The following is a 144,179-nucleotide window of genomic DNA, read 5'->3' as shown; positions in this document are numbered from 1 at the left end:
TTCAGAGAAACGCCCCATTGCTGTCAAGCTCAAGGGTCATTACGCTGCCCAGGATCTGGAACGACCCTCTGAGATGAAATTTAGATCCACGTACGCGTTTCAGGTGGCTTTCTGTGTGGTGTTTGTCAGAGAGGCAGCGTTGGTACAGAACGGCTGGGTGCCAACAGCAAACGGTCATGTCATGTAAACAGCCTGGCTTCAGAACTGCAGTCCTACGTTCACTGTAAAACACAGGAATTTCACCTAGCAAATTAACTATCTCAAAAATCCGTAGAATATCTGCACAGGCTTCTTATCAGAAAAGCTTCTGCCAGCGTCCTGCGTGCTAGAAGTGTTTTTGCTGAATGGCACTAAAGCTTGCCAAGATCAAAAGTGCTTAGTACACAATTCCACATATTCTTCGCTTCCCCACAATATCTGCAAACTTTTCTGCCATGTCTAGATATGTAGGTGATCTAGATACTACAACTGGGACGGCACCTTGTGTAGCAAAGACCGCTCTGCTTGTTTGGGAAGAGTTGCACTTCAAATGGCTTAATCAGACGCCCCTTTGGACAGTGGCCACCACACACAGATGTTGACACGCACCCGAGCAGAGCGGCCATGGAGCGGAAAGTGAGCCAGATGGTTCAGTCTTGACATGCATTGCACAGAGACTGGAACATGGCACGTGGTATATAATGTGACCATGCTCACAAGAGCAAAACCAGGAGCTCTCCTTGTTAAAGGCAAATAAGTATTGAAATCTCAGAGAAAACTGAATTTTGCTATGTGCTTGTGGCATAACCTTAAGTTTGCCACTAGAAAGCAAAAGCCCCTTCAGTTTAGATGATCAGGTAAGGGCCTTATGAACCCCAGAGTCATTCAAACAGGAAACCAAGAGATGACAATTTTGGTCTAAAGTAAAAGACTCAAGAATGTGGAGCTGTTTCTAGTGAAGCTTGACTCTGACCCAGTAGCCATATCCTGAAAGTAAGCCAGACCTCTAGGCTGACGTGATCTGCCCATAACGACTAGGCTTACCTCACCAACAAACAAAAAACCCTCGAATTGCCTTTGTTTAACTGCAGAGTGACCCAAGTCCAAACATTTCTGTGGCTGCATATAGTCCATATATACCAAAACAACAGAAATAAACAGAAGACCAGAGGTTCGAGACAAGAGGATGGGCTTTACTGTAAATAAGCAGGAATCAAAACCTGACCGAGTAGACCGATGTTGCTTTGTACTGCTCACGCAGAGCAGCCTCTGTCATGAAGGCAAGTAAGTTAGAGCTGGCCTGGATGACACCACCATTGACATCTGATCACCTTCAGGACTGGCTAAAACTATTCAGTTATACCCACTTCCTCTGACACCCAGAGAGACCTAAATATGCAAGCACATACGAGAGAGTATATGCTCTAAGAGCTTTCACTGAACTCCAGTCAGGAAATCCTGGGAAAAAGGATACCAAATTCCTCAGAGTTAGCCAATGGCTGGTAATCTGGAAGGCAGTCAGTTTATCACAACCATCATCCAAAATAACCAGGTAAGTACTGAGATACGATACTCACCTGAAGTATGTTAAAATTTAGTGGGAAAAACATTGCCTATGTCAAGTGGGTAAAACTTCCAGTGAATATTTATGTGTTAGAAAAAAACCTGAGCATGTATTCTTCAGACATTCACCATCCCCTTGCGTTGATGCACCTCAAAGGGGAGCAGTCATTTCTACCCACAGTGGAGTGAGCCACATCAGAATGGCTGATTACAAGGAGTCTCGGGCAGACTTGAATTTCCTGACACTTTCCCCATTTTTAATCCACATTTATAGGTACTACTTTGTTTTGGAGGAAGGCAGAGCCCTTGCACCTTTCACAGTAACAGTGACTCCCTGTGATGTTCCCATCGAATGGAGCATACTTGTGCACAAGGCTTCAGCAAGTTTCCTTGGAAAAGCAGCACAAGGTAAGACCCTCGGTCAGCCTGGGCAGAGACAGGGAAAGCACAAGTTATGAACAAGGAGTTGTGTTACTAGAAATTCCCCACAAGCTTAAACATCTCATGCTTCCCTCTCCCGTAAACTGCTATGGGCTGAAGAGGACGTCGTTGTCTCCATGGGCGAAACATGGGATCCCGTGGGATTTTGCCGTCAACCCAAGTAAATTAAGGATTACATCTGAAAAAGTCAAAATTACAGGGTAATATTTGGGAACAATACTGGTGCTCAGGGCTCCACAAACATGGATCCGCTTCATAAGCTGTTTGTACTGGCCCAGACTTCCCTCTGTCTCAGCTCTTTTTCTGTGGCTTAAGCCACTTCAACCAGTCATTTTTCTCCCCACAGTGATGTGCAGAATATTTATCCATTTATTTTTCTAGGAATATCAGCTACCATGGCAGTGGGCATTATGCTGCCTTTAGTCCAAGAGGAAATTCCATTCTTTCAAGATTTTTTAAATTAATTTTTCAAATTAAAATCTGAAAGCTGCCATTAACAAGTCAGGTACATCTGACTGAGGAGTTCAAAGGACATTCCTCTGAAGTAATACATTTTCCCTCTTCATAGGAGGCACAAAACTAAAGCAAAAAAAACTACTTTCATAGAAAGTATGAGTCTCCTTGAAGAAAAGTACCCAGAGTCAGCCGTTGGAAGAAGAAAATTGTAGGGACATCACGCACGATACAAGTCAAGCTTTTGCAAGCTGTGGTTTTATAATTATATTCTTTTTGAAAACATAATTCTACAACTGCACTGCTAAAATAAAAGCTAGTCCAATTTTATTTTAATAAATTGCCAGTAGCAAAAAGTATTTTTAGTTATAATTATTGTTTTCAGGAAGAAAATAGTATGTTCCCTGACATATGAACAATAAAACCTATGTGATGTGCTTTGTTTCACATTGGTTAAAACAAAAGTTACAAGTCTGATTTTTTTGCCTGCAGGTGTCGATACACAAGAGGTCTCAAAATCTCAGAAGGCTCCAAGCATGGTGTCCACCATTTTTAACTATAAGGGAAATTCTGTAGAGACTTACATGGGTGTGTCTTCTCATCCTGCCCTTTACATGCTAGAGTTCTTATCCACTGAGCGAGACACACACGTGACCGTGTACTTAACAACTGACACAACATCTGGGCACCTCTATCCAGAACTTCCAACGGATCCACGCATAGATGTTATGGGCATTGGGCATACAACAGTGACTCTGACCTGGAAACACAGTCCCTCTGTCTTGCAACATAGAGAAAACATCCAGTACTGTCTTCTAGTTAATGAAAAGCACAACTATAAGAGCTTATGCGCTGCTGAGACAGCAATGAGATCCTCTGGAATGAAACTGCCACCTCCATTAGCTCTGTCTCTCTCTCCGTACCTTCTTGAACCACAGCAGGTAATGATATTGTCCAACAGTGAATTGAGCATCATCAACAAAGCAAGTAGTGGGGAAGTCAGGCAGATATGTATGGGTACCAAGAACACTTACACAGTGCCCAATCTCAGTCCCAGCACTCAGTATTACTTTGACATTTTTGTTGTCAACCTCCTCACAAATGCCAGCGCTGCTTACACCGGGACATTTGCAAGAACCCTGGAAGAACCTGAGCCTAAGGTGGTGGAGCTGAAAGATGGGAAAGTGATTCAGGTTGTTCTGGATGGGAAAACACAGAAATTCTACAGTCTGCAGTACCAGGCAAGGCACAAGAAAATACAATTCACCTTTCAGTTGTGTCGTGGCCAAGTACGGGTTCACATAACAAAAAATGGTAAAACAGTGGCATCTGAGAACATTTCAGGGCTGAGGTATTTCTCACTGAAGGGAAAGCTGCTGGACACATATTTGGTGCAGCTGAGGTCCACAGAGGAATCTAACTCTTCTGTGAAAGTACAGGTGTCCCCCCATTTGCACAAGCCCTTATTCCCACTTCTTCCAGAAAGCTTAAAAATCAAGTCCTTCAGTAAACTTAGGACCTGCAACTCTGTCACCATTGCCTGGCTAGGAACACAAGAGGAGAGCAAGTACTGTGTGTACAAGAAAAGGATTGAAGAAGATCAGGTCTGGATGGAACTGCAGAGTGCCGATAGGTGCTCTGGACCCGAATCTCGGCACAAGTCAGAGAAAGTGCTGTGCAAGTATTTCTACAATATAAATCTCCAGCGAGCTGTCACCACAGAGACCATCAAAGGGCTGGATGTGGGGACGCTTTACTTGTTTGACGTTTATCTCTTTGGGCCATCTGGCATCCCCATCAGGTATCACAGCAAAGTTGTGAAGACCAGAAAAAAATGTTGAAGGTCTTTAAAGAAATGTTTAAGTGAGTGAATGAAGACTATTATCAAAATATATGCCAATCCATGCCATAGCCTGTGCAGTTTAAAATATGCTGACTCATGAAATATTTAAAGCTGTGAGATTCTTAGTTGTCTAGATCATTATGCTTACTCCTGCATACGTTACCCCCACCCAGCTGTCCCCAGCTGTCTTATTCAGACATCAAAAACAGGCCTGTGAAACAAATCCATGCACAGGGAAATGAAATACCCACAATGGCACCCATGAGAAATAGACTGGTTACCTAAAATGCTTCTGAAATCCAATACAGAAGTGATGGGAAATGCCTCTCAAAAAGCACACATCATTATTTTAAAGTCCCAGAGAGTTTTCCACTTTGTGTAACCCCATCAGCTAACAACGAACTGAGAGACCCCACAAGTCAAGCCGCTCTTGAGAAACTGAATTTCCCCACTGCTTGAACAGGGATGGAGACAAAAAGAAATCAAAGCAAGCAGTGGAACTGGTGTAAAGCTCCATACCTTGAGTAAAGCAGGCTGAAATACATCTTCCCCTATTACCTGCATGTTTGCTTGGCTTTCATTTCTATAGAGAAACTGTGCTTGGTTCGGAGCAGACAAAATTGAGGCCAGGAACTGGCTCTGGATCCAGCTTTTCTAGGGAATATACAAACACACCTCTGTGCTGCTGCCCATTGAGGAGAGCAGCAAGTAAGGAATCTTGCCGTGGAAAGGAGGTTTTTATCTATAGTTTCTGATATCAAGCCCATGTGTATCACCATGTGACTCATGAGTGTAATATACTCACTCTTTACATCCTTAACCCAGCCAATACCAATAAATGTGTTGCTTTAGGAAAAATAAAATGTGGATTTCCTATTAAATATCATAGAGGGAAAATATTTATAGTAAAAATCCCAACAAACACTTTTTTTGTCTTGTTTCCTTGACTACCATCCTTAGATGACAAGAGATATAGTAGAAAAAATTTTGAAAAAATAAGTCTCCATAAAAAACCCTTACACTCAATTTCAATTATCAGCAGAAAATAGTTTGCACATAGACTCTCAGCAGGTCTGGGGTTTACATAGAAAGAGATACGATAGAGTCAGACCCAGAGGTTGCCAGAGAAATCTTGCCTGCTCTAATTCTTCATCCTCTACAATTACACTAAGCAAAGATATAAATGATTAACTCTATTGTTGTATATTTCAGAAGTTTGCTTGCAATTTAGGGTCATCGAGGCTCTAGTTTACTCTGAATAATTATAACCTCTGAGCCTGTTTGGAGGCACTTGGTAAGGACTGAGTCCTCCGTGCATATATAGAGGATTACAGGTTTCCTGCTCCAAAAACTTTACAGTGCTGTGCACCCCCCGCATGCCGCACGCTATACATTAGCCGACTTGTTAGTCCCAAAAGAAGGGTTCCAGCCTTCGCAGGGGATCAGCTGCAATACCTGGGCTTTGGTTAGGCTTCACATTCCTGCAGCCACTATTCTGGATTAAGCAGTGCCACGGCAGGAGCCATGTGCTCCGTGACCTCCTCCCCACACTCTGCGGGCCTTTTGGCTAATTACAGGGGCCGGCAGTCACGCTGCCTTCTTCCCAAGGCAAGCCTTGCCTTCGTTTTGCTCCTGCCAAAAATAGTCTGAGCTCAAAGTGCAACAGATGTCATCTCCACTTGGAAATCTTAATGTTTTCTTCTGCCTTCCTCCTCAATTTCAGGCATTTATGTTCTGAATTAACTTCACTTAGATGCCCTGCAAATGGCTGTAATAGCAACCATAATAATAATAGAGAAGGAACAGGAAGATCTGTTTAATTGCAGATACAATGTATCCTTAACCCACTGCCCTCAGCCTGTCAGAGCATTAACCCTTGCTTTTGCCCTCCGTACACAAATGCCACAAAAATGTCCCTTGGAAGAGGAGGATAGGTTGGCGCCTTGCCTGATACCAATGCCTCTGCTGAAGAACATCTTTCACAGCAGAACTGGCTTTAGACTCCCTAGCACAACCTTGGTTCGGAGCTGTAGCCAAGAGGTCCGAGGAAGGGACAGAAGGACCGCGTGGGAGGGGGCAGAGAGCTGAGCCCTCAGGAGGTGCATAAGCAAAGGTTTGGTGCAGCGCTGAATTGACTGACAGTTAATCAGAATCCGGAGGAAAGGAAGTGCCGGTTTGGGGGTGAGCGGCTATTTCAGGGGGACTTTGAGAAGAGCCCAGAGATTCTCCTCCTCCCAGTTTCACCAGCAACTCCTCACCCCACCTCCCCGGCCGCTGCCCCATGTGGAGGACGGGCTGAGGCAGAGACCAGTGGGAAGCTCTGGAGACCATGACTTGCTGCCGCTGCAGCCCAGGCTGCCGTACAAGCCGAGCAGTGGCTACTGCCGCTGCTGGGAGGGCTGGTGCTGGTCCCTGGCTCACAGGAGGGGCTGCCACCCACACACCCCAGTCCCTCCATCAGCCTCGCACACGGGAGGGAGAGCTTGGCTGCAGAAAGGAACACGCTGTCCTGTCAAAACCCATTGCCTCTAACAGAAGCAGGGCAAGCAACCCGCCCTCCAGGTAGCAGCCCACTTTGCTTGAGTGCGCAGCCCGCCACAGTCTGTAGCACAGGCCCCCGGAGCAGTGGGGAATGTTCCTCTGCTGATCTTTCCACGGTGGCTCTGCCCGCATGTGCAGGCGGCAAGCCTGTTTTCGATTCACTCATGCCCACACCCTGCTGATGAGGTAGCCTTCGGGTGCATGGGTTTTTAAGTCGGGTGTCACTTTGCCGAGTGCTGTCCTGGGAGTGAAGTTTCAGAGGTTTATCCACAAGCTGCGTCACACCATTGGTAACGGCCCCCGCGCGCAGCTCCCCGCCTTCACTCGGACGCCCTTCTCTTCCAAGTTTGGCATCTTCCCATCTTCTCTCCCTCCCGTTTGACTAGTGCTTCCCTACTGCCGACTGACCATAAACATTTCCCAGGATACATCTACCTCCTTTCTTTATGCTTTCTGCAGTCTTCCTTGATGAATTCCTAGGGAAGCTCAGTTCCTTCAGCCTAGCTTGTCCTAAGCTGTCATCAGCTCTTCCCATCTGCTCCCCGTCTCTGCTGAATCTGAGTCACATAGGAAGTGCAGACAGATATCTTCATGGAGAGCATTTCAAGAGCAATGTTTTGCTTTTGTGGATCACTTAAAGTCAGTCCTCAACATTGTTATCAGGTCGAAGCATTTTTCCTAGCATTGAGTGGTGGGTCCCAGCTTTTGTGTGCTTCCAGCTATTGTATTTCAAGTCCTGTCACAGCTGAGATCAAAGCCTGAGGCCACACATCTCTTGCCAGCGTTTTTACAGAATTCCTCCCATTGCTAAGCCACCCCTCCACGTGGGAAGTGAGGGTCAGGGTACCAAAAAGAGAGGGCAAGTAGTAAGATAAAACAGGCTTCATACCCACATCCTCTTCCTCGGTGGGCTCAGCCTCACAAATCACCACTTGCATTCTGGAAACAAGGTGCAGGTATCTGAAACAGGCAAATAATTAAGCACGGGCTTCTAAGGTGGCCATTGTGTGTGCCCATAAGCCACAAACCGGTACAGCAAGGGGCTCTTCAGCATCACTTGCCAGTATTTCATACAACTACTATTGCTGGAAACTTTGAAATGTAACTTAAGATAGAAAGAATTGCTTAAACACTGAAAGATACTGCTACCTAAAACCAGTGTAGAGGTTTCTGACACTGGGTTCAAGGACTGATGACATTTATGAGCTAATATTTAACTGACATAGAGAATCATTTATTTTTTCATTCCTTTTTCCTCCTGTATTTAACAGTCCATTTATTCATTCCCTGTTACCTTGAGCTTCCTAACAAATGTAAATACCCTTCAAAGTGGATTTGGTAGTCTTTTAGAAATTGTTCCCTATCTGCCCACAGATACATTCAGGGATGCATTCACAGCTTCAAGCAAATTTTTTTTTCATTTAATCTTTGTACCTTTGCATGTTTTTCCTGGCTAATGCCTTTCCACTCTGAATACTTGCTTCTAGCTTCAGCCACATGTCAAAAATAGTCTTGCTATTTCAGGCCCAGGTGCTGGACTGAAATCCTGCTCACTAATTGCTTTCCAAGACAGAGCGATGTGTTTGCTTACATGTATGCACATCACCCCCATTTTGGGCTTTATTACTATTAGTTGTTGGGTTTTGGTGGGTGGAGTTTATGAACCACGGACACTGCAGTTACACATCCTGGCCACAGGTAGCTTTGCACAAGGCTTAAAATCTAATTTCGAAAGTCAAATAATGTTAGCACTGACAGCAAGTCCAAATCAGTGACCCCAAAATGCCAAAGGCTTTCAGGTGCTGTTAAAGCAACTGAAGCTCTCTGGCATTTAGAGGAAAACAGATGGCTTGGCAGCCGAACACTCACTCAGCAAAACACCACACCCAGGCAAAACAAAATAGATTATTGGATTTTTGGGGGTGAAGGTGAACTGACGATGCATGGCTGCTCAGAATTACCTATTCTGCATGTGCTGGACTGAGAAATCAACATCGTAACAAAGCACAGACGGGTGAACGTGCTTCTCCCACAGAACAACAGGTATTTCCTGGGCAAGCCTGTCAAGGAATATTAAGAAACAGCGCTGTAAAAAGCAGCTAAAAGTACTGAAAGAGGTAAAGAGTAAGCGTGTCCCAGTCCCGCGTTGCATTCTCCCGCAAAGAAACGTGACGTAACGGAAGGATGAGCCTGGGCTCACAGCCCCTGCCGGCGTGCGCGGCTGCCGCTCCAGCGGCTGTCGCGGCCGGGAGGCGGTGGGGTCGGTCACCGCGGGCAGCACGTGGAACGCCGTGCTGCTGCCAGGCCCGCCGGCAGCGGGAGGCAGCGGCAGGCTGCAGGAGAAGCGGGAAGAGCTTATTTGATAAGGCTTATCAGGAGCAAATACTTCCGCAGATTTAACAAGCCAAGCATCTTGCTGATAAAATTACTAAGGCAGAAGAGATAGAAGAAAAATCCAAGGAGCTTACATGTTTTTAGTCATTCAAGTGTTCCACATACAGGGTTTTTTTTTTTCTTATTGAAAGGGCATAAAAAGTGACAGCCAAGGAACAAAAAGATATGCACCTACTGGAAGGACTGCAACACCAGTGTTCCCAGTGCCTCTGAGAGGTTCAAGACTGCTGTCACTTAGGGGGCCAAAGCTCGTATAAAACGGAGAAATACAGTGGTGCCCAGGACAGTCACAGATTCGATGAGATTAAAGTGAGGAGTTTTAGTTCAGGTGTGATCTGCCAGCCAGTTGTGACCCCAGGCACCCCCGACAACTCGATCTTCCCCTGTAGTGCCACTGCCCTGAGGGAGGTTCTCCAGGATGTCACTTCCCTGTCCCACTGACCACGCTTCTGGCTCCCACCAGAGCTGGATCTCCTACTAACGCCCTGGGACATGGGCAGAGCCCAGTTTGTCCGGGGTTTGTTCTTTGGGGATTTTGGTCACTGAAGCTGTGGCCTCTGCGAGAGCCTTTGAGGATTTGCTTACAGGGACTAAGGATGCTGAGAGTCTTTAGCCAAAGAGCCATCCCTGGAAAACTGCATACCCTGTCCCATACTGCTTTTGCTCTGAGGAAGGGTCTCTGCAACGCTGCTCCTCTACCTCAAACTTCTGACAGTATGTGAACACGCGTAGCCTGCCCCAGGTGACAGAGCAGACCCCGGAGCAAGCACCAGAAAGCACTGGTTCTTTTTGCAGGTATTGGTATCAGCGACACAGGAGGGGCTCCGAGATGGTGACCTGGGAGCTCAGTCAGAAAAGGGTTGTTTCAGGCTCCTGTGGTAATTTGCTGCGAAAGCAGAAGCCAGTGGGAAGGGAGACCTTCAGAGGCCAGGCTGGGAACAGAAGAAAAGCATGAAGAATCTGAAGGTAATGAGGTAAAATTTGAGTTTGTTACAAGCTCCTGAGGAAAAGAAGGGCCCAGCCAGCAACCACATTTTGCATCTGGCTCCCATATTTATAAGTTGCCTACTACTCGGGAAGCCTTTCTGCCTGGACAGAGATTTCTCCCGAATGACATTCATTTTCAGCAGGGCTCTGCAGGAGCACTGATAAAGGCTGCCAGTGGGATACATCAGTCCTGGCCCCTCCTGCAGTAGTTTCCAGGCACGAGCACCAGTGGTGACTGTGATACCAATCACTTCTTCATTCTCTTTCCAGCAGAAGGAAGATTGTGCTTGATTGAGCTTCACTACTGATTCACTTCTGTCTTCTACATTCAGTGCCAGCCTATAAACCCACGAAGCCACTAGTATTCCTGTAGCTTGTGACTCACAAATAGGAGAACTCAGCATGCAGCATGGTGTCTGTACCAAGAACGTGACTAAGGAAATGGTCAATCTCTGAGTCTCCTTGAAAGGCCTTTTAAAACAACGACGCACAGCACACTGTTAAGGTAGCATGCTATAAGACCTGGATTTCACATGTAACAGATCAGCTACATTAAAAAAACAAAGCAAAACAGGGACTTGAGGCAAATAGGCAAAGTCTAGCTCTCCTGCTTTTCACTTTCTTTTGGAAGAAGGTCAAAACCAACCTGGCAACACTCAAAGTGGTACTACATAGCATGGCTGAGGTGGTTACCATTGTTGGGAAAAACATCCAATTTAAATACAGAAAGTACCACTGCAGGCTCCCAAGCTTTCTGTGCAGGCATAAGGAGCCTGGCGACTGCTTTAAACAGGTTAAACGCATCTCCACTATGAGCTTAGGGCATGATCCGTCTCTTCTGTTTTCAAGCAGGGTGTTTAAGGGAAGCTGAGGCTGTAGCTAAAGCAAGTGGCACTTTCCATTCTGCTCCACAACTAACTCAGGTCCCCCAGCCATTTCTAAGGCCAGACATAACTAGAAAGTTTAAGGTCAGCCATTTGAGCGGATCTCAGTTACAGGAGTGCAGAAAAGCAACATTCCTGCCATGTCCCAGTAGAGGGTTTCACAGATATACCCCTGAGAAATGGCCAAGCAGCACAGCCTGCAACTGGACTGGTTTCCTAGGCCTCACTAAGGAGGTAAGGAGGATTCAAAACTGTTGAGAACGGGTGCCATCTGATTGGAAAATCATTTGAAGTTAACACTTCTGCAAATAACTGATGACATTATGATATACTAAATGCGTTTGCAAGATGTTTTGGATGGGAATCTGTAAGGCCTCCTCCTGAACCGATGGTCATTTTCATAAAACCTGTGCTCCAAACAACTTTATACCATGTTGCACAGTGGTGTCTAGAGGCATCAAGTCATCGCTGAACAACGTGTGCCCGGGGCACTACTAAAGGGAGCTAAAGCTCTTTCCACACTAACCCAAACACGCACAAGGGTCCTTAACAAATCCATACTTTCAAATCCCCTTGTCTTGGAAGAAGTTGAGCAGGGACTGGAAAAACTTGCCATAAAACCTAACTCAGAAGATATTTCAGAAATTAAAAAAGTGAAAAGGAGACTGAAAAGAGTGGATGGGTCAGAGTTGAGTTTCCCATAATTTCAGGAACTAACAAAGCTACCAGCAACATGCATAGCAGTTCTGGTTCTCACCGTTTCCAGGATCCTTGCAATATTGTGATAAGATTAGTGGTGTGGGACAAGCGCAACTATTGCTATTCACTGCAGTAGTCTCCTAATGCTTCGCCTACCGAACCCCTATAAATAAGGAGTTAAATTCCTTCCTTAGCCTTTTCCCATTCTTAATACATAGAAAATTGTGCATGAGCTACATGGCTTAACAGTATCTTTGAGAGATCAATGTCATGACTTAGGGCCAGCTTCATGATTTTTAAGCATTTGGAGTTCACGGTACCCATGACTCTGAATAGTCAGCTGTGGATTCATTCATGAAGGACCTTGAAAGCAAACCCAAACTTTGCTTACAACGACAATCAGGAGGGGGCCTCTGGATGCTTACTGTACATGGTGGAAAGTTGTAACTTGGAGGATTCTTTGGCCTGTTTTCATACAGGAGAATCCCAACCAAAGAGGGAACCAATATTAAGCACTACTGTCAGTGACCAGTGCCTTTGAGGACAACAGCCATCCACCCACAGAGAAGGATTCCTTTATCTACAACTCAAAGGAACCAATTTTATTATTGGGTTGACCTAAAAAAAATTTCAAAGATCTGTATTCAGGCAGTTAGTTTCATTAAGTGGGCCAAAAACCTCTGGTTTTGTGATGTGGCACAATCCTCTGAAAGCCAACTTCTAAAGGCATATAACGCCAGTTTCTCAGCTCAGACTGAGAACCCACAAACTGGCCAGACCATCAGAAGTACTTTACACATATTATCTCCTACTGAGACAAAGTATTTTAAAATCTGTCCATAGCTCAATGAAACCACAACAGTCACATCTGCAAACAATTTGACCCATAATATTTTCCTCCCTAGTCATGCTTATGCAAAGGAAAAAACACTACTTTTATAGCAACTGCTTTATCCATGTTTTTCATATGTACTGATGCTCAGCTTTCTAGAATACCTGGGAGAAAGCAGCAAGGTGTTTTGTTTTTTTTTTAATCCCAGAATAGAATTTTATCAGCTACAAAGGAAAAGACTCACTTCCAACCCCAAAATATAACTATTCTACAGCTAAAAAGCAGCCAGTTTCACTTTGGCCACAATGAAACTTCTCAAGAAATGATATCAGAACTCCTATTCATACAAATAGTTTTTATTTGCAAAGGTAGTTATTCTTGAAGAAAGGACTCAGATGGAATTGAAAGGTGATTCAGAACACAGAAAAAACTCTAAGTCCGTAGTTCAAAACAAGTCATTAGAGCGAAAATCAGCAGCTCATATTGTGTTGGGCACAGTTTTGACTGGAGTAACTGAATTACATTATTTAATAGCCTTTTGAGTCTCAGAAATTGGCAGCAAACCCAGTATTTCAGCTGCTTGGAGAAAGCTATTCCTCGTCTCTAGGGTATTGCTGTTTATTTGCCTTTACTATTAATTCCATCTTAACCAGGTATTCAGAAAATGTCTGATAGCAGAATTGATCAGTCAAAACATACTGAACATTCTTTTCCAGAGGATTGAGAAATAATTAAAGCAGTTCTTTTGCAACATCCTTTGGCTACACTGTCCCTCCCACTAGCTTCTTATAAGGATAAAGAATTCCATCTAGTATTGTCCCACTACAGTTTTACTTTACAGACTTTGGCAAAATATTCACATACACTTCTACTTCATTTAAAGCAGGAAGTTACATTCTCTCTCCCATAATAAAACACAATTTCCCACCCACCACCCAAGAAACTTATATAAATTGTCACAGTAAGGCACAATGACATCCAACAGTAAAACTGTAAGCATGCTCACATCCCACTGCTAAAGCTTATTTAAAGGTAAGCAAATGGATTAAAAAAAAATTGAAAGACCAAATCTTAGGTGCATGAGAGGAAGGAAACTAGAAAGAATCACCTACAGCCTCCACGCAGGAAGGAGCAGGTCCATGTCTCTCAGGGGGTTACTCCAGGCAGGTAAAGACTGGCTTCCAGGCTATAACCCATCTCCAAGAACCTGACCTCCTCTGAGGGTCCCACCAGACTTTGTAGGGTTTTAGCCTGGCAGCGTCTTCCGCCCCATAGCACCCCTCACCTGCTGCAAGGGGGTCCCTTCACGCGTGCCCCGGGGGCTGTGTTCGCTGTAGAGCTACCCGGCGCGCTCGGAGGTGGTGAAGGTGGTGCAAAATGAGCAGCATTATTGCCACGCATCCATACTGTATTTCCCACACCCAGAAGCATCTCCCCGATTCCTGGAAATCACACAGGACCAACAAACTGCAGCACTGTCACAAGAATACAGGGGGTGGGTGGGGCTGGGGGAAATCTAGCCACAAATCCAGGATCTCTATCTGAATTATCTATTCCCAACAGAATAAGGGTGAACAGCATACAGAGTTCTTCATTTGGCCTTTTACAAAATATGGGTTATTTTCAGAATGCAGCTTTGATTTAAGTTCTGGTTGTTATGGTTCAGGCCTGTATCCAAACATTTTAAAAATCAGTTCAGTTAAAACAGTTAAAGGAAGTAGTAAAGGGTTTACTGTACTTTTTCCTTTAACAGTGAAAAGTTTTGACTGGAAGCAATTTGGGTGAAGAGCCACTTTATTATATGTATATTCAGGCCACAGCACTGGTCGTGGTGGACCTCAGCGCAATAACAAATGTGGTGGGTACCCTCCGTTTAGTCTCATTTTAACGTAATTGAATCATTTTACCATTAGGTGGCACCAGAGAATATTTTAACATTAATAGGCAGGACCACTGGAACCGACGTCTGGCACAGTCTTAAAGCAGATGTAGCCACTAAATTAAAAAACATAGTAACTTTCGTATGCATATGAGCACTTTAATTACTTGACTCTAAGTGATAGCTTTACACAGCTCATCAGAATGCAAGTTACAGCTAAATCCATAATTTCTTTATTAGCAAGATTTTTTCTATTCTTAATCACGCATGAAAAGTATTGCATGTGAAATTGCCATACAGTTTGATTTAAATGAGATGAACTGCTTTGTAGCCTTTTATTTGTCTTACTGAAAAGAGAACTATATCTCTGCCCAGACAATTCCAAATGTGGGCTATTAAAAAAGACCCTTTCAAGAGTCCCCGTGCATATCTGGTGCAATTCCAGCTAGGTCTATGAATAATTTACCAGCTAATGAGCTCTTTTCTGTTTATGAAGTAATTCTCTTAAGAATAGTAAGGCAGGACTAAGCAGTAGCCATATGTTTCTTCTCGAATTCCAGCTAGACAAATGACCTGAAAATTGCTGTTGCAAGAACTTCTAAAACATATGGCTAAGTACAGGGAATTTGTTAACTTCTTGTGTCAGATCCAAGAGTTTCCAATTATCAACAAAAGATGGCATACCAACCCAATTACTCCTGATATATTCCAGTCAAGACAGATTCCAAGTAACCATAGCTGTGTGGGTGTATGTGGTTTGAAATAACAGGAATCACTGAAAATGTAGTGTAAATAGAGAAAGAAGTAGACCTTCTACATATCACATCCAGACAAATGCGTCCCAGTGTGCTGAATGTGCTTTCAACAGGAAGCAGGAATTTTTAGGCATTCTACCAATGCTGATTTCAAGCCATCATAAACTATCAGAGGTACATTTAGTTTCCAGCATTACAGAAAGCTCCTGCAAAGGCTTATTTCATTTGTCAGGGTGGAAAAAAAATACATGTTTCTTACATAAAACAACAAAAATGTACCAAATAATTTTCAATTTTTTTTTTTTAATTATTAATTGCAGATTGCTTTTTAAGACAGCATCCTTGTAGTGCTGGGTAAGCATGAGGCTACAATTAACAGTCGGAACACTGGAACATTATGCACATTACTGATACATCTGACTAAACAACTGAGTTCAGGCCCATGTTCTTACTCACAGGAGTACTTAGACCCAGACTCTGTAGACACAGCGTGTTTTCATATCATGCCTTAACCAAAGAATCTCGAGGCATTCTACTTGACAGGAAGATGGAAAAATAATGATGTATTCACAACAATGAAGCAGAATTCATAGAACCACTAAGTAAAAAACCATGAGGAACACATTTGTAAACTAAACAATATTTCAAATTTATACTGTAAAATGTATTACATCATCTTAAGAGCTATATAAACTGCCCAGGATTATTCCCACTGCACTATGTCACTGCCTCAATCCAGGTCAATGACAGTGTGTTCTTCACTAAGCATATTTCTGGGTTAATTTTTCTTTGAATCACACATTCATCTTGCAAGGGAGATAAAGGTCCACAGGTCACTTCGTGCTGCATTTATATTTGAATTCACCGTGTTGAAAGCTGCTGCATAGTTCCTTTATATTTAGTTTCCATCTACTGCAACTGTTCTAAGGCTTAAGCTATGGGTGGTAGCAAAACATACTGAATGACGATTATCCATAGGCAAGCCGCGTACCGAGATGCTTTCCGTTTGAGCAGTCACAGCCCTGCAGCCACTTCTCAACCATAGATCCCCTTGGGTGAAGTTGTGCAAACCCTACCAGAGCAGAATTCACTTACTACGCTGCAGACCTCCGGCTTTGCTCTAGTGGGGGTACAGCCTGACTAAAGGCTGCAGGAACATCTCTAACAGGCCACTTGCTGGGGAAAAAGCCTGAAAGAAATCATACCACTGGTGAAGTGAGAGGAAAAAAACCCACAAAGTCTGAGAACCTCCTCATCTTCCTCAAGATTTCCAGTCAGACAAGTTGATCACGAGGGAGACTGGTCTGTTCCAACCAAAGTAAACAAAATCCATGGAAAATGATCCCCAAATACCTAAAACAAACTAAACATTAAAATAACTGCATGTAGAAAAGATGTTTTTAAGAGACGAGAAATACAATCTTTTCTTAATGGCTCAGTTTTCACTTTCATGAAACTGAAAATCACTAATTTAAAGTCAATACAATGAATGGTTAGTTAAGAGTAGTACCTGAGTTATTAGTGTGAAAACAGGCAGATTTTTTTAAACAAAACTCTGGTCTAATTTATGTGTCATGAGGAAGAAAAAATAAAGTGAAAAATCCCATTTTGTAAATGCCTAAAGTTACCTTTAACAGCAGCAGGAAGATTCAAAAAAGCTAAAGATCATTGTGAAATTCACTGCCTCTGTGCTATCTGAGCGGAGACGACTGACGAATTTTCTCACAAACACAAGATAAAAACTAAACTGTTGTTCCTTATCAGAACAAATAATATCTGGCACTGTTCATAGGAATTTCCAATATTAACCCACCTGTAAACCAAAGAAAACATTTTCTCATAGCTCAGGAATCACAGTGCCGTGGCAGCTCATTTGTAAGATGCAGGAATGTTACTTGTGAAACTTAATCTGGCATGAGCACACGGAGGTTTTTCAATGATTAGCTATTGTTTTATCAGCTCCATGATGCAAAAAGATGAGTTTTCACCAGAATATTAATGGTATCTAACTGGCAATGCTTCATCACCACCAGATTAAGTATTAGTAGTCAGTAGGTTTTCCTAAGTGTCCTTACACACCTTTTTCCCCTACTAAAATGTGGAAAAAGTATTCAGAAGACTGTGCCATGAATCAAAATACCTACTTCTAAGTCAGCAACAATCCACCTGCCAAAACACTAGTCCCCCCTGCACAATATGCTCCACTTGTCAAACTTGGGCACTCTCAGACTTGCATACAGCAACAACAAAATACGTATTTTTATCTCTTCCTTTTTGTGCTATTAATTTTGTTGGGGATTGTACTTTCTCCCTGAAGCACATCGTTTCACATGCCATAGCTTCAAGTATGTGACTCCATTCCAGCAGCACACTTAAGCAGACACATGCACACAACCACGTAAGCAAGCCTATTGACTTTGGTGAACCTGTTTGTACACATAAAACCAGGCTTAAACACCACAGTGAATCACGGCCTTTCTTTATAATCTTATATGTTGTCTAGAATCATCTAGATATCTTAATGCCAAGAAATGTATGTGCTGTCAGCTTGAACTATTTCAGAATAGTTGTGTCCGGCTTTTTTATGGTATTAGCTAAACACTGACATGGCGATACCACAGAGTGCCTACACCGGGGATCTGAATCCCGCTCACTGTCCCTCCTGGGGGACAGGATATTGCAGATGAGTCTCTTCACTACACTCTCAAAGGGGATTCAAGAAGTCTGTTCCTCTACATCAACTTTCAGAGCCACTGCAGTAACCGCACATCCACCGGTGGATTATCTGTCTGTTGTACTGTGTTTCTGGACTGTTTCTGTATATAAATGATTACACACCTTTCATCTGATCTCATCTCGACACCTACGTGCCCTCTGCCCCTCCAGCACTATTCAGTGTGTTAAACAAAATGAGCTCAGGAAGGGTACAGATTAGTTAAGTGGGCTTCATTTAGCACACAGCATCTGTGCAGAAGCCCTTGTATCGCCGTTTTACCCCTCGAACGAGAGCCCCCATCTCCCTGCTTTCTTACATCACTCTCTGCATTTGTACTGCTCTTCCCTAACTCCACCAGCTCTTTTGTGCACATGATGGCCACACAGAAGGGCACTGCTTGCAAGTTGGAATCACTGCTTAACCTCTTAAGTTTAATTTGGTTCAATGGTCTCAGCCAGTGGTTTTGGACTGGATATTAAAAGATTTGTTTATTTTAAATATACTGACAGAGTCAGATAAGACACACTCAGACCATTTTAGTATAAAATGCATAACATTCTTAGAGCAAAATGTGCAAAACTCCCACAACTATTTAAGTTAATAATTAAAAGGCCTTCCCCTAGGGTTAACCAAGTCAAGTTAGTGATTCGTCCCATTTAAAAGTGCACATACTAGGAGAGAAAAGGAATGGAAGACTGTTTAATTATTTTGTATTTCATACATGCACAGCTCTGCATTATAACTGCATACAGAAGCGCAATATGCACCCAGAAAAGTAAAACGTTGCTACATACTTTGGTAGTTGTGACAGAGTACAGCAAGCCACATACCTTGAAGCCATCCAAGCCTCCAGTGCCTCTCAGCTTGCTATAGAAGACATACCTGCATCTCAAACTACTCTGGAGACTGCACCAGTTCAAACACCATGGCATTCACTCAGAATACAGGCAGACTTGTACATGTCTGCATACATTTGCAAAGTTACTTGTACTCTGTACCTCCTGTATGATCCATGGTGGCTTGTGACTCGTAGTCCTAGCCAGGCACTACTCCAAACAATGGTTGAAAAGCAAATTTGCTTTAATTCCAATATTGTTTGCAGCTTTGCAGAAAGACTAGAGCATAGGAGAAGGCAGCAAGTGGAAAAAACATTTCCTGGGGTCACAAGAAATTCAGTGCTTGATTCCTATTGTAAATGAATCTAAACTGACTGCCTAATCCCATTGGTTTTCTGACAATCTTTTTTTTAATGTACTCACCTACACCAACTATAATCCAGAAAGACAATAATCCCATCAGTCTACAGTTTACCATTTGGGGAAGCAGATCTGTCTCTTCTATTGCCAGAAAATCAGTCAGCAGAAAAACAACGTTAATGTGGTCAACCTTACAAAAGATGACTATTTACTTGATACTAGCCAATTGTAACATGTAGCTCCAGGGGACAGGCTAGTTGCTGCCTCCATTAGACAATAAACAGTGCTTTCATGCTAAACCTAACTCTGTCCCCATTCCTCCCATCTACAGGAATCAAAGCATTATGCAGAACAAGAGAAAAGAAGCAGATCCAGTTATCACAGTAGAGGTGCTGTATTGCCCAAAGGCTGTTATCACTCCATGCAGGTGATACATCGGGGACCATCTTTTAAAACAAAAAAGAAAACATGCACAGTCTTCAGGCAAAGTGACATGCAAAAGAAATACAAGAGTATACCACCAAATCCAAAACCAGCAAAAAGTGGGAGACCAGAAAGATACTAGAACAAATTAGTAGTAAGTGATTTTTGAACAATTAGGACAAATAATAGCCAGATTTGTCAGAGTACGTCATGGCTTCAACTAACAGTATATAATATTAGTAAGATAAGCCCTTAACAAAGTTCCACATAACATCCTGATTAAGTAAACTAGAAAGCTGTGGTCTGGACTAAGTTTCTAGAATAAGAACATACAACAGTTTGAAATGCAAATTCAGAAAAAACCCTCAGTATATTTCACATACGAAATATGAATCATAGACTGAACTAAGGTGGAAGGTCAAACCCAGTCCCATGGTCAAAGCAGGGCCAATTAGATCAGGTTGCTCACAGCCTTGTCCAGTCAAGTCCTGGTACCTTCGAGGATGGAAATTCCACACTCTCCCTGTGCAACCTGTTCCAATATTTGACCACCCTTAAGGCGATCACGTTCCAAATAAAATCTGTTCAGGACTTTGTGTGCTGACCTGTGTCTACTACCTCCATCCTGTCATCAGCTGACTGCTGCTTGAAAAAAGAAAAAAGAATGGCTATCAATCAGGCAACCCTGCTGTCTGCAGCCACAGTAACACTGGAGATTGTGCTGAGGGCAACACCAGAAAAATACCATTAAATTAATTGAGTCTGGAAATAAATATTAAGTTATGGCTTAAACTGTTTTTCGGATGAATTCTTTTCTTAGTAATTACAGTGGAAGCCCAGGTTTGGCTTTACTATTTGTAGCCCATTCATGCAGAAAGATAGCAAGCATTCCTACATAATTAGTCTTGCTAATAATAATGTTTAGAGGTGTTTAAGAGCAATACAGACATTAGCCCAGAAATCACAGGATTTTCTGAAAGTGATACTTTAAAAATTAGCATATTAGCAAATTGAGAGTCAGGTATTTATTAGGCAAACTAAATACCATGCTTCATGGTATTACCAAAGAGCATTTGCTACATTAAGATCTCTGGATCGAACCTTCATCTGTTATATGTGCAAATTCATTTATTCCAACGCGTCTGTGTAAAAACGTCCAACAGAAAAATGTATTCCTTCATGTCCACTGAAGTTCTTGGCCATTTACAGTCACTAACCTGATAAAACACTATTACAGACTTGTTTTAGGAATGTAATTCAGTCATTTCAGTGCTTCCTGTCTCTGCCTCTGTGGGCTAGTAAACTTAACTTCAGCAGTTTGGTTACATTAACCTAGCTTTTCTTGCCATTACTATGATGTTTTTCTTTCTTCTGAGTACTATGAGTCATTTCCTTAAATCTTTGCTGGTTTGGCTGCAGTCTTCAGGATAATAGGAACTGCCAATGCTCCTCTTCCATTTCTGGTTTTAATTCCACTGTGTGCTAGAACCATTTCTGTATTACATTGGTTTTATCCAAAGTATTTTTGTTGAAATAGATTTTCACCTGATGTAAATCATGCAAGCTCAGCTGTCAGCATAGCTTTTTTGAAGCCATACAAGTTTACAGTTGTTGAGGGTCTGAGCCCTCTGTTCTCTACCATTCTGATAAGGCCCTTGCAGAAGGCTGTTTCCCCTGTGCTTACAAACATGGCTGTACCACTCCATTCTTTCATTCCTCAGTTTAGACTGAAGGAATAAACGGAGAGAAATCTTCGTGCCTAAATATGCAAAGTCTTCTGATATATTTTGATGGCTCAGGTAGTCCTCTGTGTATTCCTAAGCCTTGGGCAGGGGAAAACACACAAAAAAAGGAACAAGAATATCAATACATGAAGTCTTTGACCTCCTGAATGTGAACAATTTCATTTATTCATCTATTTCCCCTCAGTTTTGGGCCCCTCACTACAAGAAGGACTTTGAGTTGCTGGAGCACATCCAGAGAAGGGCAACAAAGCTGGAGACAGGTCTGGAGAACAAGTCTTATGAGGAGCAGCTGAGGGAACTGGGGATGTTCAGTCTGGAGAAGAGGAGGCTGAGGGAAGACCTTATGACTCTCTACAATTACCTCAAAGGGGGCTGTGGTGAGGTGGGTGTTGGTCTCTTCTCCCAACTAGCAACAGAACAAGAAGAGGTTGCCTCAAGTTGCACCAGGGGAGGTTTAGACTAGTTATTAGGAAAAATTTCTTTACTGAGAGAGTGGTCAAACATTGGAACAGGCTGCCCAGGGGGGTGGTAGAGTCACCATCACTGGAACTGTTCAAAAAACATGTAGACGTGGCACTTCGGGACATGTTTTAGTGGGCATGGTGGTGTTGGGTTGATGGTTGGACTTAATGATCTTGAAGGTCCTTTCCAGCCTTAATGATTCTGTGGATATCACACAGAACTCAAGCCAGTTCTTAATGCAGAAATCCAGATGGAGAATACAGGTTTCCTTAAATATACAGCTCAAGATGACAGGTCCAGAAGAGACCAGGCAAAGGCGGTTTGCATCATCTCTGAACCACTTGGGCTCCAGACTGTTACCACTGTTGAAATGGTTCTTGTTGATAGTGGGCTTTAAAATATTCCATACAAGTCTAAGATACCAAGTGACATTCCACAGTGTCTACTTCACCAAAACATTACACAGATAAGGAAGAGGAAAAAAAAGGATGACTGATGAAACTACCGCTGTGTAAGGCCAATACACTGACAAATAGGGTACTCTGGCCTCTAGTAACCTTCCCAGTAGCACCAACAGGAACGATGCACATTTCTAGCATCACAAGACCCACCCTGTAGTTGCAAAGCCAGGCTTGCTCCACCCCTGCCCCAAATCATTTAGATCATGGCTGCATTTACCTTCAGGCAGAAACACCTTGGAAAAACTAAGGCTACTCTCTTCCCAGTCATGATCCATGTTTAATATGTACATTAAAATAAACTAGTTTTACCAAAAGTTTAATCACAAAGTAGCTCCTTGCCGTTGGTAGACAACACCCCAAAGGGAAGAAATCTTCCCCTCTCTCACTCCTAAATTAGGTATTAAAATGATCACATTACACAGCATATAGTAAAGTAGGAGATCTGCAAGAGAAGAAAATAGGACTGTTTTCCTGCATCCTTACAGTATGATTTATACAGCTTGGCTACAGCTTTACACATAGCTATATTTAACATTCAGAGAGCTACTATGCTGAACTTAAAGTAATAACTATACAAATGGGAAATAGAAAGTACTGAAGAACATTGTCTCCTAAGAATGCCACCTGTTCTGAATTACTACAGCAAAACTAAGCTTCTGCAGTGCAGAAAAAAATCATGCAAGATTTCAACTATCAGCTTCTTTGTGCTTATGATAAGGCAGTCTCCTTGCCTCTTGCTGAGTACTTACATGTCTTCTCACAACTTCTCACAACTTCTCACAAGCACAAGAAGTTTTTTTGCTCTCACAGCCAGTTCTGTGTTAAAGTTCATGGACCTTTTGTCTCCCTTGCTTTACCAGAGGTCGTATGTTTATTTTGTCTTTGAAAACAGAACAAAAAGTTCTTTAGGAATCACACAAAATCAAGGACATCAAAACTGTAAGAGTACTAGGAGAGGAATGGAATTGAACAAAAACTAAGAGATCTTTTCAAGTGTAGTTTTTTTCCCCTGCAGTTCTATGATCCAATGAAATATCAGGTCTGCCCAAGTCAACAAATTACTTTAGAGAAAACAAATTCTTCAATTACCAAAGGGAAAGGAAAATAAAAATCCCTTCTTTCTTGTTTTTATTTGACTTTTCACTCCCTATATTTTTTTTCAGCTCCTTATACCTGCATAAAGTAGGCATCAGTGTTACTTCAGCCGTAAGTTATGGGAAATTCTGAAATAGTAGCATTTGAGCATGGTGGCATAAGTGACTACACTGAATGAAGGGTATTGGAGAAACGGATTGCAGCTCATGAGGTTCTCTTTCTTCTGATACCATGACCATATCGCTTTGTGTTACTGAGAAGCCTGATCTAAAACTCAGTATAGCTCCACTAGCATCACCTCTAACTTCTCAGTCACAGACAGACAGTTTAAGTTTGCAGTATTGATACTTGCACACTTGGGAGTTGGGTTCTTCTCCAAAAATCAAGGGCAGCCAGCTGATAAGGAACATTCCTTTAACAAGGAGGAAGTTCCTACCAGAGAGCAGCAAGGGCAGGACAAGCCAGGAGCCTAGGACAACAGTGCCTCACCAATCCAGATGCAATTCCACACGATCTCAACAGATTAGGAAGAACAGGGTGCCAATAACAAGCCCTATCAAGAGTCTCAGACACGGGTCAGTGACAAATCACCAAGAGCATATGTGTCCATGGTGGTCCAAGACGACCAAGTCCATGTGTGAACAGCAAGGCACAGAACAGGAAGGCACCTACCTACAAGACAAAGACAACAGCCAAGTCAGAGACACCACAAAAGACTGAGCTCCAGTGTAGCTCAAACCAAGGGGGTATGCTCGGGGCCAGGCTTAAATAGAGCTCCTGGGCTCACGGGTGGAGAGCATAGGTGGGGCCCCAGGTGAGGCTGGTCGGGGAAATTAAGACCTATTAGTGCAGTCAGAGCCCTGACAGTGCAAGAGGGTGGTTACTGAGCACTGACAGATGAGGAGCTCCGTGGCATCAAAGCAAGCATGTTTTAATCGCTAAATCTATCTAGGTGTTTTTTCACAGAATAGTGACTCGCAAAGTGCAAGCAATCTTTTAGTACTGAAATCAAGTATTAGACTTGTATGAGAAAACAAAAAAAAATCCTCAAATCATATTTTTGTTTGATTTCTGGTAGACAACCAAAGGTTGATCTTAGCAGCTATTAGCCTTTACTACTGAAGGGGAAATGCATGACAGCCATTTTACACAATATGAAAGCCTTGAGTGACCAAGGGTGCCTATGCAGTGTAAATAAGAATTTTGCTTTGTTGAGGAAGAATAGATTTTAACAATGTCATCGTTAAATGCAGCATTTTAGCTATGCAGGATGCTAAGAATGTACACTAAATGCACAAATAATAGCAAAACAAAAATGATCAGAATATTATTAATAGAGAAGGTCGATCCATCTCGAACCTGACTCCAGAAAACACTTTAACGTATCTATAATTTTATTTCTATTAATTTAGGAATATAGAGGAAAGCTGTTTAATCATATCTTTGAGTGGAGGATTAACTCCCCTCAGTGGCAAAATTCTATCAGAAATTATTTTAGATACCCTCTCCCCCTCTCTTAATAAAGACACTCTTTCATGCCCGCCACTTTAAACCTATTTGAGTGAAATAGAAGGAATGTGAAATACCTAAAAATCACCTGTGAAGAGTACAGTGGCAAGAGGGGAGTTTCAGAACAGCAATAATTTTTGTTAATCCAGGAGGACTTTTGTCCAGTGACTTCTAAAGGAGAGAGAGAGAGAGACAGTCTCTCTTCCTCTTAAGTAAGAAATAATAGGGTTACAAAATCCAGGATTTAGTATTTAGATTCTAATTTACTGAAAACATCACAAAACAACTTTTCTTGATTTACACATAAATAATGCAGTTCCTCTGACAGCAACGCAAGACAAGATTCCCAGTGCAGTGTTCATGATCTCAGTCTTTTTCGTTCTCTTTAGTGCCATCTCCAACTACACTCTAATTCATGCTATTATTTATTAACCACTCTCCTTACAAACTAGGCAGTATCAATATATTTCTCCTAAGTGGTACTGTTTAAATCTCTCTTTATAGTTGATTTCTAACTAGATTTAGAATGTGACTTTATTACTTTGCTTCTGAGAGCCAAAAGAGACAGGTTGCATGCTTGCCAGACGTTGCCACTGCAATTTCCAAGAGTGAAAATTCCTGGATTTCTGAGTCTGATACATTTGTTTCTAATTCTCCTAACATTTCAGCAAAGACAAGGTTCACAAAGTCCGGCTGTTGGAAAGTCTTCCAGAGAGTAAGATGTTTAACACTGCGTGGCTGTAATAAATAATAGGGTATATACAAGGTTATGCAGCACTTCGAATGTTACCAAATGTTAACACCTTTGTGTGGGATCACTCAGCTTTTAAGCCCAGATTTTTTTAGATCCTCTGGTTTTCTGTCAGGTTCACCAAGGCTGTATTTATTCCCCTGCTCATTCTCACAACCATTAATGGCTTTCTTTAAAATTCTTTGGTGATAGGTGAGGTACCAGAAAACTGGAAAAGGTCAAATGTAGCGACTGTCTTTAAAAAAGGCAGGAAAGGAACCAAGAAATTGTAGCCTAGTCAGTTTAACTTCAGCTCCCAGAAATATTCTGGGGGAAAAAAGTATCACACAAATTGGAACAGGTAACTGGAACGGGTAACTTAGTAAGATCTACACACAGCCAGTATAGATCTGACAAGAATAAATCTTATCAGACTAACGTGCTACCATAACAGACCAGGAGCGTCTGCAGGAAGGGGAGTAGCAGCAGAGGCCAGGACTTGAGCAGAGTTTAAACTCTTATTTCCTGTAACATTCACATAAAGTATAGCAAAAATGGTCAGTCGATGACATAAAAATGGGTGAATAAGCATCTCCACACAGGATTGCTGATTGTTTCACTGTCAAAATGGAAAGATGCATCAAATAGGACCGTGATATTACTTTCTGTGACCATATCTGTTCCATATTTCACTGATGATCCGGATGAGGAAACTGAAAGTATGCTTCTTAAGAGGCATAAAAAATAAAACTGCAGAAGTACAGCATTAGTGCAAATGGATGTTAAAAAAAACAGGAGAATGGTCTTTAAGAAAAACGGGATGAAATTCAATAGGGACAAGACCAGAAGACCATGCTAGGAAGAGTAATCAACATCATAAATACACAATGAGGAGCAATTAGCTAGACAGTAGTTTTTCAGAAAAGGACCTAGGGATCATAGTACATCAGCACAAGCCAGTAACATCATGCCACGGAGATAGGACAAGCATGACACAGAGGTGAATAAGCAGGAGTACAGTTTGTGAGACACCTTATAAGATGATGAAGTTCTGTTCAGCACTTGTAAGGCCTCAGTTGGGGCACTCGCTCCAGTTTTTGCTTTGTATTTCGAGAAGGATGTAAACTACTGTGGAAAGAGTTTTTTGGAGAGCAACAAGAAACATGACCTCTGAGAATGCATTAAAAGACTTAGGAGCTACTAGCTAAATGAAGAGAACACTTAAGGACTGATCAATGCTTGATAAAAGTCTTCACAAGCATTGAAGGTTGATACAAAGAAGAAATAATCCATTCACCATGTCCATGGTGGACAGGACAAGAACTAATGGCTTTAAGTTGCAGTAAGAATAATTCAAGTTACTTATTAAGGGGGAAAAGTACTTCTTGATGGTAAGTGAAGCACAGGAATTTCCTGGAGAGGTCATGGAGACCTCATCATTAGAAACTGTAAAGGAGTGGATAAACAAATATCTGTCAGGAATGAATTCAGCATAGTTAGGAGATGAACTAGATGACCTTTTTGAGATCTCTTTCAACCTTTTTTTATGGTTCCATGATTTGGTATAACTACGAAGATGTTTCAGAATCTCTCTGCTCTTATGGTTAGAAAAAGAATTTATCTTGGCAATTTCTAGGGGTCGAGAAGTTTTTATAACAGCTGTGGAGGACCTTTTATTTATTTGCTGGTGTGCCTTAAGTGCACAGTACTTTAGTACATAGTAGGCCACATTATATTATTCTGAGAAATTGGAGTTAATGGGGCCTGCTTGGGGAATATGGCACAACGTCACGAAAGTCAAAATATTATGAGCTTTTCTGCAAAATAAATGAATGCAATAAATAATGCCTTTCGAAATGCCCCCAGCATTAATTTGCACCAGTAATAAACCTCTCCTAAACAAGTAAAACCAAATTTAGCATTCTCCCTAGAAAAACATTTCTAGATACCACAGACCACTTTTACAGATTCTGTGTGCCTCCTTCTCTTTCCCCACCCGCACCTCCAAGCTTTCTGAGCTGGTCTTTTTGCACATGGCTCCCACCTCAGAAAAATACATATAACGGCACTTTGCTTCATAATGGTGTTGTGAAGTAAATAAATTCGAGAATAAGAAATAAATGCAAGATCTGGAATACCGACTGTGCTGTACCAATGGTAAGTTACATCGCATGACTCTTCGATTATAGAGAACTTCTACACCTTGCGCTCATGGAGTGCAGAGATAGCCAGCCACCAGCTTCATGCTTTGGCAGCAGCCCTAGGGCAGACCCAAAGGCGTCTAACGGTGTGCTCTGTAGGGTGACTGTCACTTCTGCTCCACAAGCCCAAGGGTAGACCCACGCTCTTCACAGGAGAGATGCTATACCACCCTAAATCTGGGGGTTCTATGCAGTCCCAAAGAGATGTGACGCATTACAGTAGATCAACCGATTCATGAATTTCCTGTAAATTCATAGGATCTATTCCACCCCAACAGACTTTATATGATAGACTTGGCATTATAGGCTGAGTGTGAGAATAAAACACTTTTCTATTCAGCTAGGCTTTTTCTGAGCTTTGCAGATATGTATGTGTGAGGTGAGGAAAGAGACCAGGATGAAAAAAGAGGGACAGAATGTAGCAAAATAGACACGGTATGCCAAAATGAGAAAGATCCTGTTATTCTTTTCTTTGATCAAGCTACTGGCCACAGAAAAATGGCCAACATAAATTATATATGCCAAAGTCAACTTCAGCTCATGTTCTTTCTAGCCATTTGATCTTTTATCTGCCAACTGTCACCCATTTTTCCCAGTTGTAGCCATATTTAATATTATTTCAGTCATTAGAAATGTGGTTTTGTACTTAGTTCCAGTTTTCTGGGTAACAGACATTTTATTCTCCCACTGCAATATACTGGAGAAATAAAATGCCATTTATGCAACAGAAGTGATACTCTACTGAATATAGACCACCAATAGTAACTCCTAATCACTAAAACTGTTTCTTTTTTTGACCATTTACATGGATTTAAATAGGAAATCAAAGAGTTTACGTCTTATTTTTAGTCTAAAACCACACCACGAAAGGGTTATTTTCAATGTATAAAAACTAAACTGTGTACATCATTATTTTTAAGAGCTCTTTGATGTATTATATTATTTACACGGCTGCTGAAAAAAATACTTTTGAGTTCAACCATAGCTAATTGATGAGAAAGAAGGTTTCTGTGGCTATATTGCAGGAACTGATAAAACGCAAGGAAAGGGACCTCCTACACTGAGAATCTCTGACTATATCTCACTAGTTTATGAGTGGAAAATACCCAATTAATTGTTTTGCTCAGAGGTGCTAAGCACCTGTAGCTGCTATGCACTGTAACTGGCACTGTCAACACTCATAACTTCCGAACATTTGGATTGTGTAACTCACTGGTCCTCGCATCTAGAAGACAAGACAACTCCAGCTGGTGCTGAACTGGGGTGAGGCAGCAGATGCCGAATTTCAGGTTGTTTTGATATGGACAATGTTCACTTTCCCATCTGAGGAAAAAAAAAAAAGGCACTTGATAACAGTAAACTTCTGAACTGGGAAGAAAAAGACTTTCAGTCTTTCCTCAGGCTGCCCTGCACGCCTAAAGTATTATCACGCTACAAGCAAACTATTGAGAGGAATGGAGATTGTGCTGTTTTCATGACCTATATTCATATTTTGTTCTATTGTTTTTGACCTTAACAGGTTTTTTTCCCACGGTTATGAGAAGTGTCAGAGGATCTTGTGAGCAGTATGTTGCCTGCGAGCCACTGGCTAGCATCCACAGAGGCTGTGAGACCACCAAGAGAATTAAATACTACAAGTGAACACTAGACATTTCCACTGAGTGCCTCCATCCATGGAAATCATGTTCAGCAGAAATGAAACCAGGGGTGTTGTAGAATTCACACAGCCATGGTGCTGAGTGGGAAATAGGTAAAGACTCAGTAAGTCAAAATCTGAACCTCTGTAAAAATGACTGCATATTGCAACAGGGCGCAGCGCAGTTCCCATTTACCTGGAGCATCAGCGCAGCTCCTGGCGATTTTAACGTGGGCCTTCCAGCTGATGTTAACTATGAGGTGGGTGACCATCACCCAAGTCAGCTGTAACTTTTGCATTGCTTTCCAGCGTGCGTACAGCAGCCTGGTTTGGCCATCATAAATACGTGGATGCTCCACTACTGGAGAAGACAGACAGCCGGCGCCTGTGGTGCGGCAGGTGAGGTGTGATGGTCTCAGCGTGGGATGATACCTCGTGGGATTCCAAACATGGCGCTGCTGGAGCATCTTGTAGCAGACTGCTTTTTCGCCGGAAAAGGGTGATTCATCGCAACGGAAAGCTTTTGTTGGAATGCGTGATGCGCAGCATTTTACCAGAGAGGATTTCTCAGATTCAGGAGAAGCAAGCTGGCTGGTACCGGAGAGACCCAAAGCGAGAGGGGTGTGCGTGCCTCACCCTCGCCTCCCCGATTTGGGCAGCCCAACTGCGGGAAGCGATCGGCCTCCCGAGCAGCGTGCCCGGCGGCAGGAGCAGAGGAACGGCACGGCCGCAGCCGGAGCGGTGTGACTGCTCGTGCCGGCGCTTCCTCTACGCTCGTGCGGGCTTTTGGGCTCAAACCGTTTGTGAAGGGGTACGGGCTGCGCCGCGGTAGAAATCGAGCCCCGGGACGCGGGGTGCGGATTGACACGGCGAGGCGCGTCGCCTTTCGGAGGTTTCGTAGGGAAAACCCGCCGAGCCGAGAGCCAGGGCCTCACCGCCGTGAGGGGATCCGTCAGCCACGCCACGCCGACGGCCTTCCCGGGACATGCCGGCAGAACTTCGGCTCGCCCGTTTCTCCCGCACACACAGGCACGTTTCGGGGGGGATCGTTTTCGGGCGGGGGTGTTATTTAGGGCCCGCTTTCCAGGGCCGCCACCCCGCCCGTCGCGTATTTCGCCTGGTACCGCCCGATCGCTGCCGACCCTGCCTCAGGGGACGAAGGCGGGACGGCTGAGGGGGCCGCGGGCAGCCCGCACCCCCCGCCCCGCCCCGGGCACCGCTCACCTCACGGCGGGGCCTGCCCCGAGCGCGGGGCGCCCTCCGGGGCGGGCAGGGCGGCGGCGGCACCCCCGGAGCGCCGCTGACAGGGACCCCGGCCCGGCCCTGAGGCGGAGGCGGTGCCGCTGGGGGCGGCATCTCCCCTCCCCCTCCCTCCTCCCGCCGCGCCGCGCCGCTGCCCCCTCCTCCCGGGCCGCGGCCGGGGATATCCCCGGCCCCTCCCCGGCGGGCCGGCGGCGGCCCAATGGAGGCGGAGATGCTGTGCGGGCTGCGGGCGGGCTGGGGGCGCCGCCGAGCCGCGGACGCCGCCGCCGGCCCGGGGACGCGCACACTCGGCGGGGAGCCGGAGGCAGAGGCGGGCGCAGGCGGCGGCGCCGGGGCCGGGACTCTGGCAGGCGGCGGCTGGGATGAGCCGGGGGGGCGGCTGTGGGGGCAGATAGCGTCCCGCGGGGAGGCGGCCGAGTGGGGCTTGGAGAGGCGGCGGGGTCCGCCGGGCAGCGCCATGGCGGCTCAGTGCGACCCGCTGAGCGGGTACCTGCAGCAGCCGCTCTCCGACCCGGGCTCCAACAGCGAGCGCAGCACCGACTCGCCAGTTCCCGGCTCCGAGGAGGACTCGGCCGGCCCGCCGCGGCCCCTGCACAGCCCCGAGTGGGGCGAGGAGCGATTCCGGGTGGACAGGAAGAAACTGGAGGCCATGCTCCAAGGTGAGGGCGGGGAGAGGCGACGGCGGTCCCTGGGGGCGGGGGGGGCACGGGGCGGTGGCGGCCCGGGAGAGGGAGGGGGGCCGCGTCCTCGGCCCGCCATGCCCTGCCTTCCCCTCTCCGCTCGAGCCGGGGATCCTCCTGGCAGCCGCTCCGGCGCCGCGGAGGGGCGGTCGCTGGGCGGCCGGGCTCTGGACGCGGCCCTGGGGCAGCGGGAGCCCCGCGGGCCGGTCCCGGGCGCCGTCGTGGCCTCCCCGGACGGGGCTGCGCGGGGCAGGGGGGGAGGCGCCCTGTCGGCCCCTGGAGCGGCGCCGAGCGTGGCGACCCCTGTCCCGCCTCGCCAGCCCCGGGCGGCGGGGCCACCCCGGCTCGTCAGATGCCGCTTGGGACCGGCCCCGGTGTCGCGGGTGGCGTGGGTGCCCAGCCTCGCCGGGCCCCGTCCCGCAGCGGCAGCCGGCGGGCGGAGAGGCTGCAGCTTTGCAGGTCGCGGTCCCTCAGCGATCCTCCTTCAGAAACCTCCGGTCCCCGCTCTGGCGGGCCGGCTCGGGCGCTCGGCTTTCGAGGAACAGCCGAGGCCGCCGCGGAGCGGCCAAGGAGCCCCTGAGACCGGGCGTCCTGGCCCCAGCAGCGGGGACTGCTCCGGGAGAGCAGACAGCGGCAGCCGCCGTCTTGGGACTTGCTCTGCCTTTGGCTCTGCTTTTTTAAATTTTTTTTTTTTTCCTTGAGGCTACATATTTTGTTCCCAGTATGTTTTGAATTATCAAATTCTCAGTGGAAGTTACATTGGCAGTTTTTGACAAAATAGTGTAAGAGTAGCCATTGCTGGTTTTGTTGCTAAAGAGCAGATAAACAGATTTAAACCAGTTGAGCTGGGTGGGGTAATTCCCCGGGGGTGTTCCCTGCTGTCTTCTCTGAAGAGCCCAGGAGAACGGAGGTGAGTTACAGGTCTTACTTACATGGTCAAATCTTAGGGCGTGCTTGGATCAACAAGGAAACATGATGATGGTTTCAACAAGCATACTCTTTCCCCTGGGACTGCTGTTTTGTGAAGGTTAAACGTTAGGCTTAACATGGTAACTCAGGTATTTACGTACATTTTCAAAACAATTAAACCTCTGACAAATATTTCACTATTGTTCATGTGGCGTGTCACAGGGAAGGCATTTCATTCAATTACTGGAAACCGTAGGCACTTGCTCCCTGACCATCCCGTCAGAGCATCTGCCGCCTCCAGCGATGGGAGGCTGCGGCAGCTAGTAGAGGGACAGGAGCTGGTGAGTTAGGTTGGCCAGTGAAGAGCTACGTTTGGCTTGGTGACTACAACGATTGGAATTTTTTTAATTGAGATTCTCTCTCCTGGGGGTGAGTTAATCTTTAATCAGTTAATACTTCAGTGCTAGTAGAAAAATCTCATTATGTAATGCAGTAAAGAGGAAGGAATTCAGAGAAACAGAAGTCTCAGCGATAACTATTTATAAAGATGTGCTCATCAGAAGTGTCTTAAAGCCGAAAACACGTGGGTATTGAAAAGAAAAAGTATTTCTGTGTATGAAGTGGTCAAAAGTGCTGTAAGAAGACTGAAGGTTGTCTTAACATTTTCCTCTAGTAGGAAAATAAATTTCCATTATCTCATCTCACACACAATCCTTCCTTCTACTGCTTGAGGTAGTAAGCATACAGATGGTGTCACCCAGTAGTAGCCGGTGTCAAAATGTGAGACTTTTTTGTTTGCCCCTTGCTAAAAATTTTTTTCTTAACCTTGTAGTGTATGGTTGATAAGAGTACAGTGCAGACAGAATGCTGCCAGTTTTTCGATGAGAGGTTGCTGTATGTCCAGTCTAGAATGCTTCAGGTGGTGGTTTGAGGAGTTTTCGCATCAGATGGTTCAAATTTTCTAAGAAGAAAAGCATGTTTTTGACTTGTTAACAAGTGATTTTGTGTGCAAACCTAAACTTTCTGGCTTATTGGTAAAGAAATCTGCTTATTCAGAAACATGAAGTAAACATAATAGTTTTTTCTGTCAGAAAACTGAATAGTTTGTTAAATGTTATTGCTTTCAGTTTCCTCTCCATACTTTACAAGTTTTTGTCTCATCTCTTTATTTCCTACAAGATATGTTTTCCTTATCCTTTCCTTGTAGGAGAATACCTCAAGCACTGAGTAGTTCTGCCAGATTGTCACAAAGAGCATCATGAAGCCAGATCTGGAGCTGATACCCAGAAATTCAGAGTCAATTATATTGCTGATTACAAGCTCAAGTTGGTTTTATTTTTTTAACCTCCTGCCGTTCTGGTTTTTTGTGGCCACCTTTTGGGAGTGGAAACTTTTCTTCCCCCTAGTAGGAAAGGAACAACGGAAAAGAAGCAATGTGCCATCTCTAGAAACGAGCTGTTGTTAGACAATTCATAGGGTCGTACTTCCTATGGTTTCTAATAACAGATCCTTCACTGGTTCTTAAAATATGCAGAAATTGCATTGTGGAGGGGAAACATGTCTGTAGTTTAAGTGCTGATGACCAGATTTCAGATTTCCAAAAGTTATCCAATTTTTTGCCTTTTTTTTTTTAATTTGAGCTGGTGTAAATACAGCTTCTTGTTCATTTTGGATCCTTAACGGCTCTTATTTAGGTTTTAGCAGGTGCTAGAGAGCCTGTTTACACTTGGTAAAATTCTCAAATTATTTAAAAACTTACGAGTGCTAGTGTTCACCATAGCTTCCTTACATTATGGGAACTGTGAACAAGTCCTCTTTAGTTCAGTTGTCTTTAAAGCCAAGTTTGAAACGGCATCTGTTGAAGAAACCTGTGAGGAAATGTTCTCATTCTTGCTCAGGGATCTCTTTATTTTTTTTGCTTGTCAACATCTGTTGTTTACTGTACTAATGATGACATGTAAAAAACAACCAGGAGTAGAAAGAATACGAAGAAGCTCAGTGTTCGGCTTTGTGCTTCTGTTACAATCTGCGATTGCAGTGCTGAATTTTATATGTGTTTCTGCCATGGTTCTTTTCATCTTTCCTGCACTTGACACTTTCCCGCTGGCTTGGGCGGGACTCAGCGGGGCATAGCAGACTGTGTAGCTGATGGGGGGCACTGGGGTACCTTACTGTCAGGTACAGAGTCCACAACAGGAGTAAGTGCTGTAGCAAGACACTGTGTAGCTCTCTTTCAAAAAAGAGTTGATGTGGCTAGTTTACTACTAGTTGCATCTGAAGCAGAAACCAAATCTTAATTGAGGTGTCAGAAAATCTTGATAGACTTGAGGGTGCTTCTGGTACTTCTGTTTTTTTCCACCCACTTTGAAATATTTGTTGTAGTATTTTTGGTATTTTGAAGTTTGGTTCTGAATAGCCTTAAGATAAATATGTTAAATGAAAAGTAGAGGGAGCTTCTCCCAAGAGCTTTTCTTTTTCTGTTTGTAATATCAGAAAATGCAAAAGCTGTGGTAAAAACCTTGAACGTAAGAATTTTTTTTTCTTGTTGTGTCCAGCTACTTTGACTGTTTTATTGCTAGCTCATAAATGACTGAAACAATGTTCCATAAACAAATCTGTCTTTACAGTGCGCTGTAAGCTATCTTATGCTGGATCCGTTCATCCGTTTGTTGGTGAACAGACCTCTTCAGAATAAACTTTTTTTTTTCAGGAAGCAAATTTGAGTAACATGGATCAGCTATTCTTTTCAGCAGTGACAGAAGATGATATTTTATAGTAGCCCTATTAATTATAGCTGCTCTGTACTAAATTCCGGTGAATGCTTAGGTGATTTAATACTGTGGAGTGATTTACTTAGTGCATGTCTGAGTCCCTGTTACTATATCAGCTGGGTTTTCTTACAAAAATGCAAAACACTAAACTTAGAAAAGCTGTCCAAAAAGTATAATCTAACAGCTAATGTTGTAACAATCAATAGACTTAGACAAGTTGGCCATGAACCTTAAAAAACAAACCAAACCAACCAACCAAAAAAACCCAACACCTTTTTCCTCTTGCATGGTGTATCTTATTCTTGTCTACGAAGTGTTATGCCAGTCTTGCATTTCAAATAATCCTTTTTTATGTCATGTTCTTTAACAGTCCTTGGGGCTTTTGGTGGGATGTATGTATAGCACATACTTAAGTACTTCATGACTTTATAATGCACTACTGCACAACAGTACTTGGGTAGAAACCCAAATCCATGCTGTTTTTTAGTAAGAGTCTTAAGTCTAGCAGTGGTGTGTGCCATATTATATATGGCTCTTTCTTTAAAAAAACAACAGTGTGCCTGTTAGAATTCCGTTTTTCTTGTTTTGTTTTGGGTTTTTTATGCATTATCTTTCAGTTTGAGGACTCTTTGGGGTAATTTTAATTATGGGATCTGAGACTGAGTGATGTGGGGTTTTTGTGTGTGGGTGGGTTGTTTTTTTTTTCTTCTCATGAGATAATTCAGCATTTACTTGACTATTGATAAACAAATACATGAAGAAAAGCACACACCTACATGCTCAGGAAACTCTGAAGAGAACTTGGCACCACAAGCACCCTATTTGGTGTTGAGCTCATCTTACAGAACAGGTAGTGTTGATACAGAGTGGGAATCATGGAAAATAGCAGTGCCCTGTGCTGATTTAGTACTGACTGTCATTAGTGCCTCCATATGTTAACTGGAGTAGGTCAGAATGTATAGGAATCATGTCAATCGTAATTTATGTAATGTAAACGTGATTTCTAAAAATCATAAAATAATTCATTATTTTTTCTGGCAGTAAAAATACGGTAATTCAACTTTAGTGTGAACACTCAGTATAAGCCGCTCGTTTGAGTCCCTCAGCATAGCATCCCCTCCTGCCATCGCAGCGTTGGATGAGCACTCCCCTGTCCTGCTCCTTCAGTTTTGGTGCTCTTTGCCTGTCGTGGGGAGTTGGAAAAATGCTCAAGTAGTAATTTTTCACCAAAAGTCCTACTTCTCATAGAGGGAAGTGACATAAATACTTAGATAACTTTCTTTGCACAATTTGATCTAGGGGGAATTTATTTACTGTAAATCTACTGAAAATCAAATGTTAATTCCTTTACCCAAAGGTCACACTTGAGGCTGTTGCCCAATCCTAAGACTGTACTTACGCAATGCCTAGTTCTGATGCTTGGATGATAACCAATTTATTTTGTTTGCTGATCCATCGGGTGAAACTTGCTCTATTTAACAAGTGTATCTTCCATTCTTAATGCATAACTGTGTGGGAAAGTGTATATTTAATGGTTTTCTTAGATTTCTCTACTAATGTGTTTCAACTGTAGAGAATGATAAATTGATAAGTGTGACAAGCAAAGTTGGGGGGGCGGGGGGAAGGGAAGAACAACACTTGTATTTGAATGTACTAAAGAAGATGTAGATGTTTTAGGAAACCTGGGCCTCTGCTGAGACTTTGCTACAAACAATAGTTTTATTAGAGGCTCGACCCTGAAGACATGAATGAACAGATTTTGAGCAAGTTACCTGCTTACTAGGCAATTGTTGACTTAAAGAGAATGGTCCTGACTGATGGTTTCCGTGTGGGGATGGCAAGTTCTGTGTTAAACTTACGCTGGGTTTTTATGCTTAAATGGCTAAGCAGGAATTGCGACTTCTCTTCTGGATTTTTTTGTGTGTGAATGTGACAGAAATCTGTATAATAAAACTAAATGTAATGTGATCCTTCAAATAGTTAATGTACCTAGCTTGCAACTGAAGTTAAAAATACTCAGAGTGCTGTTGATTTACACTCCTGTTTAAAGTTTCCCGTGTCCCTGTTGGAGCTTTAAGAGATGTGAAGTATGTCTTCTCTTTGACCAGATTCTTACTGACATATCTTCTCAAACTCTTTGTTTTAGTGGATCCTGAACACAGTTTCTCTTCCTAGAAGAAACAAATGTGTGTGTGTGTGTGTGTGTTTTTCTACTAAATTATGAGATTTCTGTTGGTGGGGATTTTTTGGTGGGTTTTTTTTCTTTGCAATATATCAGCATAACCTGGACAAGGACATAGTTGTGGGGAAACTGGAACCTTTTTAATAGCATTTACATTTGGTGTTTTCACTTACATGTAGCAGAAAAAAAATTCAAGTTCTTTGTCAGTTTTTCAAATCCCTAAAGTGCTGAATAGTCTATTTCTACAAAAATAAATATATGAAATGAATTTGTGTGACTTGTAGTTTAAAAATGTTCTTGCATTCCATTGTTAACTGTAATAATACCACTTTCTCAAATTTCAGTGTTTTTTAAGTAGTACAACGGACTATCATGGTTTGGCATGAACTGCTAAGTTAAGTATTGCTAGCTTGCACATTCCTGTTGGTTATATTGTAATCTTTACCTCCATTGGAAAATATGTACTATTTTGAGTACTTATTTCAGGCTCTTGGCTTCATGCCTGTCAAACAATGAAACATGGTGGTTTTCTTTAGTTGAAGAACTAATAGCTTTTTTAATTTATTTTTTTTTTTACAGTAATATCCCTTACTGTGAAGACTCAGTAGTGACTTTAATGAACTTTGGGCATAAAAACTAATATAACTACATGTGAGTTGGAGTTCAGATAGCTTAGTAATTGTGTGTACTTCTTGTAGCCGAAGGAATGAGTACTTGATTGAAGGATTTCTTCTTTTAGATGCTACCTGTTAATCAGTGGTAGTTTTTAAAATAACTTTTACTTAAGCAACTAAAAACGTTCCTTGAACATACCTGCAACTTTTGTTCAGTATCTCTTTTTGTTTGACTAGGCTTTCTTGTCTCCGATTCTTATCAGTATGACTATATTGCATGGGGCAATGTAACTTCATGTTTCAGTGACTTTTATGGCTGATTTATGTAAAGATGTCTACAGTGATAGCCTCTTGACTGGAGTAGGAATACACAATTTTCTCCTGTTAAAGGTTCATTGATGTTGTGAGGCAACGCTCATGAGTGGTAACAACCCTCTGCCGAGTTGGTGTTATGTGTGGAGCTATTGGAGTAACTGATACTTTCAGAAAACACAGAGCTGTATCCTTTCTGCTGTTATCTCTCCAGCTAATAGAGCCTGAGGAATCTGTGTATTCAGCAAGTTCTCTCATTTATATGTAGAAGTGTAGTTTTTGGATACCGGGGGCAAAAACTCTTGCTGTCTATGCAAGAAAAGATGGGCTTGGTGGATACGGGGTTTAAAACAAATACACAACAGAGATACCGCGAGGTGTCTGAATGGGTAAGTCACTTGCCTAGTTGCGTAACTATGTTTGTTTAATTTTTCTGCTGCAAACCAGATTTCACGAAGAGAGGTTGATGGCCGTGTAGCAACATTGGTCTGTCCTAGTCATTATCCTGGCTGTGTACCTCTAGTGTAATAGAAACCAGAGCACGGAAATCAGGAAGGCATGCAATAGGCACGTGCCTGCAGGCCAGTTACAGGAGAAGCTCTCATATTTTTTTCTGGGAAATCCACACAGTCTCTCTGAAATGCCTGATGCTAATGCAGGCAGTGTGGGTATCAGACAGGTAGAACTGGAGGTCTGCATGGAGTTGCAGGGTTATGGTCTTGCTGAGGCTGCAGAGGTGTGGTAGGATAGCTCTTGGCACTGGAGTCCTTCAGTGGCTGGATACAGGCTCTTTAGGATGGGTAGGCTAGGATGCTGAGGAGGAGGTGTTGCCCTTCTATGTGAGAGCAGTGGGGTTGCATGGAGCTCTGCCTTGGGGCAGAGGATAAGCCCACTGAGAGAGCATGGGTCAGGATTATTGGGTAGACCAATCTGGGCGATGTTATGGGTGTCTGCTACAGACCATCTGATTAGGAAGAAGCAACAGATGAGGCCTTGTTCAAACAACTGGAAGAAGCCTCATGTTTGCAAGCCTCTGTCCACATGGAGGACTTTAACTACTCTACTCTCTGCTGGAGGAACAGCACAGCAGGACACAAGCAATCTAAGGAGGCTTCTGGAGTGCATTCATGACATCTTCCAAACATAGGTGATCAGTGAAGTGGCAACAGGAGGTGCTTTGCTAGACTTTGCACTTGCAAGCAAGGAGAAACTGGTCAGAGATGTGAAGATGGAGGGCAGCCATTCAGAGGGACCTTGACAGTCTAGGGAAATGGGCCAACAGGAATGTCATGAAGTTTAACAAAAGGAGATATGAAGTTCTGCGCTGGGGAAAGAATTGCCCCATATAGTAGCACAGGTTTGGGCCAACAGGTTGTAGAGCAAAATCCCAGAAAAGGACCTGGGGGTCCTGATGGACGAGCTGATCATGAGCAAGCCTGCAGTGTGGCCCTGTGACAAAGCCCAACAGCTTCCGGGGCTGCATAAGGAAAAGTGTTGCTGGCAGGTTGAGGGTGGTGATGCTTGCTTGCTCCTCAGCCCTGGTGAGACACACCAGGAGTGCTGTGTTCAGACCTGGGTTTCCCAGTACAAGACAGACATGGGTGTGCTGGAACAAGTCCAGCAAAGGGCCACAAGTTATTGAGGAACTGCAGTGTCTGACATAGGAGGAGAGGGTGAGACATCTGGGACTGTTTAGCTTTAATAGTGAGAAGAGAAGGCACAGGGAAGACCTTACTAATTTTGCGTAGATGTGTTGGGCGGTATAGGCAGATGGAGCCAGACTCTTCTCAGTGGTGCCTAATAACAAAGCAAGAGGCAAAATTTCACTTTACGACTCTTCTTTTTCTGAAAAGGAAACAATCCATAAAATCCGGAGACTTGTCAGTTTTGCAGTGTTCAGTGCTGAAGTGAGATCGTTAATGTCTCTCTTGGAGAGCAAAGGAATCAAAGTATTCGTAACTACAAAGCTTAACATTAATTTTACATTTTTAATTGTTGAGTTACAATACTAAATCTATACTGGACTGTAATATGTATTGAATAAGACTATAAATATGCATTTTTAGGTAAATCTTTGATCAGATACCAGTATTAAAACCGACACATTGCAACCTGAACTGTACTCCAGGGTTGGTACAATTATGACTGAGTGTAGGGGTCGATTTGCCTTCCCTAAGGCAGTGAGAGTCATCTGCTGGGAAAAAGTGGTCTGTACATCCCACCTCTGAAAGTCCTAGTAGGATTTAGATTTATTTTTTTAACTTCAGATTTCTTATGCTTGATTATTGATGCTTTTTTAGCATCATGTCAGTGAAGTTTAAAATACTGATGGAGTAGTCAAAAGTGACTTAGGTTGCCTTTGCCTTTTTAAGCTGTGGTTCTCTTGAACAGGTAGAAAATCACTAACACGTTAAAAATTTTTGTTCTTGCTCTAGTTGTTTAGTGTGGTTACTGCTGTTATTTACCACTTTATAATTTATGGTGGCTCCTAAATATAGGCTAATCATCATCTTGCAAGTCATTGTTTACCACTTTATAGTGTTTCCAAATCTTTTTTGATGTCTGTGGTGCAGTTTCACAGACCAGTTGCTGGCCACTGGCCTCTGCTGGGACTTGTTTCACAATGAACAATGACGATCAAAATGTTGGGGCAGCTGACCTCTTCCTCCTTATGTCAAGTTTTTATTTTTATTTTAACCCTTGTATCACTTCTTGTGCCAAGGCTGTATCCGGTCTTATTTCCTTATTTTTTGTCAATATATAAATATTTAAGGAAATACCTTGGATAGTCTGTGTTAGGTGTTGATGTAGCCAGGGCTTTAAGTAAGCGGCACTGCGAGCAAGTGACAGTGGCCGGCACCATTGTCCTGGCGGGCACCTTCTTTTAGCTTGTTCTCGTCCATGCGAGGGGTGCTTAGGTGCTGTGTTTGTCTGCAGTCTTGCCAGGGGTGCTCTGGCCCATGGGAGAGCGATCAGAGGGTCAGTGTCAGGAAGGGGACCTGCAGCAGGGCTGGCCAAAGTGGGACACGGGTCTTCTGTGGCAATGCATTGAGCACTGCTGCTCTGCTGCCTTCAAACAACTTTTAAGCATCATACAAGGGTAGAATTATTTCTGGCTAGCTTGTGTGTGCTTCTTACCTGTTTGAGCTTAAACTGAAGCATCAGACTTCAGTTACAGGAACTGGATAAACACTAACTGGAGGTTCAGTGGCTGAGCAGTGGGAGCTAACTGCAGGTTGGAGTGGCCTTGGTGGTTCAAGTGGTATGGTTCATGGACTCCACGCTACGCTTTACAGTGTGTCCCACTGAGCTTTACGTTCTTACTGATGGCATGCCAGGAAGGCCTGTTTTCACAATTTGCTAACGCAGCTTAGATTGGAGCCCGGTCGTGTTATCTCTATTACTTGGATTCTGTTGTATAAACCACAGAAAAACTTGTTGTTCAATGTACCCTTCCTGGAAGTCTCTTCCTTGCACATGTGAATGAGAACAAACAGGAGATAACTTGTTCTTCAGGTTTCTTTTCTTTCAAGGGTGAAGGGTTTCTAAAAAATGTTTGTAAATGTATCACTTGGGGCAAGAAAGACAGACAATAATAGATGTTGATTTAAAAGGCACGAGATTTCCAGTCATTCTGACTACCTCCCAAGTGGCCAGCTGCCAGCAGCTGTGTCTTTTGAATTTGGCATCTTGAGATCAACAGTTTTATAAATGCTGTGGAAAAAGGCTACTATTTTTAATGCTTGGTTTTGCTGGGTTTGTTAAAGTTGTCCAGGCTGATATACCCTAGAACTTTAAAGATTGGATTTTGACCCATTTTATTAGAGGCTAAGGACTATCGGAGCGCATTGTGGTCACTTGGGAGGTCACTTGACAGAATACATGCAATCTGCAACCAGCTGAAGATTTTTTTTGAAGATGTATTTAGCACCTGATAAGTGATACGCGAGTATGTAGTTAAATGTTTTAGCTGTTACGCCACCTCTAGAGAGGTACAAACGCAGCCCAACAGAAATGTTACTGGACCAGGAGCAATATCCTCCACCAGTCTGCCTTGAGACCTCAATTAAATTGCTTTTCTTTCCCCAGGCTGGTCTGATGGTTGAGCCTTTTCCCAGAGGTAGGAAGCTGGTCAGTGCAGTGCCAGCCACAACATGGCCTCAAATTCCCTGTTCCTGTGCAGTTCCAGTACTCGCCTGGTGTGTAAGGGTTGCTATAAACCTTGTGAAAGATACTCCTTGTGTAGAAGACTTGATAGTATGGAGAATCTTTCTCTTCAGTATTAAGAAAATGGTGACTCCCCATTCCTCTTTTGGCTTTTTGCCTGTTGGGAGCGCATGTAGATGCAAGCGAAGCATGAGCCGTCCATTTTCCATTTGCTAAACTTATGTGAAGGCCAGGCCCGGGAGGCTTTGCGGAGTCTCGGTTCCATTTTCCGCTAAAACGGTGTGATACACATCAGGTCTGTAAGAGCTGTTTTTGAGGAACAACAAGCAGTAATCTTTGCACTTCTGCAGGTATTGTGAGGCTTGCAGTACGTAGATACTGAAGAATTTCTTTGAAATACTGTAGCTTTTATAGGTACTTTTTTCCCCCCTGTCCCACAGAAGAATTTTCTAATTTCTGTTTTTTGTGGGCCTGCCTAACATTTTATTTAAGCAGCTATGGGATGGTCATCTTTACAGGTCTTTTACTCCTTCTCTAAAGCTTTTTAACTTGCAAAGATAACTTTCATTTTTAAGAGTTACCATGCCACAGAATGTTTTTGCTCTAGATGCTAGAATATTACAGAACTTTTGAAAGCAAAAATTATAAATAAAAATGAATACCAAGCAAAGAACAAATGAGACCTCATTCCAGATCATTCAAGTGAAATAAGCATAAAATTTGAATATGGATATAAAAAAAAGATCAGACTGTATTATTTCTCACTTTCTTGGTACGAAGTATCGGTAAAAGCTAGATTTATTGCCTGTACTAGCAATGAGATGACTAGCAGGACAAAACCAAAATGCCATTCTGCCACTTGTGGAGCCGGTCAGATCACGGTCTTTGTCTGATTTAACGTCATTCTTGGAAAGGAGTTATGCTATATTTCCTTGTGAGGGAAACTTGCAACATTTTTATAATGAAGTTCAAATAAACAGTTTATAATACAATATATCTGAAAATCAGCATTAAGCCAAGTAAATCTGGTCTGAAAGAAACAGTATTAATAGATAATTTGAGGTAGAGATAAGTAATACTAATGAGTGCCATTTCAGTCCTTTTGAACATGTGATATACACATGTGATTTTTTTCTTAATGTAATATGCACGTACACAAACTGTCTGTGTATGAGCTGCCCGTGCTATGAGTATCTTGCTATATAAAGTTTTAAAATTTTTAACTGTGTTGATATTCTAAAGTTTCATGGTGAGGTTACCAGATATTCCTAAGTTTTAAATATATTTTCACCGCTTCCTTTTTTGTTTATAAAGTATATTTTAATTCTACTTACAGGTGATGATACTTCCCCCCCCCCCCCCCATTTTAAGCAAAGTCTTGTTTTAGGAATCTGTATCGCCACTCTGGATTAGTGGTTTAAATTAACATTTAAATTTGCCTTTTTCCCTATTGCTAATAACTTTGTGTGAATGGAGGGCTTTGATTATATCTGTTTTTATTGGCTCTGTTCTGTTCAGACTATGCCTGCAATAAATTTATGGCAGTTGAATATACAAGATTGGTAGTTTAAGACTAAGCATCTTGAGAAATGTAAAAAATGAAATCCATAATTCCAAAATAAATACTAGGTCAATTAGGTGATGCAATGAAGCATTTTTATGTTAAAGCAAGCTTTAGCAGATTAAGGTCTTCTGAAGATACTCCCCGTGACCTTTATGGTAAGATAATTGAATTGCTTGAGGGAACAGAAACTCGGATTCAGTGGACTGTTTGCAGTAATTAAACCAGAAAGCTGTGTTTGTAAGGTAGTTCTTGTGCAGAACATTACAACGTGCTACAAAAGCCATGTGTAAGGTAGTTCTTGTGCAGAACATTACAACGTGCTACAAAAGCCATGATGAGTGAAAAGTTAATTTCTTGGTGAAAAAAATAATCTGTGTTTAAAATCATATCTCTGTGTGTGCATACATATATTTAAATAACAAATATGGATATGCATTTGTGTGTAATTCAAAAGAAGGATACATATGCATGTTGTCCTTACTGTGATATGAAAATACTTCGTTTCATCATGATCAACTTTAAGGAATCTGAGATATGGTCTTACTTTTCATGAACGTAAGTGCATCCATGGGTGAGAAGTGCTATAGAACGGTGAAATATTAAATGACATTAAATGGCCTTTGTTTGTATGCAGTTAGAGCAGTTAAAATAGCATTGATATAAAGAGTCTGGGTATGGAATACTTTTTTAAAATATTGCTTTAAATAGTTGAAAAGAATCTTGGTACATTTTTAATTTTTTAGTAAAACAAACATAAGTGCTGTTTTTCCTTAGTAAATTTACTTCTGGAGTATGTGTAAAATAGCGGATAAGAGAGAATCTGCTTCTAATCTATTCCATGTGCAGAAACAGTGAATAAATTTGATCAAATCTTCAGTTCTTTATAAGCAATTCCTTTTTGAAATATGAACATATCCTGCAGAAATTTCTTTTCTCCCTCTATTAGAGTCCAGAATACATGGATTCTCAAGATCTGTGAAATTCTTTAATGCACTAAACAACTGAACATGTAAGGGTGTTTTCTGGGTTGCTTAGCAGCAGTCAGGTTTTTTACTTTGAGTGGCCTTCAGTGACATCTTTGGATTGTTCAGCGATTTGGCAGAAATAAAAAAGTCATTCCAGTGTTTGAAACATAAGGAATCGTTTAAGCCGTGAAAAAAGTAGAGTTGGCTTATTGTAAAGTTTTATTTATATTTAAACATTTACGAAACTTTATATTCTGTATTCTTGTAAACGTTTGGGAGAAGTGAGTGCTGGAAGAGTACTCTGTTGGATGTTAAGTATAGTTTTAGGTGACTTACCACCTGAAAGACTCAAACTTTGATCACAGATCAATTGTATCTGAATTAAGTTTTTTAAATCGGTATATATCTAGTTGGAAGTATATTTTCTGTATTTATATAGAGAGATGAGTATTGTTAGTAGTGTTTTGAGTTGAGAATATAATTCAAACCAGCTAAAATGTAAAATATTAAATATACTTTTTTTTCCTTACGGGATATCAAGTGCATATTTACAAGAACCTTTTAATTGTCTGGGTCTCCTGTATCACTGCAGAGCTTGTGTTGGCACTGCCTTTCGCTCAGGCTTGAATAGCCAGCAGAGAGCTTGAGACTGGTTTTAATACGTGTTAAAGGGCTAGATGCTGTCAGCTTCGTGCTGCGGCTCCCCACCGATTTAGGATGCTTTTGGCGTCTCTCTTCTCTGCTGCCTTCTTCCTGCATTGCACGAGTTGCAGGAGTGTTCATCCTCCAAGCGGAGTAGTGGCGTGGGTCTGGCGGGAGCGTGCCGCTGGACCCAGTACGGCGTGGGAGAAGCCAGTGGCTGAGTTAAAGGAAAGATTTACGTAGCTGCCCGTGCAGGTTAGCCAGACCAGAGTTCTAGTAGAAGGCAGTAAAGGCCAAGTTTTTCAGACGGATAGGAAATATTTTTAAAGTGGGAAATCTTGGGACCCGAGAGGCAAACAGAGACGTGACTAAGAAGATTATAAAAGTCCGGTAGCTTTGGACGCACACAGGAGATCTCCCCATACGTCGTGTGGTGGCCAGACCTGCTGCTGAGGAGCTGCTCCCAGCGCTTCTGTGCAGCTTCTCTTCCACTCTCTTTCTGTTCATACTGTTTTATGAGAGGAGGGGAGGAGAAACCACTCACCAACTCCGTTCTGCCTCCTTCCAGCAATGTGATGAATTGAGATTAATCGGAGCCTATTCGGCATTTTGGCAGCTGGTGCACAGACTCGGGGCGGTGGCCACTTCGCACAGGCTAAGGGCAGGCGCAGGGGTCTGGGAACCTGCAGGGGTCGGGTGGACATTCAGCTGTCCTCACTCTTCTCCTAACCCCCTCTTTCAGAGGGAGTAGAGCTTTGGCGAACACTTGTATTTTAGTGTAGGCTTTGGCGTGAATACTTTCCTGCTTACCTTCTTTCCGTGCGATGTGTTGAGTAGGGAGATCTAGCGCGTATGTCAGAAGAGAGCTACTGCGGTTGATCGGCTCTGCTTTACTGGAATGGAGGCAGGAGTAAGACAGGTGGGACTGGTGCATTGTCTGTTCGCAGCGGTAAAGCAAATTCAGATGCCTCGGTGCATACTGACTTCCGTATTGAAGGATTTAAACTGGAGGACCATGATGGAGAGCTGCTGGTTGCATCATTCTACTCTAAGGAGAAAAGCAACAACCATGAAATGAATTTTGTAATCTTCTAGGTAACAACAGAGATTTTAAGATAATAGCTTTGAGTACAGCTAAGTTTTCACTTTGTAAGGTATTGGTATTGTGCTGTTTTCCTGATCATCTTAACATCTTGCAAATTGCTTAAAAATAATTTAGAGGATATACGTATTATTAAGGGAGATCAATTTTACCTGTTAGTGTGATGGTCATGGCAAACTTATAGACAGAGCTGCTTAATTCTGAAACACTTTGAAGTCCCTAGTATGGAGCATTATGTTGTAATTTATCCTTTCTTACATCATTTCAATAATCAAAGGAGTAAGAATGCATTCTTAAGAATGTCTAAGTAATTTTATATCCTGCAAAGGAGTTTAGCATCAGCAAAAGTTAAAACATTATAGTCTCTTCTAATTACAGAATAGGAAAGTATTTCATTGTGGTCTCTTGTAATTCCCAAGTGATGTAGCCTTCTCAAAAATTCTGCTCTTGGACTGTATCTCTTTAGTTCAGGTTCAGAAATGCAGAGGCAATTTATCTTTTTAAGTAGTTCATGAGTTAAACTTTATTGAAGTTAAAGTGATAGTATTCCAACACTTTTAAGGACAGAAGAAGAGACAAAAAGGCTTGTTTAGGAGGAAACCACCTTTTTAGGCAAGTCATTATGTAACTTCTAATTAATTTTTTTTTTTACCGTGCTCTAATGACTCAAGTACCTTTGTTTGTAACTGGCGGTTACTGCCCCGGATGGGCGGCAGGTCCAAACTAGTATGTTACCAGCTCCTTTTGCTCAAATATGGTTTTGCGACTTTCTGGCAGAACTAATTAATTACTGCAAAGTAGAGGTTGATAGCTGACTGAGCATCCTCACTGAATGCATTAGGGACTGGTGCTTGAGCTAGCTCCCTGATGCTACTTCTCTAGCAATGTAAGAATAGTTTTCTTTTCTGGAGAAATCTCTCTAATCTGTGATCAAGTGGGCTCATGTGGGCACAGTTAGAGCTGGTAAACACTTCACTGTGACAGCTCAGGCAACAGAAACCAATCTGGGTTTTTTTCTGAAACAAAATGTTTTCTTCTGACCCCTTAAATTTGGAGATTGTTTTTCGACAAGCTACAGAAAGGATTTGTATCAATTTCTGCAAATTGGTTTTGCCAAGGATGTGGGTTCATAGTAGCCAAGCTGTCTCATGATTTCAGGGTAGCAACTTAGAGCTGAAAAGTATTTTATGGTTAAAGCCAGTTGAGCTGTAACAGGAAACCCAAACTCAACCAAAATCAAAATAAATGGAAAAAAATGCAAACAGGAAATTTTGCTTTTTTTTGGCAGTCTTACTAATTGCTTATGAACTCTAGAAATGGAGTAGATCATCCAAACTTTCACCTCTTTTAACTCTGACTATTTTTTTTTTTTTTATTATGCACGATTGAGATTTGCAGAGACTTTCAGAATCTAGTGAGCTTTTCTGACTTTTATTCTGGCCATTGCAATGTTATATCCTCTATGTCAAGACAGCTTTTGGAGCTGTGTTGTGTCTGTGGAAAAAGAATGATTTATAAACTTACATTCTTGTCCTTACAGAACAATCTGCTAGTCTCCGTACAACTTAATTAGTCCCAATTATATGCAGTGCCTCATTGTTTTTAGTAATGTGCCAAAAAAAGCAAGGGATAGCCAAATTCTGGTTTAAAGGGACAGCTGGAATCGTTGACCTAGCAAGAAGGAAGAAGCTTAAAAACGTAAATCAAGTGATAAAGCCATTGTTTGCAGAGTAGAAAACACAGTACTGTCATGTTTATCTCAAGAACAGGCAATGGAAGAAAGTACTTTTCTCAGATAATGCAACTGTATGAAGTGTAAAGATTGGAGCAGTGTTTGACGCGTCGTACTTGTGCTATTACACGCAGTTGATGGTTACGCTTTTGTCATATCTTGAGCTCAAGAATAAGTAGTGCTGATGGTAAGGATTGCCTTTAGAATGCGGCCAAATAAATAAAGTGTGTGTGGTGGTTATAATTTTTTTTTTGTTAAATACCTGGATTTCAGTGTTAGGAGATGGTATTCTGAGTCTTGGGTTTGCATTTCTGTGAGTATGTGGACTTAAGTTTTTCTTGTTTCTTTCAAAATAGACTTGATACAAAATCACTTGGAGACTCTGCTAAATGAGAAACTGGGAAAATTCCTACTGCTTAGTTGCAACTCTAGGAAGACCCAGTTAAATAAAGTCAATAGTAGGAGGCTTTGCTTGATGCTGATCATGTGTGGCTAGGGCTGCGTCTGCTGTTCTTCTGCAGTAGGCATAATGTAGTTGGATGCTTTTTATTCTAAGTGGACACTTCCACTGTAGGGAGGATTTTTCTGAACTTAAAACGCTCGTTTTCTCTGGTGTCCATTGCATCTGCAGTGTGACAGCGGAGCTGAGCATCTGCTCTGCTGCTAGAGTTCTCTCTGTGCTGACTTACCCTTATCCTTTCTCAGTGCCTTGGTGATTTAAGGTTACTGAATGAGGGCTCCTTTAAGATTTCGAGAGCTAGTTCTTATGCAAATACCTCATGTCTGGAAGTGGAAGTTTCCAGTATGATACATTTGCAGGAAAGCTCTACTTGTGTAACTTCCAATATTATTAACCTTCTTCCTCTTCAAGTGCAGTCTTCTGCCGCCTCGAGATACTGTTTACTCTGCTTAAAAGACTCATGAAACATGAACTTTCCAAACATTCAACAGAGGAACTAGAACGGCAAGGCCTCGATTGTCCCTTTTTGCTTAGTTTTGAAGCTAATACATTTTAAGTGCGTGAAGAATGTACTTTTTCTGTGAGGTGGTTTGCACTGCACAAAGCTATAGTTCACACTATGGAACATCTTGAAGTCTACATTCTTGTAATGGAAGAGGAATGTTAGGAGTCTTTTGTGGACAATTTTTTTTTGCCACAGAGCTTGCTGTATCCTTGCTTCGGATGGTGAAGAGCAAAGACTCTAATTGCTTGTTTAATTTTTCTGTTTCTTAGTAGTAGGCATTTTCTGATGCAAGGGCTCCATGATCTATCCTCTCCTTCCTGTCTTACGAAAAAATAAAAAATAAAAATTATAGGTTTGGCAATTTTAGGCAAGATACATATCCTTAAATATCCCATTTTCAGCTGGTGGCACACCCCTGCTTTTTGGTTTGTGTGTTTTGGGGTTTTTTTTCTTCTCCTGGATGACTTGGTGGCATTATTCAGCATTAATCTAGGCTTTGCATAGTTCTTGCAAACCTGTGAGAATACTGACCAGGCTTTCTCTGTCCTGAGTCACTGTATGTGAATTAGAAGGCTGAAATAGAGGCGAAGGGCTCAATATATTGAGAACACATAATTTAAGAGGGTGATCAGTGGAGTGTTTTGGTTTGTTTTTTTTTGTTGTGGGGTTTTTTTTCTTAAATTATAAGAAGCAGCAGCATTAGAGGGTAAAGTTAACTTGCAGAACTTCCCAGAAGTATAAATCTCATACAAGATGTGAAAGACTTCTTTTGTGAGGGCTTGATAAGGCCTAGAGGAAGTAATGGAGGACTTAAAAAATTTCAGATTTTTCTGTGATTGTGATACTTGCCCATATGCATTGCAATTTTGGTGTTGGAAAATCGTGTGGCTTAGAATAGTCATCAGAAAGGAAGTGAGACTGAGTTGTGGTGTGTCTACCTTTTAGGTAAACTGTATACTTTTTAATGGAGTTTTTATATTCCTGCTATTCATTGTTTATCGTTTTCTTGTATTACTCTCTTAATATAGACTTTGATGGAGACTGAAAACATCAAGCAATTTTTTTCAGTATTTCTTAATTGGATCTGATTAGGAACTAGATGAAGGCATTGTTGCATTTATTTGTTTTATTTTTCTTTAAATCAGCTACTGCCTGGAGTTCAGGGGAGACAGTAGCCAAATACAAGCACATAAGGAGCATTGACCAGTCTGTACTCCAGGGTGGTGGTGGTTGTTTTTCACTGAAATACAAAACTGAGATCCCCTTGGCTATCAGGTGGCAAAGGTGCCATTGTATTTTTACTCTCCAGCAAACTGAGTCCTCAAGGTTTGGCTTATCGTTATAAAATGCTGGTATGTTCCTTTTTGGCTGACGATACTACTGATAGCTATTGCAAACACGCATATAATTTTTTTTTTTTTACCGACGGGTAACTTACCTTCTTCACAGAAGCCTGACCCCAGTATATGCTTACGTCTGGGAATGCTGACTTTGAGCTACTTTATCCTTCTCTCAGGTGGACTATATTTCTCTAGGAAGGTTTGCAGTTCAAAGACCCTTGCTTGTTTGAAACAAAACTGTTGTTGAATTAGAAATTATGCATTCATACGGTGTTCCTCCCCCATCAACTACAGATATGATTATTGTAAATTAAAGATAATGGATTTGTGTTTACATTGTATAAATTAAAGGCAGTTGGGTACTTCTTAGGAGTAAATGTGGCTCCATAAATAAAGGAGTCCCTTTTTCTCATATTACATATCTTTATTATTCCTAGCAAAAATTACTCTCAAGCAATCTCTTTTTGTGTTCCCTGATTATGGCCGTTTGCTGTGTTTCTTTTAAAGAAGACTTTTGGATAATATGTTTGCTTTTGCCAGGCTTACTTGATGTTTAAGTTGATGTTTTAGGCTATTTATTTCTTGGCCTCTATTAAAATAGCTTTATCAGTACTCATGTTTTCCTGTAGTTAATAGGTACATGCTTTTATTTAACAGTCTAACATCATCTGCTGCCATAGCAATCTAATCTTTACATGTTCTTGGGTAATACTTTGTTAATGTTTTTTTGTCCAGCAGCTGGCCACGGTTTCAGTTTTATTCACTATCAAGTCCTCAGAGTGACATTATGCTCCTTGATTATAAAATGTATCTTAAAAAAAAAAAACAATGAGGCTTTTGTACTATGTCAGCTCAGCTTCAATGGTTAGATCTGGATGTGTGTGTTTAATTATTTCAGTTAATTATGACTACCCCAAAGAACACAAATTGGCAGGTAACAGGGCAAATAACAAGGTTTTAAAGCAGACTTGATTTTTGTCACTGGTTTACTGACATTCCTTCCAAATTTTCTGATTTCCATGTCACTCTAGAAAGTGAGTGTTTTGGCAAAAGCTTTATGCAGGAATGAAACACGTGGACAATACTAAGAAGAACTGGAATATTTTGCAAGTACAATATGTTGAGAGATATTACACAATGTTTAGTCCATAGTGCTTTACACCTATAGGGGGTAATGTCGTTCTGCATTGAGTGATGAAGAATTACGATTTTTGTATTTGTCACCCTGTTACGTAAAATCTGCCCTAATTTGGAAGAGCTATAAGCCTTATCAATTATTATGCAGTGTGTTGCAGGCTGTCTTTGAGTATTTTTTTTAGAAGAGTAGGGTGGTATGCCGTGTGAGAAAAGAGGCACTTACCGCCGTACTTGAGACTCTTAAGCTTTTTGCTTTAGTACTGAATATGCATACAAAAGAAAATGTAAATACAGACTTTAAGGACACTGCTTATGCTGGTAAGTGTCATGTTGGGATATGCTAAATGCTTGCTATGATGCTTACCATCATTTGATTTGGTAATTGTGAGATGTGCCTTGCACTGGTCAGCAGATACTTAAAAATGGCAATTTGAAATACTAAGTCTTATTTGAGGTCGCTCAAATGTGTATTATGATGTATTAAAACTTTCTGCTACAGATTAGGTTTTGATTAACTTTCTTATTTCTCCTGTGTGCAAGGTACTTTATTACTGTGTAAATACTGAAAACGGAGTTGATACTTGACATAACACAGAAGAAAAAAACATTCACATGAACTTTTACTGAAAGTATCCAAGTTGAATAATACTGAGCAGGAATGGTAAAAAATTATTCTTGAAAACAGCATTACATTAAATCAGCTGCACTAACATCTTGTTACTTAATACTGGTTTTGTTTGCAGAAATACAGTATTTCTTGAGCTAAAGCTCCCACACAGGAACTGGAGGCAGAAATAGGCCAAATTTTAGCTCCTTACTCTTTATCGTTTGTTTTTCTAGATTTTGGCAGAAATAGCACATTCTTTGTTTCAATTTTTCACTTCCCCACACTTGACATTTTATATCCTTTAAGTTTGCAAGTTTCTTTCCAGTTTATTTTGCATGAACTTAAAAGGTTTTGGTATTGTATTAGCTCTTCTAAGCAGGACTTAAATCTTGAGTCTTAAAAGTGGAAAAGAAGAACTTTAATTTCAGAAATACTCAAGGTTACTAGATAAATGAGTTGCATAACTCAGAATTACAGTTGTCTAACCACAAAACAATGCTTTCTTGTTTACTTGTGGTCATTAACTTAGCCTAAGCATTTCCTGCGCAGTATCACAAGGTTGTATAAATGGAGTTTTGTAGACTTTCTCCGGCTTTATATATATTTTTTGTAAACAACAGTTTTAGAAATAGCTTTGTGTCCATAAAAATACAAATTAACTAGCAGAGGGCTAGATACTAGTCTTTGAGATCATACACTGTGTGTAAAAGGAGACGAATGTTATGACTTCAGTAACATGTTTTGGGCCTGTTTGTGTAGGCAACATAGCTTCAAAACAACTCTCTACTTCCTGACTGGTTCTCAAATGCCTCACTCAGTTTAATAAAGTTTGAATAAAAGGTTCACCAGTCCACAAAGGCTGTCTTTCAGACCTCGTTACGCATACCTGTAAGTGGTGTTTATTTAGGATTAGGCTGATACCTGTAGCAGTGTTGTGATACTTGCTTTGGCTGCTCGAACCGATCGGAGGTTTCGGTCCCCTGCGGGATTGCTTCCCGAATACTGAAACGTGCAAATGAAGATTTTTCGCATCTTGCAAGTGTAACGGTTCAAAGGTGTTGCCAGGACTTCGCAGTCTCTCGGGAGCCTTTCAGCCACCCGATGGCAGGACCTTGCCTCCAGGGGTGGAAATCACAAGGAATCTTACGCTTAATAGATCTGGTTTTCTAAAGACCTGTCTGTTAGGAGGGTTGGAGTGGGGGAAGCTTAGTATTTCTATACATCTCCCATGTAGCCAGAATACGTAATTTGGAAACCAAGAAAAATTGACTTGAGCGTGTTTGTGTATATGAAAGTGTTGCTCAAAAATACATGTGAGGTTTGGTTGGGCTATAAAGTTGGTGATAAACTTTGTTCCTACAGCATGCTCACGCATTTTTACTTGTTCAAGTACTGCAAAATTTGCATCCTTGACTAATTTTTGTCATCCTGAGATCAGCCTAAATTTGGGAGGAAGTCCTCATGTGAAGATGGCTAACAGCCTAGGTCAGCGCTTTAAGGTGAATGGGGGAAGTTAAAACTTCTCATCAGTTTTCCATCATCTGTATGTGGTCTTAGTGGTGTGTGCTTGCAGCATGAACGTATTTAACTTCAAAAAGTGCCTTGGGGTCTTTCTGAGGGACAAGTCTCATTACTATTGAGCCATTTGAATATATATCATTGGATCTTCTGTCAAACAAGATTTGTTTTTGTTTATTTAAAATATTGCTCACCTTTGGGTGACCAACTTACAGTCTCTTTCCTTCGACTCTCTAATACACAGCATGAGCTCAGCTTCATACTACTTGAACTATCATGCATTCTTGGGAGGTACTTGGTTCCGAGGCAATCTGGAGAAGCTTGTGGATTTATAGCACCTAGGACTGTAAAGCATTAAACTGAGCAGTTCTCAACGAAACAGTAATGAATACATTACTTTGCTATTTGCTTGTCTAACTTGAAGTTCTGCTTTTATATGCCACCCTCGTAGCTAGTTTGGCAAGAATACTTAGGTTTTCTGAAGTCATGTTTAGTAAACTGAATGCAATATGCATCTGGTTAGTTTTTTCCTCCAATGAAAAAGATTTCTCCTCCTGTCCTTCAGCTCTTCATTAACTGTAGGGAAAATAATGTTGTGGTTTTTCCATAGTTATTGATTAAAAATTAACTAGAAATAGTTGGTGTAAGAGTGTAATTATCATTCACTTGAAGTTCAGAAGGATTTGCTAGCACTCTGCAAACATTTTATAGAAGAAAATTTACTTTGGAAAAACATGTTGGTACTGAAAAGATACTCTACCAGCGTAGGTGCAGAATTTCTTGTGGAGCTGCATCTTTTTGTCCAGACGAAGGCTTTCTCCTGGTGCCCATTCAGAGCAATTTTTTTCTGAATATATGTGTCTGTTCTCAGCACTGTTTCTATCTGTAGCATTGCCTCGGTGAAGAAGCAGGTAGATTTTCCCAAATGGAATACTTCAACTTAGGAGAGAAAACTAATGTATTTGTTTTAATTTATTTATTTCTAATGCTCTGAAATCAGGATGCTTTTGCTTGTCTTAAGCTAGCTGTCCTCTTTTCTGCTAAATGGTCTACAACACTAAAGTAAAAGCTAAAAAATTACGCTTAACAGCTAATGTAGTCCACATCTTCTAACATCATATCATTTGGGCTGGTATGGATGCTAGGCTCCTGGCTAAATTTTACTGCTGCGATGTAAACCAGCGCACACCTTTATCTTACTGTGAACTGTACCTAGAAGTCCTAATTGTACAACATGACATTCTTCACTCTGTATGTATGTTTGTATGTATTTATCTGCATGCGCGTAAACAGAATCATTTTATGCTTTGGCAGCTCTGTATAGAAGTTGTGTATTTTAATATGGGAACTGTTCATAAGAAAAAAGTCATGTAGATGTTGAAAATGTGGACATAAAACCAGCTGTGAAAATAAAGCTTTTTCACCTTTACCAGAAGGGTCTAAACTTCTGTTGTGCCTTGATCTTCTTTCCTAAACAATTACTTCATTTCCTTAGTTTCTTAAAAGCAGAAAGATCTTGGCGTTGTCAGTAAACTGTAGTTTGGCGAAGTAACTTATATTGCTGTGTTTTTGTGCTGATAAGTGATTTGAATTCCCTGCCTAGCTAACACATGGGAAAATGAGTGACAAATTAGTGCACGCTGTTGTGGTGGTGATACATAGCTCTAAACTTGACGTATGGGCAAGTTTCTCATTTCCTCTACCTCCATCCTTTGCAGAGATCCTTCCCGCTCTCCCTTATTTACACAGCTACTTTGCAACTTCCACATTGATGTTGTTTGTTCTATATTTTGCAATGCACAGAACTAATTGTATTTATTCATGAGTGAAACAGATGAACTTGTATTCAAATGTTATCTAGATTATGGTGGTATCTAAGAATAAGCCAAACTGGGATAACTTTTTTCGTCTTTAAAGCTGTGAACAGTACGAATTAAGACATGCAATGCATTGCTGTAACTAGGGTTATATGCTAAAACATAATTTTTTTTTTTACCTTCTGTGTTAAAATGTGAGGCTTTGTATTTTCTCCATTTTTAATTAACTAAATACTTCAGTGCCTTGCCCCAGTGCTTATGCATGTACTTCTTTAAATCTGTTAATATTATATGCTTTTCTGGGCTTTTTAAACTTTTTGTCCTTTGCTACTTTATACTAGCATACAGCTCGGTTATGCTTTTCATGAAGTATCTAAGTAGGCTCACATTTTTTTTGCATGTAACCTAGAATTCTGTTATTTCATTCAGGAGGGGTGAAAGATACAACAAGGATCTGATTTAGTTTTACCAAATACTCAAAGCAATGGTGGCTATCAAGTGGTCACAAGCAGTGTCAGTAGTGTAACTTACTATAAATTTAATCTAGAAGAGTGACTCTCAATCTTAGCCTGAATTTGGAAATCAGTTGTTCTAAATTTAACAGCCCTCGTCTAGAATTCCTCTATAGTCACACGCCTTACATACTAGAATTAGAATATGCTAAAAATAAGACTGAATTTTGATTAAGACTTGAAATATCGATGAAGGCATTTTATGCTTCTGTATGAAATGGGATTTCATAGGCTTGTAGTGTGTGTGTGTGTGTGTGTGTATATATATATTTGATAATTAATAGAACTTATTTTCATTATGCTAGTTACCTGTACTACAGTAAGTACTGAACGCTTGACCTGAGTACTAAATACTTTGTAAGGAGACTGGAGATGTGAAACAAAAAGAATAAAAGGATCTGTGAATGGTATTTGGGAAAGAATTTACATCTGAGGTGATCCATCAGTTTTCAAACCGATAAACATAAAATAGAAAAAGGCAGGCATTCAGAATGCTGAGGTTAAGGGAAGAAATGATGCCAAGCAGCCTGGATGTATGGATTTGTGAATGTGGTCTTTTTCGTATGAGGTGTTACCACCTCTGTAGATGTGCAGAAACAGGAGGTCAGATGCCTAGAGAAGGATTCATAACGTGTATCCTTTAAAAACTCTGAGGCTGTTGGTTTTTTTAATTCTGATAAGGAGACAAAAATGAAAAGAAAGTGGTTTTTTGACAGAAAAAGGGAGCTGTTTGTGTTTTGTTCTCCTGATATTCCAACTGCATCCAGGAAGCTGGAGAGTGTGAGGTTGTTTTTTAGAAAAGGAAGAGACCTCTTAATTCCAAATAATGTTTTTTGTCCCTGTCCGTCTGTATTTGCAGAATCTTGTTCGGCATAATGGCTCCAGATACACGCAGTGTCTCATTACTGTTTGAAAAGGCTTTTTTCCCCTTGTAGTTTAGTAGTAACCCACATTGCAACAGACTTAAACTGGTTTCCTGTATAAAGCTTTGTCTTTGACTTAATCTTGGCTTCTCTCCTGTAACTCCACATCTGTGAGTGACTCATAACAAGCAGGGCCATCAGAAGAATATTGTGTACATTTTTATCCAAATCTGTAGGGTTTTTATTTCTAATTTTTTTACAGCCTTGCTACATTCTTCCCTCCCATGCAATGAATCATACAGTATCTGTACGCATACCTGACAAGAAAAGTGGTTGTGCATTGAGAGAAAGTTGAACGCTAAACAAATAAAAAGAATATCCTCAGCCATCAATCTGCTGAGAGCAGAGCTTTTGTATTTGGCAGTTATCCTCTGTCAGCCCCTGGGGCACTTCTGATATTACAATTTTCTTTCCCCCTGTAAACAGCAAGTTCTGTTAAATGGATACTCTGGCTTGGGGGCAGAGCTGGATCTGTTGGGCACTGGCAGTGAGGGAGGTTCTGCCTCCTGAGGCACTCCAGGGCTTTGTTTGAGCCTTCCCAGCATCCAGTGACTCAAGAAGGCAGCCCTACTGCAGAGCTTTTTAGAAAAATGCCAAGCTTTAAGTTTCTTACTTCTCTTATTCTTACATGAATGTTTTGCCTCATTTCCAGATGTGGACAGCATGGGGGCAGCTCAGTCAGCCGTCCTGCCCCTTCTGGAGTGTGTATGGCGGCTCAGCTGCAGGGAAGAGGAAAAATGCTAGAACCTAACAGATAGAAGTCAAGGACCTATCTTTTCCTCTCACTAAGTATCTCCAGAGGTGAACAACAGTCCCCAAATTCAGCATGTTAAGTGCATGTCAGCTCATACTCTAATAACAATAAGGGAGTCAACGGAGGTAGGCAAGATGAAAGCGTGGCTGGAATGGCTTAACTCTACCACATTGTTTTGATCTCTTCCCTTGTGTCAGGGAGTAAGCATATAGTAATGGAAAAGAGGGTTGCTGGCACAAATCGCTTTTCATTGTTGTTATGAGAAGTATTTTCTAACAGCAGTGGGTCCTATGGGATACTGGTAAGATTTTCCTACAGCTACCAGAGCTGCCCTTCTCCAGTTGTCTCCTCCAAAACTACCTCCTTTTGGATCATGGGTCAAGGGAATTGATATTATCTAGACTGTGTTTAATGTGGGAGAGTGCTCTTGCTGACTTTATGGCTGGCTGCTGACTGCTGCTGTCAGTTTTGTGCCTACAAGGGATTTGGAACAAGTTAATACAATGTGAAAATTGCTTCTGGCCAGCCTATCATTTTGACCACAGGTTCCCAAATTTCCTGAAAAATTGAAATGCAGGAAGGCCCGTTTGAAGGAACACAGACACTTAACTGTCTTTCTGAATAAAACATCAAAAGCCAAACCACCTCAACTTCCCTCTCCTGTCTCAGTAGAGGTGACACTTCTTGGGGTGTGAAGTGTCTACTTTTCTGGAGGGAAGCATGGCCAAGGACTGTAGGCAGACTGAGGTCATGGATGTTTTTTTTCTTATATATTTAGGTAGCAGAAATGGTTTTTGAACATTAGAATGAATCATTCTCCTTCCTTTTTGCTACTGTACACAATATATTCTCAAAAATGTTTTTCTCAAATCTGGGGGCAAATAGTGGGGTGAGCTACGGTGCGTGAATATACTTAATATAACATTTTAATCGGGTTTCACTGATGCTAATAGCCATGGATCTTAATAAAGCTATCTCATTGTAATTGACAGTGCCTGATAGTTTCACTTTTTAAAAAGTGATTATCAGTAGCACAGACACAAATTCTTTCCGTCTTAAGAGAAACTAGAAATAGGTTGTTAAACTCTGCTACTACAATATTTAGATGCCGAAAAGCTGTCTTCAGCCATTGACTAAAATGGAAGAACAATGTTGCTTATAATTAAAGAATCTGATGATCTGGGAATCTCTTGGTGAAAAATTATCAAAAGTTAGGTCTCCATTCTTGAAAAGAAACCTCGTCACAACGCAAAGAAAACCTCCATTTTCCCATGTCAAGTATGTTCTTTAACTTTTGTGTAGTATATCTGGAACTTTAACAGTATTACTTATCTTGGTGATGAAATAAGAAATAATTAAAATTATAAGTTTTTTTTAAATTTAATTTATGAATGCTTATAGTAATGTGCCAACTGTTGTTCTTTCAGAAAAATATCCAGTAGCATTTATGACCAGCAGGCCCCAAGCTGGGATGCCCTGTCTTGAATTCTTTTGTCCTTTGAATTATCATCTCCTTTCCTACAGCCTGGCAGCTGGCTACACTTTCTGCATGGATATTCTTCTATAATTTTAGCCTTTTACAATACAATTAAAGCGCGTACAAACTTGAAATGGAATTCTTGCATTAGCTTGAGACTCCCTATGCTTCAAGGAAGATGTTAAGTGAAGTTGTTTGTGGTTTGTTTTTTTTTTTCTTTTAGACTTCAGTTGAATTTTTATTGGCTAAGTTATTTCTAGCAAGCCCTCTGCTGCTCCCAGAAGCAGGGCCATTGATTTAATCACTGCCAGTCACTGAAATAAAGAATTCAGAATGGTTTTTGGAAGAAAAGTGTAGGATATATAGTGACTTCCAAAGAGACTCTTTACTCTTTGGTTTATCAGGTTATGGTTGAGCAACTGAGTATTCTAAGGGAAAAGAAGCTTTTGGTCTCAACTTAGATTTTGACAGTGAGAAATAGAAAAGTGAGAACAGGCTGTAGAAATGCTAAGTCAAACTGAAGAAGTTGGTAAAAGTTTGGATGAAGGAAGTTGAAAAATTCATCTAGAAACATCGGCTGGCATATCTACTATAGGAGACAGCAACAGTCCTCGAATGCATCTGAAAGATGATGTAGGAGACTTCCAGGAATATTTTACCCAGTCTGCTAAAGTGCAGAGTAGAAGAATCAACTTGCGCAGCATTGGGATAGACTGCCAGTAATCATTTTTGCTTTTTGGCCTCTTCTGATCTACGATTGCAGTTCTACCATAGGAATCCTAATGAAGATGCGAAGGGGAAAGTTTTGTTACTGGGATTTCCATATGCAAGGAAAGAGAAGCAAAGTAAGAGATGACAGGGTGTTTGGGGCTTTAATAGCGAGCAAATGTCAATCTGAGGCAGCTAATAGAGTTAGTTTTAATCAGGTAATACAGTGCTGACAGCTAGTCGGTTTTCCTGGCTTCGTTCTTAAGAGTAGCTGGCAGGAAGCGAAGCATTCACTTCATTATCTTCATTAAAATCCTAAATCTTGTGCCATGCACTTGGCTGTACCACGTCACATAAGGAAGCGTTCTGTGGTTGTGTGGATGAGCTAGACACATGTGTGCCTTTCAAAGGAGAGATTTCTAACACGGAAAAAGGGGCTCCCAGAGCAACCCCAACTTCACAGCCTGCTTTCAAGCTGTGACTTGGCTATAAAAATAAACAAACAAACAGACTTTCTCTATGCAGAGACTTGGCACACAGCTTTTTCCCTAGAGATAAATTTGTTTTGCAAAATAAGAAAAGTCTGTTGTTAGCTATCTAAAATTTACAGTTGTTATGTATTAGATTATTGGTTCTGGATGGACTTTTATACTTATGTAACTCTAAAAATATTGATGTGGGGGAGGGAAAATCGACAAAGCAAGTAGCTTTCAGTGTAAGTCAACTCTTTTTTTCTTTTTCCTCCTTTTCCCCTGTCCTGTTAGTCACCAAATCCATGGAGTCCTTAAGGAAGCTAGAATCAAATCTCTAGGAATATTTGTTCAAAACCAATGTCTTTTTGGTCTTTAGAGTGCATATGGGGTTTTGGTTTTTTTTCCTTGCATTCTTTCTTGGCCATGTATGCAGAGGTAGTAGAAGTAAGTGTAGATTATTTGACGCTTTCTGTTTTGATGTGGGGGAGGGAAAATCGACAAAGCAAGTAGCTTTCAGTGTAAGTCAACTCTTTTTTTCTTTTTCCTCCTTTTCCCCTGTCCTGTTAGTCACCAAATCCATGGAGTCCTTAAGGAAGCTAGAATCAAATCTCTAGGAATATTTGTTCAAAACCAATGTCTTTTTGGTCTTTAGAGTGCATATGGGGTTTTGGTTTTTTTTCCTTGCATTCTTTCTTGGCCATGTATGCAGAGGTAGTAGAAGTAAGTGTAGATTATTTGACGCTTTCTGTTTTTTCTCTGCATTATTGTTTTCATTCATCACAAGCGATGGATGGATTACACTTCATGAATTTTGGTTATAGGATGGTTTTATTTGCTAACGATCTTAATTTTAATATAGTATGCAGGAAAAAAGGTTATTGAAAAGTAAATATTCTAATAAGCAAGTATGCCTATTTAGTCTTCATGATTCTGTATATGAGAGTAAATGTGGGCTTGAAGGGAGAATGAAGAATATGAACAGCTTACCCGTCTGTGTTTACATGTGCATTCAGATGACTGAGGTCTTGATCCAAGAAACCGGCTAGCAAGCGGTCTGAAAAGAGGCCACAGATGCTGGGCTTCCAGGAGGCTTATAGATGCTGTATTTAAACAGCAGGGTAAAAGTATCTTATACTCAGTCTGCTTTTTTTCCCAGAATTAGTTATGTCTGTCAGAAGTTATAGCACATCTGGCCTCTTTATGGATAGCTTAATAGCTTGCGTATCAAGTTCTTTCTAACAGAAGGAGATATAGTGGAACCCACCCAAAAATGTCCAGATATTTAACAGTCTATTTATTGTCATTTACTGAGCATGCAGACATTCTTCCAGTTCTTCTTTGGCTGCTCTACCAGAGGGAGAATGCTCCCATATAAGCATTTTAAGTTTTGTATCATGGATATCTTTTTGTCTACATTGTCTTTAATTTTTTTCCCTTAACTTCTTAATAAAAGTTGATGCTCTTATTTTCAGCTTCAGTTCAAGAATCATTTTGTCACAGAATATGTAGACACCTCCCCCTTTCTGATACCTCCGGTTGACTTTGTGGCTTTACTCTGACGTGTCTGTGGTGAGCATCCTCAAAAACTAAAGGTTTTTGCTTTATATATGAATTTAAGAAAGTTTAAATGCCTGATTTTCATTCACTGAAAAATGGAAAACTTGGTCATATTTATGAAGCCACTTGAGACCCTAAAATACTGAGATTGATGATATGTTTTACAGGTTACTTCATGAAATTTATTGGGACAATAATAAAGTGAGAAGAATACGTAATAGTTATGTTATTGAAAAGTCAATTGGAAAATAGTATTCAAGATTGTTATGCAGATTTCTTGTTCGTTTAGGCTGTGTTACTTTTTTTGCCAGACCCTTTCATTTTAGCTGAGTTGTGTCTCTATGTAACTTCTTAGTTTCTAAGCTGAAAACTGGAAATGAGACTAGCATTGTAATTACAAGAAAAATGGAAAATTGTTTTGTTTGGATTTCAACAAACTCAGCTTAAGGTCAGATTTTTTTCTATAACAATGTCTGCTCTATCTTTTTGTTCCTAAAGGCATATTTTCAGCAGTTTGGCTTAACTCTGTGGCCTGGGGGGGTGGAATTCTTTATCTTGGCTTAATATAAGCAAGCTTTCAGAGTATGTATGGGTTAGTGTCTGATTTTGTGCACAGGAAAACATAATCTTTTTATCAGGTGTTTTCTGGTTCAGTGAAAAAGTTTTTGGTTGTGTTGTTTTTTGTGTTATGATAACCAGCTTGGGTGCTTCTGAGGAATAGCTCAGGTTTTCAATATGAATTGTCCATTTGTCAGATGAACTGTCCATTTCATTTAAAAATAATAAACAAAAACCAACCTGGCTAAGTAGCTAATGTGTTTCTATGGCAGTTTCAGAACAAAACAAATCTAATTAACATGAGAACAATCTCAACATAAGTGTTATAAATTCCTTCTCATTCAGTGGACTGGAAAGGTAAAGGATAATGGATTACTTGCCTTCAGGTATATTATTCTACATTTTCTTGAAATACTGCTAAGTTGATATGTTTTGCTAAAATTAAAATAATATCTAGTAATCTTTCCTGTTAAAGAGTGTTTTGATGCAAGGAATGATTTTGTTTCATCATAGGTTAACCTGAAAAGCAGAACGTGCTTTTATGTTCTCTTACAATTGTAGTCTTTCAGTGCAGATGGAGGAAGAAGTTTTGATACTAATCAACATAAAGGCAAAGTCACGACCATATATTACGTTGTGTTTTCTAAATTCTTGAAATTGTTATTGAAAATGAGTCACAAAGCGGATGTGTGAGATCAACACAAAGGTACAATAATTAATTTAAATAAGACGTGACTTAATGAGTGTATCTTGGGTTCAGTTCCTGTAAAATATGGCCTGTATTGTAACAATTTTTTCATAATAAAAATAACATTTTAAGTAAAAGTTCAAATTCATTTTTCCATGTGAACTTAGAAGAAATTACAGTTGGGCTTTTTTATGATTTGGTGACTAAGTAGACAAGTGGTGTACTTCATGGGTACCATAATAGTTAACACCTGTTTCAACTGTTTTATATTTGTATTGGATGGGACCTCAGCAATCCAATATATCTTGAAAAGCAAAAACCTGATATAAAATATTTCATGGTATGGAAGAAATTATAATAAACAGAGTACAGCTTAAAATATAAAATGCTTATTATGCACATTTACATAGCCTTTCGTCTGTATTTCTGAAACCGGTGTTACCATTTTGTGTAAAAATAATCCTAGTTTTTGTGAAGGTCAGTTAAGTGATTATTCAATACCATAAAATAAGTACTGTTTCTAAGAAAACAATACTTCCAAAGTAGCAGAGGTTGGCAAAAACGAATAAATTTGTCAGTCAGAAGTCAGTACACTGTATTAATTACCATTCGGTTTGTGGCTTCTCCCAGATCTGCTTTGGGGACAGGGACCATTGGCAGAAGGGTGGAGTCATCTCCTAAGGCGGGTAACGAGGCATGGTTTCCAGAGCTCCTCTGGAAATCCCATCCAAGCACTAATGCTTGCCTGTTTCTCGTCAGAGCCGCTGTTAAGCAGTTGTCATTGTACACATTGAGTTCAAGGAGCACTTTCATTGACCGGGTACCACTTTTGCTGTAAAACGCATTGTTGGAAGGTTAACTGCCCCTCTCTTACTCGGGTCCTATTTGTGGTGCCTGGTCCTGCTGGCAGAGGAGCCTGTGGTTCTGGAGAAGACTTAGAAAAAGATGATTTTGTCTGCTACTGCTTCTTGAAGCTGCGGTTGCCTGAACACTTTCAGCTGGTGTATGCCAGAGCTGCCAGCTAAGTGAACCCCAAAAATCTCCTTCCCTCCTCCCTGGCTAAGTAAGACTAGGGGGCTAGTCTAGTGAATGCTGCTTTTTCTACCAAGTATAAAGATAAATCTGGTCCCTGCTGTGGCTGCACAGAAGGCTGTGCCATAAAATGAAGGAGAGCAGCACAAGGTGGAAGTGAGCAGCAAAGGCTTTTTCTTTTCATGGCTGAAAGCATTCTTGTAAAACAAATTGTGCTGGTTTTGGCTGGGGTAGAGTCAATTTTCTTCCTAGTAGCCAGTATGGGGCTATGGTTTGGATTTGTGCTGGAAACAGTGTTGATAACACAGGGATGTTTTAGTTACTGCTGAGCAGCGCTTACACAGAGGCAAGGCCGTTTCTGCCTCTCAGCCCACCCCACCAGCGAGGGGGCTGGGGGTGCACGGGGAGCTGGGAGGGGGCACAGCCGGGACAGCTGACCCCGACTGACCACAGGGATATCCCATACCATATGGCGTCACGCTCAGCATATAAAGCTGGGGGAGGAGGAGGAAGGGGGAAGACGTTCAGAGTGATGGCGTTTGTCTTCCCAAGTCACCGTTACACGTGCGGGAGCCCTGCTTCCCTGGAGATGGCTGAACACCTGCCTGCCCGTGGGAAGTGGTGTATGGATTCCTTGCTTTGCTTTGCCTGCGTGTGCGGCTTTTGCTTTACCATTTAAACTGCCTTTATCTCAAGCCACAAGTTTTCTCCCTTTTACCCTTCTGATTCTCTCCCCCATCCCACCCGGGGGGAGTGAGCGAGCGGCTGCGTGGGGCTGAGTTGCGGCTGGGGTTAAACCACGACACAAGTCTTCCACAAGTAATTTTGTGGACTTGTCATTTGAAAACATTCTCACAGCAACTGAGGATAGTAGGGCTCTAGCGACCTGCATCTGTAGGAAGAAAGTTCTAAAAGTGCTTTCTTACCATTGTTTGAAGTGGAATTTAGGAAGCCATTAAATAACTGAGCTGCACTTGTTGACATTTGGGAGTAGTGATGGTAACTTAGTAAGCATGGGCATTAGTGTCACTTCTTAATGTTGTTTCTTACTGGTACAGTGTTTCAAAATCATTAATTCTGTCTGTAAAATCAGAAAATGCGAGACTTTGTCCATTAAAATCTGAAAGCTTATTTCAAATTTAACGATTGGATGGGCTACACTGTGCCATCCATACAGCACAGATATGGCACTGCCGGCCCCCTCCGCTTCCCACAAAAGGCTTGTTCTCTTGCAGGTTTGAGAACTTGGAAAATTACTGGTTTTTGAAGAAAGCTTGGTTTCATATTGAAACTTTAATTAATATTAGTAGGATTGCTAAGATAATCTTCCAGGGTGCATCTGTCAGATGTAAATTTTGAGAGCTTCTCAATATGATATTTCAAAGTTGAGGTTTATTTTGAGAGTTGGGGTTAATACGCTCAAGATTTTTTTTAGAAAGAAGTTGAATTTAGGATGCAATGATCTAGCAGGCTTTTTTCCTAAACACAAATTAACACTTGCTTTTATCTCAGTTTATCTGATTTGAGGTAAACCTCAATGACTTACTAAATTACAGCTTGTTGTAGTGAGCACTGTAAATGGCTTCCACTTTTAATGACTTGTGCATAAATTTCTGGAATGCTTCTCTTGCTTATTAATCTACAAAAGATGCTGGTTTTGTCTTGTTGTTTGAACAAAAACTGCTTAGTCTTTCAATTATGAAATAAATAGATATATTTGCCCTTGAGTTTGGCTACTCTTTCTGTTTTCAGAAGTGCTAGAACTGTCTTTGCCCGCTTTGGAGCGGAGGAAAAGCTTCAAGATAATTGTATGCGAATCGTAAATGTTTTGCACACGTTGGAAACTCTCTTAAATATAGATACTTAGTTTGGAGGTAAACATAAATTTAAAAGTATGTAGTTGTGGGTAGCATCCCAGAATTCATAAATTACTGATGAAATTTATTTTTTAATATAACTTCTCATATAAGAAAGTATATTTTGGGAAGCTAAGTAAAATAAAATAGTAAACTAAAATAATTGGTACAAAGAGTCATATCAAGAGTGGGGAGGGCAAAAGGAGAAGATAGCTGGAAAATAGCTAACCTAAAAGGAAACATAATATACTGCTTCATGTAGTTTATCTTCAAATTTTTAGGCATTTTTTCCTTTATAGTGAAAGATAACATCCTAAGTGTAATTCAGTACTTTAAGCTGCAATTCTGAGCATTTTTTTTTTCTTAATACAGTGCATAATGGAGATGGCAATGACCAGAGCACCTTAATGTACAAACACTATTTTATATAAAAAATGACCAGAGGCATACCTCTTCATGGATTAAATAGTGCTACATCATGGACACGAAGTGACAAAGTACTAATATACTGCAAGGTGTTTTTAATCACGTGAAGAACTGCTTTAAGGTATAGAGACCTTAAACTTCAGTGACTTTTCCAAAAAGCGCCAGTCTTCCCAGCCTTTCTGTAGATAGCATGAGACCTGACAAATGGGTTATCATAAAACTTTTCTTACGTGCTGAAAAGCTGTAACGAAAGACCATATCTTTATAGTACGGTGTAACAGCTAAACCCACTGATTATTAACTAAAGATGTTGCTTTGCTCCAAAGTTGCTGTTCTCTATATGTTGTTTTCCTGTGAACCCAGTTCAGGATGTTCTCATTCCCTCTTCTCGCTTACTTAGTCCGTGCTTGTTGAAGTTCATCTGTTGTGCCATACAGTTGTTGGTGGGGCCAAGCTGTAAATCAGGTCACCAGAATGATTCAGCTTAAAAATAAACCTACAATAAAAAGCTTGGAATTTGCTTTGTCAGCATTCAGTTTAAATGCCCTGCAGAGCATCACTGCTATTATCTAAGCCATCTCTTATTTGCATTCAGTTTAGAAATCATGTATTTGCAGCTGGAACAAAATCTGTCTATTCTCAAAACTTCAGCCTCACATCTGTCATGTTCTCATCTCCCATTTATCTCCTGTACCCTCTGATTAAAAGCATGTTGGTCACATGTTTCACTTGAAATAGTGTGGTGGTACTTATTTCCCAGAAATGCTTCGTAGCTATTCCTGAGTTAATGGAAAACTTGTAAAACAACATGCGTCTATGAAGTGGCTGCTGTCGAAAGAAAGTTGTGTTTTTCTGCTAGTATCTGTAGCTTGTTAAGTCTGAAAAACTGTAATCTTCCCCAATTGTTTTCTCTGCTTCCAGAAAACCTTGTTCTGGTGAACCTTGCACCAGTTCAGTCGTCTGTTAGAGGCACTTGTGGGTTTTGAGGGTGAGAAGGGCCTGGTTTTCTCCTCAGACTTGTAGAATTGCAGAGTCTGAAATTGCTCTGCAGCAAGGTGACTGCTTGACAGGCTTCATTCCACTGCCTCTGCTCTGACTATACCGGAGTTAAATAACATGAACTATATTAAATAAAACTTCGTAGTGTACACTTTCTCCATGGTGTATTTAAGTGGTGTTGTTGATACTCTGAGAAGCCTATTTCCCATTTAGTGGCATTGCTTCCTCTGGGGTAGCAAAAGTCATCTCACTCCTCTAGCCTGTGTCTGCTCGGTTGCATTTGTTTTTACATTGCGTTAGCTGAATTAAGCTGAACTTAAGGGTTTGGGATTGCTTGTGTAATCAGAAGAGCGTGGAGAACTAAGTACCTGAAACAGGGTTTTGAAGCCAGGGTGATGGGGTGAGCTAGAGGTTTGGTTTTGTACATGAGAAATACAAGAAAATCATGATGACAATGAGTTGCTTCAGCAATCCAGTACCATTCAGGAAACTTTTCTTTTTGCACTTGGATGTCCATTTGGAGACATCCATTTCTCCAGGGAAGAGGAAATTATCCTCCTCGTAATTAGCTTGACCTACTGCATTTTGAATAGGTTGCAACACAGATAAATTACAACATAAGCTATATGCAGTTGTATAATTTTAAGTGCAATCATTTACAGTAACTAAATATACAATTATGAGTTTAAGTACGTTGTGGGAGATAATCCAGGTTTTGCTCTTTGAAATCACTGAATTTTGTGATTGCTTCTTGTAGTCTTCCAAGCTGTGTTCTGCAGTGATGTTTTGTTATGCCACGTGGTGCTGTCTGCACTGTTGTTTTTTTTTTAAAAGTACTCTGAAGGCTCTGTACTTTGTTTACACCCTGCATGTATTTAGTTGTTGTTCATTCTTCCTTTTTGTCAGCTTTTCCTTTCCTGGGAATACAAATGTGCCAGCGTGGCCAGTACAGCCCTAGAGTACAGCGAGCGTTTCATTGTGCTGGCACGTGTTCCTCTGGCGATGCCAGTTTTCCCTGCTTGTCCTCTCTGAAGCTGAGGTCCTGGGCCCCCCCTCATGCTTTGCCCCTTGCACTGGGTCAGTTGGCACTGCAAGAGTGGTGTGGAGGAGAAGGGTGGTGGTCTCCATTGTCTCTCCTCCAAGTAGGAGGAGGTGAAGAGTGTGTGAAGGTGTTTTCTGATGGTGTTTCTCTTCATAAAGTCAAGATTTTCACCTTTTAAACTTTGATTTGCTAGGCGAGGAGCGTCAAGATCTCTTAATTTTTCCCTGCTTAACAAGTGCTGCTTTGCCCACAGTTGCCAAGCCCTACCAGTAGCCATGTTCGTTGCTACCTTTAGGTTCGAGCCCTCTTTCTTGAACGCCGTTCTCAACTGTCCACATATGCTCATGCCTCCGGCTTGTACAATGGCCCCATTTCTAGTGGAAGCATCTAGGGCTGCCGTTTGCTTTTCATCTGCTTTGAATATAGTAGCTCATACAGATTGGCCGGTGGAAAGTACATGCTGCAGAAGTTCTCTGGATAACGAGCAGCTGAGAAAGGAATATTTAACAACGCTAATAAGCGTTTAGATTTTTGTGGTACTTTCTCAGGCTCAGTAAACCGCATAGCAGTAGCTCTATATCTCACTTCAGTATAAAAAAAAAAAAAGCAGAATGGGGAGGAAATAGTTTTAACATGATTCTGGCTTACTATAATGCTTATTCTTGTTTTGGTTCTAATTTTTAATCTTATAGCAAATCTTGTACCCTCCTAGCTTTCTTTTGATCCTCCAATTGGTAGAATTACAAGGCAAAGTATGCAGTGTGAATAAGTCATTAGACTTACAAGACTATATTTACTTTAACTAAAGTATGTATCAGTGTATTGCAGTTCTAGTATGCAAATATGAACATCTGCTTGGACTCTGTCCTTAGCAAGTGACTTGCAAAAGCTTGTTCAAGGAATTAGTTGTTGACCGGTGTTTACTGCATGAGAAGAAAATTACCCAGAGTTATAATTTCACAGTAGCATATATGTATTGATAATTTCTATATGTAAATCTGTAAACTTTCTCCTATGTATTTAGTAAACAGTTCCCACTTCTATTTTACAGCTGCTGCAGAGGGCAAAGGGAAAAGTGGGGAAGACTTTTTTCAGAAGGTAAGAAAGATATTTTAGTTCTATAACATCAGTCGACTAGTAGAAAGATTATGGCAATTGCTCATTCACGAGGTCAACTAATTAAACTTAATGTGCAGTTTTCACTGTATTGATCAAATCTTTTAAAAATGTTTTTGTCATTTAATGTTTCTACTAACCATCAGCTGTGCATGGAATATGATGAGAAATATGTTCTTTGTACACTATGGTCATTCATGCACGCAACTTAATTATTCTTTAACTGAAAATGTCAAAATACGCATTATGAAAGTTTATTTTGCTTAATAGCAAGGGATTCATCCAAAAGCTGTTGTGAGGTGATCTTAAGGTTTTTATGTCTATGGATAAATGCTACATCCTGTTATTGAAAAACTGGCATGAAACTTACTGTGATATTGTTGAAAGCATAAATATTTGATTGAGAAATGCAAAGGCCTTTTAAGACAGAAATGCACAATCCACAGAGTGATTCAATAAAGTTTGTGGTTAGACAGAGGCACGGAAGGACTGGAAAAAACAGTCCTGCAGCAACTAAACTACAAAGAGAAACATGGTCAAGAGTAATGACTCTGAAATTACTTTTGCAAAGCAACATTTTTTTCCCCAATAATAGTGTGTAAAATACTCTTTACGAGTTATGATAATGAAGATCTGCTTATAGTATGCCAATGAACATGATGAACTGTTTCGTCTTTCTGTGCTATAGAGAAGACAGTGTAAATGTTCCTGCTGTATACTGAAATGCCTTCAAACTCCTTTTTGAGTGCCTATCCATGATACAAGTACTTTGCTGTATTTTCCATGTTTTCTTCATACTTGAAGTGGCATTTCTGAAAGGTCTCGTTCTAGATGTGAAAGAATACTGTATTCTGCATGTGGTTGTCAGATGCTTTGATGAAGGCTGGTGGGGGGAGAGTGTGTACACTGCCAAAGTGTTTGTTTTAGAAAGTATTTTATGTGAGTCTTCAGATCATGTTGCTCTTGACTGACAGTGAGAGTTACTTTTCTGAACATGGTGCTTGTGCTTAACCGTCTAATATTAGTGTGTGCAGAGGAGAATGTGGCAATAAGTTTTCCTTAGGGTTTTATCAAAATGCATGGGCTTTTTTACTTCCTGCAACAAAGCTAAGCCATAGTAGTGTATACTTCATTGTACACATCATTCATTTTACAACACAGTGTTTTCTCACTTGTATAAATCTGCTAATAATTCTTGAAGCTGTAGACAAAATATTTCCTCGGTGTGGTGAGTGGCTTATATATTTGACATGTGTATTTGGATGCTTGTTTATTTACTGTAGATATGATGTACCTTACAATTATGTAGTTATTAGTGTAATAGCAAAAAATACTGTTTCGAATTTAATAGGAAAGCGAAATCTGCTAGAACTTCAAGTATGTAAATAAGAGTACTTAACCATATTGATAATAGATGTAGTGGGTATTTTGGCATTAATACATTGTTATATACGTGCATAATTATTATCTAGGCACTGTGTGGATGCTGCGATAGGTTAAGGCTGCTTCATTTTGACTGGCATTCTTCTTACAGTCTCATCAACTCTAGTTCAGATTACTGAAGTTTCCAAGTACCTACACACAATACTACAGCTAATAAAACCAGATGGAAACTATCTTTGCAAATTTTCTTCAGTTAAAAAAAAAAAAATCTTTGGACAGTTGCTCATAGCTTACTCACCGTCTCTGTCTGTGCAATTTCCTTTAATCAGGGTTAAGCTTTTTCCTTTCTCATGTGAAATGAATAAGGCAGTTTCTGGAGGTAAAATGAAGACTCTTTTCATGTGTTTCAGGTTGTGTAGTGAGGAAGAAAGTGATTTGTAGCATTAGAAACACATTGCAAACTAATGCGGCAAGATACTTTCAGAAACTTAATATGAATTTGAAGCTATAGTAAATGCATTTTTTTAAAATAGTTTTGAAAATGAGACTTTCTTCAAGGCGTTATTGGCAGGCTTTTGAGTGGAATGGGGAGGGGAAGCGCATCATTTGAGGCCCATTGAGAACTGAGAGGGTAATTTGCATAAATAATGCCTTGTATAGTGTTTTCTGACAAACTCAACCCTCAACGTGGTGAAGTTATTGTTGGGTGGAAGGGATGTGTGAGGTGAAAAAAGTTTTCGTATGACTGCTGAAATGACAGAAGTAACGAGGCAAAGATTCAAGAAGGTGCTTCTGTATGTCAAGACATGCAGACCAAGCAGGAGAGAGGAGGCTGGTACTGGAGGGAGTGAGACAGTGCTGACTTCTTGCCGATGGCTCTGTAAGTGGCTGCTGGGTCTTGCTTGGTGGCTGGTCAATGGGGGGACAGCACTCTGTTCTTTATTAGCTTGCCCTCAGGAGGAACAGAAGTTGCTCATATGCTCTGAACTGGGCTCGAAGTCAGGGACTCAGCTTGGATTGTTAAGCTATGCACAGTATGCTCTAATGAATCTGTCATGCTTTTAAAGAAAGTTAATACCAGAATACAAGGTTGTGGTGCTAAGTAGTCTTTTACTGGTCTTCAAACATGTGAGCAAGCAGTATTACTTTCCTGGATTTTCACAGTCAAGCAGATGCTCAGTGGATGTGAACTGGTCTTACCAACTTTTAACTTACAAAGTTTAATACCGATTTAAATGTCAAAATGCATTATTTCACTGAGCAGAAAGGAGCACATGTTCTGCAGTCGCTGGTGGACTTACAGAATAAGCCCCAGTTCTTAGCTGCAAGGGGCAAATTAAGCTACTATTTCTGCCCTGGCATGGAAGGGAAGATCAAGTGAAGTGCCCCTTCCTCTGCTCCTGAATTTAAGTGAAAAGTAGATAAATGGTTTTTGGTAGTGTCACTTTAAAAAATCTGAAGACTTTAGCATACTTTCTTCTAATATTTCTAGGTTTTAGTACTGCTTCAAAGTGGGGAAAACCTAACATAGGCTAATGTGGATTTTTCAAAACCCCTGGGAGCTGCTAATAATTTAGCAAGAAATAAGTAAATAATGTGATAGCTTTTTCTCTAGAGCTCTCCGATCTGCAGTTCAGTGACAGGTAATCTTAAACATGGATTGGTTTGCTGTTGTGTTACATGCTATTTATGTAAAAGATCCTTGTGGACCTTTCTCTATATATTATTGTCCTAATTTATTCCATGAGAGTAATACATAATGTGAAGTTATTACTTGTTCTTGATCCAAAGCCTATTTTCAGTTGATGGTAGAATTTTTCCATTGAGTTCCATAACATCTGGTTCATGCCTCATAGGCAAGCAAGGTCCTTCCCAGACAAAGCCAGGACATTGTTCCAAGTAACATATAATTTATGTAGCACTATAGATATGCATGGCACTCTTATATAGAATGTAAGAAGGTGGTGGATCTCTGCCCTGAAGAGTTCATAATCAAAAACAGATGAGGGTTGGCTGTTCGGACAGAGGGGAATTTAATGCATCAGTTCTGTTTGCTTTTAGTTCTTGTCTCATCGTCTTTTTTTTTCCTTACGCTTGGAAATGTTAGTGCGGATGACAACCTTGAATTCTGAAATTTCTCGGGGCAAGAGTGTGCACCCAGCCTTGTGATGGGACTGTCGACACTACAGTGAGCAATAGGTGAAGGTTGTGGGAGTAGAAGTAGAAGTTGGATGGAGTTCTGCACATGCAGAAGGCAGCAACTGGAGACGATGCACGCATGGTGCTCTGCACAAGTGCTTGACTCTAGGTTAGATGAAAGCTGCTCATTTCAGCATGGTTCAGTGTGTACGTATTAGTCATGGGCTTTCGGAGTATTCCTGAAGGGGCTCCTCATCTCTTCTTTTCCCAACTTTCAAGAGTTCGTTTGCAGAATTTAGTTTTGTGGAAAACACAATATACTGCCAGCCAGCTGTAACTTGCGGGTTTTGTTGTTTCTGAATGTTTGAGATAATTTGGTGTTTGTGGGTTTGTTTTTTTTTGTTGTTGTTTGGCCTTTCTTTTAATCAAAAAGAAATGGTGTTTGTAGGAATATATTCATGTGCAGATATTTACGGTTTCTTAAGATATCACTGGATTTAGGCAAAATGTGTGTTTAAATGCTTATGCTTCTTCTGACTGCAGACTCTGTTATCCCCTGAAGGGGCAGTAACCATGCCTGGAAGTGTGAAGATGCAGATGGGCAAATGTATGTGTGTACCAAAATCTCTTCTGTTAATTAGTAGGAGTTTAAGAGTGTAAAGGAAGACTATAGTTTTCTTTCTCATTTTCCTTCCTGTCCTTACGTGTGACATGTTTCATCTGTAGCTTCCTATTTTATTATTTAGTCCTTATTTTATTATTTATTTATTTATTTGTATTTATTTATGTATTTGTCCCTATTTTACTAAATGAGTAGCACCTTAAAAGATACTGAGGCCATTTTGGAAGTAATACTTGGTGAAACCATCTTTTAAAATGAGGTGCTCTTCCAGTACAGATATTGGAAACAGTAGCAGTAAATATTTAAAAAAAAAAAAAAAAAGCAACTATTTGAAGATGTGAAAAATAGGTATACGTAACTGCTTCTTTAATCACCTTTCTGTTAAATTCCTCTTCTGTATGCAGTAGTTACGAATGTACATTACCTTTTATTTGTTTAGGAGGCTCTGGCAGCAAAGGCAGTAAGGAAGCTGCCTCAAGCCCTCTGTTTACCTAAGAGAGTAAAAGAGCTTGCTTTGCAACATCCTGTATTTTCACTTGTATCTCTGAAAAATGTTTGTTAGGTTGATCTGGGGCAAACCTTGTAAATCTTGCAAAATTCTTACGTGTGAATGTGTTGATACAATATTTATGTATACATGAATGCTTTGGTAAGTATAGATAGTAAGTACTGATACAAATAAATTTAACTAAAAAAGTTGCATTTTTCTGTCTGCAGTAGGTCAGGCTGAAAGTTGGTCAGTCTTCCTTTTTAATCTCTGACCATGAAACGTGTAGGTAGCGCTTCAAACGTGAATGGCTTAGGGCATTTTCAGGCATAAAAAATATTAATCATTGACCTGAGACTAAGTTGTCTCAGGCTGATGATTATCCATGTTTGGCAGTAACTTCTGGAGGGCTTTCTACGTGTCTTCATCCATGACTTCTCCTGAACTGCCTATTTGTAATTATAGTTTCCCTAAGGCTATATACTCCCATTTCTGATGGCAACCACTCAGCTATCTGTTTCTTCCAGTGCTATTCATCTTGCTAGTGAGACACAGTGAGTTCATGGTTATTTATACATTATCATGGGTTTTGTCTCTCACTTCAACCACAGGAGCACTTTTGAACTGCAGAAACTGGTTCCACACCTTCCACTTTTTCTGGGTAGAAATCAGTATCCGCGTTAGCATTAAAGTAACCTCTTGATGTAGAGTTTGGCTCATAGCATGTGACAAGGATATATTAAGGCCATACGTTTCCAGAATTTGCTTGAAACGCCTGGCTGTGCTAGGCTGCGATGGGAACGCTAGCATGCACTTCTAATTTACGTTGAGCTTCCTCTCATTTAGCTTCCCGGGAAGAGGAAGCGACAGCTTGGAGAGGGTGGTATGGATTAGAGAGTTGAAAGGATGTTAGTGGCAGTCAACATTTGCAGGAAATCTTGAGATGGAGAGGTTTGTCTCCCTTCTGGCAGAACCACACCCAGTGGAAAGAAGGAGACTGTTTAGGTTGGATCAGTTTCTCTAAAAAGGTAAATCAAGAATGCTTGCTTAACTTTTTGCTTAGTTCAGGCTGAGCTAAGTGGTGGGAAGGCTTCATTCTTGTGGAAAACTGCATTCATCACGTCTCTAGTATAGCAATCATTCTGTAAGGGAATGGAGTACTTATAAGGCGCTTTTTTTTTTTTTTCCTTCGTCTTTAGTTTCTTCTGTGTTGCTTCTGATATGAGGATGATCCTTGAGAGTTTACCTGTAATATGAAAATGCTCTCTGGTCCTAATCCTTGACATGCCCACTGCAGGTAGAAGTCTTAAAACAGTAACTGTCCTTGCTGAGCTGCTTGTGAATAATTCCCTTGGCCAGAAACAGTGGGGATTTGGATCCTGTACTATTATACTGAGTGACTCTCTACATCACTGCTTGCAGCTCGGTCTGAGTTCCAAGTGAATCAGAGTTTTAGTCGATCATGAAGTTCCATTTTATGCCACTTTATTGCTATAATTAAATTTTGTGCAAGATCTCTTGCATTGTAAAGCAACAGAGAAGGAGCAATTTGTCACCACAGTCTCGATTGAGCTGCTTAACCCTCTTCACTATGAAAGTTAAATCCTTTTTTAAAATAGAGGAGGGGTTTCAGTCCTCAGAAATGCTTGTACTCTTTCCTTTCCCTCTGTAAAAAAAAAAAAAAAAAGGAGATGGGTATGAGAATGATAGAAGTTAATAATATATGCTGGGTTCCTGGTTTGTAGGGAGGAGACTTGCTGCTTCTGCTTTTGGAGAGAAGAGTTGGCTGCAGATTGGTGTTTCTAATGATGTGCTCTGAGGGCTTCATTCCTTAGATAAATTTTCCCTTTTTTCTTTTACTTGTGTAGAATTCATTAATGCTGTACACAGATAAATTTATAGCTTTTTTGCATGCTTAGATAATCCTTTTGACTATACTTTTGTTCATTTATTTAAAATAAAAGTATTACCTGTAACAGTTGATTAATATTTCCACTGAGGGTGAACAAGTCAAGTGAAGGAAGGACTTTAATGTTTCTCCATAGGTAAGGGCATTTGATCAATAGAGTTTTCTTCTCACTTAAGTTTATTTGCTGTATTTGTAAATTAAGTACAAAGTTCTGTAAATTTTTTGGTGCAACAAATTACTGTTGCAGAAGGTTCACTTAGAGCAGTTGTTGGACACAGCAATAATACTGTAATGCTTGCTTAAACAAGACCTGTGTTTTAAGAATGATCTTTCCCAGTTCATTTCAGGTAAAGCAAAGGTTAATAAAAGATGCGCTCTGTGTGTGTATGTATGCATGTGTTCTCTTCCCTTCTAAGCTAAAAATGCCCTAACGGAAAAGGAAACAATATAAATTCCAAAGCTATGTCCACACAGGTAGGTTTCCCCAATTCTCTATTTACGGATTTAGAGCTTTTATTTATAGCCAGTTTGAGTTGTAAAGCTGATGTCGTTTACACTGTCTTTACATATAATCAGTTAGGTTTTTTGAAGTATTATCAGCTGGTGCCCATTGATCAAAACTATGAATAAATGAATACATTGCCCATGATGTTAATCTTGCCCTCTAATTTTAACTTCAGTACCTCTTCATCCTGCATATTCTTGCCTTAATTCTCGACAAAGTCATTAGGAATAGCTGTGAATATCTAGTGAAGATGGTAAATTTGTTTAGAGTTAATCTGGGCTAGGATATATTTGACAACAAATAGCCTGCTTGCTTCTTTGTGGAAGTCTCAAAGGCTGCACATGCAGACCACAAAATTATTGATCATGAGAAGTTAGAGGAAAGCGTGTTAGTATTTTGCTTAGTTTGACATGAAGCTGTGTAGAAGTATGCGAATGGGAAACTGGTATGTTTTCCTGCTGTTGCCTTTTTATACCTGAATCTAGATTAGTTGGAAAATTCAGTGACACTTTAATTTTTTTGATAAAGTTATATTGTCATTTAATGAAGTTAAAATAAAAATCAGTTTAACAAAGATGGACAAATTAGTATGTGAAACTTAAATTCCTGCAGTATTGAAACAAATGACTTGCAGTAGAAGCATGGAAGAAACATTTAGGGCGGTATTGATCCTTATCCATACAGGTTATGCCATATGATAGTCTCTCAAGCAATTTAAATATTACCCTTTTCAAAGACAAGTAAAGTTAGGGGAGAAGGACTAGCCAAGTAGTCATGTACAGATACTTTTCTAAAAATGTGTTTGGGGTTTCTGACAGTAGGGATATGAAATAGGAAAACGGAGTACTCCTACCCTAAAGAGACACATGCACTCATGCCCTTGCACTTGGGAAGGCACTTTTTTCATACTGCTCCTTCCCGGACAGGAACTTACCCAACTGGGGCTCGATCCGTGTCCTCGCTGTGCATCCTTCTGTTGTGTGTTTTTAAGTAGCTTGCATTTATATGTAAACTATTAGTATCGGCAATCTAAATTAAGAACTAACTTCTTGAAGTGTTTTCCACGTTTTATGGTCTTAATTCTCACTCTGCCGCCACTCTGCGCTAGAGCTGCTTTTTCTGCTGCGCAGGAGCAGGAACCGCAGACTCGAAAGGGTGTTTCGGTCGGGAGTGCGTGGGTGCCTCGGGGCCACCTGCCCTGCTCAGAAGTAGCCCCTCGCCCTTACCTGCAGAAAGGTGGCAACAACACTGTGGGGTCAGACACGCTGTATCGCCGCCTTTTTAGAGGAGTAGTTGCACTACAAACAGTGAATTCTAGTTTTTGGAATTTCGTATGTAGACCACCGGGGGGGGGACACCTGACAGCAGGGCTTGGGACAGGGATCTATTGCTATACCCCGGGTGTAGGCCAGGCTTGCAAAAGAGCTACATACTTGCACCGAGCTTTGGGCTAAGTTTTGTCATCTCCTCTTTTCTAACTTTTTACATGCCCTATATTTCTTCAGCAAATCCTGTCGTCCCTGAGGGTGTACCATTGATGCGCTCTGGCTGCGGCATCTCAAGTGCTTACTCTGGCCTCCGCAGTCTGAGGCTGAACTCACGCTGTCGGTTCCCGAGTAACTTTTACACGATTCCTTTTTGTGTCTTGTTCTTCCTTCACAACCTCATTCTTCCCCTGCTTCCTCCTCCCCTCAACCCAAAAAACCAGCAAACCATTAAATGTACCGCTCCTTCTGGTTCCAGCTACACCCATTGCTCTGTTCTTGCTGCCAAAATTAATGCTCAGGGTTTAGTCATCCTCTCAGATGCTGCTGCTTCACCACTTTGCCATTAGAAGAAGAAGAAATGAGTATCAGCCCGTTTAGAATGTTACTTGTCCACAGTGACTCTTCAGGTCAGGTCTTCTCCTGCTTATACAGAAATATTTTTTTTTTTCTTTTCATGCAAATGATATTCCATGGTTTGAATAAACTGTAAGAGTAAACTTGTTTATACTGCTCTAAATGCATACATACTGAGGGAGCCACACTAATACAACTTCTCTGAAAGCAGAGGGTGCAAGATGAACATTTTGTGTCTGTAAAACAAAATATTCGGAGTCTGGCAGAATTTGTGTGTGTTTGTTTTAACTAAGCATCCTGAGATCTGACTTTAAAATTGTCACACGTCACCGTTTGGTTAATACTGAATTAGATTGTACATGTTATGGTTTCATTTTCTAAAATGAAATGCTCATTTGAATGTTAAAAAATTTTTAACGAGTGAAATCTGGAATACTGAATTTTGGCACTTTTTTTTTTGAGTTAGTAAATGGGATAACTAATCCCTTTGCCCCGGTACTCTTGCCCTGACAATTACAAGCAGATTTTGCATCAAAACTGTGACTGTGTTTATGCTGAATGTTTTTCCTAAGGCAACACACAGACAAAATAGAAAGTTTTTGTTGTCAAAATTAAAATTCCTGATGAACTGGAACTTCAAACTTTTATATATTCTGTGCAGGGCACCAGCTTTCATTATGGTTCTTAAAGCTGTATTGAGAAGGCGAGCTTATGCTTTTCATGTTCAGTTTGATTTAGAAATACTTGCTGAGTTGCCTGTTCACTTTTTGTGGCTTTTTTTTGAGTTGAAGCAGTCGGAGCACTTGATTTATGGAAACTGAACACTTCAGCAGAAAGTGTTGGTATCAAACACAGCTTCTGTGCACTGATAAATGGTGGTGGGTAAGGACCTGTATCTGTCTTAAAATGAGTATTTGTGTCTACTAACACGCCATTTTACAGTTGTTGACAAGAAGACGACAGTACTAGATGTCAGTTTTATATGAACCAATTTCACTGCTTATTTAAGATTGTTCTAGGTGTAAAGGAAAATTAACAGGTACAAAATGAGGGCCATGTTTTTCTTGTGGTAGGATGTGATCAGACCACTCTGATATCTCTCATGGTGTTTTCAGTTAACTCCTGAATTAATTTTGTATCCTGAAGAATATTTTTGGTAATAGTTGGAAAAACAAATGCTTAAAAATCTGCGTGAGATGATGGATGACAGTAAAGTTCTACCATGTTTTGGTCTCTTTTTTTTTTTTATAAGAAACCTAGCTTTGGAGTGGTTTTGATGTTTAAAAAAATTTGACTTGTCACAGGCTTGTTTTTAAAGCTCACTTTATCATTCAAAACCATACTTAGAAAGCTTTTGCAGTTATTTCATCTTAAGGTTATTCAGCTGGCATTGTGATTTAACCTCACTGCTTAAGTATTTTCCATTTTATCCTTTAAAAAGTGTGTTCCCTGTGAATAACTAGGCAATTAAAATGTACCTATAGAAGAGGAAGAAGATACGTGGTAGAGTTCAGGAATCGGTTGTGATGGGAGAACTTGAGTTGAGTGTTGATGGCACAAATCTTTCTTTCTACTTGCAGAGCTCAGTAGTATATCAACACAATGCTCGGCTTGCTTTCTGCACCCACAACAGCAACTGCTTGATTGTTTTGCATCTGCAGAAAGAGCATTAGTTTTTATGACAGTAAAACTATTTTCCCATTAATACTCCATGTTTATGGAGAGGCATATCTGTTGAGTTTTGAAAGGCCGTTACCATAGTACTACTTTTTCTTTTAGTAGTGATATTTCTGGTTTTCATTTCTATCTCTGCTGTCTTGCACAGCAACTTTCATCTTTGCCTTCTGTAAAATTGGTGGAACAAATTTTCTTGAGGACCAGGGAAAAATGGTTCTCAGAAAATAGTCCCGTTAAAAAATGGGGATGAATACAGTGATGTAGCAAAACAATTGGTCACCTTTCCTTCTGCAGGTGCGTATGAAATGTTTCTTGGGTACGAGTTATCCTCCATAAACTTATCAATCTATGGTAATGCATAAAGAATTGCTGCGTTTTCTTTTAACCTGGTGGAGATTCAACTTCAAAACAAGATTACCAAACATCTACTTATGGAATTTCTATTATCATGACCTTGATGTAAATAATACTTTTTCTAATCCTCTCTGTCCTTCCCTGCCCTGGTCCTACCCTCACACATGGGATTTTCTCCTTTGCAGCAATTTTTAACTGTACACAGTTACACTGAGAAGCACTTGTTTCTTAGTAATACATGTTAGGGGTTGCTTCTGGCTCCAAGTGCTTTATAGTTCTTATGTCCGTGGAGAAAGGGATATTTATTGATGCTTTCTTAAAATGGAGATTAGGAGCCATCTTGAACTTGCAGATGCAATTGGCTCTGAAGTTCCAGATGGTTATGCTGCCAATAATAATTCTGTAGAGGTGCCCTCATACTTGTTGCTCAGAGGTGTGCTCGCAGAATAAAAATGAACAGTCTATTCTGCATTTCCAGTCCCTCCCCAATATCTGCTTGATGGGGAACTCAATCCTTGCAGTTTTTAGGGGGGAGGACTACTGATGCATCTCAGCCTTTGTCCCATACTTCAAAGTGGTTTTGTTCTTTTCCTAATTCACGGTAGTTTCCCCCTCTTTCCCCATTTGTTTTTTCCCTTTACGTGTTACATTACCATTGCATCAAACTTTTTTCCATTTTAAACTTCATACTGCTTGGAAAAATTGCATCTTATTTGATCATACCTTTTTTTGTCTTGCTAAAGATGATCTTACAGTAAGAAACTCGCTGTCTGTGAGATGTGTAAATGCAGGGTTGAGAATGACATGAAGAGTGTTTCTAAAGGTAATTCAAAGTTGAATTTGGGCCCTGTTTTGACTGTGTGCTTTGTAGTAATTTTTTTGTGAGCACACAGGCAGTTTCTGAGGGAAAACCCACGATCTGGAAGGATATCACTATTTTCCCCTATAGTGTCCTTTTTGGCTTTGTCATGCTGAAGGAGAAGGACCTGCCCCCAACACCCCAGAGGGAACTGGATCACTTTTTGAAGGGTTAATTAGGTTGGAAGGATCACTGCTTGGTTCTCTCCCTGGCTTCTCATCCACCTTTGTGTTTTATTCTGCCTCAGACACAATGATTTTTTTTTTTTTATTTTCATGGGTATGATCACCCGTAGTTACTCAGCCTGATTTTCTTTTCTATAATTTACCTGACCAGTTTGCTCCAGCCATTTTTACAGTCAACTCTTTGCCTCCAGCCTTGAAAATGCTAGATGTTGTTCCCCTTGTTAGGGAAAGGATTTTTGCAATATATTTCTTGGTGCCAAATTAAAATGGAGGTTAGTTGCTTGCATTACCTCCGCTTACTGAAATTTTAGGTCTTTGCTTACGATGTATTCTGGATTTTATTGCAGTGTTGTGGCTTTTTTTTTAAGCTAAAATACTTTATGCAGGATGTTCAGCTTTGAGTGTTTGTCACTGGGTGCTCGGACAGGATTTGCAGTCTGCTAACAAGAAATGGAGCGTAGTCTCTGAAATATTCCAAGTAGCAAAATTAGGTGCTCTCTGAGGATTTGCATTGTTTGCTGGTTGAAAATAGGGTACTGTTGCAGTACTTCATATGTTTAAATGGCTAGTGTCATTGATGTTGTTGATCTAAACCTAGGTGCTTCTGTTTTGTTTTTAACTTGCATGGAGGAAAACTTTAGGAAGACTCTTGGAACACAAAAACTCAGCTGTTCAAAATATGACATGGACAGATAAATAGAAACACCAGCAGGCATACGATTTCATTGCTTTCTAGCGTTTTTAATAGCATGAAAAATTCAGGGTATCTACAAAACCTAATATTATGTATTTAAAAAAAATTTTCATAAATATAGTTTAAGATAAACATGTATCTGTTCTAAAAATATAACTTAAATGTGTTTACAAGGTTTTTAATGTCTGTGCTTATTCATTGTTAAAGTACTGTACATGTTAAAATGGTCTATATATCTTCAGTTGTATTAAGCAAGGTTAAACTGAGGAAGCGAATTCCTCACACTGAAAGAGTGTTTTTTCTATTGATGAAATAACAAACTGGCTTTTCTTGGCAGTTAGGCTTACAGTTCTGAGGGTTACTCTTGTCATTTAAGTTAGAATGGGCTCGTTGAGCTGAAGTTGAGAAAACAAATTGCAGAAACCCGCTGGCAGATACGGGTTCCTCTCTTACTCTTTTTGTCTTTCACCGTGAATAAGAACTGAGGCAGAAATGGCCAAGATGCACGAATCCCAAAGGTGGGAAGATCAGAAATAGATACCTTCATAACATCACTAACTACAAAGAATACTGCTGTTATTTAATGTGTTTGTTTTAAATGAAGAAAGGTCTACTTGATAGGTTGTTCTTTTTCATCTGCTGCCTGTAAAATACTTTCTTTGAATTCTAAAATGCTCGTGGGCTTTTGGGGAGTTCTGGTTTGTTGGGGTTTTTTTGCATTCAGGACATTCCAGTTTCCATCCAAAACCAGCTAAACAAAAATTACAACATAAGGAAAAAAACCTTCTTACTGTCTTACTGTAAAAACTCCCCGAAGTCCTTAAACTATACATCGTTCAAGCTGGAATACAAGGAAGCCAAAAGCTTTTCCTCCAGCTGCTGTACAGCTAGAGTTTTGGGGGTTTGGTTTTTTTCACGAAGGCCTGATGATTTGCACCTAGAGCCAGCTTTTTCAGGGTCAGGGCACAGTCTTATTTGTTTTGTTGGTATCTTCCAGTATCTTGTGTCATCTTCTGTACGTTCTCCGCTGAGAACAGCTTACATATTTTGGCTACGTAAACACCACACTTTCTCTGGGGGAAAGGAGAGGAAGGGACGGTGTGGATGAATTATTTCCTAGGGTTTCCTGCATTTTGAGAGGCAGCAGCATGGGTTTGTTTACTGTGTGATTAAATCTTGCTGTCAAATGTGCCCGCTCCTTCTTTCAGTCAGTTGATCCTTCTAGGCGAGGAGAGCACTAATTAGTATAAACCCAGTCACTTACTTTATGTGAAAAGAAGTGAAGCCTAAGCAGAGGTGCTGTTCTGCAGTCTAGATGATCATGAACTCTGATTCACTCATCCCTAGACTGAATTTCCTCTAAATGTTTTCTACCTAAACTATTTATACAATTGAAATACATGTATCTAAATCACTTGTAAAGTGAGTTCTGTTTTCTGGTTTGTTCATTTGAGAGCGGTACTGCTCTTTTCAGGGTATGTGGCATAACACTGAGTTTTCACTAATAAAACTATTCCATTGCAACATGCAGTTGAGGGTTTTATGGAATGAGTCCACATTTGTTTCAGGAAAAAAAGTTAAATCCTTTTAAAAAAAGTTAAAACTGCCTGGGTTAGAATGATAAAACAGAACTAAAAGTTGATGCAGCAGTGATCTACGCTATGCAGAGTTTTACTGTCGCACATTTTTCAACATCATTTTTACATTCAAGTTTAACAGCTATAGTAAGAACTCAGTTGCTTGTTTCCGAGAGCTTTGTGACGCTCCTGCTGTTACAATAAATACAATACATAAATAAATGCAATAAATAGTTTAAAAAGCAACCAATATAGTTTAAACTGTTCCTAAGGGTTCCTATGAGCACCCCAATTTCTCAAAAATAAAATCAGAAGTTACTTTCCATTGCAAACCTTTTTAGGCAGTTAAAATTCTCGGATTGTTTTACAGGCAAGATAACTTATTTTGACTGGTGAAAAGATAAGTGCTGTAGCAACTATTTTATTCTTTCCTAAATAATATGTGGTTTTCAAAATTGTGGAATAGGTGATAAATTCCAAGCTAATTGCAATAAAGCTTACTGCTTGGAGTTGAAAGCCAGCACATACCCTGAGCATTTTTATATGTCAATAAATGCACTTCATTTAAACGCCTCCAGACTTTTTTTGCCAAACTGCTAAGACAGGAGATAAACTTGTCTTTGTAGTGACCAGGTCGTCTTTTTGGTCTAATTTGGTAATTTTTAGCATTGCATTCACCAGAGAGCTTGGGGATATTAGGTGGCCAAATCTCAGTGGCTGGCAGTCAGACTTTCCCTTTGAAGATCTCATATGCGTCTTTCTCGTATGTCCCCAGACTGTGTGCATCTCTGAAGTTATGGGCTTTCATTTTGTTTTGGTTTTAGCATTAGAAATGGAGAGGATTTAATTTCTTTTAAGACGGAAGTCTCCAAACTTTATTGAGAGGGTAAAGGACTGACGGGATGAAACATTTGTCTTGAATGACATTCATTCACTCCTCTTGTCTCCTCTCTTGTGGTTCCTTTTATGTTGGATCTTCTTTAACTCAGTCCTGCACAGTTCTTTGTATCAGCATCTCCCTTCTCCTTTTAGCTAATGCCTTCCTATTTTCTGTGTATTTCATGGCCTTTTGCACACTTAAGAATAATCCTGGCCCAAAGCCCTCTGTCAGACACAAGTGAATTCTTTGAAATAGTTTTTTTTTTCACATCTGGATTGGAAAATTGTGAAAAGTATGTGTATGTTGCTGATAGAATTTCACCCTCCTGGAAATGTCTTATTTCAGCTGTAACTTATTATCCAATAGTTGCTGAAATCAAAAATACAGTATAATGAAATCTGGCTGACACTTCCAGCTTTTCCACATGGTGTACTAATCTGGAAGTTGTTGTGATGTCCTAGGGATTTGGATGTAGAAGATAAGAATTAAGAACTGTTAAGGAATTCTGCCTTAGTTCTGTATTATACTATTATGGAAAACTTACTGGTATTGTAGCTGTTACCTTAATACATTTGTTTTCTTTTTGGAAGTGGCTTTGCTATTTATTTTGGAATTCTAATACTTCTGTTATTGCTTATGCTTGTTGTGGATGACTAGAAGTACTAAAATGTACTGCTTTGCTTAATTCCTTCCCCCATTTTGTTGAGTTGACTTTTTTGCATAGTGTCTGCTTTTTGTGTATTGTAATTCTCATTTGTACCAGCAATCAAAAGAGCACTTTTTTTTTTGTTCAGTCCTTCTGAGGAAACTGAACAAGTACTCTTTACAAAAGAGGAACCAGACCCTGACAGTTGCCATCTGAAAAGCTCTCTCCTCTTCCTTTCCTACCTCTTTCCTACTTAGAGCAATCAAATATTCTTTCAGTTCTCACACACTATCTAAAATAATATGAGCGCAGATCAAGGGAAGTGGTTATTCCTGTCTGCTCAGTTACTGTGAGGCTGCATATGGAGAACTTTGTGCTGTTATGTCCCCCTCAGCCCAGGAAAGATCCTGACAAGTGGGAGTGACTCCAGTGGATGATCACCAGGTTGGTCAAAGGCCTGGAGCGGTTGATCTGGACAAAGAGAAGCTGAGAGCAGGGTTAGCTCAGCATGGAGGAAGAGAGGTAAAAGAGGCATCTAATAGCAGTGTTCAGCTACCTTATGGGTGGTTAGAAGGTAGATTGAGTCAGGCTCCTCCTAAAAGTGCACAGGTGACAACGGCCAAAGGTTGAGCAAAGGAAAACTCAACCAGATACACCAAAATAATTTCTAAGTAAAGGTGGCCACACACTGGGATATGTGTGCAGAGAGGCTGTGGAATCTCCTTCCTTCGAGTTAATGAGAACTTGATGGGCAAGGCCCTGAGCAACCTGGCCTAACTTTGCACTTGGCCCTGCTGTGAGCGTGAGGTTAGACATAAATGACTTTGAGGTCCCTTTCTTCCAAACTTGTTCTGTGATTCTAGGACCCCTTCTAATTGGCATTAGTCAAGCTGAGCAAACTGATTGTTCTTAGTCTCTTTTATAATAAGCTACTGAAGTTTTCAAAGGAGTGAGGATCCCTTTGCTTGTTGCTGTATGAATTCTTGTCCATGTGTGAATAGAACTGGACAATTTGTTCCAGGTGAAAACTCATCAGGGCCTCTTCTGTAATCAACATCTCTTAAATGCCTTGTCTGATGGAGCCTAGCATGATATTTAATAGATGCATTTTCTTGGCATCCTACAAGCATCTAGATGCGTTTTCTTCTATAACCATCTTATCGTGAATTGATATGGGCAGATCTTTCTCATTTCTTCAGGTCCTCATGATGAGATATTCTCTTCTTATTCATGATGATCAGATACTCAACTCAAGTGCGATGAGAGGTATGATCTCATATTTATTGATGAGATCTCAATATAAAAGAGAAGTTCTTTTAGGCTCAGTAGATATGCCCAACGATTCTTAGAATTCAATTTCAATTCATAAATATCAAGTCTTTGGTGTCATTCAGTTCCTTCTCCTGTATTATTACTAAATGTGTTAGTGATGCACTGTAACTCTATGCCAGTATTAAATTTCAGTATAATATGCTTATGGCTAGTGGACTTATTCACGAAAACAAAGGTGGCAACAGAATCAGAGTCTACATGGAGCCACGTGACTACGTGGATTTCAAAGCATAAGTGTATGCATATGCATAGGGTTGTTCCCTGTTGGCTAGTTGGAGATTTACAGATAGGTTGCACACTGTGTTGTAATGAATGTTATCAAATCTCTAGTCTGAACTGCTAAACCAAGAAGTAAAATTTCTGAAACGTGGATAGGCTTGTGATGAAAAGTTGCTTTTGGATAAAAGGGAGGCAAACAACCGCAACCTGTGAAGGCGAACTGATGTGTGTTGACTGACTTACAGAGACTCAAAAGGACTTGATTTAAATTTGATAGGCTTTACTTAGAAGCCATTTTAAGATAACTAAAAAATATTTTTATTGAATTGTGAAGCTTTGAAATTCCTTCTGAGATGGACCTAGAGCAAGCTGTAGCTGGTAGTGGCCATTTGAACTTCATGGAAACTGTTGAGTGTCTTGGCTTGCTCTTTGGATTTCTTTTGAATGATCAGAACTCAGCTCTACCCATCACCAGAGAAAAATTCTTCTCGAGAAAACCAGAAAAGTAGTTAATGACTTGTGCTATTTATAAGTAATGATAATCAACAGATTTAAAAATGGAATTTTTGACTTTGTAGGAGAACAATAAAAACTCAATGTTTCATAAATATTTTCTTTTTAACAGATTATGGAAGAAACAAATACACAGATAGCTTGGCCATCGAAGCTGAAGATCGGAGCAAAATCGAAAAAAGGTATTTTACTTTGTTCTTTTTATGGGGCGGGATTAGTTGTTAGACTAGTAAAGCCACAGAATAAAAAATTCTTCTTTAGAGTCACCATATGATTACTGGACACCTGAAATATTTTCATTTCAGTTCACTGTCTTTGTAAGAGTTCCTTGTTGAAGTTAACTTAGTTTTATAAAGGTATTTGACCTACAAACCCATTTTAAACCCATTTTAAGTATCTTGCACTTCTGCAAGTACTTTATTGTCAATATTGTTGTACTTACTGTCTTTAGCATGTATGCTTTCTTCTGTATAATTCTGCGTCTAATCTGAACCGCTTCTTGATTTTACAGCAGCCAGTCAGTCTTTCTGGTAATGTTGCAGATTAGTGGGTGTTCTGTGGGTTTTTTCTTTGTTTCTATAGCGTGCGAAGATGTGTCTTGGTCAGGCCCACTTAGAACATTATATACTCGTTGTGTCCCTGACAGAGACAGTCTGCATGTTTTTTGGGGTTTCTTTGAGGAAACCGAAGTAGAGCTGTTTCTTAGGAATGGCCAGTATTATGTGTTTTAAATTATGCTTCTTTTGGAAGTACAGCCTATTAATGTGAATCAAGTATACAATCTGGAACATCTCTCTTAAATATGCCTTCCAGTTCTGTTCTTAAAGAATCATAAATGTGACTGAATGAAAGTAATACTTAATTCTTCTTCTGCAGGAAGAAATTTAGAGTGTTTTTTAACATTGAATGTATTTCTGTTCAGGCTGATACATATTAAAAATCAAGAAAGTGGAGTTCAAATAATTTCTCTGTACATTATGTTTAGAACGTATAGGTGGAGGGCGAACAACCTTTGTGAATTAAAAGGGTCTCATGGGAAGAAAAAAAATCTCTTTAGGAGGGTGCAGGATTGCTAACATTTTTATGATGTAAAGTGAGATTCAGTTTCTGAGGTACTTTTCCACATGGTATTGAAGTACAAATTGATTTAAATTTTTTTTTTTCCCCACTTGCATGGAAAAAGAATCTCACTTGAGAGTGGAAAAGTGGGGAATGAATTCAGACTGGAGAAAATGCAGGAGTCGTGTGTATGTATATATTCATATGTGGGACGCATGTTTATAGTAATGCGAGTTGACAGGGTGTCTGTGCAAACCTGTACGCTATCGATCTAGTGTTCTTCTGCATGCTTTCTGCCTGAGGTGCTATGAGTTGAGACATAGCTAAAGCTCCTCAGGAAACTGAGGCAGGAGAGTTTGTTTTTCCTTTGAGAGTAAAAAAGAAGAAATAAATCAGTACCTGCAGTTGTTTTTTTTCAAATTTAAATAAGGCTAGTTCTGAAAATGAAAAGCATGGATGAAAGGCCATGAGAAGAGGGGTAAGAGGTGGCTGGCTGGGAGTCTGGATTGGTACTTAGAGATGCAGCTTTATATGTAGATTAATTTAACCTCTATTAGTGATCTCAAAGAGAAGACAATGTTAGATTTGCGGTGAAGCTCTATCAGTGTATGGAATGAATTTGAATACCGGGGAAATAAAACAGCAAAAAGTTATGAGCTGATAATACAACTAAAAATTGAGGGGAGGGAATACATAATACAGCTGGGCATACTGAGTGCATCTGCAGTGGGAGTGATTATCCTGCAAATTCTTCATGCCAAAAGAAACTTTAGATAGTGATGAGCTGCAAACTAGGCATTTTAGCAATATGCTATGCTACTAAAGAAAGTGTTTCAAATGCCTGTGGGCTGCAGGGTGGCTCTAGAGTTAAGACTTTTACTCTCTGGCTGGACTGCTCTGGGAAGTTGTGCGTACATATGCACCTAAGATGGTAAATTATAATATATGTGCGAAGAACCCCTTAACCTCAAGGTTCCTATTTCTCGTGGAAAAAAGCGTAGTTTATGTATTCTCCTTACACTTGGTATCAATTGTTTGCAATTCTGTAACTTTCCATTCGCAGCTGCAGCAGCTGTTTACATAGGGAAAATAGTCGAAGTGTTTAGCATACTCCAGCTTCAGTTAATGACATTTTGTGATTGAGGGGAGAGTCTGCCACAAATAACTGGCCAGCTCTCCGGGGACTTGCACTCCGAACGTGCTGCCTTTCCCCGTCTCCTTGGCTGGGAACCCGGTGCCTGATGAGCAGGCGCTCCGTGAGGGAGAAGCAGTTGCGGATGGACAGTCCTGTACCGCAGCCATACGCTGTACCCTGTTCTAATCGAACGACACCACATTGTTCACGTAATCTTCCAGTATAATTTGCCTGCGGTTTCAGTAGCGTCACATTCTGCGGATGTATATTGTGGCCTCTGGGCATTCGTAGCTTTCGTCCCAAAATATGAGGGGAAAAACAATCATTGAGAAGACACCTCTAGCTGTGCTGGTGTTTGTCGTGTTGTATCATGAAACATTTAGGGCTTAAGGTAGTGTTCTCCTCACTGCTGTTCTCAGTTTTTAAATTGAGATCATTGATACTAAATCAGTAAGGACAGAGTACATATTTTCTTTCTAATTGCAACACATAGGTATAGAAGTTTGCAGACAAGGTGTGCATAATAAGGTTCAGCAAGGATCTGAAGATTCAGTTCCAGACAAGACCCAGGAGTTTTTATATTCTTGTGGAATAAAATTTACTGTGATGAAGCTGAAGCACTAAGAGTAGATGCCCTGCAAGTTGCTAAATTGTGGTTATACAGATTACAACTTCTAAAGGGATGATTGTAAAATACTATACATGGAGTATCATAATGGTAATTCATCAACTCAAACTTGATAAATATTTTCTGAAATTTTTTGAATTGCAAGAGACTAATGCCTGGCTTTAGCATATGCAGTATTTAAATGCATTAATTAAAATTGTTTAATATGAAATTGCTAAAATAGCTCTTTGCAAAGGCTAGAATTAAAAAATCCATTATCAACTTGCAAGAGTTTCATAAAGAGCAAAAAAGGAATTTCCTGGCTTTAATGAACACCAGATGCTGTTTTCTTGCTCGAGTGATGAGGGTTAAAGTATTTTGAAGTACATGTTTAGAAAAAACACACAGACATACATCTTCCAGTAGCATCTTTAAGCAAGCCATTTGCTTGGGTTGACAAAGAGATCCCATAACATGAAGGCTTCAGAGAGGGAAGTGAAGCAATTGAAAGCACTTCTGTAATGACCAATTCCTGACCAGCAGTACTGAAACAGTCGGCACTAGCATGGTCTGCTCTGCTTTACGTGGGTGCTGAAGAGCTCAGGGCATACCAAATCCTCATGTTCTGGAGGTTTCAGATCTTCCATAGTCCAATGAATTAATGATGAAACTGAGAGACCGTAACTTTTCTATCCATTCCCCTTTTGCTTTCGGCACACTTTTTTCACCCCGTTACGGTTACTGTTCCTTAGGAATGCTATTACTTGTCTTTTAAAGATTTATTTAGTGGTATAAAAGTTTAGAGTAGATTGCCAAATCCGAAATAGTCAGATTCTATAGTTCCACAAGCACTTTCAAAGCTGGCATAAGCTAACATTTTTTTCCCTCTCGCTTCCCAAAATACTGACCTGTCCTGCTCTCCTGTTTTTCGTGTCCAGCCCTTTCTGCTGTGCTGCCACTGGTGCTTATATTGTCACATTGGGGACCAGGCTGGCTTAAAACTAACCATGGATAATTTTTACTATTGGAGAGGGGGTTTGTGCATTTGCTAGCTGTTTTAACCCAAACTGCATCCTCAGTCTGCGTCACCATATGGCTGTATGGATCTGTAATGCCTAATGCATTCGGAGTAGGTGAATTCAGCAGCAGTGCTTGCTGATGGTAATTTAAGGTGCTCCTCAGAAACTTCAGGAATAGGAATATGTGAGTTTAGATTTCACTCATATTCTTTACTCTTTTTCTTTCCTTCTTTTAATTTTCCCCCCTCTATACAGGTGTGTGCTTTTGTATTTCAAGAGCTATAAAGAAGTTAGGGGGATACGCATGGGCCCAGAATGCAGCCAGCCTTGAAATAGCGTTTGGGTAACAACCAGCATAAGAGTCATTTCATCTCCTGGAAACTTGGTGGCTCTAGGCCGGAATTTGTTCAGAGAGTTAGAGCAGGGAAAATTTTGGGAGGTTAAAAAAGGCAGTAAGGGGAAATGCAGAGTAAATTGAGCTTATAGAGCAGGGATAACTGCTTTAAAAAAGGGCTGCTTTTACTGACTTCTGTTCTCTTTTCTTTCATCCCCTTCCCATATTTTCATTCCTCTTCTACTTTTTCCAGACTACAATCTCCGTCTCTTCTCTAGCTGCATCATCTGTTGAAGTTACCCACTCATTTCTTTTCTTTCTTGAGCTGCTGTTATTTAATTTCATCTGTTCTTTCATTTGCTGCTTCTGATTTTGGGGTTCGTTGGGGTCTTGTTTGCTTTTTATGTTTTTCTGTTCGTTCCCTCGCCTCTTATTACTGATGCATTTTAAGTTCATTAAGGGGAAAAAAAAAATCCAGTCCATGTTCTGTTTGTGTAATTTTTTGCCTCGCCTTATTTTTCTTTTTACTTATTCTTTTATCTTCTGTTTCAAAAACCAAGCTTCAGTAACTTTTTATAAAAAAATTTAAATTGGTTTCTATTATCAAAACATTTAGTACATGCTGTTTTCATTAGCATACCTCAAAGGCAAGTCAAGTACACAGTATGTCAAATTCATATCTAAGGAGAATGGCAGGAGGGTGAGAAACACAGTGGCACTGAAGACATTAGAAGGAAAGCAGCAATAACTAGCAGTGGGAACTGCTAGCATTCATTGCCTGGCAATTTGGTTTCGTACCTTCTTCCTTAAGCTTTGCCTCTTGCAAGTGATCTTGCAAGCGGAGTCAGGTATTTCCTTACTTGCATCTTAAGCTGCTGAGGCAATATGCAAAATGAAGTTAGCAAGCGTACTACTACATTTGAAGTGAATGACTGTACTGAGAGACTTCAACCAAATATATAAAATATTGCTCCCAAATATTTGAATGTTGTTTGGACAATAGGGAAGAGCACATTCCAGGAGGCCTTATGATACAAGCTAGAGACTTACTTTTTTTGTTAAAACAGAAATGTCACTACATGGTGAGCTTAAGGCCAAACTTGCATGCAAGTTACTGCCTAAGATATCAAGGGTAAGCTAAACTGTAATCTCTGTTTGTTGCTTCAGACCTTTAAGTCAACTTCCAGTGGTTTCTCAATATTGTAATAGAAGCTGAAGTTTACTGTTTGAGAGGAAAAAGGGAGGTAGAGAAGAGAGAAGACGTGGCATCAGGCTGCGCAGCCTCACGAATGTGTGCAAATACAGCGCTGGGCTATGTACTCTTTTGGCATAGGTTTTCTGATAAAACTCCAGTCTGATTCCATGCTTTTCAGATAATTTCTTTTCCTCTTTAAATTGAGAAAATGAAGTATTTCTAATTTGTCAACAAAAGTCTTTAAACTAGTGAAAACTGCTTTTGATGCTAAATCTCCTATAGTTTTATTATAGTTTTACTATAGGAGATTTATGGATCATACGTGGAGCAGTGGTTAACATAGGAGCAACTCAGCATTGTACTTGTTAGTTTTTAGAGTCCCGCGTGCAGACGCTGCATAATTTACACACGTGTTCCATGGAGAGGTGATGTATCATTTCTTAAAATATTAATACATCCCTGTTACCCAGTATTGCTTTCCATATCGGAACTGAGCTGAGTCCCACATTTGTACAAAGGCGAGACTGCCTTTCCAAAGTAGGAACTTCAGTAAACACGTGGCAAAAAAACCCAGCTATGGATAACACCTCAAATTCTTTGTTCCGATGTATTAATGGGTGTAAGAATGACATCATCAATGGTCGTGTTCAAACCCAGTACTTTGTGATGAAATACCAGTAAAAATAGAAGAGTTAACCATGTGCAGCATCATTCTGTAGGAGTTATGTGAGCTTTAAACAGCATCAGAAATTTTTCTAATATCTTGTGAGGTCTCTGGATTCCTTCCCCTATCCCCCCCCCCCCCCCCCCAAAAAAAACAAACAACAAAAAAACCACCACAAAAACAAAACAAACAAAAAAACCCCCACCAAACCAAAACACCCCTAAGCAAAGCGATGACCCTAATGACGCAGCAGTTGAGAAACTGAGTGCTGCAAGAAGCATCTGGGTGGCATACAGCGGTCCTGGCCTTCACTTCAGGAGACTCCGTCTCATTGCATTGATGATATTTTGTAATAAATGCAAAGTTGAGAGCAATGAATAGATTTTGCTGCTTTCAATTATTGCTGGGATAGCTGGAATACTAAAAGAATTTCAATATATGCTACAAAACTTTAAGTTACATTCATGTTTTTCTAAGTAGCAGGTGGCTTGGTGTACTTCAGAGGCTGGCATGCTTGCCAAGTGCAGTTACAACATCTGAAGTTTTTCTCAAGAAATTGGCCAAGCCTGAGTTTAGTCAAACAAGCATAAAAGTAACTAAAAATTACGTAATAGTTTAGGTTATTTACTGCTTTGTCTTACGTAACTGCTTAAGTTGAAAACTGTAGACTGCTTCCAGCAGTTTGGCATCTACAAGATTGAATACCTTGCAGTTTAACTATATCATGCTATGCTCTATTTTTGTGTGTGTATGCCTACAGAACATGCTTTATTTTTGAAGTCTTAAGTGTTTTCCTTTTCTTAAGCTTTACACGTACATATTATCCCTTCTTAATATAGTCGCAGCCATAACATAGCTTTTTAATTCTGTTTTCCTTAAAGTCATTATTCTGGATTGAAGAGAGATTAGTTTCTTTTTTCCTTTTTCACAAAGCATATATATTATACTAGTTTTGAATTTTGTTTTAATTTTGTTGAAAAGTAATTTGGAACTAGCTGTATTGTGGAAAAACCATAGTTGTTGTCAACACAGCATCTTATTAATTACCTCTGAGCTCAAATATCTTTACCTTCTCGTTTTGATGGTGGGCGTGGAGGTAGTGTTTCTTGTTTGTTTGGCTCTTTTGGATTAAAAAATCTGCCCCAAGAAACCAAAAACCAACCAACAAAGGAGAAAATAAACCCCACATCCTCCCTGCAATCCAAAACCCAATACGGGGCTGTGAAAACCCATTGGTGCAAACATCAAGAGCTCTCTTATAGTAACTTCTGTCCCTGTATGTTGCTTTCAATAATGGCTACATTCTGTACAATATTGTAAGACTATTTCTAAAAGTGTTCCCAGAAGTGAATGGTAAGGAAGAATTGCTTGAGGGTTTTGGTTTTGTTTTTATAAGTTCATCTACATATATAAAACTGGTGTTTCAAAAAATTACCTGATAAAAATATCTAACGTATTTTGGTACTCTGCTAAAGTCGAGAGTTGATTGTGTCAGGCTAGCCTGGTTGTGTGTGAACCTCATGGCTGTTCGTACGATGTAGTGAGGGAGTAGAAGATCAGCGTTTTTGTATTTGAATTAATGAATTCTTCATGGTGAAGATCAGTATAGTCTGAAAAGTTAAAATAAAGGTATATGTGAAGGTATGTGTATATTTTTATATATATAAAATGCAGGAAAATAAGCAACTCTCTTCTGTGAATAGGGACACTGAGGTTAAGAATATTCTCAAGACTTCTGTATATAGATTTAGACAGTTTATGGCCTCAACCTGAGCATAAAATGGTGCAAATCCACTCGTATTTATTATATACACTCTGCTTGGAAAATTGAGACTTAAATCTCGGGGCAAGAGGAAGGGGAATTTACATTTGCATATAAACTTGAGCTACTGCATCATTGTGTGTATGGTTTTTCAGTGGTTTGTTTGGGGTTTTTTTCTTCAAAAGGAATTAAAGGTTGTATATTTCCGAGATAGTTTAAATTGCACGAAAACTTTTCCTTACGAAGGCTAAATTTCTTAATTACCCTTGATTTGACCTTAATTCTTTGAATATAAGAGCAAATCCTGCTACTTTCCTGAAGAATATGCCCCCGTAAATTACATGTTAAAAGCCTTCATGCGCATAAATTCTAAAAGTCCTCCTATAATTTCATTCACTTCCAAAAAGGCAGTCTCTTTATTCATAACTATATATAACCTCTGAAACCGCGTAGAAATGATGTGGTGAATAATGGGAAACAAAGCTTAATGTGTGGAATTGCTTGTATGCTTGCCAGTACGTATCTATGTAGCTAATTTATCAGTCTGTAAGCTTAAGAAAAATACTCTTTCCTGTAAATCACTGTACAAGGAGTTTATAGTTAGTGTTTCTGTAAATGTGGTAATTTGCTGAGTTTTATTTTGCATGTCAGTCTTAAATACTAAGCCAGCCCCACCCGAGAAGGTCACACGGCATCACAGGGCTACCACATACTTCAGACTTGTTAATGAATAAGTACTGTAACAGTAATTTTTCATAGTTTTGGTCAACTTCTGTTTTTGACCTACTTTCATCTCTGTGTGCTGCTTCTAGTTACAGAAATTGTAGTTCTGCTGTTCTCGCAAAAAACCCCAAAACAAATAGAGTAGAAGAGGGTGAACGTGGGATATAATCAATTAATTTTTCTACCATAAATTCGGTGCTATGAAGAGCCACTTAATTGGCTTAGAGCCTTAGGCTTCACTTAGAAGAAGAAAAGGGTGAGGAAGGGAATAAAATTAATCAGTCTGTTGGAGATCTGCAGTGGTATACGGAGCTTTTTGACAAACTAGCTTCTAATCCACTAAGATGCTTTTGAAAGTTGTGCCAGCTGTCGTACAAGGCTGTATCCTAACTCTAATGGGAACTGAGAATGTGTGGAGTGATGCCCACTTCTGAACAACCACAGCCTGCTCTATCACCTTTAACTAGGGACGTAAAGTGATGCAGAGAAGAGAGCACCTAAGCCTGTGAAGTGCTTAGATGCTGAAGTGCTTAAAAACAAAGGTAACTCTTGTATTGGTTCATGATCAAGTTTTAATTTCTGTTGTCTCAGCATTGGTTTCGGTGCAGATGAATGGAAATACGGGTTCAAATTGCCCAAAGTCATGCTGCTTCTTACAAAGAAAATAACATACTGCATGCCGGCCGGAACTCTGCCAGCAGCGCTGTCACTGCTGCCGATGCCAGGACTGTTTTAGATGGTCACAGTGCTGTTGGGTGCCTTCTCTTGTTCGTGTGGACCACCACCTTTACAGGGCAAGGGAAATAGTCCCCCGTCAATAACCGAGCAGGTAAGGTGTGTGGAGGTGATGATTTGACGACGCTGTGCTGTAGGAACCGATTCCCTTGGGAAAGGAGCTCTCCGCCGGGTTGCACGTAGGTCAGCAAAAAGGTGCCATAAGAGGAGCTTGAGCAGTTACTCCACGTGTCGTTCCCATCCGTAAGCGGAAACGGGATCCTAGTGCATCAGTCTCAGACAACTTCATACGACAGCAGTAGGCACAAGAGTTTTTGATCGCCATACCTGTAGGACAGCCTTGTTCTGTAGGTTGCAAATAATGATAAAGCTGCACTCGGTTGTGCTTTTTCCAAGTACTCCTAAAGAGAAGACTAGTGACTGCTCTTGCTAGAAATTAAATCAGGGGAGACAGAACTGTTTTCACAGCTGCTAAAGAGCACAATTTTGCGGTCTTATCTCTCTTGCCTTACTTGCATGCTTAAGGTCTGCCCCTCTGCCTCTATAGCGACCTGCTAGGCAGCTCAGCCCTCCAGCCTGGCATGCGCTGGTGTCCAGCCCGCTGATGGAGAGGGCGTTCAGGGCTGCTGGTTTATTGAGGCCTGTGCCCTTTTGTCAGCAGAATTTTTCTTAAAGCGATTTAGTTTTGGTTCCCAACATAGAAAGTTGTAGATCTGACTTTATACCAGTTCAGTAAAGGTTTGTTTTTTTTTTTAAATCTTGGCATTTAAATGCCTTTTCCTTGTTGGTGCCCATGACAACAGAACTGTTGGTTTGGGTATTCTGTGTCAGCTCTCCTGCGTGCAGCAAAATTCCTTTGCAGCTTTTATTTGACCTCACCAAAACCAAGAAAAAGATTCACCCTGTTAGGCAATTGTCCAGCTGATAACTGTGTATATAAGTAGAGTTTTTTTTAAATTATGCTCATATCTTAGAAGCACATAAATTGCACAACAGTATGTTTCCGCGTATTGAAGGTACTCATGTTGGGAGATAAAGGGTGCTCTGTAATGTTCATTTCAGTCAGATTTAGTACATGATCTTGGAAATTGAAAGTTCCTTAGAATGGCATTAAACTTGCTTTTGTGCTTGACCTTTCTACAACAAAACTAATGCTATTTTGCATTTCCCCATAGGTAAGAATGGATTAACTTGATCAGTGGGGCATCTTACATAGCTTTTTAAAATCAAGCCACTTAGGTGAAACAACAGTGAACAGCTGCATAATCTGAAATGCAGAATACCTTCATTTTGGAAGTTCTTTATATGGTGAAGTACTTGCTCAATTATTTTATGTCTTTAATTATGTTGGACTGTAACTCGTGTCCTCTGAATTGCTTAAAATTGGTTTATCTGACTTGATCTTGCTCTGATGTAAATCAAATAGGTGTTTTCAAGAGAAGCAGGATTACAAAAATGCATTAATAGCTTGCATCGTCAGTGATGATCATCAGAATACAGAAAATGCTGGTTGGATAATTCCTGTCGATCAGTTTGGTATTTTAGTCTGTCAGACTTCAGAATGCAGCTCTTGGGCAGGCTGCAGTCATCTGCTTGTCAGCTGTGTGGTGTCTGCTTGGTAACTATTACCACTCAATACCCTTTTTTCCTTTTGAGAAGGGATAATTCATACTCCTTAGGATTTTTCGTAAGAGGAGATAAACTCTTCGTGGCAAACGTCAGTTGAAGCCCATATTATGTTTTTGTTGTTTTGTTTTTCAGAATGTACTTTTTCCTGGGTTTGGTTGGAGAAGTGTTGAGAAAAGGGAAGTGTCATGTTTCATCTTTTTTTAAATATAACTCGGTCCAGCTTCCATGTGTTTAAATTGTAATGGTTCAGAAGGTTTCAAGGGAGGTTGAGAAGTTCTTGATGCCAATCTAATGCATTATTGTATGCAAGCATTTGATGCTATATATGAAAAAAATCATTGCAAACCTAGTTGAAGATGATAATTTAAACGCATTGGGTATGCATTAAGCATTGGTCAGTGAATGATAATGATGTGTTCGGTTCGTAAACATGATTCAAACTTTTGTTTTGATTTGGAACAAAAATGGAGGAGGCCAGGACCCTAAAACAGCTTTTGAAAGCATGGAGAAACTAGCACGCATAGCAGAAATCCAGTTAAGGATCTTCTCACAGTATATTAAAAAAAAAAAAAAAATCATATGCCCACCAGCATTACTGGGGCTAGCATTACATTTTTACACTCTGAAGGATTAATACCTGGTGTGCGATATTCTGTAGTTGATAAAATATTTTAGTCTTTCTGGTTTCTTCATACTGTATTTCTATAACAGCCATCCAAAGCCCAATCTTCCCCAAAGAAAGCCAGTGCCTCACCTGATGCTCCAGGCTTTCCTGCTGACAGCAGCCCTTGCAGGTACGGCTGGCTGCTGCATTCCACTCTTCAAACCTGTGTGATTCCTATAAACTGTCTAAAAATACAACATAAGCGAGTATCATCCCGTCTCTGCAAATTTCTTGGTATTATAAATGAAATTCTGATTATTTTTTTAAATTGCTTTGGTTTCAGACGTTCCTTATGGTGTGCATTCTAAATATAGACTGAGTCTGTGCCAAAGACCAAGTGCAAACACACAAAACCATCATTGATAGAAAGTGTCTTTAATGACTTCCTTTGGAAACGATAATTTGAATCATATGATTTTTCTAGAGTAGCAGTAGGAGGGAATATCTGAAAAATAGCTATAATATGGTTTTCAGAATTTTAAGCTTTTCATCTGTACAAACTTAACTTTGTATAAACTGTGCTAGTCATTTTATTCCTTGATTATTTGGCAAGACTAACATTTCCTGTAAAGCAAGTCAGGCCTAAGGAGAACAAAATCCAGGGCATAAACAGTGTTCTTGTGATTTTACTCCCACCCATCCCGCCAACCCCACCCTGATTTTTAGCTGTTACAAAATAATTGTTATTTTATAGCACATGCTGGTGGAGAGCTCTGGTAGCCTGGGGTTTTGGCTATGTGGCAGCACTTGAAGCTGCCGAACCGGTACAGTTTACCTAGTGAGCCTGATAGCATCTGGCAGTGTTTATCAGCCAAGGCTGGTCACTGAGGGCTGCTGGCAACAGATACCCCCCTCTATTAACTCCTGTGAAAGGGAAAGGCAAACGATCTCCTGTTCATGGGAGGAAAGCTGTGGGAAAGGAGAGAGCTGGGAATGAAGTGGAATGGGGGAAGCGAGAGACGTGGGGAGGAAATGAGAGACTGGTGAAGAGACTGAAGACAGTGGGAAAGAGGTAGCTGTGATTTGGCGAATGAATGGCAGGAAACATGAGGTTAGAGTGGGAGTCTCAAAGAAACGAGGCTTCTGAAAGAGCGGAATAACAGAGCAAATGACGAACATGGTACAAAGATAACGGGCAGGCAGATGGGAGGTGGAAAGAGGAGGATGTGGGGGAAGGACTGGGTGAAAGTGTATATGCCGAGAAGTGGAGAAGAGGATTACAGCCCAGCGTTCATAGGTGTCTGGCATATTCTAGTTGTGGAAATGAGGTCGGACACAATTCTGAAGCTTCTGTGGGGTGAATATCCTGGGGCAAAGCTGGTAAACACCACTGTATTGTTGCAGGCGTTCATTACTGTCCTAGACCAGTGGTTAAATATCTAACATGTCACTATTTGCATCTCTAATATCTTTCTGTTACTTCCATAAAGATGCAATTTAGATGACTGCAATTTCAATTTGTTAAACATTTAACAGATGTCTTGTCTTGCATCAAAACATATGTATGATTTAAAACACTGGGAATGCAAAACATTAATTTCTAGTCCATGGGAGTTGAGGATATTGGCACTTTCTGCTAAAAATCACAAAACGGAATTAGAATGTGCACAAGTAAAACAAGACGACAATAAAAAGGATTACATGTGAGAGCAACTGTCATCCAGCTTATTAGATTTGTGTCCAGCGCAATGTCAAAGAATGTAAACTGCTTGGTTTCGCAATGCTGGAGGAGCATAATAGCCAAGAAAGTAAGCTGAGAAAATAGAGCTTCAAGAAAATGCAAGCTGTTTTGTGGAACTTGCTTGAAATGTTGCAGTGCCAAATAGTTCCCACCAAGATTTTTAGCAATAAATTGGTAGGGTTATATTAAGCTATACATGTGCAAAATACATTCCTGTGTATATTTCTCATCTCCTGTTTCTCTTGTGATGGAGTGCAGTGAGAAGTTAAGCTTGGGGTGGCTCTCCTGCCTGTGGGTACTGGCATGTGGAGGATTACAAACATGAATTGACTTGCTTATAGATATACGGTTGGTCACTTCAAAGAAATCCGAGCTTTCAGAATGAGCGTGCGCTTCTGTGGGGTCAGGGGGAAGACTGAACGTGACTGACTGGGTGCAGTATTTGTTTTCTTTTCTGCTTGCAGGAAATTTGCCTGAAACCTAAGGAGGTCTGGTGACCTCCCCTCCTTAAAATGACTGAAATGTAGCATCTTTCCTTCTGTTAGATATTCTGATGTACTGTCCCATACTGGGTGGTGTTTTGATTGATTATTAATTGATGGGGTAGCATGTATTTGTAAAACTTGCAAGTGGTATCAAGTTGAGAGAGAACATAATCCACACTCAAATTGGAGAAATTATACAAAATTAGTAACAACTCAGTGATGATTCAACACAAGCTGCTTAGAGAAGAAAAGTCAGGTGCACAGTATTGAAGAAAGGTCTTTAAAGGTCATTGTGTACCACAGATTAAACAGGCACTGGAGCGTGATCCTGTATCCCAGAATAAAGCAAACGGGGATGTATATTCAGGCTCACTGTTTGTAAATAAAATAAATATTTTGTGTGACTTAGTATTGCTGAAGTTTCACCTGTGAAATCATACCAGTTACCAGTGCTGACTTTCAGAGTTTGGGCAATTTGAATAAAATCTAGGTGAAAGCAAAGGAGATTATTTGAAAACGAGAATTGGAAAGAGTTTAAAAAAGATGTAATGTTGCATATAAAATGAAAAAAAAAAAGTTATGTAGGAATAGGTAAAAGGTGATTGTTATCAGGACAGGATTAAAAGCAAACATTTCTGTTGGAGATTTCTGCTGGATTTATGGAGGACAAGGGTAGCTAATTATTGTAATAAATTGCATAGGCTTCAGGGTCCCTACTAGTGGAGATTTCTCAGGACAAATTAAATAACTATCACTGGTGCCCTAGTATACTAGATTCTGCCACGAAGGTGGCTTAAATGACCACCTGTAATAAGAAACTGATCCCGATTTAGATGCTTACTGAAGGACACTGCAAGAAGGAATCCATACGTAACAGTGCACATCTGTGCACTAGGGAGGGGAGCAGACGTTTGGATTCTGTAAGTAAAGGTGGGGTTCATTCCAAAGTGAGAGGGCTAGAAGAAAAATAAACCAAAAAGAATTACTATAGAGAAGCTGGTTGTAGCATGGATTATGGGTAAAATGCGGGACAAAAGAGATCATAAAGTCTATGCGCTTATGACAAAATGAATTAAGCTTTTAATCAGCTGACTCATTATATTGAAAAATACTACTTAGCGGCGTAAATAGCGTATCAGCCTAAAGGAAGAAATCGTCAAGAAGAGAGTAAGCATATTTTTGCTGCTTCCTCTTTTGACATTTTAGTAAATAAAACTTGAACCACAGTCATAGCTGACTTCAGCAGCAGCTGAAAATGAATGCCTGGTAACTTATATTTGAGTGCCTAAATTTAGGTTCCTAAATCGGTATCTGCAAGCGCTGTCCTTTGCTGTTCTGTTCTCGTCTGCTGGCGGGGAAAAGATGTGAGCGCCGAGCTGGGGTGAGAGTCGGTGCTGGGGGCGGGGGGCATTCCTCGTGGGTGAGACTCTGAAGAATATTTTGGCTTCCCCCTCCCCAGGTTCCTGCCACGGCCCCCAACCACGCGTAGCTGTATTATTTCACAACCCGTACTCTGCCATTAGCAGTGCCTGGGTATTCACGTGGTGAATCTTGTGCCGTCCCAGCCGGTGCCGGTAGCGGGTGGCGGGGACCCAGGTTTGCCGTGCCCCCTGAGCCACGGCCGCTTTACCTGCGGCGGCGCAGCCGCGCCTCCCGCGGCCGGTCGCTGCCGTCAGTGCGGGGCCAGCGTGGGCGGCCCCGAGGGGCGCAGGGCAGCGCCGCACGGCCGCGCTGCCCGCCCGGCTAAAGCAGGGGAGAGGCGGCTGCGGGGCGGGCGCCGCTCAGAGCCGCGCCGAGGTCGCTGCGAGAGGGTGGCGAGTTTGCCTTGTAAAGCCGTCGTGCCTCTCCGGAAGAGAGAGGGTTGGATGAGTAAATTGGGACTGCTAGGAGGCAAAGGGTTTGTATTTGTGCCACTGAAGAGTTCCGTTCTGAAAATGTTGCAGATCTCTACTTCCTGCTGTTAAAAGGAACTTGTTTCCCCTTGCTTGCTGACCTCCTTTAGTTGCCACTGGCTTTATCACCCAAATGACACAGCTTTGTCTTTTTTTTTTTTTTTTTTTTTTGGTACGGGCAGACTAAAGTTGATCTAGATGGTGACAAGCCATAACCGCTAATTAAAATATTGATATAATCTGATGCCCAGCACTGACATTCAGGAGTTAAACTGGTACGGTAGCATATGGGGAGTGCTAGGTCATATATTTAGTTTCTCTCAAGCAGCATCTTTGTTTTGGAAGTCTCATGTTTGCAGGTAACTTTTGGAGTGACTCTTATGCCTGGTAGTAGCAGTGAACAAAAACAAGTATTTGCAGAAATTCTTTGTTTAATTCTGGTTAAAATTTGTCAGAGTAAAATCAGTTGAAGGCAACTTTTTGAATATGGCATAAACTTATTATTGATTAACTTACCAATTTTTACTTGTTTTTACTATACTTGTGAGCTAGAATTTAACTTTAGCTTTCCTATATTTAATGGAAAATTTGTCTTCTCCTACAAATATTTAGATAGCTAAACTGTGGGGACAATTTTCAGCTGTCTTATGTTGTTTGTCCACAGCTGTTGCTCTGTTCTCCTGGTTTAAATAGATGGGACATGACAGATTTGTAGGAGATGCTGGAAAGGGGCTGTAATTTTCTTTTTTTTATATAGAGAAACCATCACTAGAAAACTAACACTGTGAATTTTTTTACTTTAAGCTGTGAATGTAGAACTTGAAACAACGACTGCTTTTTCTGAGTTTCTCAGCATCTCAGGTGAAACACCACTGCCACCATTTTTGTACAGGGACATATTGTCTACCTGAAGGCCCAAACCTCCTATACCTCACTATCTCCTAGTCTAAATTTTCTCTAATTTGCCAATTATAGAATATTTGATATTAATCTTTTGATAATATTTGCATATTTTGCAGTCTGAAGTACATGCACATGCACAAAATATCCAGTCTCTCTTTCTTGAGTGGCTGCTTTCCTCAGGCTGAGATATAAAACTGGAAAAATTCTGCTGTTTTCGGTGTTTACGATGTTTGGCTTGTGAATATATCGAGGAAAAGTATTCACCTTAGGTACTCATTCACTGCCGAGCTTCCGAATTGACCTACAGACTACCTGTTGGAGTTTAACTATTGCTAATTGTAACACAGCTTTGAGGATGGTAAGTATTTTCTGTAACGTGTTGCTAAGGCAATCAATACTGTATTGACTTAAAGATTTAAAGCAAGTCTCTTGCTGACATTGTGTTTATTGTTTGGAATGCCAGATTAATTACAGCATGTGTTGCAGTTGCTGTATTATGAGCTACATCTGCTTTTTGTTAACTTTCTCTGTAAATGAGAAACTGTCAGTGCATACTGTTTCTCATATTCTGAAGAAAAAAAATCCCCAAATCCTATAATTGTTGTGCTTTAAAAATTAAAGAACCGTGTGTTTAGGTCACAAGTTCGTTTATTTCTTATGTTTCTGGAGGAGCTGACCCATGCATAAGATGACCCCTCCCTGTTCTGCAATAAATAAACGAACAGAAGAGGCTGTCCCAGGCCATTTGAAACTTGGCCACAGGAGTTCATGTTGATTCTCTTCGATCTGAGGAGTTACACACGCACGAATCCACAGCATCCCTTGTGCCAGCGGCTGGCAGCAAATACTTCATTTACTGGAGTTATTTATATAAGCCCCCAGATTGCTACCATTTCAGAAACCAGCCAGATCAATTAATTCTTCCCTCTTTGCGTGCAGAGTAGGTGACAACTGAGCTTTTAAAAAAATTCCCATTTGCTTCAGGATTTTATCTTGTTTGTGGCTAGCTTGTCCATTCTTCTGTGCTCAGGGGGTGTGAGTGCCTACAGCAACAAACGCTGGTTCTACATGAAAATGTAAAATTGTGAATTTGTATTGCTTCAGAGAAAGGTACAATACATTTATGGTCACATTTGTGAATGATTTAAGGCAATAAATTCTACGTAGCAAAGGAGCTGGCAGGTGGGCATGGTACTTTAAGTAAAGAGTGATTTGATTTGAATTGAGTTCATTCCTGTAAGAGTTTTGGGCTTTTCTGGTTTTGGTCAGGGCTTTCTGTGTTTTCTGTAAAGAACAGCATTTTGCTTATGCTCAGGCAGATAAGGGAGAGCCAAAATACAAACACAGTTGAATATGAAGGGATTTATCAAAGGGCTTAACATCCAGTGAGAGTGCTTGGCAGTAACTCTAGTAAAAACTGAAATTTCAAGCCCTGGAATGTAGTAATACAAACTCTTATCATTATAATTAAATTACTTGGGAGTACAAATTTGTCACAATCTTTCAGCAAAAACTGGAATTAGCTGACATTTTGTTTTTAGATTTTTAGGAACTGCTAGTCATTAGCAGATACCTTGCAATGCACTCTATACTGTGTTTACATGTAAGCTAGTGACTGACAGTGTTCCACCCTGTGATTCCCATCCTTAAATTTAATTTTGGGGCACGCAAAAAGCAATTTGTGAGAATGATTCCTGAAATTAGCATCACAGCTGCTCAACAGACGATTCATTTTCCAGAGGTGAGTGTTGCTATTGGTCTAATACTGGAGAGACACAGATGGACAGAAGAGGTGCAGAGGAAATTTATCTGAGAGCTGCTCAGAGATGATTTCCTGATTTAAAAGGCAGTGAGGCAGCACCTGACATCTTTCAGGTGTGGTGCTTTTTTTTTTTTTAAGGTGTATCACAAAGAAATTACCCTTGCAGGGGAACAGTGTGGGCAGTGTGGTGTTTACTTGCTATGAACCCCTCCCTAAAAAGAAAAGCGGAAGCTTTTAAGCAGGTCACTGATCTGCAGGAGATGAAGGTTTGCTTCCCAGATCAGCTGCAAACTGCCTGTCATTCTGGAGAAAATAGTTTAATATCTGTGAATAAGAATAACCTTTTAATGGGAGATATACAACTGTTATAGTGCCATATGAATATTACAACGCTAAAGTCAAGAAATGGTAGGTTATTGTATGATTAAAAGTGTAATTCAGTATTCACATCACAAATTGTTTGTATAAAAGCATCTTAAAATTTTCTGTAGTCATAAATAACTTCCACTAGGTGACTAATTTTTTACTGGATTAGGTGCATCACAGATGGGTTTAGAAGGCAGATAGAAATGCTACTTCCCCTATCTGCCTGTGTGCCTTTTTTTTTTCCTGGAGACTACAGCCTGCACAGCAGCGATGCTTGGAAAAAGTGATTGCATTGCTATGCTGGCTGTGGGGGAAAAAAAGTGCACTTTGTGCTTTTAAAAAATAAAAAAGGGAATAATCTTGTTTGAGGAATGGCAGAAACTAGTTTATAACAATCATAGCAATTTTTGAGTCCAATTTCATACACTTAATATTATCATAACATTAAAATGCGTATTGATATCTAATAATTCAAAACCCAAGATATAGAAATGTAATGTATGTGACAACGATCTAACTTTCTTGGAGCATTTTCTTCTCAAAAAGAAAATGACTGCTGCTTTATAGCCTCAAAAAAGAGCTGAGGAGGCTTTTCTTCTTTAGTGTCTCTCTACTGTAAGCAATGCTATTTGTATCTGGTACATGAAACGACAAAATAGGCAGTGAATATGATCTGCTTGCACTTGAGTTCTCTTTCATGAGAGACAACTAAGCTGTTAAATCAGTGTTAGACTGTGGACTGTTAGGCTAGAGTTTTACTGGGTTGTTAGTGCTGTAAGAAAACCCCTGTATTGTGCTGCTGTGAGTCCGTTGTGCCTGTCCCTGCGTGCTGTGTGTACCAACACTGCACTAGGATTTATGAGCAATAAGGCAATGGCTTTTCTAAATACACAGGTCTTGTTTTTACTGTAGGAAAGAAAATGTCAGTACTGTAAATAATGTGTTCAAGATGAGTAACAAAAGGTCAGTTAGAGCTCTGAACTCGGTCTTTAACAATAGTTCACTATAACGCAAATAGTAGAACCATCTAATGGGGCTTTTTATGCTTGGTGTTCGCAATGTTTGCTCAAATCTTACTGTTGACAACGCAGTGGCCAGAAACATCTCTCTACCATCTGCCAGTTGGTCATATTATAACCATTCATATTCCCCGATCGCAACTGTTCCTGCTGTTGGCTTACAGACCTCCTGTTGCAGCTTGTGATCCACTTGCTGCTCTGTCTCCAGTAGTAGCTCATCGGGACCTGCCTGTCGTCTCCGGCCCTTGTAGAGGCTGTTTGACGGGGATCTCCTCCCTGGGGTACTCCGCTCCTCTCTGGGGTGTTGGATCTCTTCACTGTGTGTGTTGCACTTCAGGTCTTTACTGGGCAGCTGATTAAGTGCTTGATGCTGTGCGTTTATACCCCCTATGTTTGGGTTGGGGTGGGAAGCTTAGAGTACTCTTTGAAAGGCAAATACTTTCACAATGCCTAACTAGTCTTGCTGCAACTTGAAATAAGAATCATTTTCATGTACTTCATGTAGCTATTGCTATTCGGTTAGCTTTCAAGACCACAGATGTTTCTTTGTTGGACTTCTCATTTTTTCCTTTAATTAAAAAATCAAAACCAAAAAAACCCCAAACAAAATGGAAAATCCGTTCACCGTGTTCATCAGCAACGCAGCTGAAATAAGAACCTCTAAAAATACAATAATCCAGGAAAGGGAGACTTTTCTGGGGAGAATCCGTTTCACTCCATAGAAGGGTGATACTAAAGCAAAGAAAGTAATAGAGTGTTTGTAATCGTAACCAAAAATACTATGTTTAGCTGTCTTTGGCTTTAGTCGCCAAGTGTCTGATGTCCTATCAAGAATCAACTGCTTCCATCTTTTGATAACATTTCATTTCATACTGATTCTCAAGAGGACAGTTCTGTTTGTCCTGTTCACTCGGGTGTATCTAGTGCAGTAGGCTTAGCTGAAGACGAGCTGTGTGCACCTGACCCAACCGCAGAACTAACGCTTTCCAATGGCTCTGTAAAACCAGCTCACGGAGCGGAATGCGGTCAGAGCAATGAGACGTTAAAAGGCACGGCAGTAATGGAGAAGCATGAAGATGCGAAGTAAGTATAGCTGGACTTGGATGTGGGAGAATTTGCAAAGAAGGTTGAGCTTGAAGTGTGCATTTAGGCTTATGAGTCAGATGTCATGATGCTTTTTATTTAGTAAAACACAGCCACCATGACGTTTTTGCAAATGTGTGTGTAGGAAACTAAAATTATCTCGCGGCCTGTGCCTCAAAATTGTAACCTTGAATGTAAGTCTGGGTGCAGTGAAGATACAGTGGTTTTATTTTTGATAGGAGTCTTGTGGGTCGTTTTAAGTCTTCTGTTAAGTTGATCTTACAATACTATAGCTTTTTCCTTCCTGTATTTCTTATTTTCTTTCCCAGGCATTGTGGTTCTGTGTTTGTGCTTTGAGATACAATGGCCACAGACATTTAAGTAATGAACTGTGAATTACTTGGTTCCGTGCTGAAAAAATAAGGCGTAACAGGCTTTGTGTCGTGCTGAGAGATTGCCTTGCTCCGAGTGGCTGCTTAGGCAAAGGCTGAAGTACAACTGTCCAAGAAGTAGCAGAATTGAAGCATGGCGTGTGCCTTTTAGTGTCTGAATGCATTTATGAAGTGTCCCTAATGACCTTTTCTTAGAAAAAGTAAAATAAGGGATTTAAGCTAATTATGGTGGTAAGAAACTGAAATTATGTAACTGAAATGGAGTTTCTCGGTGATTACAATTAATTCATTCTCATTTCTTCTTTTCAGGTTTTCTTCTCCTCCACCTTGGCCTACCCCTTCTCCCTTCAAATCCGGTCACTTTTCTGTTTAAATTGCTGTACATTCTGTTACCTCTTCCTTGTCTTACCTCTTTGCTTATGCTTTAAGAGAAGTCTTTTCAACTTCATTTCCTCTGTCACTGGGTCCGAAATCCAGTCATCAGTAGTTTATTTCTCCAAAAATAATAAGTTGTACAGGTAATCTATTTTTTTTTAAGCTTATCTCATGTTTCTGGCTAATGTTCACTTAATTCTGAGCATTCTGAACATTAATTTTCATTGTTCTGCTGGGATGTTTCAAGGCTGCTAGGAGACCCAAATGTGGGATCCGGCTATGATTTGATGGAGAAGCGCACCTCATTTTATTTCTTTTTCATTTGTGAGGTTACATCAAAGAGATAATGAACTTTAAGTAGCCATTTTATTTAAAGTAGCCTGTTACAGGTTTTTAAGTTTTCTTTTGAACTACACTGTGAAATCCTTGAGGAACAAGATTCTTTGCTCTACCAGATGTTGCACAGTGTTTCTTTGGTTTTGTGTGTGTGAAGTTGGTGTTTTACCCAGTCTCTGCTTCATGAATATCTATGTCTATGTGTGTCCATGTATGTATATCTGTATATACTGTATTTTTGTAAATGGTGAAGTAAAGAGGGGATAGCAGGCTTCATCATCATACAGTTGTTAGAGTGCAGGATTGACAAGCAATGCGCTGATATTTAATGCTCCTCAGGTGACTACATAACAGCAACCAAAATGTAAAATGAGCGAAGGGTTGCATGTAAACTGCTTTCCCCGGAGCGGTGGCAGAAGCAGCACAAGAAATATTTACTTTTTCTCGTCTTCCTCCTCGTATTCCAAGTAGATCAGAAATTCTTCTACAGATGGAGTTAGATGCCAGCAAGGGGGAAAGTTAAGAGTCAAGAAGTTCTGAGAAGACAGTATTTCAGATGTGCGCGCACGTATCGGCAGTGGCTCTAGCTCTTCCCGAGGATGTTTCGCAATCAGCTGTTTGCCCGCAACAAACAGATCCCCTAGAATGCCCAGAGCCTCAGGATACGTCTACTCTGAAGACACTATTAATTGCTTGCAGCCCATGTTGAGTTTTATGATGCTTTGCATAGGCTTCTGATCACGCCCAAGGTAGATGGTTGAAATCTTTTTCAGAGGTGCTGCTGCAGTCTAATTTAAACTACAGAGGAAAACCCAAACCAAAAAACCTTGCGTTGTCGAGTGATATGACTGAGGATGCACGGGGAGTCTGCAGTAGGAAATAGCCCATTGCATTCTGCCTTAGTACACGAGTAGCTTTTTTCTTCTGTGGTTTAGATACTGGGAGGTGAAGTGGGTGCACTGAGGTGCACTGGAGAGAGGGTGAGAATGTTTTCTTTTTAAACTGATAAGCCAACAGCAAGTAGCGCCCAAGTGACAAATCTCCTTTCTTATTCAGTCGAGTTACTTTGCATATGCCCTTAATCATGAGCATTGGCCGCATGCTTTTAGCCTTGATGTTTCTTCTCCGTGGGAATAGATTGAGCCTATTTCAAGTCTGTCTCCGCTGTCATCAATCCATCTAGTTTGCTCAGTGAATGTCCACTCTAACAACTGTACACACAGTATTTCCTAACTTATTTAAAAGCATTAAATAAATTGTTTAAATTCAGCTATCCCTTTTTCCCTATTAATAGGAAGTCCTACTTGACCTTTTTGATTAATTCACTTATTCTGTAGCCCTATGTTTCATCTTGTAGGGTGAATAACTTTTTCAGTTGAGAACATAGCAACTTGCAGGTCTTCATTTGGCTTTCTTTTTTTTTATTTTAACTTCTCGTACAGCTTAGTGTGTTTTTGCTAATAAATTTGGGGCAGATATTTTCATAACATGTCCTTAAAAATGGTAGGTCTCTTTTGTCGTCGTTTTTCTTTGAATGGTTCAAGTTCAGTAATACTCACGGGCTATTCAGATCCTAATCAGCTACTTATTAAGAATGCCTGTCATCTGCCCTGGTGTTGCCCAGTTGTCTAGCTATTTTTAGAATAGTGGTATTTGTGTAACTTAAGTGAAGTCTGTTCATCCTGTAAACAAGCTAGATGCATAGCTGTGGTCTGAAGAGCTGGCCCAGACACTAAATGTAACGTCTGAATTGCAGGAGAGGCCTACACAGTTACATGTCTTGATGATTTTAAATACTTCTTGCCTGGTGGAAGTTAGTGTAGATGCGTTTGCACTGGCACAAATGTATTTTTGCTTGGAGGAATTTTATTTTGTTTATTGAAATGTTGCACACAATAGTAGCAACAAATCTGAAGGCTTGCTGGTGTAGCTGTGGACAAAGACCGAGGAGGTGGAAACTCTGCCAAACTGTGGAGTGAGGAATTTGAGGATAGGAGCAGTGAAAGACCACTTGAAGGCAGGAGTCTGGCAAAATGAAGACTGTTGAGAAAAACTTCCAGCATTTTCTGTTGTGTAACTTTAGCTTTCTATTTTATGTAAATATTCCCCATTCTTGAGAAGGCGGGGAGACACACACACGCATCTGTTAAAACTATATTTATCTTTTCTTGGGGAAAAAGATGCTGCCCATCAAAATTTATTAAAAGATAAATTATTTTACGATGACTTTTTTAAATTTTGCAAGATACAAATCATGTTGTTTCTTATGAGTCAAAATCTTTTCTAGTTTCTGCCAGTACACTTGTATTCAAAGCATTAGTCTGACATGCTTTTAAGCTTTTGTTCTGTGTTTACAGATAGTTTGTAAAGCTTTGGTGTCTTATTCCATCATCTGTGGTAGGCATCTGTTCTTTGCTCTAACCCTAGTGTTATATAAAGTATACTTCCAGTTGTATCCAAAAGCTTAAAGGGGGAAAAAAAAAAGGGGGTGGGGAAATGGGATCCCCTCAGTAAGCGTAAGTACCAAAACCAGTGTTCCTCAGGGGTGAAGTATGGCATAACATTTTGGTGATCTGACCCAGTTGTCACCTGGACAAAAATGGCATTTTTATGTCCCCGGTCTCAGCAAGAGCCATTGCTGTGGGAATCGGTTGTTCTTGTTCAACGGGTGGTCTCATTCCAGTTAAGATCAGTCAGGTCAGTCTAGATACTGACTGGAGGGTGATTTTATGCTTATCTGTACCGACGGTACTATAAGTACATCACACCTGCTGTACCTTTATGCCTGGCAATCCTCTTCACATTTTTAAGAGTGCCATTTATCTTGTTTTGGACTTTGAGAATGCATTGCTACAGTCACTGTCTGTAGGTATTTTAATATTAAAATGTAGAGTTTTATCCAACAAATACTTCAGGCAAGGTAGTAATTTTTTCCTAAATTAAAAAAAACATAACTGTTAGTCCATGGAATCCATAGTTGCATCTGGAAAGTAGGTGGCAGGGAAAAGTTTTATGTTCAGCCCTGTCTAAGGTAAATACAATAGCAAACAGACATCACTTGTCATACGCAAGTACTGAACACCCTAAGCTTGTGGTGCCAAGAAGTAATAAATTGTCTGGAACCATTTTTAATGTATTTGGCTCATTATTGATGGCAACAGCTTCAGAAAACATTTAGAAATCTTAAGTCAACTGTTTTAATTACTCCTTTGTATTGATGCACAGAGACCTTACATGGTCATTTCTTTTCTACTCGGGTAGAAATCCTGAAAACAATTTTCAGATGCTATCCAGTTTTGGACTTTTCCACAAAATAGTTCGTATCAACGAGAAAGCTGAAGGTAAATGCTGATTCTGCTAGTGACAGGTTTTCTCTCTTTCGCAGACAGTTGTTTGAGATCAAATGCAGCCTGACCTGTACTGGGCTCGCAGGAAGTTTGGGAGAAACTTGCCTTTTTATCATCTCCTGGTAAATCTGCCTGTGGTACAGCGTTTAAAACCAGAAACAAAGTCCTTTACTTCGACAATAAATAATTTAGCCAGGAGCACAACAGGCAGCTTCTCTAGCTCATTTTTCTTAATGATTGGTCAAATGAGAGTATTTAGGGTTGGTCTCGGAAGAAGAGTTGGTATAATGATAGGTGATGTGATTAATAGGTGTGGACCTTCACTGGAAGACACTCTTGAACACTAAGGGTTCTTTAATGTCGGGGTGCAGGGAAAGGTAGGACAAGAACCAGTGAACCTAAGTGTCAGAAATCGAGCACAAATCTGGGAGGATGAAACTGGTAAACCATTAGAGCAGACAATTTTTCCAGAGGAACTACAATGCAAACAAGCTAATTGATTCCATGGAGAGGTATATTTAAGAAATTTAGGGGTCTGTAATACACAGAAAATCAGATTATATGATAAATTTTTAGATTTTAGATAGAGAATTCTCTGATTTTTTTAATCGATTCCTGAATTGATCTGTTTGTTTGATTCAGTATTATTTGGCTACCTGTTGGTTTTCCTGCAGATCATACATAACTTCAATGTACTTTCAACTCCTGCAAAGCCAGTTCAAAGAAATCAAACTCTTAGTTGCAAGTAACTCTTCTCCTGCAAAAGTTTCGTGTGGAAGTCACATCTAAATTGTGTTTCCTTGAAGGAAAGAGTGAGCAAGTCTCAAAGAAAGAATTCTTTTAACTTAAAAACGAGTTGCTTCATATCCATTACCAACCACTGCGTCATTGAGAAGAAGTCAAGTAAGGAGAGGGTACTTAAGACCAATTTTGAAAGATTTCCTAGCATATTTTAGAATTGTCACTGGCGTCAGTGAATTCTTTTTTGCTTTGTGGATTCTTCTTTGCTTTTGTTTTTAAAGTGAGTAATTGAGCTTTTTTCCTCTAAAAAAACAAAGGAAGGTTAAATATAGAAATAAGAATTTTTTTTGCTGAAGCTGTCAGTATCAACAAAAAAGAGCAGTCCAACTGAGGTGAGAAATGGAAAAAAATAGGTATTCTAAAATGTATATTCACCCATGGCTAAACAAATAGTACTATGGAATGGTAGTAATCTTCTTCGGTACTATAGGATGCCAGGCTTATTTCAGATATTTTTCATACTTGTGACCAAACGTGTATTAAAATATAATGTTTACAAATATGTGAAAATCAACCCCAGAGTGGGTTTGGTCAGTAGTCTGGTTTTGTGTTTTTCCTGGTTGCCTCTAAAGAGCACTTGGAGCATACATAGTGTGCTAGAATCTGCTTCTGGGAATTTCTGCCTGCGACATCCACTTCAAATATCATTCACAGCTTAAACACATTAGAACCACATGGCTTACTGTCAACTTAAAAAAGAAAAGAAAAATTGCCCTTAAGACTATTTTGTTGGGGTTTTTTGTTTGGGGTTTTTTTTAACTTCGCTCCATTGTGAAAAGGCTGAACCAGCGGATTTTTTTGAGCTTCTGTAGATTCTATGTGCATACCATGTTTTTGTGACTATAGTTTTTCCATTCTTAAAAATGAAATATATCTGTTTCTCAGAACTGGAAGTGCTGCATTTTTCTTGACTTTCATGAAACTTGGCAGTGAATTCTGTGTTCCTTCAGCATTTCTGTATCCCCAGCTGAATGTGCTTAGAACTTCCCAGTGGTAAAGAGCAGAGGTTTTTTGTTGTTGGAACGAAAAGAATATCCAGGCATGGCTTAAACAGTTTCAATTTTCAATTGAATACAACAGGTTTACAATCTGAAGTTGTATTATTTGGCATTTCTTTAGTAGTGAAGTGATTTCAATCGTTGAGATGATGGGAAAGGCAGATGTGTTGTGTTACGGTTATGTTTTCTCCTGCCATTGAGAATATATTTACTTTTACATAGCCTAAGATGTATGTATCTGTCTAGCATAATGAATTAGATTAATTCATTAGCCAGAAGAAAGTTTAGAAATTTTTTTTTTTTTGAGAACAGTTCAGCCCACCACAGGAGAAGAAGCACTGTTACGCTGCAAAAGGGCAGAGGACTCAAGAACTGATGAAAGAGAAACAGGCATCACCTCCAAAATCATATCCTTGTTTCCGATACTTAGAAATTTGGGTGGTAGTTGGGGATTTTTTGTTTGTTTTAATTGAACATATATTTAATGTTTTGACAGTAATTTTTGCATTGTGGCACTTTATGCTTCTGGACACCAGATGGTGCTGCAAAACTATCTAATGTGTCATTTTCACACTTTTTTGAGTAATTGATACTTGATTTAGTTCCAAAGTCAGTTCTGCACTTTCCATCCAGGTGTATATTCCACGATGCAGAACTGTACCAGACAGCTCAGCACGCCACCTTCTGCTGTTTAAGAACAACCATCTGAAAATTATGATGTAAACTGAATGTGTTGTAGAATCAGTATTTTAGATCTCCCTGGGCAAAAACTGCCATCAGCTGGTGTTCCTCCTGCCTATATAGCTTAGTAGCAAATCTTAATTTATATACTCGACACTTCAAAGGTTTGACTTATTATTTAAGTTTCATTTAAATTTGATTTGATAACTTCAATCAGAAAACTCCTGGTGGAGGCACCTTTCTTGCCAGGTTAAAACTGCAAAGGGTATTTCTGGAGACTAATTAAATATACAAAGTGATGATGAGTGTGGGTTTGAGTTTGGAGGGGTTTTTTGTAGATGATGTCTGTGTTAAGCTTGAGCAAGGCTGTCGAATTAGGTGTCCTCTTAATATTTGTTTGAGAAGATATGATGGCTTGGCTACATAATTGCAGTGCGGACAATGTTTTTAATACTGTGGTGTACATTTGGCATTTGATTTCTATTTAAGTTGCTTGTCGTATTAAATAAAACTCATCTGGTAATCCTAACCATGGGCTGGAGGGATGGAACGATACATTTGATTTTTAGCTGAATCCCAAAGATTGGCGGTACAGTTTATTGATGAACTACAAATAATAGATTCAAATTTATTTAAGCAGTGAGGATATTTTTGATAGATACTTTACTGTATTTTTCTTACAAGTCCTTATTTATTTTTATAGATCCCCATATTAAAGTCTCTGGAAAAAAGGAAAATGTTAAAGAAGCGAAAGAGAAAATCATGTCTGTCTTGGACACAAAAGTAAGAAAGAACTTAATTAGAATGGCACCTTAAGCCCTAATTTTGTGGTGACATTTATCTCTTTAAATGGACTTATTTAAACAGAAGGTATTTATGGACACTCTGAAACAAAGCATTCCTTCTGGATGTTGAGGTTTGGTGTATGCACATATATTTAAACATGCAACAAGAAAATACTTGCTTAAAGCACTTTTTCCAGATCTGAACTATATAGAAGTAATATTCCCAGCCATATGGCTAAAAGCATACGTAGTTGTTCATTGGATTGAGTTTTTTACTTTAAAATCTGAAGTAGAGCTTCACTGCAAACAGATTATATGGCCACTGCTGTGAACCTAAAATTTTGTTTTTGTTTGAAATACAATTTTAGGAGCATTTATGCCGTTCTGTTTTTAACTGTCACTGTGTTCTTATACTCTGAAACATTAAGACCAGAATTTCTAAAACATCTAGATTTTGGCCACGGGTCTCAAATGTTCATCAGACTTTCTTTTCATCCAATAGCAAGTCTTTTGGGGCAGTGCGTATGGCTTCTGTGTAGTTGTATGCCAACTTTCTGGTTCTCTAAACAGATTGCCAAAAGGACGCTCCAGTGCTAAGCACAATTTTTTGAACAACTATTAATAACCTTATTATGCACTGTTAACATTATAGCTTTTAAGAACAGCTGGAGGCAATGTTTGTATATTTTAAAAACTGATGTACCAGAAAGATTTGGTATGTTTGTTAAAGGGGGGGGGGAAAAATCCTGTTGTTTTAGGTCCCATAGCTTTTGATTTGCCAAAGTCTTCATCATATGATCCTTTCAGATCAGACAGGTGTGTACGACTGCAATTGAAAGAACACAGAATTAAGATAAATTAGAATGGATTGCAAAAGGACATTTAAGTCATAGTTGATATAGGCTACGGCAGGTTTTAAAAGCCTTAGATATTTTTTGAGGATGTATCTTTGGGGTATTTAATTCTGTGTCATTTCCTTATAGGAAAGAAGATGTCAATGGATTAGCATCTGACTATGATCCATATTAAAAACATCTTATTTGAGTAGAAGTTAAGCCTCTGCAAAAATACTTTGGAAATGCAATTTTGAATGTCATTCTTGAGTTTACATTATTCTAAAATACTCAGGTTCTGCTATGCACAAATCTAATCACGGATGCTTGATTTCCAGAGCAATCGGGTAACCTTGAAGATGGATGTTTCACATACAGAACATTCTCATGTGATAGGTAAAGGTGGCAATAATATTAAAAAGGTGATGGAGGAAACAGGATGCCATATCCATTTTCCAGACTCAAATAGGAATAATCAAGCCGAGAAAAGCAACCAAGTAAGTATTGTTTAATATTTAACTCATTAATGCTGTAATTCCCGTGAGTATAAAACATTTCTTAACTTTTGTTGATTTTTGGTTTTTGGGGATGATGAGTTCATGTTCAGGGAAATAGATTTTTGGTACTTGCAGTCTGTGGAAAGCATGGGACTTTGTAAGTGAGCAAATCTTTAAAAACAGATGGAAAGAATTTGTGATGGCTCATGAATCATTTTAATTTTTTTAAACTAAAAATGTTGTGAGCATACAGAATTCAACAACTTCCTGTGAATGGTAGAGAAGCAGTATGAAAAGCACTGCTTTTGTAAAATCTTTTTCCTATTCAACACTTGGCTTATTTAGCATATGATTAATTCCTTGGTGCTTTTGGCTTATGGTGTAACTTTGTTGAAAACTAGACTTGGTGGATAGCTAGCAAAAAATGAATATCCTTATTGTAAGAGTTCAACTTCATTAGAGTAAGTAATTGAACCTGAATTTGTACATCTTTTGTAATGCTAATATTACTGGAATGTTTACTTTCAAGTCTTTCATCACTATATTTAGAATTCCCTCTTGTGCATCATAGTGGCTGCTGAGCAAAATACAGTAATTTCAAAACACTGAAGAAAACCTTCTGTTGTTGAATATTAGCATTAAGCACATGTATGCAGTAGTAATTCCATTATTTGATGCAAACAACTGTATTGTTTGACCCATTTTTTTCTAGTTGCTTAAGCCTATGTGATCTAAGATGCTATAATATTCTTAAATTTTTTTTTTAAACTGTTTTTAGTTTTCAGCCTCTTTTAGAGAACACTTAGGATGTCACTGGGTGTGAAATAAATATTGATTTTTTTTTTTTTACATGTTTTTAACAAGACAACACAGGTATCTGAATGACTCTTCCAATGCCTCATTGAAAATGTGATGCTATGTTTTCTATATTCTTGCTCTTCCAGGTGTCTATTGCAGGACAGCCAGCCGGAGTGGAGTCCGCAAGAGTTAGAATTCGGGTAACAGTCTATTTCAGTATCATGTTCCCTTGAAAACACCTGAAAGAAAAAATTAGTTTTGAGAACCCTAGGGTTGTCTAGCTCTGTCTTATGACAGCAGAAATATAGGAACAAATGTGAGTATCCATGTGAGTAAAATGCAAAGGGTATTACAGAAACAGTGATTTGCATTCTGGCCAAATCTTTAACTAGCCCAAGGCAGACCTTGGGCCTGAAGTCTACAGTATACGCAAGATATGAAGTATCCCACTGTGGTGGGTTGACCCTCGCTGGAGGCCTGGTGCCCACCAAAGCTGCTCTGTCGCAAACAGCTGGCCAGGGGAGAGGAAATACAACGAATGGCTCATGGATAGGGATAAGGGCAGGGAGAGATCACTCACCAGTTACCATCATGGGCAAAACAGACTTGACTTGGGGAAAAACTAATTTGTTACCAATCAAATTAGAGTAGGATAATGAGAACTTAAAACACCTTCCCCCCCACCCCTCCCTTCTTCCTGGGCTCAACTTCATTCACAATTTCACCCGAGTGGCACAGGGTGACAGGGAATGGGGGTTGTGGTCAGTTCATCACACCTGGTCTCTGCTGCTCCTTCCTCCTCAGGGGGAGGACTCCTCACCCTCTGCCCTGCTCCAGCCTGGGGTCCCTCCCATGGGAGAAAGTCCTCCACAAGCTTCTCCAACGTGAGTCCTTCCCACGGGCTGCAGTTCTTCACGAACTGCTCCAGCCTGGGTCCCCGCACGGGTGCCGTCCTTCAGGAACAGGCTGCTCCAGCCTGGCCCCCGCGGGGTCCCAGGTCCTGCCAGCAAACCTGCTCCAGCCGGGGCTCCTCTCTCTCCCCACGGGGCCACAGGCCCTGCCAGGAGCCGGCCCCAGTGCGGGCTGCCCACGGGGTCACGGCCTCCTTCGGGCATCCCCCTGCTCCGATGTGGGGCCCTCCCCAGGTGCGGGTGCAGATCTGTTCCCCCGGGGAGCTCCATGGCCGCAGGGGCACAGCCGCCTCCCTGGGGCCTTCCCCAGGGGCTGCTGGAGACCCTCTGCTCCGGCGCCTGGAGCCCTCCTGCCCCTCCTGCTGCCCTGACCTGGGAGAGCTGTTGCTCTCGCACATTCTCGCTCCTCTCTCCGTCTGCAGTTGCCATTGCACAGGTTTGTTTTTTTTCTTCCCCTTCTTAACTCTGCTCTCCCAGCGGCGCTGCCACCATCGCTGATGGGCGGCTCGGCCTTGGCCAGCGGCGGGTCCATCTTGGAGCCGCTGGCACTGGCTCTGTCGGACACAGGGGAAGCTTCTGGCAGCTTCTCACAGAAGCCAACCCTGCAGCCCCCCTGCTGCATTAACCTTGCCACGCAAACCCAATCCACCCATGCTGTGTTTAAAATTACATCTTAACTTACCCTCCACAGATGGACTGTAGAAGCTCAGGGATCCCAATGACTTGGGAGAGACAATTGGTGCCTTTTATTTTTAACCATTTTCGTGTATAATTTTTGTAAATAATTTGGAATTCAGTTCCATTTTCCTCTCGTAGTACTTCTCTACCTTCTAGTTTTGATTTCTATGTGTATTCTGGCATGGATAATGATAAATCTAATAAATTATGAAAACTTTTTTGCGAGTGTTGTAGTCAGGTACGTCGCTTACACGACTTTGGTCTTGACAGTCATGAAGGAAACTGATGTTTATGCAGCTTTGTAGCTGCCTTCAGAGCTCCAGTTAATCCATGACAGAAAAGAGACTTCTAGGAAGTTTTACAAACACTGACCTGCTTGTAGGTGTGCCTGGATAAGTAATGGGAAACTACCTGGCTTTATTGGTGCTACATAGTTGCAAAAGATCCTGCTCTTTTGGGAAAAAAACAACCAAACAAAAAAGCCTATGCAAAACAAAAAACTCTTGTGTCCCTGGAAAAATTGGTGTCTTTTTCCAGCTGAAGATATGATACTATTTTTATCAATGAACCCTGGGCAGAGGATGTATTACGTTAGTTTAATCATCACTGATCAATACACTACGATTTAGTAATAAAATTGTTGTTTTAGTGAGTATGATTTTGGTTTTCAATATTTGTGCTTCAATGTCGTTGTAGGAGCTGCTTCCATTGGTACTCATGTTTGAATTGCCTATTGCTGGAATTCTCCAACCAATCCCAGATCCTAATTCTCCCTCAATTCAGCATATATGTCAGACATATAATATTTCAGTTTCCTTTAAACAACGCTCTCGAATGTATGGTGCTACAGTCATTGTCAGAGGGTCACAAAATAACACTAGTGCTGTGAAGGTAATGTGTTGTCTTAAGTAGCTTTCTGCATGTCATAAATATAGTAATGATTTAGACACTTAAGAACTATTTTAATGTTATATCCTGCCTCATACGTGTTGTTATTGTATAATCACTTTTGAAGCCTGAGGGTTTGGGTTTTTTTTAAATTCACCAGTATAGCTGAGGTATAAAAATGTGTAGAAAAAAGTTTTAAGTTTAGGATTTTACATTGTTTGTGCTAAGCTTTTAATTGATTTTTCATCTTTTGCACACCTGTGTTTCCAGCAATTCTGGATATGTGCTAATCTTTCCTATCTCTTAATTTAAAAGAACCAACACAACTCCTATCCCTCCTCCCCCAAACCCACCCACCCCCCCCCCACAACCCCCCTCCAAATTCTTTATGCTTTGATCTCCTCAACATGCACTCTATATACATAACCTTGAAAGTTGCCCTAACAGTCAATAAAACTAGTCTTGCAAAACTGGGATTGGGAGATGTGAATTTGATGGTCAAGTAAAGGAACTGCCATGAGCCTATTTATCTTAATAAAACAAAAAAGTTTCCTTTTTAACAACTGGCAGTGAGACAGATTGATATGGCCTCGGATGGGTGTCTCTCAAGCCAGTAAGAACATATTAGGCCAAAATAGAAAGGCAAATTTTGTAAGTACCCAAATAAATCTCTGTCGACTCTTATTGCTGTATGTGGGCATGGAAGTCTATTGGGACAAAACCATGCAACATCATCTTACTGCCTTTTACAATGACAATTAAACACGGCATTTGGTCATAAAATGGGAATAATATGTATAGTCCATCTGTTACCTTTAATAAATCGATCAGGCTTTTAAATAAAACAGTATTTTCTTCATCTTGAATGTGGAATGCGTGACAAATAAGGAAGGAGTCTGAAATGTTGTTTTGTATGCCTGTGAGCACCGTTTCACTGATCTCTTGCGTTTCCCTTGCAGGAAGGAACAGCCATGCTTTTAGAACACCTAGCTGGGAGCCTGGCCTCTGCAATCCCTGTGAGCACGCAGCTAGACATTGCAGCGCAGCATCATCTCTTTATGATGGGTCGAAATGGCAGTAACATCAAACATATCATGCAGAGGACTGGTGCTCAGATCCACTTCCCTGACCCTAGTAACCCACAGAAGAAATCCACTGTCTACCTCCAGGGCACAATTGAGTCCGTCTGTCTTGCCAGGCAATATCTCATGGTAAATACTTTCAGTGAAACTTGCTTGAAAAAAATGCCAGATTATATGAAATATGCTCATTCTGCATGTATTTATTGGTCAAATGTAAATTGGCCTTAGAGCTACTCACATAGCAAAAAGCTGATTCAGTCGAGTCCTCTATTTTTGTCAGTGTTTTGTGAGTGTTTGTAATTATCTAAAATATTTGTAATCTCTGGTATCATGATTGGAAGAATAACGTTGGCAATATAAGTGCAACCTAAACAATTTAAATTTATGATAGCAATATCCTTCTGAGTAGAAGGCAGATTTTTGGAGGGTTTTGTTGTTGTTGGGTGCTGGGTTGTTTGTTTTGTTTTGCCAACCTGGCTTTTCCATGCTTGTCAGGTAAGCGGGTTCCTTCTGGGAGGAAGTGGCAGGAATTTCTTAGTTCCTATGTAGGCGAGTTTTTCAAACAAACTGAGGAACCATAGGAAATACTTATTCTGCAGTCTTATATTCTTTCTAGTACCATAGCCTCAGTACTATAAGACCTTGTATAAAAATAGCTCTGGCAATGAATTTTATTATTATTTGTACAGGTTTTTGTTACATTGGTCTTTAAGCTTCGCAGGAGCCTTTATGCATTGTTGTAGTACTAATGTTTGTACACGGATTTTTATATATATGGATATTTATGAACAACCCATGGGAGAACTGGACTCAAATCCAGTTCAAAGCTGATATCAGGATAAACCATGAGAACCATTAAATTCCAGAAGCCCACACCTCTCTTGCATTGCGCTCTGCTTTACTGTGTAGTGGAAAAGAAAAACGTCGTGTCTTTCTGTTTGTACAGTGATATTAATGATTATTACACTTAAGGATATTATTGTCTGTAAATACTGAGATAGCCTTATTCTACGTATTTCCTTGGTGAGGTTTTAGTAGTACTTTTCTGGAGGTTCATGAAGTAGAAACAAATGCAAACGAGCTATCATATGACATCAAAGTACACCTTTACTCTAGAAACTTGGCATTATGCGAGGGCCTGTTTTGAACCACTGAAGTTTGATTTAGTAATTACAAACACATCAGTACAACTTAGTATCCCAAATCACATCCACTATATCACCCTTTCAGAACTGTACTGACCTAAGAGACTTGCTCTGTTTCAACTCACCGGCATTACATGTCCTGAAACTGTTGTCTCCAGTTCTGTAGATAAAAAAGTGTTAAAAGCAAATTTTGCAAAGAAGGAATGTGTCTCTGAACAATAAACATTTGGAAAGTTGAGAGAAGAACTAACGAGATAAAAACTTACCTCCAATTCCTAATTTAGTAAAACCAGTATTTTTCAGCTTCAGATAAACACACTTAAATATGCAAATATGCCAGTCCTGCCAATGCCTGCATACATAGATAACTGCAGTCATTCTCAGCTTCTTGTGAAGTAAACTTCACTTGCTTTGTTTTCTTCTTGGGCATTGGTCAGTGGGATGAGATTTTGGTGTTGCGGAGTGATTCCCTGCATGCTGGCCTTCTCCCTGTGGTCACTGTTTGTTATTGCCTCCTGCTGGTGCTGCCGGTTCGGTCAGAATAACAGCTGATGCTGTTTCGCAGCTAGGCAGCATAAGTGTCCTATGGAATTGGAGAGGTGATTTAAAAATAGCGATTTGATCTCTGCAGAGCTCGTAGGAATAACTATCTAGAAGCATCTGAACATCAATACCGAGAAAAGAAATACCATAACGTTTTTCTGACCTACTAAATTGTTGTTACCTGTAATTCTCGTAAGAGATGAAACACAATAATCAACAGAAAATGCCATGCAGTGCATAGATGACTTTCAGTAGGACATATGTAACGTATTGGTGCTATCTTTAAAAATTGCTTAGCAGTATGTCTAAATGGAAGCTTTAAAATTAAATACTTTCTCAGCAAGAGAGGTTTGGAGTCTAGTTTAAAATGTTCTTGTTCTGTGTCATCCCTTTATCCCTTACCCTTTGGTTTTATCTGTATTTTAATCATCAATAAAAAGTAATGAGACTTCTTGATAGATTTGCATATAATAATGACTGTACTATATTTAATTACAGGCGACATATTAACAACTTAGTTTTGTTCACTCCCTTCCTGTCAAAGAAAACTATTCAGTCCTGTTCCTCTATCATCACCATGTATGTGCTCTAAACATAAAATAAGAAGAGTAGTGTAAAAAATGAGCCTTTTAATATGCTTATAAAACCTGACACTTCAATTTTGAAGTTTCTGTTTTTCCTGTTTCTCCTGTTAACCTTTAGTTGCATTTTCATTCATCAGGCTTTTGGTGAGACCTCCTGATACTACTTTCTGTAACTTTTTTACAAAAACATTTGGAAAATCCAAGTATGAAATGCTCTCAGCATTTGCATTGTTACTGTAAAATCCTTCCTTCATTATTCATTTCAGTGTTTTTAAATGGACTTTATTCATAATTGTTCCCTTCAGACAAGTTCTCTTTGAGGAGTTAAGTTATGTTTGTCAGTCTTCCTGAAGTCAAAGTAGTTAAGATGCCTCGCTTTAATTTTCCTTAAGTTTAAAATTACTTTACTGTAGGTTTGATAAGTAGTGTGTAGCTATGGGTGGTACTGTTGAGAAGTGCTATTAAAATTATATTGAGCTAGTGATCTGAAGAATAAATGCACAAATTTACTGCTTTTCATTCTGAAGCAAAAGCAGGAAACTGATTAAATAAGACTACTTCCTTGAATGTATCTTACTGTGGCTTTTTTCCTGATATGTGTGATACTGTGTTTACTTTATTGTGAATCTAAATTCACAAAAAGTAGGATTTGTTTTTCACTGACTTTGCACCCTCTATTTTTTTTTTTTTTTTTATGAGAAGTGGTAATCTAGTAATTTCTATATATCCTGTGACCGTTGAGGTTGTTTGTTGGTTTGGGGGTTTGGGCTTTTTGGAGGGGGGTGCTTTTTTTTGACTTAAAGTTTTAGCGTTTCATGTGTTTCAGAGATGATATCCATATTACTGAAAAATACTTATCTAGGTGATCACTGATCTAGTACAGGGCAAGAGACAGGTAAAAGTTAAGACCTAGGCAATAGTGACTTACAGAGAAACTTTTCAAGAATCATGTTTCCTTATCTCAAACGTAGTTTAACGTGAGCCGTTTGAGCATGTGAGAGGCCTGCTATCAGTTCCTGACAATACTTTTTTCTGATTTAATAGGTAATAGGGGTTTTTGAATTTGAATCCTCTGAACAGCTCTAAGTCTGTATAAATAGCTAATGCAGGGTGCATACGTGCTGATTGGAATGTCAAATATTCAACAAATCATTTCACCCTTGTACCACCCAATTGTTTGTTCAGAATCCCAGGGTAGAAGGGTACACCTGTATTCTTGCATACAAGGAAATGGCTTTACTTAAAGCTATTCATCCTTGCTATTTTTTCTGAACTTACCGTATCATAATATACATGTGTTACAATCTCTACGTTTGAGTTTATTGCTAACGTTTTCATGGGGAAAAAAATAGGTTACAAGTTTTATGAATTTTTCATCTTGTCTTTTTCAGGGTTGCCTTCCTCTTGTGCTCATGTTTGATATGAAGGAAGAAATTGAAGTAGAACCACAGTTTATAACACAGCTAATGGAGCAGTTAGATGTCTTCATAAGTATTAAGCCAAAGCCAAAGCAACCAAGCAAGGTTGGTGAAAAGCTGATATATTCTTTCTAGGCTTTCATGACAACTTTTCAGAGCTGCTGAGTTGACATGTCTGCTCCTCCTTCCTAGCTTAATGGATCATAAACTTGTAAAAGGCATTTATATTTTCTGCTTGAAATATCAATTTAAATGTTACAACAGCTCTCCTTTATGGTAATTTGACTTTTTCATTAAATATTTGACAATACAGAGATTAGCTTTTGTATGGAAGATACTGATAAAACAAATAAATTGGGGAGATAAATTTTGTATCTGACTAGAACTACTCTTGATTTCTTTTTAAAGAAATTTGTCTTAAATTGCTTCTCTCTCACATAACTGCAGTGTTCTTCAGCAATCAGAATTAAACAAAATGTAAACAAAACCCCACAACCAAAAAAACCCCAAGCCCTAAATAATAGGACTGTATGATAAGTCTGACCGTGTTGTACCCAAGATGTTGAAAAGAACCACAAGAAACAGAATAACAGAACACTTATAATGGGAGATGTTCATTGTAAAATATTCAGGCAAGTAGGGACAGGAGACTGTCGGAGTTATCTGTGTTGTCGTGTATTATGCCATAGCAAACAAAAATTTCAAAATATTAAATGACCATTCCATTGCATCACTAAGTAAATCTCTCTGTAGGGATATATAAAAACAATACAAAGAAACATTGTACAGAGAATGTACAAGAAAAAATAATGTTTTCTCTAATTTAATTTTCCAGACATTTTTTACTTTATTCTCAGACAGCTCTGCATTTAATAGCTGAATTTAATATTAACTTTTTTGTCCACTTTGAGGTATAGGCCTCTGATAAAAGAGAAGATTTTAATTATTGGTTCACTTTTCTAGATCTTGAGGCACTTAGGATTTGCTATTTGCACCAAATAGCACCAAGTACCGATAATTCTTTTTGTTAGGCAGGAAGGACTTTCATCATTCCCCTCGTCAAGCGCAAACAAAATCCCTAAACTTACCATCAAGGCCACTGAATTTGAATAGTTGCTAATGGACATTATTTCATGCTGACTCTGACTGCGATGTTACTGATAGCCATGAAAAAGTATTAAGAAGAGTTGTGTCTGTTGCAGATCCATGTTACGGAGTTGTGTTTCTTAGTGGTTTTCTTTGTTGTTGTTTGTTTTTCTTTCTCTACAGTCTGTGATTGTAAAAAGTGTTGAACGAAATGCCTTAAATATGTATGAGGCACGGAAATGTCTGCTGGGACTTGAAAGTAGTGGAATTACCATAGCATCAAATCCCTCTGCTGTCTCCTGCCCTGTTGGTCTGTCTTGCCCTGGTTTGGATATCTTGTCCTCAGCAGGACTAGGACTCACTGGGCTTGGTATGCATTCTGTCCTATATATATCTTTATTATTTTTTAGAGATACGTATTTATTTGAAATGTAATTCACTTGCACTAGAAAAAAGGACCAGATGTGTGTTTTTCATAAGGAATCGTGTTAAACCATTAGAGAATTCCAGAAGTGTCTGGCCTTTCAAGGGCTTGTTGTTGCAAAACTTCCTCCAAGGCTTTCCTAATGAGCCGTGTGACTGATTCTGTAGAGTATCTTCCGGAAGCTCGCAAGCCACTCGTCTGAAGGTGAAAGGGAGGGAAATACAGGTGAAGTAGGACAGTGTTTTTGCAACCGACAGAAGAATCTTTCAAATATAATTTAGGAGAGAAATGTGTAAGATTTCTATTGTAATGTAATTTTATAAAAATGCATAATCCAGAATCGAATTACCATTATATTTTCAAGCTCTGCAAATAGTCTTATTATCAGAAATGTATAGCAAAACAAGCAGTCCCAGAAGAATTTGGTGAAAAATTCTGACACTGATTCTTGAAACTCTTGAGTTTTCATGTAACTACCATGCTCCGTTGCGACCTGCCATCCAGGAGAGCTGCGTAGTTCCATGTCAGATGCTTCCTTGGGGGTCACGTGGCGGCAAGTGTTTGTGCCATTTGATTGCGGTTTTTAATGCTGCTTCTGTTACCATTCTTGTCATGGCTGCACTTCGGAGTCCTTTTTTTTTTTTCACCTCTGTAGAGTGTAATGCTGAACTGCTTTGTGAACGCTCTTACATGAAGAGCATAAGAAGAGAATAAGCAGTGCATTTGGGGGAGGGTTTGCAGTCAGTATTGAAGATGCAAAAAGGAACTGAATAGTTCTTAGTGTGGAAGTAGTGGCTCATTTGTATGAGCTTCTGAGAAAAAGGTTATTGTCTGAAATGAGAGGAAGGTTGTGAAAGCGCAGTTGCTTTCTTTTTCTCTAAGTGATGCTTCTTTGAAACAAAGTGGCAGACGCAAGGGAGGGCATACAAGGGGATGGTGGGGCTGAGAAGCAGCCAGTGCAGACTCTTTGTTCTGACCATAGTTGGGGTCCAGCAGAAGGACGTAAAAGGTGCTCCAGTTATTCTTGGATATATGATTCCCAGTTTAAGAAAAAGCATTCTTAATGTGCTCTGTGCATCGAATTAACAGCAGGTTTAATGTTAAAATTTGTTTGTAAAATACATGCTGGTGCAATTTAGGAGGGGGTTGTTTGTTTTTAATTGGTACTGTTTGTGACAATTTTTTCTGTAATTCTTAGCTAAATATTCACTTGATTAATTTTTTGCAGGCCTTTTAGGTCCAACAGCCCTGTCAGTCAACACCTCAACTGCTCCAAACTCCCTGTTAAATGCCCTGAATAGCTCTGTGAGTCCCTTGCAGAGTCCAAGTTCAGGCACGCCTAGTCCCACGCTATGGGCAACATCTCTTGCTAACACAAATGCCACAGGTTAGTAGAAGTTAAAAGTGAATTAAATGAACTGTGCAACAGTAAGTCATTAGAATGACTATTGAAAAGTCCAGAATTGTTTATTCTTTAGAACCTTAAAAATTCTTAAATTTATCTTAATGCAGAGTCATAAATACCCAAACTTAAAGTTATAACTTGATATCAACTTAGGGCATGGTGTCACATGCAACGTTTTCATCTGTTTTACATAGCAAACTATGTTCGCCTACAAAGTAACGGTTAGATAAAGCTTTACCTTTTTGGCATGCAATTCTAACGGAAACTTGTTTAGTGATGTATCAAAGGTAAATAAAGAGAGAGATTTAGATAAAGTATGATAATGCCTGAGAAAGTTAAATGAGCAGCTTAATCAGAACACGACCAAATTTTGTTACAGGTTTTTCTGCTATTCCACACCTAATGATACCATCTACTGCCCAAGCAACCTTAACTAGTATTCTGTTGTCTGGAGTACCTAATTATAGTCAAAACACTCCATCTCCACCACCAGGCTTGACTCCTGTTGAAGTCCATGTTAATGGCATGCAATCAGAGAATAAAAAAGGCTCACCTTCGTTAAATGGTCATGTAAAGGTATGTGATATCTTTAGAAAATCAGATCTGTTCATAATAAACCTCTGCTAAGAAAAGCTGAAAGAGAAAACTTACTATATTAGTAGATTCTTAAAGCTACTAAGTTTAGAACAGTCATATCTTCAAAATATAAGTTAAAGATTGAAAAATGGAACATTCAAACATATTGTTGTCCTATATAAGGAATTAATTCCTTGTTCTCCTGCACAGATAGAAAAGACAAATTCTTTCAATATTTCCTTAAGCATAACAATCACTTTAGTGATTTTTTGACCATTATTTCAGACCTCAAATATCAAGTATGCTGCATTGTCTGCCGCATCACTAGGAGAAAATGTGTTGAGCACAAACCACAGTGATCCAGTAAGGCAAACAAGTACTCATGGTGCCTCAGAACAAGTAGCTGCCAAGTCAAATAGTGCAGAAGGTAAGATTCTGACATTTTATTCTTTTGTCTGGTAGTGTTTGTGTGGTCTGTGTACAGTTCATGAAGCAAAAATGTAAACATATTGCCTGTGCATTGGTTTCGCAGTCATATTGAGGGAAAATACTACTGGATCTCCCAGATATGTTGTCAAAGAAAGTAAATAGAAGTTGTAGTATCGTAGCTGCATCGTTGATAGAAACACCTTAAGTCAACATAAATGCGCTTGTAACATTTTACTTATTCCCTGAGTGCAGAGGGAAATAACCTATGAAAATTACAGCAGCTTAACTTCATTGCTTAAAACAATCTCTGCTGGTTTAAACGCTGTTGTATTTTTGCTTTTTAGTGAAAGGAAAGAATTAATGCCTTTGAGAAGGTTATTGCAGAAAAATACGTGTAGATCAAACCTAGATGACACTGGCAAACAGAACTTACTTGCATGTTTCATAACAACATTTCGGTTATGCTGCCTTTTAGAAGCTAAAGGAACTAATGAACTGTTCCTGTCATTCTTGGAGGGAGGGAAAGCCAGTTCCACTTCAGCTTAAGCAAATATGTGTGAAGGTCTTGTTTTCCTCGCAAACACTGAGGAACAAGGAGATGCTCTTTTATTAAGGGTTGTGGTCGTTTGAAATGCTGATTTGAATAAAAGGTACATTGCCAAATTAAGGTGACAAATATTTGTAAAAATACATTCTGAAGATGTTTGAACATTAAGTGGGGAGCTTTCATTCCAGCAAAAGTTATTTGAGCACTTGACAAGGTTTATTAAAACCAGACATAAAATCAAATTTGTTTGAAATACTCAGTCACTTCTGATTGTCAGTCTCCAGATTTAATATTAACTAATACTACTGAAAATACTTTTTTTAAGAAAGAAAATACTTAGTGCATTGACTACATATGTGGATACTAACACCTTTTTTGTGCCTTTAAACTTACATTTCTGACTTCATAACCTTGACCAAGAAATTATCCCTGAAAACTACAGTAATTATGTAAGAAGGAAGACCAGGTTTTGTTCTATAGTTGTCATTCCTGCAGTAAGTTCACTAGAGCATAAGAGGATTCTTGTTTTAACTATTCTCTTTCTTGACCTTGCAGGTTGCAATGATGCTTTTGTAGAAGTGGGCATGCCAAGAAGTCCGTCCCATTCAGCAAATACCAGTGATCTAAAGCAGATGATGAGCTCTTCCAAACAGGCCTGTGCCAAGAGACAAACGGTTGAATTACTGCAAGGCACCAAAAACTCTCACTTACAGTAAGTTATATGTACAAATACAGATTAATGGAACTTTTGCCATGCAAAAATATGTAACATGTTTTTGTAGGTAGAAGGGGTGGTTCAGTCAGAAGATACTCAAAGAGCTGATTGAAATTGGGCTTGATTTTTAATCACATTGGACGTTAATATATCCCTCAGTTTGTCTAATAATTGCAAACTTTGAAAGCTTTTTTCAAACCCAAGAAAAATACTTAGGTTGTTCAAAAAGTAAATGCCTTTCCTCTCCCACAAAAGAGTGGGGATTTTTTTCAGAGGAACTTTCACCACCTATTTGTAAAGGATACATTTTTGCATTTTCCTTTTTTTTTATTGATTGCTTTAAGAACAATTCCTAACTGAGAGCCTTTTTCCTTTTGTGTGTAGCTGAGGCTGTTTTCTCCTTAGAAAAAAGATATTCAGGTTATAAAATCATGTTCTTAAACACTTGTCTCAATGATTTTTTTTGTTTGCTTGTTTATTTTAGTGAGCCAGCAATGAGAAAGGCTCTTTGAATCATAGTATGTCTTGGCAATGCAGGTTTTGTGCTTAACGCAATGTTTTGTCTGATCTACTTTAAGTAGTGTTTTCACCATTCCTTGTGGGAACTGTTTATTGTCACTCTTTTGAGATACATATTTTCTCTTACCTCATTTATTTACACTGTTAAAGCTGTAATATGTTTTTCATTAATTGTGCTCTCATAGTTTAGAAATCCTGCTAACCAGACTCAGTTGTTTGTATGTCACTCAGTTGTGCATGTGTCTCATTCTTTTTCTTGAGGATGTAGTGCTCACAGTTTCCTTGGGGCATTTTTCTGGGGTAGTCTACAGCATCTAAAACATTATCACTTTGCTTTGAAGAGTTTATACTCTTACAGAGTAGGCATAAAATGTGGCTTGTTTTTAGAAAGAAAAGATTACATGAAGAGGTGCTTTGGCATGTAGGACTGCAATTCTTGAAGCTTTAAAAGCAAGTAGACCCACGTTAGTTTTATTAGTCGCTATTATGCATCTCTCTTTATCCTGCTACTCTCAATGTGTTAGAACTGCAGAGCTGCTGGCCTGAGCGAGGCTAAACGGTATGAAGTCACACTGTGTAGGGGCTGCATGTGATAATTCCCTATACCAGGCAGCTCAAATCTGAATCTATAAAATGTGGCTGGTTAAACCACGACGTTATGCCTCATACTTGGTAATAGCAGCAAAACATGCTTTGTTTCACTGACACAGGAACAAGTAAAGGAAAGCTGAGACTTTGGAAATACCGCTAGAAACGCTGAGGTGTTTGTGTACTGGCATTTCATGAATTTTGCTGCCAAACTTCTCAGGCTAAAACTCAATTATCAAAATTGCATTGAATGTTCACTGCTTGTGAAAAAAGACTGGAGTTAATACCGACTTTGCTCCCACAGTACCACAGAAAGGCTGCTCTCAGATGCAGAGTTAAGTGCTTCTGAAAGTCCCATGGCTGATAAAAAGGCTCCTGGAAGTGAGCGGGCAGCAGAGCGAGCAGCAGCTGCCCAGAACTCTGAAAGAGCACGTTTAGCTCCACAGCCATCATATGTAAACATGCAGGTACGTTTCCCTGAATAACCCAAATCTAGTGCAAAACTTGATAATTGCAAAGTGAAATTACCACCGAATGCAAATGTGACTGTTGACCAGTGGACTGACTTGCCATTACCATTTCAATAAAAGCATTTCCCAGCAAAGTCATTAACTCTTTCAAGTGAAGAGTGGGTTGTCAACTAAAAGTCTTGTAGACAAAAAAGCACTTATGCTTTTGTTGAATAAGAAAAATTTAAGTACAGAATAAATGGCATGGCTATACTAGTCTGCACAAGCATCATTTGTGTGTAAAACATCTTATATTGTTTCTTTGAGAAGAGAGAATTATATATACACAAAAGACATTTTACAACTTTTCATAAGCAGTGTCAACACGATTTTTTTCTGTAGCTTCAGGTTCATATACAGGGGGACTTACTGGAGTAACTACGCTGGTTTTGCTTTACGAATATGGATATGTACATCTCTCTCTGGGGAGATTTGCAATAACATGGAAGTAGTTTATAGTCTAGCAGTAGGCTGTAGTTAAACAAGTAGGAACAGTACAAGGAAAAAAAGAGTGTGTGTACAGATCCTAAGTCAAACTACTGTTTGTAGTAACAGAGTAGTTTTCAGTACAGAGCTATCTGTGGGCACAACTAGACTGCGTGGAGCACTAGCACAAGTTAAGGTTAGTATTTTTGCAGCCCTTTTGCTTATCAGAGCTCTAGTGATTTCAAGTAGTGAATTTAATGTTTCAGGCTAAGTACTGCTTTTTTGTACTTCTATGTGTATATTTAGACTTGCTAATCCATAATTCAAAGAAGCATAACTTACTTTACCAGGGGTATTTAAACATCAAATCTTCCATTGTCATAGGTAGTACGAAGACAAGGTTTTTTTAGTTCTCTCAAAACTTAGGTTATTTTCCTTTCAGAAGACGAATACATGGAGAAGAACTAAACTTGAAAGATTATTATTGAAAATAACTGGTGCCTAGATTTGCCATCTAAGATATATATTATCTTTTTTTGTACTGTTCAGGAATGTTTTAAATGCTAAGGACAAGTGATTAAGGAAGAGAAACTATGCTTGAAAAAATGTCATATTTAAAAAAAAAAAAATCTGCCTAAACAGTTTCAAATACTGCTGCAGCCTCACTCAAATGGGTATCACATAGTTATTTAAAATCTTTGTTGTCTTTGTTTGAGTGAATGCTTTAAGTAACTAAGGCTCTAACTGGACTGCTGTCAAATTATTGTGCAGTACTTCAGGTTTCTCCTAGATGTATTCACTGGCCACTTTCAAAACCTTTCTTTTTACAAAGACCTGAGTACTAGAATGATATTTAATTAGAATGGCAATTAAGCTATCTTCTGCATGTTTGATTTTTAGGCATTTGACTATGAACAGAAGAAGCTACTAGCAACCAAAGGTATGTGGATAAACAGTGACTTCTGAAAAGTCTGTTAGTACACAGCTGAAAGAATTTTCTGAAGTTTCTGTTCTGTAACTTGATTTTTTTAATCAGATTTAAAGCTGATAGTGAAACATCTGTATATTAGTTTTCATGTTCCAAAAATTTGTTAATACCAAAATGGTATAAAATACAGTATAAACAACTTGCAGATGGGCTGTTCTCTGTGTGAGTATATCCATATGCAAGTAATCCATGTTGTTTTCAGAGACCTCACAGCTGTAATAATTGATTTTATTTGCATGCAAATTAAACTTTAATATGTTTGTCATTGGCAAAGTTGCTTCTTACTTCAGGGATAAATTAAGTTACAAAATTGATAAGGGACTTAACCATATCTTTGACCCTATTTAAAAATAAACCAAATACCTCCACAACAAAAGAAAACAAGAAACCCTTCTTTTTGAAAGAAATCTGATTCTTTTGGCTTCCCTGCAGCCCCACGGGGTTTAACCATCTTTTGACAGAGTAAGTTACCTTAAGAAAGGGTAGGATTCAAGCTGTGTATCAAGTGGAGGTGTTGAGAAATTACCATTTGGTGGGTTGAAGTCTACCAGCATACATGCCTTGAGAGTTACCCTCTCGATACCTTTAGTAAAGTTGAGATTTACTAATTTGTCTCTGCATTTTTTTTTTCCAGCTATGTTAAAGAAGCCGGTTGTAACAGAAGTGAGAACTCCAACAAATACGTGGAGTGGTTTGGGGTTCTCTAAATCTATGCCTGCAGAAACTATCAAGGAGCTAAGAAGAGCAAATCATGTATCGTACAAGCCGTCTATGACAACTACATATGAGGTACAAAAAAACTATACTGTAATGGAAATATTATTTCTAGTGAATGATACAGTTATTTCTCTTGAGAAATGTCTATAACTTTTGTAAAAAGAAGTCTTGCAGATAGGATTTTTAGCTTTCCTCTTAGGGTTCCAAATATTTTTTTTATTGTCAAAAATGTTTCTTACGTAAATATTAAGGCATATGGAATACATTCAGCCCGACACACAAAATTATATCTGCTTTATAAACCTTACTCAAGCTTTATAGAAGTCTGCTCCTGAAAATATATTTGTTTAAAGAAACTTAACAAAAAAAACTTATGGGACCAAATGTCTCAATAATTGTAGACAATTGGTAGAAATTTTGTAACCTAATTAAAACAATGTGTATATAACAGATAAACTATATAATATGCATCACTGCATGGTGGAGCAGAATGTTAGAACAAGAAATGGCTGCAGCTCATCTTATCTTTGACAAAGCTTTAGGACAAAGTTTAGGTAGAACTTACTTTATTTGCACTATTCATTTGCTGGGCCCAGAAATGTCCCAGGGAGAGGCAGCCATAGGGTCCAGCAAGTCTCTTCAGAGTCCTGCCATAGGAATCTTGTAGGGAATTTATGTTCCTTTCTTTTCAATGGTGTTCTGAATTTGCTTTTTAGTGTGTTTCCTTGCTGTAATCCTTCACAACTTCCATAGAGGCACATTTTTCTTTATTTCTGTCCTCCTTATAGAAAATGTAGATGGTATGCTTCTTCAGGACTGGGACTTCATACAACTTTTCTCTAGGATATGCCTATCTTTTAACGGAAAAGAAAAACTCAGCTGTGGTTAAAGTGTGCCTTGGTGTTCCCCACTTGACACGTGAACTTTTTGTGCCACTGAACTACATGTAATAGGTCAGGATAGATGTAATGAGCTTGCAGTAGTAACTAGGGGGAGAGAAAAGGCTACAACCAAAATCTGTGAATTTTTTTTACATGCTTTTCTATACTGATTGAGTTGGGGTGGGGTTTTCCCCCAAACTGTGATGCACTGCTGAAAGCCTCTAAGCAGGCGTGTCATTCTAACAAAGAACACTATCATAGTCACTCGGAGTCTGCCCGTGTGCAAACCACAGGCTTAGCTCTTCCCAGTGAAATGATAGTGTGTTAGGACTCCTGTTTCCATTTTTTAGTATGAGCTATTGTGGAAACATCTGGGGAAGCTAAAAAAAAAAAAACACCTGGATTCTTTATATCCTTTTTCTATTTAGCAGTCTTCAACATCGTTAGTATTAGAGGCAGGGCTGCCACACCTCCTCCAGGTGTGTGCACGTTTGAGAGTCGTGTGCTGGTCTTTGAACAGACGTAGTAGTGTTGTTATAGTCAAATGTCTGAGAATTTAATTAGTAAAGTAAGCTCACCAACCGTATTTCATCTTCATTGTGATATTTTACTGCACATTCAGTTTTCCAAAAACATTGGATGACATCACTTTTACTTCACAACTCTTAGCCATCACTATGATCTAACGTAATGTAGAGGTCCTCTCTCCTTGCTTTTCTGTAAGACTTGAAGTCCGTTCCTGCTGTTCTTCATTTGTTGAGTCATAGTAATCATAGCTCGCACCTTCCTGATTTTGCCAGTGACAAGGAGCTTTTGCCTTTTTTTCCTTCAGCGGTGTCAGCTTTCCTGAATAGTAGAAATGATTGCTGCCTCCTAAGTTACGCTGTTCAGTTGGAATTTGATGCATGTGTATAGAATTAAATTGCTCATTGGTTCCACAATTTTTAGTTCATGTAAGTGTGTGGTATCAATAATGACCATCTTCTTTGGGGTACATCCCCACCCAATGCCATAGTTAACTGCTTTCGGGGAATACTGTTGCCTTATAACGTTCTGACCCACGGTGAAGAGAGTTGATGGTTAGTACTTTACAGGAATATGAAGATCTACTAAAAAAAAAAAAATAGAATTGCAAATTCACAAATCATTGCAGTATTGTTCTTGTATACCATATTGTTGTCAAGGTTTGTGTACTTGATCCACTTATCTTCAGATAGTTGTTATGTTCCCTTCCCCATGAAGGGATGTAATAGACTGCTCTGCCTAGAATTCGTGTGGGAATTTGATACCACGGAACGTTTTGGAAACAAACTTGGAAATACTGAGCAATTTATTTTGAAGCATGGTCTTTAAATAACTTCTGCTTAAAATCTGTGAACTGCATAAGTTTAAAGTACACCTGCTGTTTTTGTGTCCGGTTTGCAATTTGACTATTGATCAACTGCCAAAAGAATTTTTTTTTTTAACTCAGCTGCTTTATATAAAACATCTGAGTCACAATAAAACTTCTGTTTTCTACCCAAATTTTCTTTTTTTGGTTTGCAGGGTTCATCGATGTCTCTTTCCCGGTCCAACAGTCGGGAGCACCTGGGAAGTGGCAGTGAATCTGATAACTGGAGAGACCGTAATGGGCTTGGACCCACAGCTCATAATGAATTTGTCTCCTCAATTGGCAGCCCCAAACGGAAACAAAATAAATCAGGTTAATTTCTTAAAATCTGATTAAAAAATAATCATATTGATATCAATTAGTATTTTTAATATAAATGTTTCATGACATCACAAGGAATTTAAAACACCAGCACCTGTAAAGTGAACTTATTTTACAAATTGAAAAGGGAAAGCATATGCAAGGTTGTGTAACATGATATAGGAATAATGGTCCAAAAGGAAAACTTTTAAGGAATTTTTTTTAAATGGAAGACATTCTTGCTGGAAGCTCTTTGCTGTCTTGGAAGGGGTTTTTCAAGGTGTACTGAAAATGGACCTATATAAAACCTTATTTCTAGACTAAAATTGTTCTGCTCTGTTACCAATGCAACAACAACAGCCAGCTCTTTATTGGGCTATTTGCTTACTGGTGAAGAAGTCATAATCTGTGCTGATCTTGAATTTTAAAGCATGAGTCTCTTTATGGTAATAAAATAAGACTGACCATATGTTTGGCATGACCTAGCACATGATTTTAAGCTCTGGTTTCTGTGGATACAGGCTGTAAATTTTTTCATTACTTTTTAAACAATGTTTAAAACTTAGAAATTAAAACTTCAATTAAACTCTTTGAAATTTCTTTTTTTTAACTTAATATATGCCTTTCTGAAAGAGTGAAAAATGGAGGTAGAGACTACTGACCTGTACTAACTAACTGCATTATGGGGAAATAACTACTATGGCTGTTTTTACTTTTTTTTGTAACATTTTTCTTATAAAGGTGAATAAAACCTAAATTCCAGATTAACTGCAAAGTACACATATGGTAAAAGTTGGACATCTTAAGAAAAGATAGCTTCAATTAGAGAAAATATTCATGGTTGGTATACTTGTAATGATTTATAATGTTTTAAAGCATATAAGTTCTACTGTGGATCACTGCATACCGTATTCTATCTACTCCCAGAACAAAAGAGATGAAAAGTTTATCTTTGAAATCAAGCCATTGATGTTTCCAAGTTAATTGGACAAAAATGGAAGCTCTAGGTTTATGAAAATCAATAAGGATTAAAAATGTATTTACATATGCATTAGAAAAAAATTTAAAACATGAATACATTGGCAGTGGGGGAAACTGTTCTATAGCAGCTGTAGCTTTCCCAGAGAATGAAATGTGTGGAGGAAGGATGAAAGAAATAGTTGCGAGTTGGCTGGACAAATGTATTTACCTTAATGTATAGGTGCTAACGTACTATAGCTACGGAGTACTAAAATATTTTGTCTTTGTTTTTAAGATATGCTTCCTGACTGCACCAGGATGAAGTATTTCTTAATATTCAGTTTTCAATAGATGACCTTGCATCATGTCTCCTGAGTGTAGGATCAGGAATTCGGTTGGGTATTTTTAGTGTTACCTTACTCTGAAAGTGAAGAAATTGAGGCACCACCTTTTTTTAAAGTCTTAAAAAAAATTAGGTACAGCTTCATTTGTCAAACAGTGTTCACATTTTCAACATTGAGTGGCTTCCTGTATTTTAAAACTCTTTTTCCAAAATGGAGCTGAGGTTGATGGAAATCCTCCGAGCTCCGTAAATCCGATCCCAAATGCTTCTAACTAGTCTGTGACCAGAAAATAAGAAACGTAGCATAGCCCGTTGTGAAAAATGGTGGTTTTCACGTACTGTTGGCATTCTATAGTGGAGGCCATAGCATAAGTCTTTGCAGCAATCTTAATTTTACTCCCCTGGGAAGGATCCTTTGTGTCCTGCAAGCCTCTCATGCATTCACTGTTACTCTTTCCTGTGTTTATAACAAGGGAGGGAGCACTCACATGGCCCCACGTACACAGATGCCTGAGGCACTGCCTGGGAGCTATCCTTTTCTGCGCTGCATGAGGAAAAATAACTAGGAACTACGTGATTACATACTGTCACTGTGGACACACAGAGGAAAGGGATTGCACCGCTAAGTCAGTGTTCTTGGGTTTTTTAAGAACCTCAACCTAGAAACTTTTTTAAAGATAGACCTTTTAGGAATGTAACTTAAAATTTTGTAGGGAGTGTATTTCCAGTTTTAGTCATTTATAAAACTATTGCATTTATTTTTTGTCTGTATTGTACTAAAAATAATAGCCAAATCATGTGGCTACTAGGAAGTTCCTTTACCAGCAGTTGTTCCAGCGTGGTTTTTTCCCAATCCAGACCAAAAAGGGCTGGTTGCATTTCTGTGCAATGGTGTTTTCTAGAATATTCACTGGAGAAGAGGAGAGAGCTTAAGAGGAAGAAAAAGCAATGGGGTCTTGCAGCTCTTTCCCCTGTATGAGTTCCTGACTTGTATCCATGTGACAGTTTGTATAATGTGATTGTATTCTTTCTATAGAAAGCAAACACTGGAACTTAAATAACAACAAATTTTCTTTATGCTGTTCATTCTCTCAGACCCCTGAGAGCCTTTTTTTGCTGTATAATAAAGATTTAAGTATTTCATTAATTTAATTATCTAATTGACTACAATGTTGATATGACAGAAGATTGTGTACTTCCGTGATGTGACTAAAAAGTGCACATCTTCCCTTTCAGCTGAACACTATCTCAGTAGCAGTAATTACATGGACTGCATTTCCTCGCTGATAGGAAGCAATGGCTGTAACCTGAACAGTTTGTTTAAGGGATCTGATCTGCCTGAGCTGTTCAGCAAACTTGGTTTGGGCAAATACACAGACGTATTCCAACAGCAAGAGGTCAGTATTCCTTTGAAAGACACCTATGTGTTTGTAGCATGTTTTCCAGCAGTAGTTGTTCTGTCTCTTGACCAAAGCCACTAAGAAATCTGGCTTGGTGACAGGATTTTCGTGAGCTGTTCTTTCAAAGCTCTATCATACGTCTTTCAATTTCTAGATAGCCGGTCTGGACGTGAGTACTGTTTTGTCCTGCACCTTTGACTTATACTTAACAAAGAATTAAACTAGGTGGTGGTTGGTTTTGTTTGTTTTTTTCATTCAAGGAAGTTTAAGCCTTGGCTCTTACTTGTAAACTAGGGTGCTAACTAGAGTTTAATAGCTTTCAGTCAACTTCATGTATAGGTTGTGGAAATCTGGCCTGCATTCAGTAGTAATGTCTTGTCTCATCTGATGCTGGGGTCACGTTTATTCATCCCTTGCCTCTTCCCCTGTGTGCCAGTTGACTTCCTTTGATCCAGTCCCAACAGGGACATAGGACCAGCCATCTCTGAGCTTTCCACCTCCACACCATCTGATCTCAGTTTACTCCAAGTAGTAGTATTTCATATCCGTAGAGTACTGTATAGGTAGACTCAACTTGGTTATCTGCGGATGGTTTATTCTGGTGACAGATTTAACCGTGTCACAAAAGTACAGTAAGCCCAGCTGCAGGACTTGCTGGCTTAGACATAGAGCCCCTGAACTTGTCCTGAAGGCACTGTAGCTGCATGTGGGAAGTTGTGTGTGTCGCACCGCTGGAATTGGGTGTACTAGAGAGCAAAACAGATGTCCATGCTGGTTGTGTCAGTACCTCATGTGGTACAGGGGAAGGATCACAGTTGGACTCAGAGTCTTCCTGTGTTTTGGACCCATGTGTCCACATCTTTATCAGCAATGAGGTCTGCACCAGTTGCTGGTCTTGGATTTGCACCTGCATGTTTTCTCCTAATAGACTACACAAAGTGAGGTTTTGCACAAATTGCCATGTCACTAAGATGACTATGTATGTGTTCTTAAAGAAGAAACTTCAAGAGGACCTTCCATTCATGTTGCATAAGTTGCTCTGGTGTGCCAATATTTAGCTTTGCTCTGGTGTGCCAATATTTAGCTTTGCTCTGGTGTGCCAATATTTAGCTTCAGGTTTGCTTCCACAAGAGGAAAACTGCACACACTGGGGGCACGTTGAAGTGTGTACTGCACTATTCCAAGGGTAGACATGAGGCAAATTTGTGCCTTCTCCTATGCACGAGGTCACTCACGTGCTCACAGAATTGTCCTGGGTCCAGTGAAGTGGACAGCTGCTGTCTTAGCCTGGGGGCAGCTGGGTCTGGTGCGTTTCCTAACAGCATTTCTGTCTCTCTCTAATCATGCTGCTGAAGTGCTGTGGGGGAATTTTATTCCTGTGCATTACTGCACAAAAGCACTTAGAAACTGGCTGCACCTGAGCTAATGAACCCTTCTTGGATTGCAAAACACTGGCAGGCATGGTGTAGACACCAGCATGGGTTTGCCTGCAACTGGTCTGGAAGGGGCAAGGTCAATCCTCAATCTGAGTGAATAAATCCAGCTGTGCCTCAATTAATTCTGTGTACAGTTCCTCAGGTTTATCTCCTCTATACTCTCCTGCATGTTCCATAATGCCCGTATTCAGTCGCTAATCCTTTCCTGTTATCTTAGCCACTCTCCTAAAAAGGAGAGATGGCCGTATTGGTTTCTAACACTAAAGATGGCTTTTGTTTGACAGGTAGGTTTTTGTTTTGGCTTTTCTTGCCTCAAGAGTTGCTGATTAGGTGTGAGATGAACCAAATAGTTCGGCGAAAGTGAAAACTAAACAATTTCCCACTACGTTTCTGTGAATTGTATTGAGAGCAAAAAACCCACAATGTACATGGTTGCACACACTTTGGAATGCTATGAAATACTCAGTGCTTTCGCTAAATGTGTCACCAGTAGTTGGGCAATTACCCTCTGCTAACCTACTGTAGTCTGAAGCACCTACCGCATCTACAGACATACATACCTGGCTATTCCCAAGGATATTGTAGCAATCATGGTACATACTCAAAATCTCAAGAGTCGCAAATAAATGAGAGAAATTGATCTTCTGTGCTTTTTTAAAACTGCTCACTTTTTAGTTAATCCATCAGAAATGCAGAACAGCGAATTCAGCAACTGTGTGAAGAAGCCCTTGGAAAGCAATGATTGCTGTTTACACATGAAGAATAGGTTGTCAAAGTACCTGTAAAATGCAGTAGGAAAAAAATTCTGAAGCTATTCTGAATCACAGTTATGGCTTAATACTTTTGAGGAGAGATTTTTTTTTTGCATAATTTTCCTGTTTCTTTTTAATTTAGATTGATCTGCAGACATTCCTTACTCTTACTGATCAAGATTTGAAAGAGTTAGGAATTACCACTTTCGGTGCCAGAAGAAAAATGCTGCTTGCAATCTCAGGTAAATAACACAGATTATCATTTGTTGATTTTAAGTATTGTTTGTGGTGTTCTCACTTGAGTTCTGTGTTTATAGTTGACAAAACATCTTGGAAAGATGGAAAAGAAAGAATCTAGTCCACAGAGGTCATACTGGCTTGCCCCTCATCAGAAGGCACTTAAAAGCAGGCTTTATAGAGCTTTCACATTACCGAATAAGATTTCAGTTGTATAGTCCTCTGTCCCCTTGTAAAACTGGAGCTTGGTAGAATGTTTGTTTCACAGCAGATCGTGAACTTTGTTTTATGCCCCAAAACTGTGCTCCTAGAAGCTCTGGGGTCACAGTCTCTGCAGAGTCTGAATAGCATTACATACTGGTCAAAACTGGCATTTTCAGCCTTTTTGGTTCCCTGTCCTTCACTTTATTTTTTTAGCAGAGTAGTCACCCCACTCGGAAAAACTGCCTGGGTTTTGGTGGGCTTTGTTTTGGATTTGGGATGTTGTTTTGGGGTTTTTTTTTTTTGTTGTTGGTTGGGTTTTTTCCAAAGCCAGTTGTTTCTGTAAAATGTGTAGGTTTGAAAACAAACATGTAACTCTTGGAATTTTTACAGCCCAGTTTAATTAAAGGGTTGTCTTGTACCCAACATGTGGAAAGATGAAGGCCAAATATAATTTCTTACAGTGTGCTGTAGTATATAATGCATAACTAGCATGAAATTTTGTATTGCATTGTCTAGGCAGTTAATCTGTATCAGAGGAAGAGTTTTCTTCAGGTGCTTCATTGTAACACTAGATCGTTTTTCTCCTGATTGCATCTCTTCCACTGATGCCATTGTGAATGGGGTTTTTATGAACTGAAAATGGTGGTATAAAGAGGGAAAAAATGCAATGTACTTAGTTCAATAGCAGTCATGAAAATCTGTGCAATCTTTCAGTGATTTGTATCTATCATGGCATTTGTTTACAAGAATAGAAATGTGGGGAAAGGAAAAGTATTTGGATGAGCATTTCCTAGGACAAGCTTAGGGTACATGTTTGAGAGATGAGCATCTGTTTTTTCTAAAGGTCCTTATTAAAATAGTGCTTCAGTGTTGTGCTTAAAATAAAGACTTGTGTGTTGAGAAATGATCAAGTTGCTGATAAGCTTTTCTGTTGTCTCCGTTTACATTGCATGGTTGTGCTGCAGCCGTACATTCTGTGTGCATGTACCTTCAGGAAGATTACAGCCTTTGAGTGTTGCAACAGAACCTTTTTAAAGTGTTTCAGCTATGTCAATTTGATCTAAATCAATACTGCAAAATATATCTGCTCCACACTGCATCAGTGCCAATTAAGAATTGCACCAAACATACTCCTGCATCCCGAGCAGCCTCTGAGTCCTAACCTGGCACTCTTATTATCCTGTTGAGCTGTTAGATTGAATGAGTACCTCGCGGACATTTTCAGTTCATACTGTTCTGTCCAAAATATTTTGTTTGCTTAAGTAGGAGTTTTGCTTTTGGTTTAGATCAAAATACTAAAATTAATTTCTGATGAGAGGTTTTTTGTGTGTGTGTGACCTTTATAGAACTGAATAAAAACCGAAGAAAGCTCTTTGACCCATCAAACATACGTGCCTCATTCCTGGAAGGTGGAGCGAGTGGAAGACTGCCGCGTCAGTATCATTCGGACATTGCTAGTGTCAGCGGTCGCTGGTAGCAGTAAGTTGTGGCTCAGAAAGTCAGCTGTAAAGATGGACATGGCAATCCTGTGGACAGCCTTCACTGCACACCACCCTCTGCACTTTGGGAGTTTGGGTGTCAAGGACCAAAGCATTTTGTATGCACAATACTGTGCCAAAAAAAAGAGGAAACACATTTTGTCTGTTGTCTTTCAAAACACCAAATGTGGGTTACGTTTTACTCGTGTAGATTGGACAGAATTTGCAATAATAATAATAATATAGGGTTCTTTGTTTAGTATTTTATTACCTATAACTATAATGTATGCACTGAATTTTTACTTTGTTGAATGAAGGAAGAATGAAAAGCTGGGATGCCAGAGAGCATAGATTTTGGTTTTTATCAAGATGGATTTTTCTGGTACTGCTTAAAATAATTATTGAG

At 39.8% G+C, this 144,179-nt stretch overlaps 2 protein-coding genes across 2 annotated transcripts in view; both read left to right on the top strand.

The window, feature by feature from the left end:
* Positions 1–4,277, top strand: part of LOC309406862 (protein NDNF-like) — a gene marked incomplete at both ends in the record, with an annotated part of 4,585 nt that extends 308 nt beyond the window's left edge. The window contains 2 exons of the mRNA XM_082002209.1: positions 1,817–1,950; positions 2,929–4,277. Of these exons, the coding sequence (XP_081858335.1) occupies positions 1,817–1,950; positions 2,929–4,277 (1,483 nt within the window). The remainder of the gene's footprint in view (positions 1–1,816; positions 1,951–2,928) is intronic.
* A 26,712-nt stretch (positions 4,278–30,989) lies between these two features.
* Positions 30,990–143,772, top strand: BICC1 (BicC family RNA binding protein 1; the record flags this gene model as incomplete). Its single annotated transcript, XM_082002208.1, has 21 exons — positions 30,990–31,346; positions 69,768–69,814; positions 87,767–87,836; positions 116,005–116,084; positions 117,258–117,416; positions 118,361–118,414; positions 120,500–120,694; positions 121,651–121,902; positions 125,437–125,568; positions 126,733–126,919; positions 128,202–128,360; positions 128,758–128,954; positions 129,240–129,381; positions 130,486–130,642; positions 132,057–132,219; positions 133,588–133,627; positions 134,310–134,464; positions 136,819–136,975; positions 139,503–139,663; positions 141,997–142,096; positions 143,642–143,772. The coding sequence occupies exons 1-21, from the start codon at positions 31,145–31,147 to the stop codon at positions 143,770–143,772; spliced, it is 2,940 nt and encodes a 979-aa protein (XP_081858334.1). The 5' UTR covers positions 30,990–31,144.
* Between the last annotated feature and the right edge of the window lie 407 nt (positions 143,773–144,179).

The sequence above is a fragment of the Phaethon aethereus genome, assembly GCF_964289735.1.
Source record: "Phaethon aethereus genome assembly, chromosome: 7".
NCBI classification, from domain to species: domain Eukaryota; kingdom Metazoa; phylum Chordata; class Aves; order Phaethontiformes; family Phaethontidae; genus Phaethon; species Phaethon aethereus.
Note: the sequence above shows the minus strand (reverse complement) of the source record. Positions and strands in the feature narration are given on the sequence as shown.